Below are 144,179 nucleotides of genomic sequence, written 5' to 3'. Positions count from 1 at the left end.
AATACAATGTAACTATAGAAAGATGGATATCATTTTAAAGCTCTCTTTCTGGCGACACCTAAATCGTTGCCCTACGCCTTTTAGTTGCGGCCGCGGCAATTTCAATCGCGAAAATAGCGAAAACTAAAAGGCGTAGGGTGACGGTTTATATATCATTGGAAAGAGGAGAAACAGAGCTTTAAAATGATATGCATCTTTCCATAGTTTCTGCACTGCTCGGAGTCCCTTTAATTCAAGTTGCATAGAATTTGCATTTAAAAATGGACATGCATGTCGGAACTATTAGCATCTCATTGACCCTCTCATAGGCAGCATTGGTGGGATGCTGTGATGACACAGTCTCCTATACCATCACACCATTGGTTAACTGATTTCAGAGGCGGGACCTATTGCTAGTTTATGTAAGTGAAGCATGACACTCTCACTCTGCCACAGTTGTGTGTACTACAATTAGGCCTCTTTTCCACGAACTGTTGAGCTGTGTGTTCGGCAAGCGTTTATCAGGCAGCAACAAGCAGTTACCAGGCAGTAGTGAGCAGTTGTGAGAGTTTGAGAGGCATTTCACTGCCTAGAAAAAGTTGGTGGAAAAGAGGCCTAAATGTTGGTCTTTTTCACATGGATGCTAAAATGATATGTTTGGCCATGTAATTGCTGGGAGTCAGTGCCTAATATCACAGCTGAAAGGGGGTGTTTGTTAACACGTGTCAGCAGTTGACATGCAGTGCAGTTTCTTGTCCCATCTCGTGGGCATTGGGCAACTGCCGCCGGTTCAGATGTCCATGCATGAGACTACTGGCAGTGCTGGAAGCTTGCACCTGACTGAAAGGGCCCAGCAAATAATCAGAATCTACTGACAAGCAGCTAGGGCTCTATTCACAATGGCCTCTATTCATAAAGCGATCCCGCATGCGGTAATGGTCAAAATAGCTGACTTTACCGACCATTTAGCAAAATGTCAATTCATAAAAGCAGTTTCCACATGAAAAGCTACAATACCTGAGCAGTGCGGGAAATTACCGCCTTGTTGCGGTGATAATCTCAACATGTCATTACATGTCAATTCATAAAGATTAGAGCAAGCGGAATTGGGACAGAGAATACAGTCTGCTTAGAAAAGGAGATAAGCCAGCGGGTAACAGCTAAGTCAGGCATGGGCAAACTCGGCCCTCCAGCTGTTAAGTCCCACAATGCATTGCAGGAGTCTGACAGCCACAGTCATGACTCATAAAGGCAAATGCATTGTGGGACTTGTAGTTCCGTAACAGCTGGAGGGCCGAGTTTGCCCATGCCTGAGCTAAGTTAATGGAGACAGGCCTCCCAGGCAGCAGCAGTGAGAGCAGAACAAAAAAGGCATCCCAGAATACCCAGGCTGTGTTTTTTAACCTCTTGGGTACCTGTTTTCAGATAAATTTCACATCAGAAAGCCTGCATGTGTAACATTTCTTGAAGTTCTTCTAAGCTGCGGCAATTAAATAGATTGTTTAGAAAGACAGATACAGATACAGCGCAGATTCAGGAGAGGCAGTTTTAAAAAAAGAAAATGCGCATCTAAAGGGAAGTTGGGGCTGCCTCCTTTTTGTAACTCTGTCTCTGCACAGAGAAAATGTATCAAATCATGCAGCACCGCCAGTTTAGGTTGGGAATTCCCCGACCTTTTATCGCTAGTGTAAACATTTTTATGAATTAGCACACAAAAGTCTAAAATATTGATGCTGTATTTTCCCTCCAAGATTTTTTTTTTTACCGCAAAAATGTTATGAATAAAGCCCTATGAGTTACTGCATGAGGTAATTTAGGTAGTGATAAATACCGACCAAAATAGCTCCATTTTGAAACCCCAAATTACCGTTTGTGGTAAAAGGGAGGTAAAAGTGTGGTAATTACCTCAAAATGGGCTCTATTCACAATCATTTTCTGCATGCGGAAATGCACTTGTGGTAAATTCCCGACTGAAAAAAGACCATCTTGACATTCACACATTTTTTCACATGATTATTTATCGCATGTGTAAAATTGTACGCATTGTTTACCCGCATGCGTAAAAAAATGTGGTAAAAGTCTGCAAAAGTCGGTAATTCCCACGAAAAAAAATCAAAATTCACAAAAAAAAAGGAACGACTTATTTCTGACTTAACTACCGATTTTTTTTATCACCTACTAGTACTTGCTGATATATTTCGCTTTCCATTGACTTAAATGGAGTCTGGAGCTTTGAGTGCTGTGTGTGCTGGACTTCAATTTTTTTAGTTTTTTTTATGCCACTTTTTTACGCATGGTTTCCGCATGTTTACTATGTAATTATGCGTGTTTCCCAAATTATTTTACGCATTGGGCTCTATTCTCACAGACCTCCCGCATGCGGTAAAGCACATGCGGGAAGTTTGCGACCAAAATACCGTCAAGTTGAAATTCTCAAAATGTTCCGCATGTTTTTTCCGCATGCGGAAAAAGTTTGGTAAAAGTGCGGGATTCATGCGGAAAAATTTCCGCAAAAGTCGGTATTTTCCGCAATAAAAAATCAATCCTCAAAAATGTTCAGGCGCATCATTTTGTCGTTATTTACCGATTTTTTTTTATCACCTACAAATAGTAGGTTATATATTTCACATCCCATTGACTTTAATGAAGTGTGGAGGCTAAGGCCCCGTTCACACTTGCGGTTTTGTCAAAACCGCACCGGATGTCCGGACCGCACCGTATCCGGACCGGACCTGATCCGTACGGTTCCTATCCGGATCCGGTCCGGATCCGGTCCGTTTGCATCCGGTTTCCGTGCGGTGTGAACACGGTTGCGGTCCGGATCCAGTTTCTTAAGGAGATAACAACCTGTAAATACCTGGGGTCTGGGAGGTCAGCAGAAGGGTCTGGGGTCATTGTTGGAGACAGGTGGACGTGTGGAGACCATCCGTGGATACAGAGACTGCTGTTGGGACCATGGATCCAGGCATTTTTCGTATACCTGGGAATTCTCTGTTGTTCGCCTCCTCGTTATCAGACTTATATCAGACATGTTGCTGCCTAGAGCTCCAGCATGAAATCGCTGCTGCCCCACTCTGTGAACTCCATGTGGTCCCCATCCAAAATGCATAGGAAGTGGGGTAGAACGTCCGGTTTTTGTAGCCAGTGTGTTGTGCGCTCTCCGGTTCTCATTACTTTGTATTGGCCGGATGGTGCAGTCCGGCTCCGCCCCGGACCAAAAAATAGCGCATGTTGGAACGGACGCCGGAGTCCGGATCCGGTCCGGATCCGGTCCGGCAGAATGGACGCATGTGAACGGACGCATAGGCTTTCATTGCTATTGCCGTGCGTCCGTTCCGTCCGTTCTGCAAGCGGTCCGGCTCCGGCACGGCGATTCCGGACGGCCACCGCTAATGGCATCTAGTAGATGAGAGCTGCATGGGGATGGAAGCTAAACACATAAATTATCTCTTGAGATTCAAAAGGAAGGCTGTATACAGCCTGCTTGTGTATGGATGTATTTTCTATGTGTGGACATACTGTACATCAACCTACTTCCTGTTTTGGTGGCCATTTTGTTTGTTTACAAACAAACTTTTTAAAACTGTTTTTAACTACTTTTAATGCGGCGGGGAGTGGCGAAATTGTGACAGAGGGTAATAGGAGATGTCCCCTAACACACTGGTATGTTTACTTTTGTGTGATTTTAACAATACAGATTCTCTTTAAGGGCTGTGTTTGGTGGACTTTAATTTTTTTTAAAAAAAACACTTTTTCATGCGACCTTTTTACCGCATGATTCCCGCATGAATAATGGCTGTTTCCGCATCTTTTTTCCCGCATGCGGAAAACATGCGGAAAATATTAGTGAATGTGGAAAAAATGCGGAGTTTACCGCTGGCGGAAATATAGCGGTAAAATTTTGCGGTGTTTTTGCCTGTTAGTGAATAGAGCCCATTGTTCCCGCATGTGGTAAACATGCGGAGCATTTTTAGTGAATGTGGGGAAAAAATGCGGAAATGATCACAGGCGTTAATATAGTGGTAAAAAAAATCTCTTACCGTATGTGTGATTGTGAATAGAGCCTATTGTATCTCCAATCTGAGATTCTCAATTGAGTAGTTGGTGTTAATTAAGGATTCTTTTTTTTTTTTATCACCTACAAATGGTAGGTGATAATTTTCACTTCTCTGCTTTTGGTCTTTAGGATGGAGCATTTTGAGCTTTGTTTGCTTGAGTTTATGTCAATTTTACATAGAATGAAGAGAAGACGAGTGTGTCTAATCTCAAGGTGCACTTTCGGACCTCGTACAGTCTTTTAAATGATTTTATAGATGCCGAGGAGGAAATTTCTCTCTGCTCTAAAAGATAAGCAACAGCATAATAACCTTTAGGCTGTATTCACAGTGGGACGTTGCATTTTAATGCGATGTTAAAGTCGGAACGTGTTTGCGTTAAGAGCTAACGCACTGCAAGCAGTGAGTTACCACAACGCAACATTTTTAACGCGACTTTAACATCGCACTGTGAACAGCCCATAGGATTAGCAGTGCGGTAAGCTGCGTTATAAGACTTTATAATGTGCGACCATAACGTCCCACTGTGAACGCGACCTACAAGAAAAACATCTTTGTTACAGCTGATACAAATCCAACAAAAAATCTCCAGTGTGTGTACTTCCTGCTTTCATAGAAGCAGACATAGGGTTAACATCCTGTATTTACAAATTAGCTGCTCTGCTAGCTGGCTGGCACAGCTGAGAACTCAAATTACAGTTGTGATTATTCACAGATGAGGGGGAATTAGACAGGCTAAATTATATACATTCAGGGTGCATTTCTATATGTTTTCCTTCTGTCCTGCGCAAGAGTTGAGGTCCCACTTTAAGGGCTTGATTCACAAAAGCGTGATAACTGCTATCATGGCAGTTATCACGCGATCTACCCCACGCAAAGTTTTGCACGCGTAAAGGATTACGCTGCATGATAAACGAAGGTTTGCGCGCAATCACGTGTGTAAACCTTTTACACACGAACGTAATCCTTTACACTCGCGAACCTTCGTGCGCAGCAGATCGCGTGATAACTGCCATGATAGCAGTTATCACGCTTTTGTGAATCAAGCCCATAATGTGACAGGCTTTCCTGGGTCATCTCTGTGTAATGGGTGGCAAGCATAGGGGCTGCCCTACAGTGGTCAAAAAAGATTTATTACTTAAGCTTAATACTACATATTATTAACTTTTTTATCACCTATTTTATCACACTTTTATCAAACATTTATCACACTCGAAAAATTGTTAGTGAATATTCAAAAAAAAAAATTGGTAATTATCACGGGAGGTAATTTTTCACCCAAAAAAGAGTTACCGCACATGTTATTGTGAATAGAGCCCATTGTCGGACATCATGTGAGGCTTTTTTTAGTGCTAGGTAGAGATGGCCTAAACTGTTCGCCAGTGAACAGTATTCTGCAAACTTTTGCTGTTTGCATTTGCGGTAAACAGCGAACGTTTGGCATGTTTGACCCGCCCCCTATACATCATCATTGAGCTAAACTTTGACCCTTTACAACACAGTCAGCAGACACATGGCAGCCAATCAGCTAGCACCTCCTCCTAGACCCCCCACCCCACTATTAAAAAGCAGTTGCGGTGGCCATATTGGATTCATTCTCTTGCTGCAATGATAGTGAGAACAGGGTCAGACTTGCTGCAGATAGGTAGGGAAAGCATTAGCTAGGCCTGTGTTCTTGTTCCTCACTGATACTTGCTGAAAGCACCACAAATAGCCCTTTTGAGGGCTAGTACATCGGCCTGTGGTTTTTTTGTTTGTGTGTGTGTGTGTGATGCTCCACAGCCCACTGACACTCAGAGCTGTGCACACTACTTCTATTTGTTGCCACATTAAGTTTCAGGCACAGAGTACCACTCCAGTGCATTGTTTTTCACTGTATTCTTATAGTACTATTGCATTTCTATGTGTAACACTTTTGAGCCCACTGACACCCAGAGCCATGCACACTACTTCTATTGTGGCCACATTAAGTTGCAGGCACAGAATACCACTCCAGTGCATTATTTGTAGGAATGTAATGTGATTTCTGCCCTTTAGCGATTAAAACACGACTGCGTCAACTCTTTGATGGGACTTTTGTCATGGATCCTCCTCATGCCACAGTCCAGTTGTTAGATAGAGATGGCGCGAACGGTTCCCGGCGAACTTCTGTGGTTCGCTGGCGACCGCGAACTTTCCCGGAAGTTCGGTTCGCTCCCATAGTGCATCATGAGGGTCAACTTTGTCAACTACATCAGTCAGCAGGCACATTGTAGCCAATCAGGCTACACTCCCTTCTGGAGCCCCACCCCCTTATAAAAGGCAGGCAGCGACAGGCATTGGACTCACTCGTGTGCCTGCATTAATTAGAGAAAGGAAAGCTGCTGCAGACTCTCATAGGGAAAGCTTAGATAGGCTCTTGTAGGCTTCTTAGCTTGCTCCTTGCTGATTTTTATTGCTAAAAAAGCACCCCTCAACAGCTCTTTTGAGAGCTAATCTTGTTCTTGTGATCTAGTGTGTGTGTGTGTGTGTGTGTGTGTGTGTGTGTGTGTGTGTGTGTGTGTGTGTGTGTGTGTGTGTGTGTGTGTGTGTGTGTGTGTGTGTGTGTGTCCCACTGACACTTGTGTTGCATAGACAGCCTTGGTAATTCCTACTGTGTGTGCCACTGCCAGGCCCAGCACATTCAGTGACTACGTGTGTGTGACAGGTGCACATTGTAATACCCATCACTGCATATACAGTACCTACTACCTGTTGTTCACTTTAGTGCACCCACCTACATCCGTGAGCGCACGCAGTGTCACTGTGCCTGTCCGGTACCTGTCTGTGTGTGACAGGTGCACATTGTAATACCCATCACTGCATATACCTACCTGTTGTTCACAGTGCACCCACCTACCTACGTGAGCGCACACATGTCACTGTGCCTGTCCGGTACCTGTCTGTGTGTGACAGGTGCACATTGTAATACCCATCACTGCATATACCTACCTACCTGTTGTTCACAGTGCACCCACCTACCTACGTGAGCGCATGCAGTGTCACTGTGCCTGTCCGGTACCTGTCTGTGTGTGACAGGTGCACATTGTAATACCCATCACTGCATATACCTACCTGTTGTTCACAGTGCACCCACCTACCTATGTGAGTGCACGCAGTGTCACTGTGCCTGTCCGGTACCTGTCTGTGTGTGACAGGTGCACATTGTAATACCCATCACTGCATATACCTACCTGTTGTTCACAGTGCACCCACCTACCTATGTGAGTGCACGCAGTGTCACTGTACCTGTCCGGTACCAGTCTGTGTGTGACAGGTGCACATTGTAATACCCATCACTGCATATACCTACCTGTTTTTCACTTCAGTCAGTGCACCCACCTACCTACGTGAGCGCACGCAGTGTCACTTTGGATGTCTGGTACCGGTCTGTGTGTGACAGGTGCACATTGTAATACCCATCACTGCATATACCTACTACCTGTTGTTCACTTCAGTGCACCCACCTACGTACGTAAGCGCACACAGTGCCACTGTACCTGTCTGATATCTGTCTGTGTGTGACAGGTGCACATTGTAATACCCATCACTGTGTGATTCCCCGGCCATTACCCGTGGTCACTCACAATGGCAGACTTGCCCTCCATAAAAGATTCTCGTTACAGGTACTGAACAGCCAGCAGAAAATGTAAAAAAAAATAGATGTAAGCTTTGAAAATGGTGGAGAAAGAACCATCAAAGTTGATAAGGCAGTCAGACATTGACTATTGGTTGCAGCAGCACGCAGCAACTAAGGTTCCCACAACTTAGTACTGCATCAGGCTGTGATATGGATATTAGGCCCGGTTCACATTAGCGTTCGCTATCCGGATTTTCCGGATCTGATCCGGACGGCATACTGTACAAACGGAACGTACGTTCCGCATAGCAATGCAAAGGCTATGCGGACGTTCACATACGTACGTTCCGTACAGTACGGAGCCGGACCGGATCCGGACTCCGGACAGTTTTCCAACATGCGCTATTTTTTGGGTCCGGATCTCCGGCCCACGCACCCGGACCGGAGCCGGACCTGAGCCTGACAGCACCATCCGGAACACAGAAACCAATGGGGAACGGAAGGCACAGAGCACACTGCATACAAAAACCTGACGTTCTACCCCACTTACTATGCGTATCCAAGCGGCCATTTCGGATGGGGACACATGGGCCAAGCATGTCTGGAGTGGAGCAGCAGTGACAGACGTGCTGGAGCTGTTTGGCAGAATGTCGGAGGTGGAGGTGAGGCCTACAGCGGAGGAACCTGATTCTACAGGTGCACCAGGTGCACCTTCTGCTGACCCCAACATTTTTTTCTTAAAATTTCGCTATTTTTTGCCCACGGATCCGGATGGCAGCCTGATGCATGCCTGATACAAACGGATCGGATCTGGATCGGAACCGTACGGTTCTGATCAGGATCAGGTCAGGATCCGATCAGGATCCGATCCGTTTACTTGCCAAAACGCAAGTGTGAACGGGGCCTTAGACAAGCTGTCCACTGAAGTCTTCCCTAATATCTTCTGATGCAAGGAGGTAGACCAGGTTAGCTGTAAATATCTAGAGGACACTGATTGTTTACATGATCAAGTTGTACAGTATTCTCCGGCCCAATTCCGCCTGCTCTAATCCTTATGAATTGACATGTAGTGACATGTGTTGAGATAATCACCACATAAGGCGGTAATTTCCCGCACTGCTCGGTAGTGTCAGCTTTTCATGCGGAAACAGCTTTTATGAATTGACATTTTGGTAAGTGGTCGGTAAAGTCAGCTGTTTTGAGCATTACCGCATGTGGGAATGCTTTATGAATAGAGCCCATAGTGGTATGATTGCTATGCAATTGTTCTGCACTCCGATACAGAGTATAGGAGCTCAATTGCACAAAAATTGCATTAGGATGGCAATCGTGCCCAGGAGAAGAGCACAGTTGCATACACACATTCAATTTTTATTGGCCAATCACTGACACCACCATGTAGTATGAGAAATAACAGATTTTGAATACTTTGTGAACAAATTGTGCAGGTTTGATCAGCTTTCTTCATCTACACTCATTAAGTGATGCCTAAAGATAACCTACATTTTGATTTACTGTAAGGCCATATTCAGAGAGCGTTACTGTACGTTTTGTTCCCTGTGACAGCAAGATCGCAACAGATCGGGAAAGCTGTGCCATACCTTAGCTGCATGTCAATGAAAAGTATGCTTAGATTTATTGAACGTTTTTATCGATAAAACATTCAATAAACATATAACACCTTAGTGAATCCAAAAGTAGATTTTACCCATGAGGTAAATTATCAAACGTTTGATAAAGCTTAGTGAATTGAGGCCATAGTATTTATTCTTTTCCGGGTAAAAGAGTTCACTTCCTAACTTGCATCAGGGAGTGAATTAAAAAAAACGCTCTGGAAAAGCGCTTAGAAAAGGGCTTTTAACAAAAACGCACCGTCCACCCAAGCACCGGGACTCGCAAAAAAAAAAAAATTGTCAAACGCCCAACTCTAACGCGATCGGAACACAATGTGAACAAGGCCTAAAGAAGTATATGAAAAACTGTCAGGTGTAATATTTTCATGAACTGGCCTATAATTTTTTTCCCATCCTATTAGTTTGTCCTATTGTGTATATATGTTTGCATATATGTATATTTGGTAATGTTAGGTCTAGTTCACACTATGAGCGTTTTGACTTTTTTTTTTTTAATCACTTGCGTTTTTACACGCACAGTAAATGCACTTGTGTAATGAAATCCTATGTGAGTGTTCTCATGTGAGCGATAACCTTTTTTTTTTCCAATCACAACCGTGTGTCTTGCACCATTTTCTGAATGATTGCGCTTCAATGCACGGTATAGGGAAAATCGCAAATCGTTTTAAAACCACTTGGAATGGCGATTTTGTGAGCGTTTTTCAGGGAAAGTTGCTTTAAAAGACACTCAGTTCTGAGTCAAAGAGTGCACTACCTGTTTTCTGCACACACAAAATCACAAATCACAAAACAAAAACACATACAAAATTGCTTGCAAAAAATGCAAATCTAAAAAAAAAAAGCCAGTTAACGCTTCACAAAATCGCTCACAAAAGCACTTAGCGCTTGCGATTGAGTTTTGTATTGTGAACTAGGCCTTAGTTCAAGACAAAAATCTTACCAATCAGAATTTTATTAAAAAGAAACAGGGCAAGACCTGTTGGATTTGCTTGTTTGATACAATAAACTTTTGTTTTCCTGTCTGTTAGTTTATACTATTATACCATGACATTGCATACATATTTGGCCATATCAGTGTAGTTCAACAGTTGTATTTATAAAATGTGTTAGTTGGGAATTTTTTCCTAACAATTTTCCCGGACAACTACTAATGCAACGTAGGAAAACTTCAAAGCATATTACATTTTTGCCAACTGACTTTAATTTAAATAGCCACTTTTTTTTTAAAAAAAAAGGAAGATTTATTCAAAAAAATGGCATGCAGAACATGGCATAACTCAGACGAAAGTAGCTTGCACCCCTTGAATTGCTGTTCCGCAATAGTGCAGAAAGCAGAAATGGCATGCAGAAATGTTTATACCAAACTTGGCTTTAGATAAAAATCAGATGGCTCAGCACTGGACAGAGAGCTGCCGATATACACGCTGATGATCTACAGTATTCAATAGAAATAAGGGCCCTTTTCCTTGAGCGGTTGATAGGCAGTGAAAAGACTGTTGAATTCTTACAACTGCTTGCTGCTGCCTGGTAACTGTTCGCTGCTGCTTGGTAACTGCTCACTGAGCGCACAGTACAGCCACCTGTGGAATACTTCTAAAAACTTGGATTCACTTAGGCACAAAAGTGACATTAATGTCTGATTGATTGATAAGAGATTACTGTTCACGGTATATATGTTAGCTTCTTTTAGTACTGGATGTTCTATGATCATTCATTACAACACTGGCAGTTATTTTAATAAAAAAAAACATGTTTTTTCATTCTTATGGCCAACTGACCATGAGAATGTTGCTATCTACAACACTAGTCAAAATATGAGATGTTGTGCGAAGTTCTCACATAAGCAACAATAGTAGATGTGTTCTGTGACGCTTCTAAAGCATGTTGTGATCACGCAGTCATGTGTCTTGTCTGCACAGGCGCACTGATACAAGCACATGGTGATCACGCACCCTTATCTGCACAGGCGCATTGATGAAACATGTTCTACGCCTGCGCAGTTCTTGAATTCTGTCTATATAAAGGAGGCAAAATACTTTCGAGTTGGGACTTTGCTGAGAACAACAGACGTGATGGATTGTGTCGCCAGGTGTTTTCCCCTACAGAGAATTGATGGAGTCCCCTCTTCCTTGGGTTATATTGCTACAACACTTGGTAAAGAAATTTGATGCATGCTTAAATACTAACCCTTAAACTATGATTCTGCAAGCCTCGATAATTATTATAACAGGATTGTAGCTCAATAAATATTATTGAATCTTTTGTCATGTTTTGCTGCAATTCATTTTACCCACTATGGTGGTGAGCGAAGTTTGAGGGTTTAAAAACCATTCCCGTGAGGCAAAACACCTCTTTTCCATGGACTGTTACACTGTGTGCTCAGCAAGCAGTTGCCAGGCTGCAGTGAGCAGTTATCAGAAAGCAGTGAGCAGTCACCGGGCAGCAGCAAGCAGTTGTGAGAGTTTGAGAGGCATTTTACAGCCTATCAACAGTCCATGGAAAAGAGGCTTTATGGGGAAATCAAGCAGGTCTCGTGTGTGATCGATGATAACTGGAAGCCGCAGGTTACGCCACATGCAACAGTTTTCTACTGGAGTGACCCCATTATTTAGGTTATGCAATTCTTTGTAATACTGTGTAAAAATACTCCCTATATCTTGGGCATTGTAAACATACCTACCATCTTTACCCTTGACCTTCTCAATAAACCTACTAGCTCTCTCTTTTTTTTTTTTTGTAGTTTTCCTGATTTTATTCACTTCTAGTCTGTCATGGATAGTAAAATGTCTGATTCATTTCTTGTCTAAGATTCTATTAATCTCTTTCCTAACCACCTGAAATGCTTCTAGAAATTCTCTAGAGTTTTTAGCCTTGTGTTCTTTTTCCGGTAGATCTGTAAGGCCTGGCAGATCTCTCGTCTTCCTTCAGCCTCTATACCCCAATCTAATACCATGCTTTTCACCTATACGCCAAGCCCCTGCATGAACAGGAGGCCAGTGTGCCTACCCGACTAAGGTTACCTCGCAGGACTTCCGGGTGCAAGGTATAGAGGCTGAGGGCCCGGGAAGACAAAAGTACCACCAAAGCCTACAAAGTAAGTCTATGCAGCTGGATAAAATCAGGTAATAGTGCACAATGCACTTGTGGAGATAACACAGATCACACCAGGAACTATGAACAAGGGAGAAAGATTGCTCAGAGTGACCGCAGCTCTGAGCTTCCGATAACCGTCCGCCACAATAAACAAGACACAATGGTTGCCCAGTGCGACCGCAGCACTGAGCATCTGATGTCCACCACACTGAGTAAACAAAAACAGACAACAGACAGTCAGAAGGAATTCTTGCCAATCTAATTGCTGCCCCAGTGATAGCAAGCATCCACACAGGCACGGACAAGACAGGAAGGAGCGTAACTAATAGCAACCCGCAGCTATAGTCCTGTCCACAGGATCACAACCAGCAGGAACAGACAGACAGAAGGACTGTTTGCCAATGTAATCGCTGCCCCAGCGATAGCAAACATCAACACAGGGACAGACAAGACAAACAGGAAGGAATGTAACTAATAGCAACCGTAGCTATAGTCACATTTACAGGATCAGAACTAGCAGGAATACTACCAGTCAACAACGAGGTGATGGCGGTGTCCAAGCTATCAGGATTGGAAGGGCTTCACTGTACCCCCGCAGGTGCAGCGAATATCCAAGCAAGCAAGGCAAGGTTAAGCAATACAGTTCACATTTCAAACGAGGGACCCAGCAGCCAGGGCTGAATGCTATGACGGCAAGGTGTGAGAGGAGGAGGACACTTTTCTATGAACATCACCCAATGAGAGCAGGCAATCAAATGCCCACACAGCTGAATGGTAATCACTCAATCCTGTGCTAGTCTGATTGAAGACTAAAGGCTGACTGTGGATGGAAAGGCCTCTCATTACAAATGCATGCAATATTATGCAACAACATGTATGTAGGGGATTCAGAGCTGTCTGGCTGCAGTTCAACTGCAGCAAGCCATAGGAAGATTCATGACAGCATCCTTAGCTGCTCTGATCTGCAGAGTGATTGCAGATGACAATAACACCCATTGCAAATGCAATCAAAACTAAACAACCGAATACAAGTAGAGAAATCAGAGCTGCCCGGTTGCAGTTCCACTGCAATCGACAGGGCATGCTACAGGAGAGAGCATGACAAGATCAAGCTTGTTAAGTAGTTCTTTTAGTTTTTTTTTTTTCTTTTCTTTAGATCTCCATATACCTCTAATTATGCATTGTAGCAGTCTGTGTGAGAAGTTCTGGAATAGCTCTATTTAAGCATCTTTGAAATAAATAGATTCTGCCTGTTTTGCCTTAAATAATATTTTCTCTTATTTGGAAAAAGCAGACCCTGCACAACACATCAGTCGTAGGATCGTTATCTTGCTTACGTATCGGTCAATTCTGTCCAGCTCCAAATTAGGGGGTGTTTCATCATGTAGTATATGTTGGAATAACTAGTTCATAAATGGAGGAAGATCCTTATGTTGATGTGGGGATACCCCTAATTTTGATATCATTCCAACGGGATCCATTTTCTAAATTGTCCACCTTAGCATTCAGATCTATCACCTGTGACTTGTAAATGTAAGATGACTATAAAAAAAACAGACTGATGTTGCCAGCTTGCCAACATTCCCCACCTCATCCTCAATCCTATTTGTAAGCTCCCCAAATGCTTCCTTAATGGTTTTAGCTAAATTTAGATTGTTATGTTAGAATAGTCTCCAGCGTGCTCATTTTTAGGTTCTCAGAGAATTCTTGCAGAAGCTTTTTCATACCAGATTCAGTAATGGGAGGTTCTAGCAGCAGATTTTGTACAGGAGTACCTTTATGATCCCCAGGTCTCGTGTGTGTTCCTCATTTTTGGATATGGTTGCACTTTCTATGGTTTTACTTGGTTTAACGGTGGTTTCTTTCATTGGGGATCCATTTGCATTGTTTAGAGTTTTGGGTGCATCACAAAGCTCTGAGATTCTCATTTCATGTGCATTAATATCTGTTGGAGTGATTACTCCAGGAGCAAACTTAATGTCCAGAGGGTTCTGTTTCCCTAAGGGATGCCCTTTAAGATCTGGTTCTCTTGCCAATGAGCTCTCTGTTTCTTCCATCCCGATCTGGAAGCCTGCATTTATTAGCTTGAAAACCATAGCCAGTTAACCCTTCTGGGGGGCCTCTGGAGCCTTTCCTTTTATTTTTAGGATTGGTTGCCATTTCTGTGGCTGTTTCAAGGGTGAAAGAATTTCCTGCACATCACATATAATAGGCAATACTGTATAGAAAAAAGCAGCTGTGGTAGCAGGCAGTTAGTATTTTGAAGACCTGTTAATCTGTAAAACAGTGAGTTAGGTTGCTGTGGCGAGTGCATACAAGTGGAGTTCCTGACTTACCCCCTGAGTCAAGACAGTTAAATTCCTGGCAAGACAACAGTTTTTACCTTAGTTAAAACAGTAATAACCACGAACATTTAGACTTTCATACACATAAATTGTATTATATAATCACACTAGCTTTTCAGACTAACAGTTTGAAACCAGCTATGTGGGGGATGGCGAAGGACAAAGCACATATGGCAATGACAGTTTTCTAGAATGTACAAACAGCAAAAAAGTGTCCATCTAGGCAATATATAATCAATTGCAAAAAATCGCCAAACCATGATAAAGTAAATAATCAATGTCAAAATTTATTGAGGACTTGTCCCTTTAAAAATAAAAACAATTAAAAAAATGCTCTAAAATTATCATAGGAATGCTGTTGGAAGCAGATAAGGAGCTGTTGATACAGCTCAAAAGTAAGATCGAGACATTAAAAAGTAAACTAGGTCAGTCAAAGGAGAAAGGGATTATTAATTCCTTTTTTTCGGGCCTCAAGGCTGATCTAGCTAAGATTGAACAAGAAATTATTAATAATAAGAAAAAGAAACTTGAAAGAGACAGATTGGACTATAGTTTAAAAAGAGCCTATATATGGAGACACTATGGAAATCCGAAAGGGCAGGCAGCTAGAAGGAGGAGATATCCTAAAAAGAAAAATCCCAAAATGCCTAAGAAACCAAATTCTGAAAATGCCCCAGTGGAGAGTACTGAAAATGAGACATCTGATTCGGGAGAAGTCACTGAGTCTGACTCAGACTATACCTTGTCACAGAGAATTGCAGATTTGAGAGGCAAACAATCTAACAAAAAGAGGAAAACTAGACATGGATCACGAGAGGAGGAACCAATGGGTGAGACACTTAAGATAATCAATTTATCACAGGTTCAATTGAGTAAAGATGAAATTACTGTTTTAAGTAAGGGATTGTCTTTTGCACCTACAAATAGAATGGATTTATTTGAAGTTATTAAGGATACATATCTTTTCTGTAGGCGCCTCACATTAAGGAAAATGTATGGCGAGAAAGATCTTTCTGAAACTGAGCTAATTAGCATGGGATTAGATGCAAATGATCAGCAGATAATAGAAGACCTGATGCAACTTCTAGGAGAAAATGAAAATGAAGATATGGTGAGTAAACAGAAATTTAGACCACCATCAAGATTTTTACCTAACTTTACTCCTGAGGTAAAGATATTCTTTGACTTGGTCTGCAGGGATCTACAGAAATTAGGGGAACAATTACATCCCTATGCTAACAATTTAAATAAACAAGAGAGAAATGCATTGGCCACCCTAAAAAAGAGAAAGGATATAATAATTAGGGAAGCAGATAAAGGGGGCAATATTGTCATTTGGCCCTTAGACATGTATCTGAAAGAAGCAAGTAGACAGTTGAACAATAAGGACTTTTATAGAATCCTTTCGACAAACCCTACTAAACAATTTCAGGATGAACTACATAACCTACTTACGCAAGCACTCCATAATTATATAATCACGGAGAAAGAAAAGAAGTACTTGTGGGTAGAACATCCAATTACACCTACCTATTATATGTTACCCAAGGTTCATAAAAACATACAAGTACCACCAGGCCGCCCGATAATATCTGGGATTGGTAACCTGAGTGAGAAGTGTAGCAGTTTCATTGACTCTTACTTGCAGCCATTGGTGAGTTCCTTGGATTCCTATATTAGAGACTCGGGAGATCTTTTGAATAGACTCAATCACTTGAATATCAGTGAGGATGTACTAATGGTCACATGTGATGTAGAAAGCCTCTACTCTAATATAGGTCATGCTCATGCCCTACAAGCTGTGAGATACTTTCTCAATATGAGCAACTTGTCTCTGGAGAGAAAGGATCTCATTATGGCACTACTCGATTTTGTTCTGAGTAGAAATTTTTTTGTTTTTAACTCGCGCTTCTACCTCCAGGTCAGGGGAGTGGCCATGGGGGCACGTTGTGCCCCCTCGGTGGCAAACCTGTTCCTTGGATGGTGGGAGCGTGAGGTCGTTTGGTCTCAAGAAATGGACCGGTTCCACCCCCACATTTTGGGGTGGTTCCGGTTCATTGATGATCTGTTAATACTATGGGATGGACCTCGACAAATATGTGAAGAATTTTTGGGGTTACTTAACCAAAACTCATTGAATATCTTTTTGACACATCAAATCTCTGAAAAAGAGGTGGACTTCCTGGACATAAAAATCAACAAGTTAAGTGATGGAAGTATTAAGACAACGACATTTCGCAAATTAACAGCTGTAAATAGTCTGTTGTCATACCAATCACATCATATGACCAATTTAAAGAAAAATATACCTATTGGTCAGTTTATACGGATTAAGAGAAATTGTGCAAAAGTGGAAGATTTTGAAATAGAAGCAAGGGACCTAAAACAAAGATTTAAGGACAGAGGTTACCCCCGTAGTTGTTTAGAGAGGGCTATTAGAAGAGCCCGAGCGACACCAAGAGAGACTTTACTAAGAACTCGTATTAAAAAGAAATCAGAGGTGGTGAGACTTATTACCCCATACAATTCTAACTGGCAAGGCATTAGACAAACTCTACAAAAACATTGGGGGATTTTACAGAATGATAAGGACATTGCCTCTGTCATTACAGCAAAAGCAAGTATTACTGCAAAGAAAGCCCCCACGCTGAAAAATATACTATGCAGAAGCCATCTACAACAACCAACAACTGGGATCCGTACTAAGGGGAGTTACGCATGTGGTGAGTGCTCAATTTGTAGATACATGAGACCAACTAGAGAAATTAGAAGCTCAGTCAATGGAAGGATATTTCAGATCAGGGATTACATAAATTGTAAGACAAAATCAGTGATCTACTTGCTACAATGCCCATGCGGCAAACAGTATATAGGTCAGACAAAAAATGAATTGAAGCTAAGATTACAGAAGCATGTATCTACAGTTAATCTAGCTGCAAGAGATCTGGAACGAGGCAAGACCCTCACTACGGTGGCAGCACACGCCTACTATGCCCATAAGAGTTCATTGTCTGGGTGGCGTTTCTGTGGTATACAAAATATCAAACAGAATATACGTGGAGGCAATATTGTTACCAAACTGCTAAGGGCAGAGATGAGATGGATACACTCAATGCAGAGTAGGAGTCCTTTGGGATTGAATGAAGAATACAGTTTTGGTTGCTTTCTACCACAATAACTAACAATCTGTTCCTCTTTTTTGCATCTGTCTATTTTTCAGAATTTGATAACATTGAGAAATAAATATGGTTTTCTATTGTTGTGTACATATCCACCACAGGAATGTGAGTAAGATTTCCTTTCCCTGTTTCCTTCTCTCCTTTTCCCTACTTCCCCCCCCCCCCCCCCCCCTTTTTTTCCCTTCTTTCCCTTCTTCCTTGGCACCCCAATCTTTTTTTCCTTCCTTTTTATACACAGGTTCTATGGGTTCTTCTTATGGCTTCTTGTCGAATTGATTAAGGGGCACACTGATGTGAGTACAGTGTTGCTTTGTAACAACTCGCTGATGTAAGTACAGCGAGGGGTTGAGGATTTGTGGGTAATTTGGGATACGTGATCACCCCTCTTCCTTCTGTCCTCCTTTTTTGCACAGTAGAGACAGCATGTGGAGTTTTTGACGTGCTGCATGGTTATTATGGGTAGCACTAGTTTATGGTCTTTTTTATATACATGTTTAAAGGTTATTATTGACACATGGTTGTTTATTTATATTTTTTGATCACATAGGTATCTGAAACTGGCTGTTTGATCAAGACAAAGCTCAAGAGCACTTTATTATCGTCCACACGATATCATAATTAAATTTTATTATGTATTTATTATCACAGGAGAGCACAGTTGCACTTTAATTAATATATGCAAATTAATATAAGCACCTTAATTAGGGATTTTGGATCAATTGAGAATTTTTGGAATCTTTTCTGTATTGTAATATAACTTTCCACCAGTAGATGGTGGTGTTGTTATGCTACATGTGTGTTCTAACAATGTGTGCAGACGTATATTACTACGCTGTATGTGTGTATATATATTTATTACTTTTTTATAGATTGGATATGTCTATTTAAATGAACTATGTATATGTTGGAAGTTCCTAGCACCTATTCTAATATATATTTTTGTATAATTGAATGTTTATTTATATGGGTATCGCCTTGCCATTACATATATAATTTGTTTCCCCCGGACCTGCAAACTCAAAGCCCATAGGACGTTAGGATCATGTGACATGAGGGACACGTAATCATGTGACACCGTCATGACGACGGGGAACGTGATGACGTCACCGTGCGCGACCGCGCACGACTTTACCGCTGATGCGGAAGTAGATGACAGACGTGATGCTTTGGGGAGCGCAGGTGATAGAGGGGAGGGGGAACGGATATTTAAGAAGGACGGAAATCCTTGAGTATTACCTTCTGGAGAAGTGACTGAAGTCACGGAACGCGTGAGGGGCGCAGACGGACACCAGACCACCAGCTTTGCAGGTTTTGGGTGAGACAATATCTCTTTCATATGTGCGGGATATCATGTATTTTCATGGAAGGTGTAGTAGTATGAGCTAATAAAACATATGTTATTGAGCAGCATCCACACTTACAGTGTAACCTGAGTTAGCTATACCTTGGTGCTCTGTATGTCAGTCTGTGCAAGATGTTGTTTTAATTGTTTTTATTTTTAAAGGGACAAGTCCTCAATAAATTTTGACATTGATTATTTACTTTATCATGGTTTGGCGATTTTTTGCAATTGATTATATATTGCCTAGATGGACACTTTTTTGCTGTTTGTAGTTTTGCACAAGTCCATGGCTTTAGCCCTATTGGTATGGGGCAGTTTGGTCTCTTGTTGTTTTTTTTTCTTTAGTTTTCTAGAATGTGTCAGATCTTTCATTGTAGGCATAGATCATTATTTCTGCATTCAAATAATTTCAGTATATACAAGTATTTTTAACATATTCCATCTCACTCAATGTATCCCCTTTACCTGTAGTTATAAAGAATTATCATTCCTTCTCAATCTGATGGCAATGATTAATATTACTGATCATAGATTACCTTTGATAAATGAATATATTCAATACTGAACTTCTCATGAAAATGAAAATACTATAACTCAGTTTTCTATCATAGCTTAACCACTGTATCCACCACTATAGTATATCTACGTCCTCTGTGACTTCCTCTAAGCCACAAGGACGTAGATGTATGCCTTGTAGCTGAAACACAGCTGTGCATTGTTGGGCATTGCTTCTGTGCTCACCTCCGGCACTATCTGCTACAGCACTAATGTTGGTGAAAGGGAATATATGTCCCTTAAGCCAATAAGATTGATTACTTGTTCAGTTCATAGTGAAAAATACACACTGTAGTATAATTTCAGAATCCTCACCATAAATTGTGACAGGCACATAATCTAAGTTTTGTGATAAACGGTACAAATCGCAAAACAAATTTTTGTTTTTATCTACCGTAACTCTTTTTATTTTTAAACTGGAGTTGGTAAAACTGAGAAATAATGTTTGTTCTATTTGTTTTCCTCCTTTTTCCCATTAAAATGCATAGAAAACAAAATAGTTTGAAGGAAAAAATGCTGCCATACAGTGAAAGCCTAGTTTGTCTTGAAAAAACAATGGCAAAGTGGTTAATACTTCGTATGACCTTGATTGTGTCAGATCTAAAGGAATCCTCAACACAGAAACAATGTTTACCCCATGTTAATGTATTACGATCTGCTGTATGCAACACAACTGAATGAACTTTTTTTTTTTTTTTTACTTTTTTCCTTTATTCAAAATACTTAGTAGCTGACACCTTAATGTAACTACCTACTTCTTCAGGTACAGTACAGACAAAGGAATCTTCCCTTTTATGTTCTTTTGCCATTTCACTAAAAGGTACAAAGATGATGATCTTCTCAGAACCCATTATTCCTTTTCTCTGGGTCTTCCTAAATAGTTTGGAGACTTTATCTTAAAAGAAGACAGCTTGTATGGGTTTAGACTTGACAATCTAAAAACTCGAAGAAGGAGAACATAAACTAGGATTGTGTTACAATTTCATTACTATTAATAATCATTTTTAAAAAGTCCAGAAAGCTGTTGAATGTTTCTGAATTTTTTTTGTCTTAAGTCAACAGTCCTCCATAAATATACATAGCTCAAACAATTATTTCCTTTTTACTGTAATGTGCTATCATTCTTAATTTCACTCATTTTTGTCTGTAATTGGTATAGGACTCTCCCTTTTCCCTTCTATATAGGGAGACCATCATGCAGAACTGCTATAAAAGTAAATTATCTTGAAAACTATTAGTCAAATATTTTCTTTCCTACCCTTCCAATATATATTTTTACAACACTGGGGGCACAATGGTTCCCATAATCAGTTCGACACATTGCTTTTAAAATGCCCTATCAAACCCAAATTATTTGAAGTTTAAAACAAAACTTTAGCGTACACCTGAAGTGTAATTGAACAAAAAAATTAGATACTTAGCTCCGTAGTGGGATAGTGGATAGTCCAGAGGCTTCTCTCATCTTCCTGCAGCACACTGGTCCTGCGCAAGACCTTCTAAACATTTTCAATGAGAGCTTGCCAAAAATGTTTCTCATGGCTATGCTCCCACCATATCCAGAGTGGTAATGCACGAGTACAGTCTGTACATGCCCATTAGAATAAGCCACTCATGCTTGGCTTTTTCTTCCATGCATGAGCAGACATTACTCATGCATGCCTAGTATATACGGTATGCACTTGTAGCACAAATGAGAGCGCAACCATAAGAAGATGATTCTATGGAAGAACTGTGGGCTTGTAGAGGATGCTGGAAGCCTTTGGAACATCTGGAGGATTCCCACTACTAATGAGGTATCGACCTCTCCATCACAGGTTTGCTTTAAAAGCTCAACAATATAACATTGTTTGCTGTTTGTAGACTGACATTTTGTTTAGCCATATCTAGATTTTTATCACAAGGAATTGCTGTGTACAGTGATCTCCTGTCCACAATACTTATCCTTCCATCTAAAATTTTCCACAATATTGATGACTTCTAATAAGACAGCTCAAGCTTATGTAGGCAGTGAATGTGTTTAAATTAATGTGTTTAATTATGTCAATAAATCTGATCAAAACTACTGTTGCACGCAGTCACTCATGCCGCGTGATGCATTCAACCTGTAGAAATCATAAGAGTCCTAACCAACTCTGTTGATTAATCTTCTACACATTGCATGGGCAATATCATTGTCAAGTCAAAGCAAAGAACGACATTCCCAGCCTAGCTATCTTCTTAGAAAAGTGTTATAGCTGTGAACTGTAATTTGTTAGTGAAGGACCACTTGGGTCCTGACTGGAGAAAAACTGACAGTTGCATAGCTAGATATTAACTCTTTCAGACAGGGAAAAAAGAAAAGGAGCATAGCATGTGTCTGTGTTCTTGCTTCTGTACATACACGTCTATCTCAACACATCACGTCATCTCGGGTACACTTCATCTTCTTGCCGACCACTCCATGCCGATTGGTGTAAACAGCCTTCTATGGGGCTAGCAGGAGAACGTTTGGAAGGTAATCGCCGCTTGGAGACTGTTGGGGGGAGAGGGGAGGGAGGGACGGGCACAAAATTAAATAAAAAAAATAGTAAAATTGAATAGAAAAATAATAAAATAAATATTTGTTAAAAAAAGGAATAAACAGAGAGATCTGTTTATGGGCAGAAAAGGGGGAAGATCACTTGTGTGCTGAGTTGTGCGGCCCTGCAGCGAGCCCTTAAAGCTGCAGTGGCCCAATTTAAGAAAAATGGCCTGGTCTTCAGGGGGGTTTAACACCGTGGTCCTCAAGTGGTTAACATGTGGGACCAGCAATGCATTTTAGATCATAAAGGCAGTAAGGTGACCATTGTAATACAAGTCCCAACAATCTTGAGGGTCTGAAACCATTGTGAACAGGAAGTTAGAAATTAAATATATCGCTAATGTGTGAAAGCAATTTCACTTTACAATACATCATTCTAAAAAATGTTCTAGAATGTCATTACTCTTATGTTTTTTTTTTTCATCAAGATTATTGATGCAGTCACTGTCCTACTAAATACAATTCATAAATACAAGAAAAGGTTTGCACATCACAAGATGATGCTTCAGAAAGTACCAATATACTGTATTCATAAGATATATATTCATAAGTTATGTAATCAGAACAATAGAAAATGGCAAGGTATAAAATACATCAGTAGAGCATGAATCACAGGAAATGATTACAGGCAATAATCGACCAAATACATTCAGTTATTGCTGCAAGATGCCACAGATATCATAATAGGAAGAAAATGCATATATTATACACTGAGCAAAGGTAACACAATATGCATAGGCCTGGAGAGAACTGTTAGGCTGGCAAAAGTGAGCCTAATAGCTACGCTGTTATGAAAACAGATTGGTTCAGCAGAAAAGTGGCAAGATGCGATCCTAAAACTATACTCAGCAGTGCATAAAACTAAAACACACCTCATTCACATTGGGTGCATTGAGAAACGTGTAAAAGCACATGATAAACAATGCATGTTTTTGTGCGCGATTTAGTGCGCATGTTTTGCTTATTGTAGCAGTAGCAATTGTCAATAAAGATTTGTTTTCATATGAAAATGTTTTTTTTTTGTTTTGTTTTCAATTAGGGGTAAAAAAACGCATGTGCTTCTATGCGTTTCTATGCGCTTCTATGCTCTAAAAAAGTGCACCCATTCACTTGCATTGATATGCGCTTTACAGCTCAACGCACAGAAATACATGCAACACTACATTTTTATAACACAGCACAGCACGGAGATGTGAACCAGACACATTCAATTACATGGGAAAACAATACCATGCTAAACGCACAGGGCAATGCGTGGTGAAAATTGCACAGAAACGGCCCTGATGTGAACGAGGCCTAAGCCGTGAAAGGGATATGGAGGCTGCCTGATATATGTATTTCCTTTTAAACAGTGTTGATATCCTGTACGTGAGTTTTAACCATAGAGGGTTTTTTTTTTGCATATACTCTAAAAAGTCCCCTCGTGGTATCCATCATCAGAGTCTGCCTCTGAGGAGCTGGGCACAGGGTGAGCCAAATTACCCTGCTGTAGAAACTCAGGGGGAGATGTAATTCAGGGTCTGGCGATTGCCGGATCCCCAAATTACTTTTGCCTGGGGCAAGCAGCATAGCACTAGTGCTATGACGGTGCCCAGCTTCAGCGCTGAGTGCCGGGGTGCCGAAATGACCTGCTTCGCCAAATTTGCCTTGCAGAACTTGAAACGTGCACCATGTACCTTTATCTAACTCAAAGAGGTAACTTAGATATTTAACCCTCTGGGGGATAATCCCGAGCTGAGCTCGGGGTAAGCCGCCACAGAGGATTTCTCAGGCCCTGGTGGGCCGATTTGCATAATTTTTTTTTGTTGCACGCAGCTAGCACTTTGCTAGCTGCGTGTATATACCGATTGCCGCCGCTCCGCTCTGATTCGCCGCTACCCGCCGTGCCGCCCCCCCCCCCAAGACCCCGTGCGCAGCCTGGCCAATCAGTGCCAGGCAGCGCTGAGGGGTGGATCGGGACTCCCTCTGACGTCACGACGTCGTTGACGTCATCCCGATCGTCGCCATGGCGACGGGGGAAGCCAAACAGGAAATCCCGTTCTGAACGGGATTTTCTGTTTGCTTTGATTGCCGGACGCGATCAGAGGGGGTGGGGGGATGCCGCTGCAGAGCGGCTATCATGTAGCGAGCCCTGGGCTCGCTACATGATTTAAAAAATAAAAAAATTTAAAAAATAGTGCTGCGCCACCTCCTGGGCGATATAATTGTATCCCCCAGGAGGTTAATACGGATATAGTCCCACTTTGTAAGGTGGCCTGCTGCAAACCTACAGGGAGTGCAGAATTATTAGGCAAGTGGTATTTTTGAGGAATAATTTTATTATTGAACAACAACCATGTTCTCAATGAACCCAAAAAACCTCATTAATATCAAAGCTGAATATTTTTGAAAGTAGTTTTTAGTTTGTTTTTAGTTTTAGCTATTTTAGGGGGATATCTGTGTGTGCAGGTGACTATTACTGTGCATAATTCTTAGGCAACTTATGCAATATATACCCATTTCAATTATTTATTTTTACCAGTGAAACCAATATAACATCTCAACATTCACAAATATACATTTCTGACATTCAAAAAACAAAACAAAAACAAATCAGTGACCAATATAGCCACCTTTCTTTGCAAGGACACTCAAAAGCCTGCCATCCATGGATTCTGTCAGTGTTTTGATCTGTTCACCATCAATATTGCGTGCAGCAGCAACCACAGCCTCCCAGACACTGTTCAGAGAGGTGTACTGTTTTCCCTCCTTGTAAATCTCACATTTTATGATGGACCACAGGTTCTCAATGGGGTTCAGATCAGGTGAACAAGGCGGCCATGTCATTAGTTTTTCTTCTTTTATACCCTTTCTTGCCAGCCACGCTGTGGAGTACTTGGAAGCGTGTGATGGAACATTGTCCTGCATGAAAATCATGTTTTTCTTGAAGGATGCAGACTTCTTCCTGTACCACTGCTTGAAGAAGGTGTCTTCCAGAAACTGGCAGTAGGACTGGGAGTTGAGCTTGACTCCTTCCTCAACCCGAAAAGGCCCCACAAGCTCATCTTTGATTATACAAGCCCAAACCAGTGCTCCACCTCCACCTTGCTGGCGTCTGAGTCGGACTGGAGCTCTCTGCCCTTTACCAATCGAGCCACGGGCCCATCCATCTGGACCATCAAGACTCACTCTCATTTCATCAGTCCATAAAACCTTAGAAAAATCAGTCTTGAGATATTTCTTGGCCCAGCCTTGACGTTTCAGCTTGTGTGTCTTGTTCAGTGGTGGTCGTCTTTCAGCCTTTCTTACCTTGGCCATGTCTCTGAGTATTGCACACCTTGTGCTTTTGGGCACTCCAGTGATGTTGCAGCTCTGAAATATGGCCAAACTGGTGGCAAGTGGCATCTTGGCAGCTGCACGCTTGACTTTTCTCAGTTCATGGGCAGTTATTTTGCACCTTGGTTTTTCCACACACTTCTTGCGACCCTGTTGACTATTTTGAATGAAACGCTTGATTGTTCGATGATCACACTTCAGAAGCTTTGCAATTTTAAGAGTGCTGCATCCCTTTGCAAGATATCTCACTATTTTTGACTTTTATGAGCCTGTCAAGTCCTTCTTTTGACCCATTTTGCCAAAGGAAAGGAAGTTGCCTAATAATTATGCACACCTGATATAGGGTGTTGATATCATTAGACCACACCCCTTCTCATTACAGAGATGCACATCACCTAATATGCTTAATTGGTAGTAGGCTTTCGAGCCTATACAGCTTGGAGTAAGACAACATGCATAAAGAGGATGATGTGGTCAAAATACTCATTTGCCTAATAATTCTGCACTCCCTATAAGTGAATAATTAGGGTTACCCCATAAGGTCATGTGTTTGGAGACTAGGCACGGAGGATTTGGTCTCTTCTGGACTGCTCTCCATGCCTGTATGGCATCCCTGAACACTTACTTTCAAGCCACACTGGCAGGTTGGGCATTTTAGTGTGAAACAACCTTGACAAGTATTATATACAGTACGGTAAATTAAAGCCCCCTATTTCCTTTCCAAGTTGCAATTTTGTCAAGGCTATGTGTGAGTTTTTGCTATTCCATGAGACTTTATTAAAAGCTTAATTTCTGTTTAACAATAGATATATACAAAACAGTCCAAAGACTTTTTGGGTTTTAACAAACAGCATCAGTCTTTATTCTTCATCAATATAAATTCTCCTCGATTGCAGTCGTATACATGTAGATAGGTTACAAAACATCCAATAACAGAACCAAGCTGTCGGACACATGTTTCACGGCCAGAAGCCGCTTCGTCAGAGGCACACAAATGCACAATATCAGTTATAACTGGGATAGGGGGACCGCAATCTGTGATGCTGTAAGTAGTAGCACAGAGATGTGCTCTCCTCAGTAGCCAGATGTTACAAAGCAAACACTTTATTTTTGTTTAAACAAAACTGGAAGAGTTGCAGCCGGATACAATACTCTTCCCATGGAGAGCATCAATATCGTGGCTGTTCTCCCTGCTAACCCTATAGGAAGGAATCCCTATCTACTAAGCTGGGCTATTATATCTTTGATTAAGGGTGTTATGTCCATCTGATATAATTGAGTGGGATCTCTAGTGATTCTAAACCCCAAGTACTTTATTTGCGATCTGTTAATGGCTATGTTCTCTCTAACATTAGCAAATTTGGATAAGGGCATCAGTAGACTCTCATCCTTATTGACTTTGAATTCTGACCAGTATCCTACCCGGTTTATTATACAGAATATTTCTGGGATTTGTTTAATGGGATCATATATGAACAAAACTATATTGTCCACAAACAGTCCTTGCTGAACTTCTGTCACCTAATTTTATCCCTGCTGATCTCAGGGTTATGGTGAGCGGTTCAAGAGCTAGATCAAAGAAAAGTGTGGAGAGGGGGCAACCCCGGGTTTGTAACGAGAAATCACTGACCCCCCTGCAAAACTTTGGATGCCCCCCCTCACCCTTCGCTTTCTGCACAGGTAAAGTGAGAACCAATTTTATTTAATTGGCTAGTGCACACTTGTGTTTTCCCCATGCAGATAAAAACAGACAGCAGTGAAGCACTGCATGCATTTTCACTATAAATTACTTTAGCTTCTGTGATAAAATGTGCATGTTTTCACACATACAGACACACATGGTGTGCAGAAAATGCATACAGAAAACCGACAGAAGAGTGAGCTCCCAGCCTCAGCTTATTACACTCACTCTGTCCTCCTCTGATGGAGCAGAACTGGCCCTGCAGACTTCTTCAGCATCACTACAGTACAGAGCACTTGGGGAAGGATGGAGAGGATGGAGGTTTGGCACTGTACACAAGAGCCTGCTGCACACTATTTAGGGACTTTATACAAATCTTTTTCTACAAAACTTTGTATGATTCGTTATCAGTGGCTGAGTAGATGCAGAATAATTGTGCAGAGAGTTAAATGTTTTTTTTCTCTCTGTGCCCTTAGTTGTTAGTCTCTCAGGACAGACAGGGAAAATAAACTTCTCCCCCCACAGGCCCCCCTACAGTTTCTGGGCCCCCCTGTAGCTGCATCCCTTGAAGGGTCTATTGCTACACCCCTGGGCAACCCTGTCTAGTCTCCTTCCCTAAAGCAATGTAATCAGAGATATAACCTTGATCCACTTTTTGGGCTTTTGGGTTAGCATACATAGCCCATTAAGAAATGGATCTTTGAACCCCTGGGACAGAATGCATGACCATGTCAAGCCAATCATGCTCCACATTATCAAACACTAATATGGCTGCATATGTATTGGATTCAGTGTAAGCTTGAACATGCCCTAAGAATTCCATCACTTTCCTTATGTTGCTCACTGCCGACCTTCCTTTAATAAATCCCACCTGGTTATGGTAACGCAGTTGTGGCAGAATCTTGTAATACCCTGATTTAATAATGAAATGAGTCTATAGTCTTTGGCTCCCTCTTTCTTTGTTATTAAAGAGGCACTTTGATTTGATTTGTTAAAAAAGAGGCACTTAAGCCTAGAAAAAAAAAAAAACTATTTTACTCACCTGGAGCTTCTACCAGCCCCCTGCAGCTGTCCCGTGCCCTCGCAGTCACTCATGGAACCTCCTGGCCACGCGTAGTCTTCTTCTAGGTGTTCTTGTCCCGCCTTTCAACCCGAAAACGAAAGTAGCTGGCGGCAGGGGACAGGAGGATCTGAGAGTGACTGCGAGGGCACAGAACAGCTGCAGGGGGCTGGTAGAAGCCCCAGGTGAGTAAACTGATTTTTTTTTTAAGTATAGTAGACATAAGTATCCCTTTAAGTCTAATAAAGACCTAATTCCCTGTCAGAGGGTAGACTTTATATACATATGTATATCTGCTCTAGCCTTACACCACATATCTGATACCAGTTTTTATTTTGGCCACTGCTTTCTTTCTTGTTCTTTTGAGGATCTAGACTATTGGGTAAATACTTCCTTTGCTTTCAGGACCATATCTTGATATTGTTTATTAAAGAGAAACTGTAAAATGAAAAACATCCCCTGGGGTGTACTTAGTTCAGGAGGTGGGAGCCTATGGATAGTGATGGACCGAACCGATCGTCGGCGGACAGTTCCCGGTGATCATCTCCCTTTCGCCCATCAGCAAACAGATCATGAAGTTCGATCCACTCCATAGATTTGCATGGAGCCAAAACTTCACCCCTCACCACAGAGTCAGCAGACGCATGGCAGCCAATCAGATATCCCTCCCTCCTGGATCATCTTCCCCCTCCCTATAAAAACACAAGCGCGGCAGCCATTTTACATTCTGCATCTGGCTGCTGTGCTAGGCAGAGTAGGGAGAGATGTGCTGCTGAATGAGGGATAGCATAGGTAGCTGCTGTTCTGTGTTCCCAGCTGTTGGAGACAAGAGTGCTGCTCCTAGTAGTTCACCGGCTACATAACTCAATAGGCCTTGTAAGGGCTGGGTTTTTGTTGTTGTTGTTATTGTTAGATTGCTGTTCTGTGTGTCCAGTGCACACTTAAAGAGAAACTCCGACCAAGAATTGAACTTTATCCCAATCAGTAGCTGATACCCCCTTTTACATGAGAAATCTATTCCTTTTCACAAACAGACCATCAGGGGGCGCTGTATGACTGATATTGTGGTGAACCCCCTCCCACAAGAAACTCTGAGTATGTACTCCTGGCAGTTTCCTGTCTGTGAACCTTGTTGCATTGTGGGAAATAGCTGTTTACAGCTGTTTCCAACTGCCAAAAAAGCATGCAGCATCTGCCAACAGTAAAAATGTCAACATGTAATAAATGTCAGAATGTAAATCAGGGATTTAAAAGATTTACAATGGGCAAACACTGACTAAATCATTTATACATAATTATTGTAAAAATGAAGCACTTTTTTATTACATTATTTTCACTGGAGTTCCTCTTTAAGCTGTTGGATACAGGTGTGCTGCTCCTCGTAGTTCACCAACTAGAGAAACCATTCAGTTAAAAAAAAAACCTTAATGTCCACCACTCCTGTATAAGACCTCACTGGCACTGTAGTTTATCATCATTAGCAGGGCCTTTCATTTGTGGTGCCACCTGATTTAAGTGACATTCCGTTCCCAAGAAACACATGAGTTTCTGCCACCACTATTATCTATCCAGTAATGTTTTGTATAAGACATCACTGGCACTGCAGTTCACTGGCAGGGCCTTTATTTTGCTGATTGATGAACATTGCATAAACCTAACTGTCACCTGAGTTAAGTGACTTTCAGTAATAAAAAACACCACACCTGTTACCATTACAGTATTGCCCTGTATAAGACCTCACTGGCACCGTAGTTCATCATCACTGGCAAGGCCTTTACTTTGCTAATTGTGGCACATTGCATTAACCTAACTCAAACTTGAGTGACATTCAGTCCACCAAAGCACTTGTAACTATTGTTACCTTTCCAGTACTGTGCAGAATTATATTTATTTTGTTTAACCTCCCTGGCCGTATGATCATTTCCGGATTTTAGGGTCTTTTCAGCACATTTTAGACCCTAACTTCAGGGGAAAAAATCACGTTGCCAGAATGCCTGCAGCAGCCCTAGCACTCACTCACCTCCCTGGGCTCCAGCACTGCAATTTTCCCCCTGTCCTCCGGGTGGCGCTGTAACTCTGTAGTAAGATCACTGACAGCAATCTCACCAGGGTGATTCAGAGCCTCGGAGGACAGGAAGGAGAACTACTACATCTGGATCCCCCAGGAGGTCAGTAAAAACGCCTACTGCGCGCTATACTCTGCATTGAACTCCCGGCAGTTAGCCCAAGAAAGCTCAGGCTTACCACTAGGGAGGTTAAACAAAACATGAGGCAGACGCAGGCCGCAGAGAGGGAGGAGAAGAGCATGAAGCAGGGAGAGCTCGCAAGGAACTGGAGGCAAACAGCATGTAACACCGTCTGGGGTCAGCCAGCCAACGCGCCCGCCAACCTTTACTGTTATCAGAATGCCATCAGCGCAAGGCTCAGCAGTGTGGCATTTTTGTTTGTCTGTCCCTGACAACAGCATTGCCAATTGCAACCTGTGCCATAAGAAACTTAGTGGTGGGAAGGCCAACACCAAACTGGGTACAACTGCTTTGCGAAGGCACATGACTTCCCATCACAAAGAACTATGGGAGCAGCACCAAAAGAAAAGCAGCACACATACTGAAAGCCACCCTCCTCCTGGCCCAACTTCTTTATTGTCTACCTCTGCTCTCCTTGTCCCTTCATGCCCCCTCCACTCCGCCTTCCATCCTGACCAAAAATTTTTTTTTGAAAAGTACATGCCAAATTTTCAAGGCCTCTGCTACAGTGGCTGCAACAAAAAGTTTTTGTTCAAAAATATATATGCCAAAATCTTCTGGCCTCTGCTACAGTGGATACAAGAATATTTTTTCTACATTGTAACTGTAAATGTCAAAATCTTCTGGCCTCTGCTACAGCGGCTGCATCAAAGTTTTTTTTTCCAAAAATATATAGGACAAAATAGGTTTGCCTTTGTTACAGATTTTTTTTAAATGTTAATGTATATGTCAAAATCTTCTTGCCTCTGCTACAGTGGATACAACAATATTTTTTCAAAAATGTAAATATATATGCCAAAATCTTCTGGCCTCTGCTACAGCGGCTGCAGCAAAACATGATTTTTCAGACATGTATATGCCAGGGGCTGGAAAACCATGATCGCATGCACTCCCGTGAAAGTGAACACAAGCACAGTGACCACCACCATTACACAAATCTTGCCACCGAGAGGACTAACATTCACGTCCTGAGGGTGTCAACTGATAAAAACAATTGTTTGTACACTTGACGTCACTAAAGCTCTTTGTGGTTGTTTGTGATGCGGAAAATGTGGCGTTTTGTCTGCCACTGTGAATCGGGCCTAACCCTTACACTACCTGATCGATGTGTACACGTCTCACATTTTAATGCACTCTATTCCACAAATTTAGGAATGTAATGGGATTTCTACCTTTTAGCGATTACAACATGCCTCTGAGTAAAATACATATAAATTTTGCCATGGATCCCCCTCCGTCATGTCACTGTCCAGGTCTTAGGACCCTTTACACAACTTTTACATCAGTTTTGTGGCCAGAAATCGTACCTATAGGTGTGTGATTTCGCCTGGCCATTTAAGTCTATGGTGGTTCGCCGGTTTGCAAACAAATGCGTAATTGTTCTCGAACCATCCGTGAACCGATTCTGGAGAAGTTTGTCCATTACTACCTCTGGATCCTAATGACTCTTCCCCCGTTCTCCTCGATTCCAGCGCTGGTTGCCCCTGAATGTCATGTAAATATTTACCTACTGTGATCCAGCGCAGGTGCAGTAGTGGTTTACCGATTGGGCTCAGGCAGAAATAGCCAAGCCTGATTGGGTAAGCTCTACTGTGCAGGCGCCTCACGACTATTGCATGTCAAATGTGCAGGGGCAGGATGGAGGGGGGAAGGGGGGGCTCCTAACAATATTTCCTTCAGGCAGCAAAAAGTCTAGAACCGACCCTGGGCAACATATAAATACGAAGTAATAATGATCCTGTGCCGGGGCGTGGCTAAGATGGCCGACTGAACGGACGCTTCTCACAGAGCTCCGCTGCCCAGCATCTCCCTAGCGGATAATTTACAGGCTCTGGAGCGATTTCCTCCGAACATTACTACTCCTAATACCCCCTGCAGTAACGGAGAACAACCTGGAGCCGTGGCGCGAACCCCCTCGGGAGGAAATCCAGCTAGATAACCTCCCGTCAGTCTCCACGTGGGATTCTTGTGCCGGCCCAGAGAGAACACCCAGATCTCAATACCGGGCTTCTCCATACCCCGAGATGCCGCCTAAAGCAAACAAGAATAACAAGGAGAGGGAGGACAATGGAGACTCTGCCGACCAACCTCTTTCAACACCCCTCCAACAGAAATCAACTAACCGTGGAAAGCAGCACAAAGATGGAGGCGGCCAAGAGGAAAGTGTGGAGGAGGGAGCGGGTTTACCATCTTCTGCGGAACTCCTGGAAGCAATCCGCACCTGCCAAACTACCTTAACGGTTAAAATCGATCATTTAGACACCAGCCTCAGCCTGTTAAGAGACGATATGGGGAAACTGAGGGACAGAACCAAGGAGGTGGAACAGCGCACATCAAATCTGGAGGACACCGTACAGTCCCATAGAGTGGCAATCCCCGGCATGCAACTTCGCCTTACCCATCTGGAGGAGAAGTCGGTGGACGCGGAAAATCGCAACCGCCGGAACAACCTCCGCATCATTGGGCTGCCAGAAGGAACTGAGGGAAGCAACACAACTACCTTCATGGAGGATCTTTTCCGGGAGCTGCTTCCAGGGGATACATTTTCCAACCACTTTGTGATAGAACGTGCTCACCGAGTACCAGCACGAAAGGGTCCCCCAGGCTCACTTCCCCGTCCCATCATATTGAAGTTGCTCAACTTCCGAGATCGTGATGCCATACTGTCAGCTGCAAGGAAGGCAGGAGAGCTCCGCTACAATAACTCCAAGATTATGATTTTTCCGGATTACACTATAGAAACCCAGCGCCAGAGGCAATCCTTCCAAAATGCCAAGAATAAGCTAAAAGAAAAAGGCATTGCTTATTCCATGCAATTCCCTGCTAAGCTCCGTGTGGAAGACGGGGAAACCGTCCAATTTTTCGAAAAACCTGCGGATGTTTTCAAATGGCTGGACACCTTACCGGTCAAATGAGTGAGTACTTTTACTATTGGTTATGATTTCTCTTGGGACGCTGATGCATATACCTGGGGTTGTGTGTGTTTACAAGATGGGGGGGGGGGGGCAGAGTGGAAGCTGCTGTGGTGCATTAACTGGGACATTTGGTGCATTCCGAGTACAAGGTCGCATACCCAACTAAATCTTAAAATGGCGGCGGATCTTTCATGGGCGGAGGGTAACCACGCACCCTGTTGTTTTACTGCCCAGGCTTCCCGCTCTCACATTCCCGCCCTTGGACATGGGCCAACCTTGCAACAATCTAGTTGTTGACAGATGCCGAGGCGCGCCTAGGTCCTGCTGAACTTTCGTTATTGATGACTGTAGAGCTTTGGCTCGGCACCCCTCCAGAACTCTAACTACAGAACTCATGCACTACAGCCCCAGGCAGGTGCCCGTCTATGGAATATGAACTGAATCAGCAAAAGCTCCAATTCAGATCGGGCCAACTTTATATGCTCTCGTCAAAACTTTTGTTCACAGTTATGTTATTTCACGCTAAAATGTTTAAAGTTATCCTGAATAAGATTGCCCCTATGGTAGAGGATTAGGCATGATCACGAAGCCACCCATTGCCCCAATCTTCACTAAACATGCAGGTTACCTAATAACAAATTCAAAGTCTCGATCAAGGCAGATCTATTACTGTGGAAATGTCTTTCATTACCTTTATAGGGAGGGGAGAAAATCTGGGTGGCTAAGTCATAATTCTGGGTACTACTACTAGCCTCATTCTTAAAATACCGGGGAGGGGCAGGCAAAATATCATATGGCTGAAAATGTTATCCTGTTACGTTAATTTAAACTACTTCTTGCCAGTAGATGGGGTTGTAGGACTGTAAACGGGGGCGCAACGGTTGAACGGTGATTAATCCCGGCTGACTGCTGGGCCCCATGCAGTCTCTGATCTGTGTCATACTACACTGTTTCATTTCTGTGGGACACCACACGGAATTGCAGGTCAGACAACAACACCCTTCTCTAAAGCTCCAGCAATAATTTTAATTGACAGTAGGGGGTGACAGGAGCGCCTGCAACGATACACATTTTGAAGTCTTGCATCTGAAACTATGCCCTTACTTGGTGCGCACTCTCTCCACTTTCCCTTTTCCCTTAATTATACCTGCCTTCTCTTCCTACCGTCTCCCCCTTCACCCTCCCACCCTCTCCATCTTACACCTCTCTCTCTAATGCACAGCTTGGCTGAATACTTGCACAAATACTGAGCAGATATCATATCCTTCTCTAATATACACTCAGCCTCACTAGAAGGGGGTGGGAAACTTTACTACCCACTTATACAGGGGGCTACCCCATATTGATGTCATCTTAAACTAGCACCTATAGGCAATAACATAATGCCACAACCAGTACTATTGCCAACAGTTATTTTAGCAAGACCAAGAGATATCTGACCTGCAACGACTCCTCTCAGATTTGTCATATACGCCAAAGAGGACAATTCCTACAAATTTATAATCAGACATCTATCCAATTACTCTGATCCAATTTATGTCCACTACTACTCTGTTATAATGCAGAGAACATATATGGCAAAGCTGACAACCAAGTTTTTAACCTCCTGACAATGTCGGGAGCCGCTGGGCAGCGGACCCCTGCCCTTGGCCACTACCCACACTAAGACGGGCCTCTAAGTTGCCGGTCTTATTCTGTAAATTCGTCCCTTCACAGGCGGATAGCCTATCAGGGGGACGACTATTGTTCGGGGACTAAGCTACATCAGTTGGGTTAAGTTGTAGCAGGGTGGGTAACGGGTGTTATAAATATGGGGGAACATTATCAAGGTCTCCCCCATCTCTTCTTTTTTTATTTTTCAAATGTTAGAATGTTTAACTTGTTTTTGTTAATACAGTCCAGCCTGCACGACATATCTGGTTGCAACGGCCCTGGTCGGGCCGCATGCCTGGCGTTTTGCTCTCCAGAAACCATCCTGATATGCGGTTCCACCCTGATTAAGGTACCACTTACTCTTTGTTATGACTAACATAATATTTTGGAATGTACGAGGGCTAAACTCAAAGGTAAAACGGTCACTAGTATTTAACTACCTAAAACAATATAACCCACAAATTTGCATTTTAACTGAAACACACTTGCAAGGTAGTAGACTATTATCACTCAAAAAACCGTGGGTAGGCCACTATTACAACGCTTCATACTCCACATACTCCAGAGGGGTATCCATTCTGATTCACAAGGCATTACCATTTCAAATGCTCAATCTACACCTGGACAGCTTAGGAAGATATGTTATCCTGCATGCTAAAGCACACGAAAAGGAGGTCATTATAGTGGGCCTCTATATTCCTCCCCCTGCAGAAGTTCAAATACTTTCAAACATCATGGAAAAAATAGCAACATTTACTACCGGTAATATACCGACATTTCTTTGTGGAGACTTTAACATGGTGATGTCTCCCTCAACAGATAGATTAATACCAAATCCGCGAGACTCTCTACTCTTATATCACTGGGCCCAATCCTTTGGATTATTAGACCTCTGGAAAATTAAAAATCCCACAGAACCAGGCTACACATGCCACTCCTCCTCATACGCCTCTCTATCTAGAATAGACCTAGCACTAGCTAACACCATGGCTGCGACATGGGTAAAATCGGTCGGGCTTCTTCCTCGGGGGATTTCTGATCATGCCCCTTTACTAATATCACTAGACCTACCTCATAATAAACCGAGACCCCTATGGAGGTTGTCAGAACGATGGCTTTCACATGATTTCGTGCAAATGAATGTTATAGAACCACTTCAACGTTTCTGGCCAGAAAATGTCAAATCAGCCTCACCTCCAGTAGTCTGGGACACCTTTAAGGCCGTGGCAAGAGGTCAATTTATCAGAGCCATCTCGGAAGCCAGAATACAGGATAAGATATATCTAATCAAAGCAGAAGAGGCAGCAGCAGAGGCCGAGAGACAATACATTACCAATAAATCCAAAGCATCATATGACACCTGGCAAACATCACTAGCACATCTATCAGACAAACAAAAATCCGTCCTATCAAAGGCTGACTTAGCAAAATGCACCCGTATATATGAGCAGGGAGACAAGACTGGCAAACTGCTAGCATACCTGATAGGGGAAGAGCGACCCAGCTATCATATAGGCTTAATACAAAACCAAGCAGGCGAGACTCTGAGCAATGCCCAAGACATAAATAATGAATTTACAGCCTACTACAAAAAACTCTACTCCTCACCCCAACCCAGCCCACCATCACAAATTATGGCATTTTTAGATACTCTGCACTTCCCAGTGGTGTCTGCTGATGACAGAGTTTTCCTGGAAGCAGACATCACTGAGGAAGAGATTAGAGAAGTTATTAAAGGCCTGCCGGATTCTAAATCTCCGGGCACAGACGGGCTGTCGGCAGCCTTTTATAAACAATACAAAAAAATGCTCACCCCGCGCCTTCTTCGACTATTCAAACACATTCTAGAAACAGGCAACCTTCCCCACTCAATGCAAGAAGCGCTAATTACCGTCCTCCCTAAAAAAGGCAAAGATCTAACACTATGTCAATCATACCGCCCGATTTCCCTACTGAACCAAGATTACAAAATACTAGCTAAAATACTCTCCATCCGATTGAACTCAATTATCACCAAAATAATACACCCGGACCAGTCCGGGTTTATCCCAGGTAAAGGCACCGACATTAACCTGAGGCGGTTAATGTCTAACCTCGAAATAACTCATGATCACGTTGGTTCACGCGTGGTAGTTTCCCTTGATGCCGAAAAGGCCTTCGACGTGGTGGATTGGGATTTTCTATGGGGGACCATGCATAGATTTGGCATTGGTGCTAGGTTTGTGCAATGGATCAGAGTGCTCTACACCACGCCGAGGGCCTTAGTACGTACTGGGCTAAATATCTCTATCCCTTTTGTGCTTTCGAGGGGAACGAGACAGGGCTGCCCGTTATCGCCAACACTGTTCGCTATTGCAATTGAACCGCTAGCTATTATGATTAGGGCCAACACACAAATTCGGGGATTACAATATGGGTCTTGCTCAGAAAAAATTTCTCTATACGCAGATGATATACTACTATATTTAACAGACCCCGGCCCCTCTCTAGCAGCCGCACTCTCCTCCATTAAAACATACGGATCCCACTCTGGCTTTAAAGTCAATTGGGACAAATCGGTGATACTGCCACTAGACACACAAGTCATCCCCCCTCTTCCAGTAAACCCTCTCAGATGGGTATCGGAGATTACCTATTTAGGGATCAAAATTACGAGAACCCCACAAGACTACACCCGCTTAAACCTCCACCCCGCGCTGACCAAACTCAAACAGAAATGCCAAGCTTGGAAATCCCTACCCCTAACACTACTAGGACGGGCAAACGCCATCAAAATGAACATGTTACCTAAATTTCTTTACTACTTTAGAAATTGTCCAGTGTTGCTTCCCAAAAAATTCTTCACAGAAATAAATAAAAATATCTCCGCCCTACTGTGGTACCCCAAAAACCCCCGTATCGCACTGTCAGCTCTGCAGCTCAATCAAACCCAGGGAGGCATTAGCCTTCCTGACTTTGAATATTATTATTGGGCTTCCAGCTTGGTTAGCATACGTTGGTGGTTTGCTCAATCTCCACTAAATCCTGCTACTGTTCTGGAGGCTGAAATCATGGGCTCATATAACGCCCTTACCAGCCTCCCATTCAGAGGCAGTAAACAGATCCCGCGCGCAACCACAAACATGCTTAATACAGTACGAATATGGGAAAAAATAAATGGTCTTATGTCCCACTCTGGACAAATCTCTCCATTCACCCCACTCTGGGCAAATCATACCCTTCCACACTTCCTAACGGTCCCAGACCCTAAAATCTGGGCAGACCACGGCATTACCAAGTTAGCAGACATCACAGACAATAGCTCCCTCAAATCGTTTACAACACTGAAACGGGAGTTTAGTATACCCCCCTTTATGTACTTCCGATACATACAGCTAAGGCATGCATTTAATGCACAATTTCACCCCACAGACGGCCCTCTACTGATACAGTCACACCCTATTGAGGCAGAAATTATCAAGGAACATCTTGAACATGTCGTATCCACCTTTTACAAATTATTTCCTCCAAGGGGTAGAGGAATCGCTGAGGATCTCCTCAAAAAATGGCAATCTGATATCCCAGACCTCACCACAGAGAGATGGGAGACTATCCTCGGCTATTTCTTTACGACCACTATTGCATCCAGAGACAGGTTAATTGCCCTCAAATTCATCCACAGATGCTATCTATCCCCGGCAAGACTACTTAAAATCTATCCAACTTCAATGGGAGCATGCAATAGGTGCGCGCAAGCCAAAGCAGACTCTTTCCACATTTTCTGGCAATGCACGCACATAACACCATATTGGAAACATATCCACGCAGAACTTCAGAGAATATTTAACATCCCTATACCATTTACCCCTGAGGCGTTATTGCTGGGTAATATTGAGGATAGCCTTTTATCCACACACAAGCTGACAGCATTCAGGACACTGGTAGCTTATGCACGAAAGCTGATAGTGTTAAAATGGAACCAAGAAACCCCACCACGTATGAAACACTGGAAAGCGTATGTCCACAAAGACTTAATATATATTAAACGAGTATACACTAAGAGGAAATGTCCTAAGAAATTCGCCAAAACATGGAACAAGTGGCTTTTGTATCACGATTTAGAGTTAATTGATTAATATCTAGCTTACTAACCTAATTGCCGATATTACGGTACTCTGGAGAGGCATGCGACCGGACCAGACCCCCCCCCCCCCCTTCTTCTGGGATTACAGAACACCATCATACCGAGCAACATTCTCCCCCTTTTCCCTCTGGACTGTATTCTACCAATGTTACAATGTTGAATTTGTTATGCTGTAGTGGCGCTGTTGCCACTTAAAACTCAATAAAAAATATTCTTTCAAAAAAAATAATGATCCTGTGCTAAGTGAATTTCCTGAAGTAGACCGAACTAGTTTTTTTCAGGTATTTTAGAACTCATGTTCTTTTACCAAGTGACCATAGTCCCCATTACACGCCTTGAGATAATTTTCATAATGTGTTAGATATTATTTTTATACATATTTTCTACATATACTATATATTATATCTTCAAATTCCTAAACAAAAGACTGTTTTCAAATACATGCTGTCCATCCATACATCTCTATGTAAGGACAATTCAGTCTATACAGGCCCTTTGATCTCTGCAGGACACCAGCCACAGCTGAGAAAGTTCACACCTTGACTCTAAATAGGGCCTTTCTCAGCAGGAGCCCTGAGCTGTCTCTTGTACACAGGAATCCTATTCATTCAAAGGACCCAAAATACAGAGGAATCCTATTCATCACCTCTCTGGCAAAAACTACAGCTCATCAGAAATTATGGATCACTTTGGATGGCTGAGATTTAAACTGAATTAAAATTGGACTTGGACTGAAAATGCCTAGCCTGCTAGAAGCTGACCTCAAACTTTGAAATTCTTCAACTTTCTTCAACCCTAAGCTCCTGATTCGTCTTACAGCTTGCAAAAGACCCCTTTCCTTTGATCTCAGCAGGATGTCTATCAGCTGTCCAAATGTCACCTTTAAAATACTCAGCTGAGATGCTTATCTTTATTGCAACCTCTGTTCCCAAGAAACTCTAATGGCCCGTACTCACGGGCTGCAGAAGTTGCCTGTCGCCAGCACACGTGAGCGTGTGGGCGACAGGCCGGCGACAGCTTCTCTCCAGGTCCCTCCGCGTACACACGCGGAAGAGGGACCAGCGGCGAGGCGGAAGCTGTCGCCGACGTTCCTCCTCCCCCCGCCGGAAGCTCCATATGATACAATGGAGGTTGCTGTCGCTAGTCCGCGTACTCACGCGGACTAGCGACAGTTGCGGGGGAGGTGCGGCGGCGACTGTCGCCATGCGATTGAAACTTTCAATCGCATGGCGACATGAGCGGCGGGCGACAGTTCGGGGTGCGCGCGCGTGCGGCGGCCCATACTCACGAGCGACCTGTCGCCGCAAGACGCGCGCGCCGTGTGTTGAGGCGACAAAAGTCCCTCGTGAGTATGGGCCATTACAAATAGATTCTACTTTGATTACCCCTCTAAAATCCCTTGGGATTCTCAAGAAAACAAGGTGGGGCAAGAGGGGAAGACGTGCAGGCACCCATAACTCAAAGCCAAAGCAATCCTCACATATCTATAAATCAGCTGTATCAGTAAAGGGCCCAGAAAACAGAGACAGCTACCACACTCCTGATTACAACCCCCAGCCAGGAGCTAGGAACACAGGCCTCAAAGTTAAGGCAAACAACATTAAAGCAGTACTCTGCAATGCCAGGTCCATAAACAACAAAACAGCAGTTATTCATGATCTAATAGAGGCTTCAGATCTAGCTTTAATTACAGAGACATGGTTGGATCAGAACTCAGGACCCACTCTTGCGGCTGCGGTACCAGACAATTACTCAGTTTTACACTGTGAACGGCAAAACCGCAAGGGAGGAGGATTAGCTTTGTGCTTCAAATCCAGTTTGAATATTAAACCCCTTGCTGTAGCCCCCACCCACTCTTTTGAATGTCTGGCAGCAAAAAATAAACATACTGCTTGTCTACCGACCCCCTAATGGTGGCTCAGCTTTTCTCAAGGAAATAGCAGAACTTGTATCTTGCATGACACTGAAACACCCTAGGTGGATAATTCTGGGAGACTTTAACGCATGGGTCGATACACACTCTTCCCAATTTGGAACTGAGCTACTTCTCTCCATGAATGAACTGGGCTTCTCTCAAGCAATCAACCTCCCTACCCACAAAAAAGGACACACTCTGGACCTCATTTTCCATTCAGAACTCCTAATATCCAATGTGGAAATTAATCCAGTAGTTTGGTCAGACCACCACACCGTCCACTTCTCCTTTACAGCACCGGCTACAAAACACCAAGTGAAAGAACTAATAAAATATTGTTCTTTGAAAGGTTTGACACCCCAACACCTTCAGAACAGCCTCAATCTAGGCGGACTGACAGATCACAACTTAGGCCTTGAATCCATGGTCCTTAAATATAACCACGATGTCTCCGCCGCTTTTGACGCCATAGCTCCATTAAAGATAAAACGTTCCACACCATTACATCACGCTCGCTGGTTTGACAACTCTATAAAGGAACTAAAGAAACAGGGACGCAGACTGGAACGAAGGTGGCGCAAACACCAGTCCCCTGATGACAAACTTTCCCTAACTGCTCACCTCAAAAAATATCAAACGGCGATTAGCAAAAAGAAGTCCTTATTCCTGTCTCATGAAATTGCAAATGCAGCCAACAGACCTGCCCAACTATTCTGCACGGTTGACAGTCTCTGCAATCCATCTTGCAGGAAATCCAGCATCAGACCTTCACAGGAACTGTGCGAGAAATTTGACACTTCTTCTCAGACAAAGTCTCCTCCATACGATCTGCCATTCAATTCACAGCCCAAGAAACCCATGCAGAGCCATATAACAGGTTCAAAAATAGCCTACCACCATGGTCTGATTTTAAAGTAATCACTGGAAAAGACATCTTGGACATCCTCTCAAACCTTCGCCAGACTACCTGCGATCTGGACCCTGGCCCCACTAAGTTCATGTTGAAATGCCCTGAACTTTTTACACCGGCATTCCACAAAATAGTCAACGGTTCCTTACAAGAAGGGTGGTTTCCCTCTACTCTCCACCATGGCGGATCCCCTCCTTGAATCCTTCCACTGGCTTCCTATCCAGTCCAGAATCAGATTCAAGATACTGTGTCTGACCTACAAATCTGTCCACAAAACCTGTCCAACCTACATTTCCGATCTTACTCAGAGGTACACACCTAGCCGCTCACTCTGCTCTTCCAATGAACTTCGCCTAACCGCCCCCCGCAGCACCCAGTCCCATGCACGCCTCCAGAACTTCTCAAGAGCTGCTCCAACACTATGGAACTCCCTACCTCCACCCATTAGGGCAGCCCCCTCTTTCAACATCTTCAAGAAAGCCCTCAAAACTCACCTTTTCACTCTGGCTTACTACCCCTCACAAGTGCTCTAAACCCACAGCTGAACTCTGGTCTCCTACCTCTCGTGTCCCTACCTCTCCCTTTAGATTGTAAGCCTTTGGGCAGGGTCCTCCTCCTTTTGTGTCCAACCTGATCATGCACCTCCATTACTGTGAACCCATGCTAGGCATCTGAGTGAACCTAACTTGCCTAATCTCCATGCTCCATCCAGTGACTGACTAAGCATTATCTTGTACTCATACTGTGCTGCATGATCTGATTTTTCTTGTATTCAGGTATTGTCATTTTGCTGTATGTCACCCCTAAATATTGTATGTATCCCTATTTATTGTCCAGCGCTGCGTAATATGTTGGCGCTTTATAAATACAACAAATAAATAATAAATACATACTCTGAAAGAAGCAACAGTCAGGCCACTACTCAAGAAACCATCCTTAGACCCAGATGCTCTAAACAGCTACAGACCTGTCTCTAACCTCCCCTTTCTGGGAAAAGTTATTGAAATGGCTGTCTACCTCCAACTTGAAGACAGGCTCTCCAGAAACAACATCCTTGACCCTCTTCAATCTGGCTTCAGGAAATATCACAGCTGTGAAACAGCCCTCACCCAGATTTGCAATGATCTGCTCATTGCAAGAGACAAGGGTCAATGTTCCATCCTGATTTTGCTCGACCTCTCAGCGGCTTTTGACACAGTCGATCATGGAATCTTGCTCAACAGGCTACAAGAGTACTGTGGCATAGATGGCATTGTTCTCCAGTGGTTCAACTCCTTTCTGGCTGGCAGAACACAAAGGGTAGCCTTAAGGCCCTTCCTCTCCAACCCTGTACCACTAAAATACGGTGTACCTCAGGGCGCAATATTATACCCTTTACTTTTCACCATATACATGCTGCCACTTGGAGAAATCACACAAAAACATGGCCTGACATATCATTGCTATGCTGATGACACCCAGCTATATTTGTCATTCAAACCTGGCATCACAGACCCTACTCCACAAATAAACTCGTGCTTAGCTGAGCTTCAGGAGTGGATGAATATGAATTGGCTAAAACTTAATGCTGACAAAACTGAGGTACTTGTTATCGAGGGTCAGGGCTCAACAGCAAAGCAGCCCCAATCTCAACCAACACCGCTAAGGATAGGGAGCTCAGACCTGAAAAACTCAGCCTGGGAGTACTGATTGATAGGAAATTAAGCTTCAGGAATCAAATCTCAGCTGTTGTGAAACATTCCTTCTTTTATCTAAGGAATATTGCAAAGATTAAATACCTAATTCCTTCAGAGGATCTTCCAACCCTAGTCCATGCCTTCGTCACATCAAGGTTAGACTACTGCAACGCCCTCTACACAGGCCTGCATAAGAAAGACTTACGCCGCCTGCAATTAGTACAGAATGCCGCCGCAAGGCTGTTAACGAGCCAACCCCACCATTGCCACATAACACCAACACTGAGCTCACTCCACTGGCTACCGATAAAATGGAGAATTCTGTTTAAGATTGGCTTACTGACATTCAAATCCTTGCACAATCTGGGCCCTGGATACCTAAAGGACTTGTTGCAACTGCATCACACCCCCCACAATCTTAGATCAAAAGGACGCAACACCATGGTCACCCCCAGAGTCCACCTCAAAACCTTTGGAGACAGAGCCTTTTGTCATGCTGCCCCTACACTTTGGAACTCCCTGCCACACCCAATCAGGACAGCTCCATCCCTGGAAGCATTTAAGTCTAAACTGAAAACCTACCTCTTTAGTCTGGCATTCATGAACATGTGACTATCTACTCTGTAACACAACCCAGCCTGCAACCCTGTATTAATCTGAGACACAACTATGCGCTTTGAGTCCTATGGGAGAAAAGCGCTTTACAAATGTTATTGTATTGTATTGTATTGTATAGATATCCGTTCTAGGATCCAGATCGCAGATCAATAAAACAATACATTGAATATATTCAATGTGCTGTAAAATGTTCAGGGCCAGATTTAAAATAAGGCACGTGCCTACAGGCGCCTGATGATGGAAAGGCGGCCTCACTCCCCTCCCCTAGTGCCTCCCTCCCTCCTTCCCTATGCAGAGTCCTGAGCTGAGTGTAAATGAGAGCTAACTTACCTCTTGTTATTCCACTGACGAGATCTCCCTTCAGTTGGGGGCACCTCTAGCTACCTAATACTTGAGGGCAGCTCTAGCTACTTAATACTAAGGGGCACCTGTAATTACCTACGACGGGCATGGGAAGTAATGGAGAAGTGACAGCTGGGACAGCCAGCACACTTGAGGCGTGGTTCGGCGGGGGTTTGTAGGTTCATGGAGGTGAAATCTAGGGCACCAGGGCATCTGTGCCTATAGGCTTCTGTGATGTAAATCCGGGCCTGAACATGTTCTTTTGTACCAATGCAGAGAGACTCCAAAGTACCATTCCCCATCTGCAACTGTTTCCCAACTAAAGCATGATAGCTTTTCAAACAGATAAACAACTTCACTTCACCCCCCCCCCCCCCCCCCCCACACACACACACACACACACACACACACACACACACACACACACACACACACACACACACACACACACACACACACACACACACACACACACACAGTGCAAAAATCTCAGAAAACCACAATCCTTACAGCCACTCAGATTGACTAATATAGCAATCATTTGTATGAGTGTTCCTTTCTAAACTGTGACATAACAAGGATATCACCTCGTTACCTAGCTTTCATCCATGTTAAGAGTTCGATTTCAAGCCTTTGTCACTCAAAAATGCCAAGGACTGCCCAGGAGCATAAAAGTCAGGCACACTGAGTGTAGCCGGTAGACTAATGCAAATCTGATTTTCTTTCTTGTGTAGTTTGCTGAACATTGAACATCTTGATGATGTGATTTTGATATACCAGTTCCTGCATCAGAGCCCTTTATGTTGCCATAAGCTTTGCTTTATCACCATAGTTACTTGACCATAACCATTTGTGGCAATTTGCTTTGTTGCTTCGCTCACCTCGGGGAAGGGGGGGGGGGGGGGCAGCTGTATGTGCCCTTACTATTTCAAGAATTTTATCAAAATTTTAGCAAGAGCACATAGATATCATACAAATGAACATCATGACAATGTGTAGACACCGACCCAGTGGACTTCCTGGTTTGGTGTCTCCTGCTTTCTAGGCACATAGAGCTCAATTCTGGTAGCTTTAATAAATAATTACCTCATGGAATTGGGTTTACCTCATGAGAGAACCCGAGGCGGGGTTCTAGGAATGAAATCCCTATACAGAGACTGGGTCTGCCTAAAGAGCCCAGCCTCTGTTGCTATTTAGATTCCCCCTAAGCCCCCCCTGCGCTCAGCGAGACCCCATAATTCACAGCCACGCTGTGTGGCTGTGTTTACCTTTGTAACGTCAGTCTCCGCTCTCCCCCGCCTCCTGCAGAGCTCCGGTCCCCGCCCGCGTCCCTTCCCTCCAATCAGCGTGGAAAACCGGAGCGATGCAGGAGGCGGGGGAGAGCGGAGACTGGCATTACAAAGGTAAACTCAGCCGCTGCTGACACGCTCAGTGTCGGCAGCGCGGCTGTGAATTATGGGGTCTCGCTGAGCGCAGGGGGGGCTTAGGGGGAATCTAAATAGCAACTGAGGCTGGGCTCTTTAGGCAGACCCAGCTTCTGTATTGGGATTTCATTCCTAGAACCTAAAACTAGTAAAGTTTTACCTCATGTAATTTCGTGAGGTAATTCATGTGGTAATTTTATACTAAACGTGTGGTATTTAGTAGTGAAATACCTCACACTTGAATTCTGAAGAGAAATAAGGTGCGTGTTTGCATGTCTTTTACCTCACACAATTAGACCTACCTCTACCACATGATAAATGCAGTGCTGTGACAGAATTGTGATATCTGTCACATAACATAGAGCCTTTTCAGCTTGTTCTGTGTTCAGGGCCCCCATATTTTGCTGAAATAAGTAAAAGTGATCTGACCAACGAATCCCGCCCCAGCTTCCATTTTGTTTTAAAAAAGAAAAAGTGCTCCAAACCCTGTACAATCCTGCATCCCCCCCCCCCCCCCCCTCAACATTGCCATTCCCCAACCTCTGGTTGGAAAAAAAAAAGTAAAAATGCTCCAACCGACAGCCTCTATTTTTTAAAAAATTAACCAAAACTGCGGCAAACAGATTCCCCCTCCTCCTCTGGTTAAAAGTGCTCCGAGCCCCCCCAGCAGCCTCTAAAAGTAAAAGTGCTGTAACCCCCCTCCAGACCCCCAGCCTCTAAAATTAAAAGTACTCACACCCCCAGTCTCTAAAAGTGCTGACCCCTCCCCAGCCTCTAAAAGTGCTCCTACCCCCAGCCTCTAAAGGTAAATGAGCTAGATTTTTTTTTTTTATAATGGATGCCTATAAATTTACTTTTCATAGGTTGCTACATAATCAAATACACCTTCCCTCCTCAATAAAAAAAAAACATCTTCCAAAGACTATCCTAACTTATGGAAGACAATTAAAGACTATTACTTATTTGCTGCAGGCTTACCAGTTACCACTGAAATACCTCATATTTTACCTCACTCTATGCATTTACCTCATGTTCGGAAATGGAGAAAAATCTTTCAGAATTGATAAAAGAAGAGGAAAATACCTCATGAGGTATTTTACCTACAAAAAAATATTTACCTCACATAGCTACCAGAATTGAGCCCATAGTATTTAAACCCCAAACTCTCGTTACTCAGCACTGTTGCATCACCCTAACAGCAGCGTGCTCCCATGCTGTACTCTGTTGCAGCTAAGTCTGCCTGCCTGTCTGTCCCCTGTCAGTCTGCCCGTCCCTTGCCTGCCTGCGTGTCTTTTAGCTGTTTGATTGTTCCCTAGCTTGTCAGTCTACTTTGTGCACCTCAGCCTGTTAGTCTGCCTGCCAGTCCCTATCTTGTCAATCACCACTTGGCCTTCTCAGTACAGCCCTGTCAATACGGCCCCATCAGTACAGCCCAGTCTGTCCCCTCCAGGTCGGTTCTTCCATGCTGCACATTCCAGTGCTCCAGTACTCCAGTACTTATCCAGCGTCCCCTGCCAAGTACTCCGGTACTTATCCAACTAGTCCCTTTCAGCCTATTCGGTCCAGCCTGTCCTTTCCAGTCTGTCCTATCCAGTCCGTCCTGTCCATCCCATGCTGGCCTTCCCATCTAGTCTGTCCTATCCAGCCTGTCCCATATGCCTATCACGGCCGCACTGTCCTGCTCAGTTAGTTTGTCCAGTCTCATCAGTAAGTCCTGTTCAGTGCTCCTTCCCTATTGGCAAGGTACCCTTCTGCTCTTCTCATCATTGGTGAGTTAGTCCTAAGGGTCATGATCTGGCGAGCACCAGGCAGCAAAGTAGTGTGCCACTCATTAGGGTTGACTGTCCAACATCCCTTGCAGGGTGCGCTGGTAAAGACCCGTGCCTGCTTAGACTCCACACTCTGGGACTGCCTGTATCCGTAACCAGTGGCGAGATCATTAGAACCCTGAAACAATGTCACAGTCTTGCTGTGTATCACTGGTACAGCATCTAGACATTTTAGTGTCCCTGGAGTGCACACTAACGTCTTCATCGGTACCCTCCTCCATAACTACATTATTTATCAAAGATGAATGTCCTAGGTACTCTTATGTTATGGAGCTGCATCGGAAGTATGTCTTCAGGCAATCCTACAATGTGAACATTACTCCGGCATTATCTGTTCGCCTGCATTTTTCCATAGTGAGACTTAGTGTGCGCATGTGCTGCATTCACTGTTTTTTCACATTCTAGAATTCTGCTTTCAGCTTCTGACAATTGAACAATTGAATTGGGCCCGGCTTCAGCAGGTGTGTAATAGACTGCAATAGTTATTTTCAGAGATACAGCCTCAAGGTGGTGATTTGAGTGTCCCACACTTGCCGATCAGCTAGTATTTCCGATACTGGTTTCAGGCAATACTAGCCTATTGGCTAGTACTTTGGCTAGCCTTAAAGTAAACCTGACATGGGTACTTAAGAAAAAAATATACATACCTGGGGCTTCCTACAGCCCCGTGGAAGCGATAAGCCTGGAGGTGGGCTGGAGAAAGACCCAGGTACGTATACTTTTTTTTTCCTCAAGTCCCCATCTCAGGGACACTTTAAAAGACGCTCACTGTGAGTAGCATATCAGCTACCATTTCAGTAGTCAGGAGGGTTAGTGTAGGCATTATGAGGGAGGGACCAGTTAAAGCAGTGTACACACACTAAATGAAATGCGGCCAATAGCGCTAGCAGCTAACAATAGGATCCACCTCATTGCGTACTGAGATTAATGGGAGTGTTTAAATAGACTCTGTAACAAAAGAAAACCCTCTGGGGGATACCTACCTCGGGAGGGGGAAGCCTCAGGGTCCCAATGAGGCTTTCCTATCCTCTGTAACTTGGGGGAATCCAGCGCTGGTTCCCCCTGAAACCTCCTCGACAAGCGGCTCAATATTAACCTACCACGATCCAGCGCAGGCGCAGTAGTGGCTCTTAGTCAAGCCCGATCGTATCCGCTCTATTGCACAGGCGTGAGTCCTTTGCACCTGCACAGAAGAGCGGATACGATCCGGCTTGGCTAGTTTCACCTTAGCCCAAACAAAGAGCCGCTAGTGCGCCTGTGCAGGATCGCTGTAAATATTTACCTCACCGCTGTTCGGGATGGCCCACCCATCTTTTTTCTGCAACAGTTTTTATTGACTTGCATCAATGGTCATTAGTGATCTAACAATACTAACTTTTACCTCACATATAATTATACCGTTAGTCTGTTTTTCAGTTGTTGTGTGATAAGCAGTTATGTACTACTTGTTTCCATCTTTATATCTGGTGCAGACACAAGAGAGTTTCAAATAAGGACTGTCTGTTTCACTTTTGATTGTACACTGCATTTCATTCTTTATTCCTGGTCCACTAATATCAATCCGGTGCAAAGTGGGGATCCCACAACTGAAACTTGTAGTTCCTCTACAATGGACTGTACAGTGTAGCTCAGGGGTGGGCAAACTTTTTGACTCTGGCCTAAACTGGTTCTTAAAGCGGTTTAAAACCCTGACATACTATTCAATAAAAACATGTTTTCCTACTTTTTATATGCCATACGGTTATCATATTTGCATTTGTGCATAAGTATTATTATTCATTTAGAAATTATACGTTCCCAAATGTACAGTTTTTTGCTTTGTGAGCTGACTTTGCATTTTTATTAATAACTGGTTTTATTCATTATGTATTACATTCAGAAATGGTTTGAGTCTCTGTCTGTGTCCAGCAGCTTCTCCACAGTCAGAGAGTGTCACATTCCTCACTTGATATATTTAAGTAAACACAGAGATAAAAGATAAAATTATCTACAACTTCCCATGCGCCCACATTTCACTGCACTGAACTTTCAAGCTTTGTGTGTAACCCTTTGAATGCTGGTCTAGTAAAACAAATGATGGTAGTATATAATATGCTGTAAATAATTTTTTAGAGCAAAGAAGAAATGCTGGGTTATATTCCGCTTTAAATTTGACATAGCCCCCCTTCCCTGCCACAGTATAGGTAGCAGATGTAGTAGGTTACTGCCCTCACACCCATCCCCAGGGAAGGTACCCCCTTTGCCCAGAATTGACAACCAGATATGCTCCAGTATTGGGCATATAGGTTCCCGCCCAGTATACGTAGCCAGGTTAGTGCCCACTAGTATTAGATGGCTCCCCCCTGATTAGAATTGATAGTCAGATGTGTGTATAATGTTGGTCTCCTATGTACATGCAAAAAGGGCACCTGGAAATTTGGGTACCCAAAATATCGGAAAATTTACAGATATATTCTGCTATTAAGAAGAGCTAAAATAATAACAAAATATCGGTAAATGATACCAATATTTTACAAGAACTAAACTTAATCCTATCCTCACACATAACCATTCCTCGACTGATGCCTAACCCTAAGCAACCCCCCAATGGATGCCTGGCCTTATGTGCGCCCCCCTCCCTTCAAATTATCGGCGCCGACATGGGAGCCCATTGAATTACCAGCATAAGTAGGAAACTTGGGTGCAAGCGCCCGCTATTTGTACCAACAGTTTTCATAGTGGGCAACCCTGGGCACCCAATATTTATTTATATGCGGAGATGCGCGTGAGCCCCTGCAATCTCTGCCCCTTGCAATTCACGAGAATAGGCGCGGAGTGGACCCGGGGCTGCCGATCGGCGTTGAGCAGTCGTTAAACAGTAAAAAACCGCTCCTATTCACTTACATTAAAATCACGGTAAAATCGCTTTATGCAGAAAAGGGGAAAAACGGTGAGGAGAGAAAAGCTGAAAGAGAGGGAAGAAGATATTTGCCTCACCAGGATTACACTTTTATTTAGCTTTCTTGTATGACAAGAAGACACAGACACCCAGCACTAGGGGAAGAGGGAAACAAAGGTGAATGAGGGAGGGCTGGTGTTTTTCAAATCAACAGCAATTTGAAAAGCGCTTGGCTAATATTACCCAATGAGGATGTTCTCACAGCAGTGTTGTGTTGTGTTGTGATTTGTTAAAAATCGCAAACATGCAGCATGTAGCATTTTTTGTGGAGCAAGTCATTCAGAAATCGCTCTGAAAATCGATTCACAAAATCCTAATTGCCATGGGCGTCCACAGAAAATTTTTCAGGGGGGGCAAAAATGGAGAAGGGGGAGTGCGCGCGCCGCTCCGAAAAATGGGCGTGGCCACAAACCAGGATGTGAGTGTGGTCACAGGCGGAGCCAAATTTACATGAACTTAGCAATGGTGGGACATTAGACTAGGGCTATGGTAGGGATTAGATTGTGAGTGCCTCCGATGCAGGTGTTCCCCAGTTTAGGTAGTGACAGGCAAACTTAAGCCATGCCCCCTGGGTGGCATTAAGCCACACATCAGATTTTGCAGGAGGATGCCAGTGGGTGGGAGAGGGTGACAATGGGCGGGATGGGTGCCAGTGGGTAGGAGGAGGGTGCCAGTGTGTGGGGAGGATAGCAGAAAGGCAGAGAGAGACCGCTAAGAGGGAGAATGACAGCTGAAAGGCAGAGAGAGAGAGAGCAGAAAGGCAGAGAGAGAGAGAGAGAGAGCAGAAAGGCAGAGAGAGAGAGAGAGAGCAGAAAGGCAGAGAGAGAGAGAGAAAGAGACAGCAAAGAGAGACAGCAGAAAGGCAGAGAGAAAGAGACAGCAAAGAGAGAGGGCAGAAAGGCAGAGAGAGAGAGAGAGAGAGAGAGAGAGAGAGAGAGAGCAGAAAGGCAGAGAGAGACAGCAGAGAAGCAGAGAGAGAGACAGCAGAAAAGTAAAGAGAGCACGCAGAAAGGCAGAGAGATAGTGAGAGACAGCAGAAAGGCAGAGAGAGCTGAGAGGCAGAGAAAGAGAGACAGCAGAAAGGCAGAGAGAGAGAGAGCAGAAATGCAGAGAGAGAGAGCAGAAATGCAGAGAAAAAGACAGCAGAGAGAGAGAGAGAGAGAGAGAGAGAGCAGAAAGGCAGAGAGAGAGACAGACCAGAAAGGCAGAGAGAGAGAGAGAGAGAGACAGCAAAAAGGCAGAGAGAGAAAGAGACAGCATAAAGGCAGAGAGAGAGTGACAGCAGAAAGGCAGAGAGAGAGCTGAGAGGCAGAGAAAGAGAGACAGTAGAAAGGCAGAGAGAAAGAGACAGCAGAAAGGCAGAGAGAGAGAGACAGCAGAAAGGCAGAGAGAGAGAGAGAGAGAGAGAGAGAGAGAGAGCAGAAATGCAGAGAGAAAGACAGCAGAAATGCAGAGAGAAAGACAGCAGAAAGGCAGAGAGAGAGAGCAGAAAGGCAGAGAGGGAGACAGCAGAGAGAGAGAGCTGAGAGGCAGAGAAAGAGAGACAGCAGAAAGGCAGAGAGAGAGAGAGAGAGAGAGAGAGAGAGAGAGAGAGAGAGAGGAAGGATGTTAGAAGGGATGGATAGAGGGTGGGAGGTAGGTATGTATGGATGGAAGGATGTTAGAAGGGATGGGGAGAGGGGTGGATGGAGGGATGGAAGGATGTTAGAAGGGATGGGGAGAGGGGTGGATTGAGGGATGGAAGGATGTTAAAAGGGATGGGGAGAGGGGTGGCCACAGCCTGAGTGCCCACAGCCTGGAGATAGAGACAGGGCGGCACAGACAGACATGGAAGCCCCGGGAGGAGAGACTGTGCAGACAATGCGACCAGGAGGTCTTGGAGGATGAGGCCCACTTCCTGCTACACTGCAGCAAATATGCACCTGTGAGGACCGCCCATTTCCAGAAACTCTCCGCCCACATCCAGGATTTTACCTCCACAGATGAGGAGAGGAAACTCTACATCCTACTGGGGGAGGAGGAAACAACCGTGCAAATAGCTGCCCGATATGTCACAACCTGACACCCATCAATCACCTCCTGTCAGCCCCCCTAGCACTCCTATCCATCAGATCAGGCCCAAAACATCCTGTCATCTAAGAGGACACCCTGCTTATGACCGGTTCCACAAAATTTGCCCCCTCATAGACCACCTGTCATCAAAATTTGCAGATGCTTATACCCCTGAACAGTCATTTTGAGAAATTTGGTTTCCAGACTACTCACAGTTTTGGGCCCGTAAAATGCCAGGGCAGTATAGGAACCCCACAAGTGACCCCATTTTAGAAAGAAGACACCCCAAGGTATTCTGTTAGGTGTATGATGAGTTCATAGAAGATTTTATTTTTTGTCACAAGTTAGCGGAAATTGATATGTATTGGTTTTTTTTTCACAAAGTGTCATTTTCCGCTAACTTGTGACAAAAAAAAAAATCTTCTATGAACTCACCATACTCCTAACAGAATACCTTGGGGTGTCTTCTTTCTAAAATGGGGTCACTTGTGGGGTTCCTATACTGCCCTGGCATTTTAGGGGCCCTAAACTGTGAGCAGTAGTCTAGAATCCAAATGCCTCAAAATGATCTGTGAATAGGACGTTAGGCCCCTTAGCGCACCTAGGTTGCAAAAAAGTGTCACACACGTACTCAGAAGAAGTAGTATATTGTGTTTTGGGGTGTATTTTTACACATACCCATGCTGGGTGGGAGAAATATCTCTGTAAAAGGACAATTGTGTGTAAAAAAAAATCAAACAATTGTCATTTACAGAGATATTTCTCCCACCCAGCATGGGTATGTGTAAAAATACACCCCAAAACACATTATACTACTTCTCCTGAGTACGGCAATACCACACCTTTAGGCTTTACAGGCTTGCTTACAATTAGGCACCCCCAAAATGCAAGGACAGTAAACACACCCCACAAATTACCCCATTTTGGAAAGTAGACACTTCAAGGTATTCAGAGAGGAGCATAGTGAGTCCGTGGCAGATTTCATTTTTTTTGGTCGCAAGTTAGAAGAAATGGAAACTTTTTTTTTTTTCTTTTTTGTCACAAAGTGTCATTTTCCGCTAACTTGTGACAAAAAATAAAATCTTCTATGAACTCACCATGCCCCTCAGTGAATACTTTGGGATGTCTTCTTTCCAAAATGGGGTCATTTGGGGGGTATTTATACTATCCTGGAATTCTAGCCCCTCATAAAACATGACAGGTGGTCAGAAAAGTCATAGATGCTTGAAAATGGGAAAAATCACTTTTTGCACCATAGTTTGTAAACGCTATAACTTTTACCCAAACCAATCAATATAGGCTGAATGGTTTTTTTTTTTTTAATTAAAAACATGTTTGTCCACATTTTTCGTGCTGCATGTATACAGAAATTTTACTTTATTTGAAAAATGTCAGCACAGAAAGTTAAAAAAATCATTTTTTTGACAAAATTCATGTCTTTTTTGATGAATATAATAAAAAGTAAAAATCGCAGCAGCAATCAAATAGCACCAAAAGAAAGCTTTATTAGTGACAAGAAAAGGAGCCAAAATTCATTCAGGTGGTAGGTTGTATGAGCGACCAATAAACCGTGAAAGCTGCAGTGGTCTGAATGGAAAAAAAGGGTCCGGTCCTTAAGGGGGGTAAAGCCCACGGCCCTCAAGTGGTTAAAAACATAATAATTCGGCCTCCAGCAATCACTGGAAGCAGAATTATTTCATTCCCCCACTATCCATGGCGGCCTGGAGGAGGAATAGTAATTAAATCGGCCGGGACTTGTGCAGAAGCAGGATCAGCCATATACCGCTGTATCCTGCGCCCAGGCCCGGCCCTAGACTTTTTGCCGCCTGAGGCAAGCTTTAAGCAAACCCCCCCCCCCAAGCCATGGGTGTGAGGGGCCGCCGGAGCTGGAGGGGATAGCGGGCAGGAAGGGGGTATTGGGCCTAGCGGCAGGGAGGTGAGTGATCCCCGCCCGTTGCCTCTTACAGCTGCAGCCAGCCACGCAACTTTTTAAAGCTGGAGGGGAGCGGAGGACGGGGGACCCAGGCGAGGGAGGGGGGGGGCGTCTGGCCCCCCCCTCCCCGCCGCAAGGCCCAATACCCCCTTCCTGTCCGCTATCCCCTCCAGCTTTGGCGGCCCCTCACACCCACGGAGGGGCGGGTGCCGCCCCCCCCCCAGAAGTGCGGCCTGAGGCAAAAGTTTCACCCCGCCTCATGGGCGTGCCTGCGCCCAAGTCTACCGGCGCCGATTTCAAATGTACTACTCCTGGAGTCTAGGGACTGTCAAAAACGTTTCAACCTGTTTAGCACCCTATCGACACATGCAGTCATAATAACAATAGGTAGAGACCAGACAGATGTTTGCCCACAGACCCTCCAGGCAAGCTATGCATCAGGCTGTGTAGATTTACCAGCTTGCCTGCTCTCTAATTGCACTTTTATCAGCTAGTTTAGTGTTTCACATTGCCTTACAGCAACAGACCTGAATACACCAGACACAGGACAAGCCCTAAATCACTGAAGGAAAGGCTGCCTGGGGGGAGATGGCCCCCCTTCCCCCTGGCCAGTCTTGTGTGCAGGGAGGGCAGCCTGCAGGGGAAATGAAGATTCTGCGTTCTGTCTGTGTCAAAAGACTGCAGGCCGTACTCTGCCCCAGCTGAGGTGAAGCTCAATCCTGTGCGCGACCTGCCAACTGCAGAGACGAGATCTGCTCTCAAAGAGGATGCCCCCTCCAAGCACATTCACGGCAGCGAAGCTTTTGATTGGCCTGATGAGTGGGCGAGACGTCGCAACGTCATTGTTTATTTTGAATGAGGAAAATTACAGAATCTACAATCGATTGCTCATGCCTGGAGCCGGTGTCCGCGACCTTCTCAGACAGGTGAGGGTGTGCGATACTATTGTGTGTGGGGGCCCGGAATCCACTGTTCTACGTCGTGTACGTCTGTAACCATGACGACTGTGACTAGCCGCTGTCAACAATGACATCTTCTTTAATGGCAAAGTAGAGTTATATACTGTATATTGGGTGCTGGAGGTGAATCTATGTGTCCCTCCGTTGTTGGAGAAGCAATTGGGGCTCTCCTCTGTGTGTAAATGGTTGTGAGAGAGTGTTTTATGCTGTAACCCGTTTAGTGACCTATATGAAAGTCCCGAGGCATTGATTTTATCCAGTGTGTAGCTGTGCTGATGTCACATCAGTGTTTTTTGTGCTGCTTTTGAGTGGATTGGAAGAGAGACTTAAAACAACCTGTAATGACTCACCTGGCTGATGATACTATATAAGCAAGAAATTATGCTATAACACTGCACGCCACAGGGACACCAGAGAGCATATATGTAATAAAGGCTCCCACAAAAAAATATTTCTACTAGTATAATGTCAGTAAAATTACCAATATTTAACTGTCTAACTACATAATTCTGATAGTAAAATATCAGTAAGCTTGACCAGTATTTTACTATGACTAACCCTAACCCTCCCACTGATGGGATGACTAACCCTTACAGGATACCTTAGTACTGAAAAAATGGGAAAAATTGTGCCTACTGTGTGTGTGGGTTCTAGTGCAGAGTCTTACCACACCTCACTTGCCCCGGCGTCCGTCTTAGTTTTTCCTGAAAGATGACTTCGGCCCCTTCTGAAGTCCTGGTCGGCGCATGCGCAGTATGTCCGTGGGAGTACGCACACATTCCTGCGGGAAGATGTACCCCTGCCCACACTTGACTTGAGGTTGGCGGGGAGCGGGGTCACAAGGCGCTCAAGTGGACATACTTCGCACTCGCAGAGTAGTATGTCTGGGTCAGAGAGCATTGACCCCGCAGACCAGGACTTCAAAATGGGCTACATTTCAGGTAAACCTGAGACTGCCGCTGGGGCAAAGGAGGTGTGGTAAAACTCTGCACTACTCCACACACACACAATAGGCATAATGTTTGGCATTTGTTTTTTAGTGCTAAGGTATCCTTTAACCCTTCCTCTACCAATGCCTAACCCTCCCCTGGTGGTGCCTAAAGAGGAACTTTTACCTTGGATTGAACTTCATCCCAGTCAGTGGCTGATACTCCCCTTTCCCATGAGAAATCTTTACTTTTTCTCAAATAGATCATCAGGGGGGTCTGTGAACCTGGTTGCATTGTGGGAAATAACGGCTTTTTCCAAATGCCAAGCAAGCAGTATATTCCTCTGTGCATAAAACTCTTAGTAACGAACATTCCGTACAGATCAACTGCCAGAGGCTAAAGATGTCGTCGTGTAAATCAGGGAGAGGAAAGATTTTACAATAGTCAAACCCTGACTAATTTATAAATGAATATTGTAAACAATAAGTTATTTTATTCATTATATTTTCACTACAGTTCCTCTTCCTCTTAACCCTGAGGCTGGATCCACACTATAAGCACTTTTGTGAGCACTTGTGATTGCTGTACAGGGAATGGCATTGTGATGGCATTACAGGGAAATTTGGGCGCCTGGAGGCTTCTATTTTGTAATTTGCATTCTGAGACTTTCCATTGCTGTTATATGAATTCCTCTATGATTTTCGTGTTGAGACTTCCTATTGGCATTAAAAAATACTGTGCATCCTTCTTATACTTTGGGCGCCACAAAAGCCGCTAATATCATGATTGGAGGAAGGTAGGAGGCACCCTAAACTTCATAAAAAAGAAAAGTATGTTTCTGTGCAAAGTGTACGGATGGTACAGTAAGATAGAGGTAAAAAGATCCTACCCTAAGGCCCGGTTCACATTAGCGGTCGCCGTCCGGAATCGCCGTGCCGGAGCCGGACCGCATGCAGAACGGACGGAACGGACGCACGGCATAGCAATGAAAGCCTATGCGTCCGTTCACATGCGTCCGTTTCGTCCGGACCGGATCCGGACTCCGGCATAAGACCCAACATGTTTTTTGGTCCGGCTCCTCCGGCAGCCGTATCCGGAGCGGAGCCGGACTGCACCATCCGGCCAATACAAACCAATGAGAACCGGAGAGCGCACAACACACTGGCTAAAAATCCGGATGTTCTACCCCACTTCCTATGCGTATTGTAGCGGCGATTTTGGATGGGGACACATGGGCAAGCATTTTGGAGTGGAGCAGCAGTGACTTTAAACGTGCTGGAGATGTTGGCAGTATGTCGGAGGTGGAGGGCCTGATTCCACAGGTCCACCTTCTGCTGACCTCCCAGACCCCAACATTTTTATTCGGTTTCTACTATCTTTTGCCAAACGGATCCGGATCGCATCCTGATGAACACCTGATGCAACCTGACCGGATCCGGATCAGAACGCACGGTTCCGATCCGGATCCGGTCCGGATCCAGTCAGGTCATCCGGTCCGTTTGGCAGGGAACCGCAAGTGTGAACCGGCCCTAAATGAGTAGTTCTCATACATGGTTTAGTTAAAAAAATCTAAACTTGTAGGACAATGCATTTCACGGCGTAAGCCGCTTCCTCAGGTTGAGTATTGTGCCTTTAAAACAAACAGTACACTCAGGCTGACATGAAAAACCCTTAAAATACACATAAAACACTTAATACATACTTGAATAAAAACCAGGGGTATAGGGAGAGTGAAAAAACAGTACAGTGAATATGAACATGGTTATACTTAACCTCCCCGGCGGTACATTTTTTTTTTTTCAAGAATTTTAGGCCTCCGATTCTCAAGTCCTAACTAACCAAAATATATCAGAATAAAAGCCTGGTAGACATTCTGCATATGAATAAAGGACTGGAACACAAAATTGTTGAATTCATTATATTTATGAATAAACTTAGAAAAATTGTGAAACTGTACAAAAAGGCAGGCAGAGAGTAGTCAAAATCCAGGTAAATGTCGGTGCAGGCGGCAGGCAGAGAGTAGTCAAAATATACACACGCACGCACGCACGCGCGCTCAGCTGTCCTGATTGGCCGCCGGGAATCCCCGGAAGAAGATCGAAGCAGAAGGGGATCCCAGCAGCTGCAGGGAGATGCCTGGGTCCCGCTGGCAGCACCGACCGCGTGCATAGCGGATTTGGGCCAGTCAGAGCTGAGCTTGGGAATAACGCCACGGGTGTTAAAGGACCACTATAGCGAAAATTGTACAATACATGTAAACGCATACAAATAAGAAGTATGTTTCTTCCAGAGTAAAATCAGCCATAATTATTTTTCTCCTATGTTGCTGTCACTTACAATAAGCAGTAAAAATCTTACAGAACCGACAGGATTTGGACTAGCCCATATGCTAATGGGGTGTTCTTAGGGTTTTCTTTATTTTCAAAAGCACTTAGTGAATGGCAGTTGTTCAGTCCAACTGCCAATAAAGTGTGCAGTGAACAGGGAGGCTGGCCAGCATCCTAGAATCAATCCTTTTCAGAGAGTGTCTTTATAAACAATAGTGGCCATGCTGAGAATCCCCCATGAAGAGATGGACTAGTCTAAGGCTGCTTACACACCAAGACGTTACAGGCGCACGTTAGTGCGCCTGTAACGCTCCCCCAACGCACAGCAATGTAACACAAGTGGGCTGTTCACACAGCCCACGTTGCGTTACATGTAACGCTGCACGTTCTGTGCAAAGTGCAGCATGCTACGGCGTTGGAGCGGCTATAGCCGCGTTAGACTGTTTGCACATGCGCAGTGGGGGGCGGAGAGGAGGCGGGGAGAGCCAGCTACAGTAGCCGCGCACATGGCTACTTAATATTCACTGCACTGGCGGGCGCTGATTGGCCGGCGGGACCACGTGATGTGGAGTGTCTCGCTCCGCATCACGTGGTCCCGCTGGCCAATCAGCGCCACTCTGGGAGACCTTATAGGGATAGAGCCGCCTAACGCGGCTCACTCTACCGTCCTATCTTGCAGCACCATACGTTGTGTTAGGTGCACGTTATGCGACCTTAACGTGCCACCTGATGCAACGTCTTGGTGTGCAAGAAGCCTAAAACCTAAGAGTAGGAAGCAATAGTGATGTGGGTGAATGGCGGGTGAATGGAGCTTACCTACAGTATATACAGTGGGTTGCAAAAGTATTCGGCCCCCTTGAAGTTTTCCACATTTTGTCATATTACTGCCACAAACATGAATCAATTTTATTGGAATTCCACATGAAAGACCAACACAAAGTGGTGTACACATGAGAAGTGGAACGAAAATCATACATGATTCCAAACATTTTTTACAAATAAATAACTGCAAAGTGGTGTGTGCATAATTATTCGGCCCCTTTGATCTGAGTGCAGTCAGTTGCCTATAGACATTGCCTGATGAGTGCTAATGACTAAATAGAGTGCACCTGTGTGTAATCTAATGTCAGTACAAATACAACTGCTCTGTGAGGGCCTCAGAGGTTGTCTAAGAGAATATTGGGAGCAACAACACCATGAAGTCCAAAGAACACACAAGACAGGTCCAAGACAGGTCAGGGATCAAGTTATTGAGAAATTTAAAGCAGGCTTAGGCTACAAAAAGATTTCCAAAGCCTTGAATATCCCACAGAGCACTGTTCAAGCGATCATTCAGAAATGGAAGGAGTATGGCATAACTGTAAACCTACCAAGACAAGGCCATCCACCTAAACTCAGAGGCCGAACAAGGAGAGCGCTGATCAGAAATGCAGTCAAGAGGCCCATGGTGACTCTGGACGAGCTGCAGAGATCTACAGCTCAGGTGGGAGACTCTGTCCATAGGACAACTATTAGTCATGCACTGTACAAAGTTGGCCTTTATGGAAGAGTGGCAAGAAGAAAGGCATTGTTAACAGAAAGCATAAGAAGTCCAGTTTCCAGTTTGCCACAAGCCATGTGGAGGACACAGCAACCATGTGGAAGAAGGTGCTCTGGTCAGATGAGACCAAAATGGAACTTTTTGGCCAAAATGCAAAACGCTATGTGTAGCAGAAAACTAACACTGCACATCACTCTGAACACACCATCCCCACTGTCAAATATGGTGGTGACAGCATCATGCTCGGGGGTGCATCTCTTCAGCAGGGACAGGGAAGCTGGGAAGAGTTGATGGGAAGATGGATGGAGCCAAATACAGGGCAAACTTGGAAGAAAACCTCTTGGAGACTGCAAAAGACTTGAGACTGGGGCGGAGGTTCACCTTCCAGCAGGACAATTACCCTAAACATAAAGCCAGGGCAACAATGGAATGATTTAAAACAAAACATATCTATGTGTTAGAATGGCCAAGTCAAAGTCCAGATCTAAATCCAATCGAGAATCTGTGGCAAGATCTGAAAACTGCTGTTCACAAACACTATCCATCTAATCTGAATGAGCTGGAGCTGTTTTGCAAAGAAGAATGGGCAAGGCTTTTAGTCTCTAGATGTGCAAAGCTGGTAGAGACATACCCTAAAAGACTGGCAGCTGTAATTGCAGCAAAAGGTGATTCTACAAAGTATTGACTCAGGGGGCCCCACTTTGCAGTTATTTATTTGTAAAAAATGTTTGGAATCATGTATGATTTTCGTTCCACTTCTCACATGTACACCACTGTGTATTGGTCTTACACATGGAATTCCAATAAAATTGATGCATGTTTGTGGCAGTAACGTGACAAAATGTGGAAAACTTCAAGGGGGCCGAATTCTTTTGCAACCCACTGTATGTATGCATATCTAAGTTTATATATTCTTTACTATTGCTGTTTTATACAGGGCTGTGGAGTCGAGGAGCAATTTTGGGGTAAAACATTTTTTGAGGGAAATATGATCTGACTCATAATAAATTTAAACAGTAAAAGAGAAAATATGATAAAATGCTCTACTTCTGAGATAATAGTCATCAAAAATAACTTGTATATACAGTACCATATTTTTTGGACTATAAGACGCTCCTGATCATAAGATGCACCTAAGTTTTTAGAGGACAAAAACCAGGAGAAAAATATATATACTAAACCTGGTGCATCCATGGTGAAGGGGCATTTTGTGGATTATGCCCCTTTGTACCTTATGCCCCTTTGTACCTCTTGTGTCTCCCTTTTGTCCTTCTTTGTCCCCCTTGTGTCCTCCTCTGCATGGACAGAGTACAGGGAGTCCCTGACGTTGCAGCGGGCTTGAGGTTCGTATTGGCAGGCGTGCACAAGGCAGGAACTCCCTGCATTTGGACTATAAGACTTAGCAATTTCCCCCCCCCCCCCCACACACACACACGCACACACACTTTTGGGGGAGAAATAGTGAATCTTATGGTGCCCATACATGATAAAATAAAAACGTTCGATTTTCCCGTTTATTCGATCTAAATGATCGAATCGAATGAAAGTTGAAAATCATTTTTTTCCATCAAGAAATTTGAACGATTATCCCATATTTTCGAGAAAAATCTGATTGGTCATGCTGGAAAAATCTTTATATTCCATCTAACGGAATAATCAAACTAAATTGATCTAATCAAAAAAAATGAAAATTGTACCATGTATGGCCACCTTTAGGGCTGGTGCACATCACAAGAGCTTGAGATTTTAAAAGCTCTTGCTAATGCAATGCTATGAGGGATTTTTACAAAATCACATCGCTCCAGTGTGCACACACACATAGGATAATAATAGCAGGAGCTTTTAAAATCACAAAGCGCTCAGAAAATCTCTTCTGGTGTGCACCAGCCCTTATAGTCCAGAAAAATACAGTAATAGCAGTGCTTATTACTCCTGAATGCCGTCAGCCCCTGATGAGTCAGAGTCTGACTAAATGCATAGGGTGGAGCTACGGCACACGTCACTGGCAAGGAAGCTGAGAGCTACACGGGGAAAGCAAGCGAGGTAGCGTGGATTCGAGGCGGCATCCGTCAGAGCGACCACCCGGGGACCCCATCTGTGCATGATATTCTTGGTACCACCTATTGCAATATCTTTTAATCTCTTATTAAAAAGCTGGTTTCACACTAAATTAGCGTCTTTTAGTTGCAGCTGTCTGTCAGGCATAGACTCACCCCCACCGCCAGCAGCAGTACGAACGCCGCTCTCGCGACTGACGTCATCGGGGCCCCGAACTTCCGGTCTGTCCCGGCGGCTCCAACCACCGCTCAGCGTCTCACTAGTAGCTTGTCCCAGCAGGGCAGGGCGACGCGCTCACGCACGGAGCGTCACGCCCTTTATGCCCTGAGAAGAAGGCTCTCATGAGCAGCTTGCTGGGACACTAGCCGCCCCTTTGCTGACGTCATCTGGGGAGGGTGGGGATTGCTGAAAGGACAGACTGCATTTAAGCAGCAGACTGTCAGTGCTCTGTGTCCGCTGTAGCGATCACACCTGTGTTAGCTCTCGGATCCACAGTATACATATATATTGGTTCCGCCAATATATAAGTACTGGAAGACCATACCATTGTGATTTATCTGTGCCTTTGACCTTTTGCCTGTTTTTGACCTTGCTCTTGCCTAATCCTCTTGTACTTCTGCCTATCTGATCTCCTGTTGCCAACCTTGCTATTTCTCTCGTCTCGTCTCTGAGCCTTGTGATACTGTACCTCGATATCTCTGATCATCTGTTGCCGAACCCCGGCTCGTTCCTAGACTCCGTCCTAGCTTCCTGATTCTGTACCTCGCTATATCTGATATTTTGTTGCTGAATTTTGCTTGTACCACTATTCTCCTCCAGCGGGCCCGTGCCGCTGGGCGGAAGTTGCTACTATCAGTGAGCCTCGCCACTGAATAGTGCATATTACCGTTGCACCAATCACTATACTCTTTGGGTGGACAGAGGTTAGTTAATATATCGGATTATCGGTGAGACTGCAGCTCACTTATAATCGGGTATATATCTGTGTTCCGGCGATACTGCAGATCACCGGTAATCAGATACTCTCTGTGTCCACCGATCGTCACAGAACGTGACAGTACAGCGGACCATACAAGATGGATGCTCTGGTCCAGCAGGTTAACACTCTGACGACAGTCGTCACTCAATTAAACCAGACCGTTAAAGATCAGCAGGTCCAGCTTAATCGACTAGCAGAGGTTGTGCAAAACCTGCAAGCACCAGTTAATCCCGCTTCCATATTGCCTGTTGAACCCAAAATGCCGTTGCCCAAATTGTTTTCAGGAGAACGCTCCGATTTCCGCAATTTCCGGGATCGGTGTCAATCATATTTTCAAATGCGTCCCACTTCCTCTGGTTCTGAGTTGCAAAGGGTCACGCTCATAAAGACCCTTTTACAAGGAGATTCACAGACCTGGGCCTACAGTCTACCCTTGGGTCATGAGGCTCTTACCTCTGTGGAAATTTTTTTCGAAGCCATGGCGGTCGTGTATGACGATCCAGATACTTCCGCCACAGCTGAGAGGAGACTAAAAAGACTCAAACAGGGGCAGAACTCAGTGGAAACCTATGCTGCGGAATTCCGCAAATGGTCATTTTCCACCAGGTGGGAGGCGCAGTCTCTTTTGGATAGGTTCCTAACGGGGTTGTCTGATTCCGTGTCGGAATTAATGTTAAGTCATCCTGAACCTAGAACCTTAGATGAGGCCATAGGTCTTGCTATCAAGATAGACCGCAGAGTACGTTTTCACAGGTCGACCAGGCAGCGACCCATCATGCGTTCACAGCCTTCCACGAGTTTCTCTACTTCCTCTTCTACTGATGAGCCCATGCAGCTGGGTCACTCTAAGTTATCCGAGACAGAAAAATTAAGAAGGAGAAAGGAGGGTTTGTGCTTATATTGTGGGGACAAAGGTCATATCGCCGCTGTTTGTACCAAGAAGGCGGAAAACTTCTCCGCCTAGGGTTAGTCGGGGGTACTACCCTGGGCGAGAATTCTGTACCTCCAAAAGATAAAGTCTTATTCCCCATTTCCATTTCTTGGGACAAACAAGACATTGCACTGCAGGCTTTTGTTGATACGGGCGCTGCAGCCAATTTTATGGATTTTAACTTGGCACTTAAATTAGGTATACCAGTGGTTCCTCTTGAGAAACGTATTATAGTCACTGCTATTGACGATTCCCCATTACAGGATAGTCAACCTGTCTCTATCACCCCTGAATTAATCTGTACCGTTGGGGTTTTACATTGTGAAAAATTACGATTTTACCTTATCAGGATGCCATCTTGCTCGATTATATTGGGCCTTCCTTGGCTACGTCTACATTCTCCACAGATTGATTGGTCTTCTGGACAGTTGCTGTCTTGGTCATCCTACTGTCAGAAGCACTGTATATCTAAGTGTCCTCTTCGTTCTACTCACCTAACCCCTCAATGTTTACCTCAGCCTTATAGCTCATATGCCGATGTGGTTTGCCAACGATCTGCTGATTCACTACCGCCTCACAGACCTTATGACTGCCCGATCGAGCTCAGACCAGGAACCATGCCCCCTAGAGGTCATCTTTATAATCTCACGGGACCCGAAAAGGTGGCTATGAGGGAGTACATCCAGGAGAACTTAGATAAGGGGTTCATTCGACCCTCTAGATCACCTGCGGGGGCAGGATTCTTCTTTGTGAAGAAAAAAGATGGGGGGCTGCGTCCCTGCATCGACTATCGAGCTCTTAATGCCATAACGATCAAAAACCGTTACCCACTCCCCCTGATTGATGACCTTTTTTCTCAGATCACAGGTGCCCAGATATTTACTAAATTAGATCTCAGGGGAGCTTACAATCTGGTCAGAATTAGACAGGGTGACGAATGGAAGACGACATTTAACACTCAGGATGGGCATTACGAATACCTGGTCATGCCCTTTGGTCTGTGTAATGCCCCCGCTGTTTTCCAAGAATTAGTTAATGACATTTTTAGGGAGGTGGTGGGGAAATTTGTGGTCGTCTATTTGGACGACATTCTGATCTTTTCTCACAATATCAGAGAACATAGGTCTCAGGTTCAGTATGTATTACAAAAGTTACGTGAGAATTCATTATATGCCAAGTTGGAGAAATGTTTGTTCGAAATCACTGAAGTTCCATTTCTTGGCTATATAATCTCCAGATCTGGGTTATCAATGGATAGCAGTAAAGTTGCAGCAGTTTTGAACTGGCCCCAACCAGTTGGTCTGAAAGCCTTACAACGTTTTCTGGGTTTTTCTAACTATTACAGGAAATTTATAAAGGGGTATTCCGCGCTGGTAGCTCCCCTTACTGACATGACAAAAAAAGGGGCTAATGCTAGCAATTGGTCTCCCGAAGCCATTTCTGCTTTTTTGAGTCTAAAAACTGCCTTCTGTTCTGCTCCCATTTTGCACCATGTCGACTCTTCCAGGCCATTTATCGTGGAGGTAGACGCATCAGAGATTGTTGTTGGGGCAGTTTTGTCACAGTACTCCGGATCACAAGGAAGACTTCATCCTTGCGCATTTTTCTCGAAAAAATTTTCTGAGGCAGAAAGGAATTACGATATCGGGAACAGGGAATTATTGGCCATAAAATTGGCTTTTGAGGAGTGGCGACACTGGCTGGAGGGGGCGGAGCATGTTATTACGGTCTATACGGATCATAAGAACCTGGAATATCTGAAGGGGGCTAAGAGGTTAAGTCCCAGGCAGGCACGGTGGTCTTTATTCTTTTCTAGGTTTCACTTCATCATCACGTTTAAACCTGGAAGCAAAAATATCAAGGCAGACGCTCTTTCCCGATGCTTTGACATAGAATCAGTACTGCCCTCCGAACCAGATCCAATTTTATCTGAGAAGGTTGTGTTAGCCAGTATAGAGACTATGGGGGATATTGCTTCTGTCCTGCTTCCCTACCAACAGGATAGTCCGGCAGGGAAACCGTCTGATCTCAAGTTTGTGCCGTTACAGTTCAGATTACAGATACTTCAACTCTTTCATGCTCATAAGCTAGCTGGTCACCCTGGAGTGGCTCGAACTAGAGAGTTGTTGTCCAGAAGCGTCTGGTGGCCTTCGTGGAGGAGTGATGTCGAGGATTTTGTTGTTTCTTGTTCAGTATGCTCACGGAGTAAACCCTCACGTGTATCTCCGGTGGGTACCCTCCAACCTCTGCCTATACCCTCCGAGCCCTGGACTCATGTATCCATGGATTTCGTGGGAGAATTGCCTCCCTCGGACGGTAATACGGTAATTTGGGTCATTGTTGATCGATTCTCTAAAATGGCTCATTTTGTACCTCTGACGAAATTTCCCTCCGCTAAAGAACTTGCAGATCTTTTCGTGATCCACGTTCTTCGCCTTCACGGGGTTCCTGAGAACATAGTATCTGACAGGGGGGTGCAGTTCGTTTCAGAATTCTGGAGAGAATTTTGCAAGGCACTAGGGATCACCCTCTCTTTTTCATCTGGTTTTCACCCCCAGACTAATGGGCAAACTGAGAGAATGAATCAGTCCTTAGAACAGTATCTTCGATGTTATGTGGCAGACAATCAAACAGAGTGGGTTCAGTACTTACCATATTCCGAATTTGCCCATAATAATCTTCGGAGTTCTTCCTCGGGGTTTTCACCCTTTCAGATCGTCAATGGAAGGTCACCAAGGTTTTCACCACTCCGTCAGGACCTCACCTTTCCCTGCCTTGGAAGTCTGGCAAGAGACGCTAAGATCTCTTTGGAGGGAAGTAAATACTAATTTAAAGAAGACAGTTTTGTTCCAGAAACAGGCCGACCGAAGGCGTTCACTCGAGTGGGAGTTCTCTCCCGGAGATCTTGTCTGGATCTCTACTCGGCATATCGCCTTACGACAGCCTTCAGCGAAACTTGGACCTAAATTTATAGGTCCATATCCTATAGCCAAAAGGATCAATAGGGTATCTTATCAAGTGACATTACCTCAGTCAATGCGTGGAGTGAGAACATTTCATGTGTCTTTGCTGAAACCCGCAGTACATGTGGACCATGGTCCTCCTCCCGTGCTTGTTGACGGTGAACCTGAGTATGAGGTCGAGAGAATTCTAGATTCCCGGTTTGTTCGGAATTCTCTTCAGTATCTGGTTCATTGGAGAGGATATGGTCCTGAGGAGAGATCCTGGGTACCAGCACATCAATTTCATGCACAGGAACTCATACGGGAATTTCATGATGCACATCCTGATAGACCTTCATTGGCGCGTTCGGAGACCACGCCTCAGGGGAGGGGTAATGTCAGGCATAGACTCACCCCCACCGCCAGCAGCAGTACGAACGCCGCTCTCGCGGCTGACGTCATCGGGGCCCCGAACTTCCGGTCTGTCCCGGCGGCTCCAACCACCGCTCAGCGTCTCACTAGTAGCTTGTCCCAGCAGGGCAGGGCGACGCGCTCACGCACGGAGCGTCACGCCCTTTATGCCCTGAGAAGAAGGCTCTCATGAGCAGCTTGCTGGGACACTAGCCGCCCCTTTGCTGACGTCATCTGGGGAGGGTGGGGATTGCTGAAAGGACAGACTGCATTTAAGCAGCAGACTGTCAGTGCTCTGTGTCCGCTGTAGCAATCACACCTGTGTTAGCTCTCGGATCCACAGTATACATATATATTGGTTCCGCCAATATATAAGTACTGGAAGACCATACCATTGTGATTTATCTGTGCCTTTGACCTTTTGCCTGTTTTTGACCTTGCTCTTGCCTAATCCTCTTGTACTTCTGCCTATCTGATCTCCTGTTGCCAACCTTGCTATTTCTCTCGTCTCGTCTCTGAGCCTTGTGATACTGTACCTCGATATCTCTGATCATCTGTTGCCGAACCCCGGCTCGTTCCTAGACTCCGTCCTAGCTTCCTGATTCTGTACCTCGCTATATCTGATATTTTGTTGCTGAATTTTGCTTGTACCACTATTCTCCTCCAGCGGGCCCGTGCCGCTGGGCGGAAGTTGCTACTATCAGTGAGCCTCGCCACTGAATAGTGCATATTACTGTTGCACCAATCACTATACTCTTTGTGTGGACAGAGGTTGGTTAATATATCGGATTATCGGTGAGACTGCAGCTCACTTATAATCGGGTATATATCTGTGTTCCGGCGATACTGCAGATCACCGGTAATCAGATACTCTCTGTGTCCACCGATCGTCACAGAACGTGACACTGTCATTTTGGAGCAACTTCTGGTGTATCTGCTGGTTATGATCTCAAACCCCAACGCTGTCATTCTTACCGCTGGATATTTTGGAGGGTGCTAGGGTGAGTGCGGTCACGAGGGGGAGGGGGGGGGGTGTCCCTGCACTGGTGGATTGTTTTGTGAGGTGACGGAGAGTGACACAGTGGAGAGGTGTTGGAAGATATTCATCCGCAGTTACGCACTGTTTTTTTTTGTTTTGTTTTTTTTTTTGCATATAACGTGAGAGTCTTGGCTAAAGGAGTTGGTAATACTGTGACCTTAGACTATGGTGTGAACCCTGCTTGGGAAGATTTGTGGACCTGTCTGGATCACGGACTGTGAGACAATTCATTTCCTTATGCTAATGACTGTGAGCGCGACCTTTTAGAGACAAACAATGGCAGTGCTTAGTCCACAGAAAGGAAATAAACCAATAAAAAAATTTGTTCTGCTGTAATTAATCAGTCACCATATTTTTAAAGTCAGTTGTACATATCTGATTGTGACTGTATATCTGTGGTATGTACACAGGAATCTTTTATATATAATAAATAACATATCTGCTGTAAGAATAAGGCCTGATGTGTAGTTGTGTCACAAGAAGGGAGAGTCAATGAGATGCAAATAAATTTGCAATGATGCAGATTTATGCACATTTTGTATGCAAATATATGCACTCCCTTTGCTCATTAATGGTGATTGAAATCTACGCCCTGTTTTGGTGGGCTCCTGGCTGGCAGGGCGTAGATTGTAATCACCACCGCAGCGCACATCCGCTGTTTCCGTCGCTCCCTGCCGAGCGCGCCGCTCAAACCTAGTGTCTCTCGCCACAGCTGCGCAGTCCGCTCCTGCCCACATGGCGGTGATTGACAGCACCGATCGCACAGGCGCAGTACAGAGTGACCTCCAGGTCGCTCTGACGTCATCACCAGGGACCGGGTCGGAGCTCCGGCAAACGGCTGCGGGCAGAGCTGCGGCGAGGGAGGTCCTGGGAGCTTGGGGCTGGAGGAAGCCCCCCGGTAAGTAGCGTTTATTTTATTTAAATATGCCTGACAACTCCTTTAAGTTACCTCTTCTGTAGTTAAGTTACCTCCTCTGTAGTTTTCACATGCAGTTAATTAACAGCTTGTCTTTAACCACTTCAGGACCACAGTCTTTTCGCCCCTTAAGGACCAGAGCCTTTTTCTCCATTCAGACCACTGCAGCTTTCACGGTTTATTGCTCGGTCATACAACCTACCACCTAAATGAATTTTACCTCCTTTTCTTGTCACTAATACAGCTTTCTTTTGCTGCTATTTGATTGCTGCTGCGAGTTTTAGTTTTTATTATATTCATCAAAAAATACATGAATTTTGGCAAAAAAATGACTTTTTTAATTTGCTGTGCTGACATTTTTCAAATAAAGTAAAATTTCCTATACATTTGAGCGCGAAAGTTATTCTGGTACATGTCTTTGATAAAAAAAAAACCATTCAGTGTATATTTATTGGATTGGGTAAAAGTTATAGCGTTTACAAACTATGGTGCCAAAAGTGAATTTTCCCATTTTCAAGCATCTCTGACTGTTCTGCGCACCTGTCAGGTTTCATGAGGGGCTAAAATTCCAGGATAGTACAAATACCCCCCAAATGACCCCATTTTGGAAAGAAGACATCCCAAAGTATTCAGTGAGAGGCATGGTGAGTTCATAGAAGATTTTATTTTTTGTCACAAGTTAGCGGAAAATGACACTTTCTGACAAAAAAAAGAAAAAAAAAAAGTTTCCATTTCTTCTAACTTGCGACAAAAAAAAAATGAAATCTGCCACGGACTTACTATGCTCCTCTCTGAATACCTTGAAGTGTCTACTTTCCAAAATGGGGTCATTTGTGGGGTGTGTTCACTGTCCTGGCATTTTGGGGGGTGCCTAATTGTAAGCACCCCTGTAAAGCCTAAAGATGCTCATTGGACTTTTGGCCCCTTAGCGCAGTTAGGCTGCAAAAAAGTGCCACACATGTGGTATTGCCGTACTCAGGAGAAGTAGTATAATGTGTTTTGGGGTGTATTTTTACACATACCCATGCTGGGTGGGAGAAATATCTCCGTAAATGACAATTGTTTTATTTTTTTTACACACAATTGTCTATTTATAGAGGTATTTCTCCCACTCAGCATGGGTATGTGAAAAAATACACCCCAAAACACATTATACTACTTCTCCTGAGTACGGCGATACCACATGTGTGGCACTTTTTTGCACCCTAACTGCGCTAAGGGGCCCAAAGTTCAATGAGTACCTTTAGGATTTCACAGGTCATTTTGCGACATTTGGTTTCAAGACTACTCCTCACGGTTTAGGGCCCCTAAAATGCCAGGACAGTATAGGAACCCCACAAATTACCCCATTTTAGAAAGAAGACACCCCAAGGTATTCCGTTAGGAGGATGGTGAGTTCATAGAAGAATTTTTTTTTGTCACAAGTTAGCGGAAATTGATTTTAATTGTTTTTTTTCACAAAGTGTCATTTTCCGCTAACTTGTGACAAAAAATAAAATCTTCTATGAACTCACCATACTCCTAACGGAATACCTTGGGGTTTCTTCTTTCTAAAATGGGGTCATTTGTGGGGTTCCTATACTGCCCTGGCATTTTAGGGGCCCTAAACCGTGAGGAGTAGTCTTGAAACCAAATGTCGCAAAATGACCTGTGACATCCTAAAGGTACTCATTGGACTTTGGGCCCCTTAGCGTACTTAGGGTGTAAAAAAGTGCCACACATGTGGTACCGCCGTACTCAGGAGAAGTAGTATAATGTGTTTTGGGGTGTATTTTTACACATACCCATGCTGGGTGGGAGAAATATCTCTGTAAATGACAATTGTTTGATTTTTTTTACACACAATTGTCCTTTTACAGAGATATTTCTCCCACCCAGCATGGGTATGTGTAAAAATACACCCCAAAACACAATATACTACTTCTTCTGAGTACGTGTGTGACACTTTTTTGCAACCTAGGTGCGCTAAGGGGCCTAACGTCCTATTCACAGGTCATTTTGAGGCATTTGGATTCTAGACTACTGCTCACGGTTTAGGGCCCCTAAAATGCCAGGGCAGTATAGGAACCCCACAAGTGACCCCATTTTAGAAAGAAGACACCCCAAGGTATTCCGTTAGGGGTATGGTGAGTTCATAGAAGATTTTATTTTTTGTCACAAGTTAGCGGAAAATGACACTTTGTGAAAAAAAAACCAATACATATCAATTTCCGCTAACTTGTGACAAAAAATAAAATCTTCTATGAACTCACCATACTCCTAACGGAATACCTTGGGGTGTCTTCTTTCTAAAATGGGGTCATTTGTGGGGTTCCTATACTGCCCTGGCATTTTAGGGGCCCTAAACCGTGAGGAGTAGTCTTGAACCCAAATGTCTCAAAATGACCTGTGAAATCCTAAAGGTACTCATTGGACTTTGGGCCCCTTAGCACAGTTAGGCTGCAAAAAAGTGTCACACATGTGGTATCGCCGTACTCAGAAGAAGTAGTATAATGTGTTTTGTGGTGTATTTTTACATATAACCATGCTGGGTGGGAGAAATATCTCTGTAAATGACACATTTTTGATTTTTTTTACACACAATTGTCCATTTACAGAGAGATTTCTCCCACCCAGCATGGGTATGTGTAAAAATACACCACAAAACACATTATACTACTTCTCCTGAGTATGGCGATACCACATGTGTGACACTTTTTTGCAGCCTAGGTGCGCTAAGGGGCCCAACGTCCTATTCACAGGTCATTTTGAGGCATTTGTTTTCTAGACTACTCCTCACGGTTTAGGGCCCCTAAAATGCCAGGGCAGTATAGGAATCCCACAAGTGACCCCATTTTAGAAAGAAGACACCCCAAGGTATTCCGTTAGGGGTATGGTGAGTTCATAGAAGATTTTATTTTTTGTCACAAGTTAGTGAAAAATGACACTTTGTGAAAAAAACAATAAAAATCTAATTTCCGCTAACTTTTGACAAAAAATAAAATCTTCTATGAACTCATCATACACCTAACAGAATACCTTGGGGTGTCTTCTTTCTAAAATGGGGTCACTTGTGGGGTTCCTATACTGCCCTGGCATTTTACGGGCCCAAAACTGTGAGTAGTCTGGAAACCAAATTTCTCAAAATGACTGTTCAGGGGTATAAGCATCTGCAAATTTTGATGACAGGTGGTCTATGAGGGGGCAAATTTTGTGGAACCGGTCATAAGCAGGGTGGCCTCTTAGATGACAGGATGTTTTGGGCCTGATCTGATGGATAGGAGTGCTAGGGGGGTGACAGGAGGTGATTGATGGGTGTCTCAGGGGGCGGTTAGAGGGGAAAATAGATGCAATCAATGCACTGGGGAGGTGATCGGAAGGGGGTCTGAGGGGGATCTGAGGGTTTGGCCGAGTGATCAGGAGCCCACACGGGGCAAATTAGGGCCTGATCTGATGGGTAGGTGTGCTAGGGGGTGACAGGAGGTGATTGATGGGTGTCTCAAGGTGTGATTAGAGGGGGGAAATAGATGCAAGCAATGCACTAGCGAGGTGATCAGGGCTGGGGTCTGAGGACGTTCTGAGGTGTGGGCGGGTGATTGGGTGCCCGCAAGGGGCAGATTAGGGTCTAATCTGATGGGTAACAGTGACAGGTGGTGATAGGGGGTGATTGATGGGTAATTAGTGGGTGTTTAGAGGAGAGAAGAGATGTAAACACTGCACTTGGGAGGTGATCTGATGTCGGATCTGCGGGCGATCTATTGGTGTGGGTGGGTGATCAGATTGCCCGCAAGGGGCAAGTTAGGGGCTGATTGATGGGTGGCAGTGACAGGGGGTGATTGATGGGTGGCAGTGACAGGGGGTGATTGATAGGTGATTGACAGGTGATCAGTGGGTTATTACAGGGAATAACAGATGTAAATATTGCACTGGCGAATTGATAAGGGGGGGTCTGAGGGCAATCTGAGTGTGTGGGCGGGTGATTGGGTGCCCGCAAGGGGTAGATTAGGGTCTAATCTGATGGGTAACAGTGACAGGTGGTGATAGGGGGTGATTGATAGGTAATTAGTGGGTGTTTTAGAGGAGAGAAGAGATGTAAACACTGCACTTGGGAGGTGATCTGATGTTGGATCTGCGGGCGATCTATTGGTGTGGGTGGGTGATCAGATTGCCCGCAAGGGGCAGGTTAGGGGCTGATTGATGGGTGGCAGTGACAGGGGGTGATTGATGGGTGGCAGTGACAGGGGGTGATTGATAGGTGATTGACAGGTGATCAGTGGGTTATTACAGGGAATAACAGATGTAAATATTGCACTGGCGAATTGATAAAGGGGGGGTCTGAGGGCAATCTGAGCGTGTGGGCGGGTGATTGGGTGCCCGCAAGGGGTAGATTAGGGTCTAATCTGATGGGTAACAGTGACAGGTGGTGATAGGGGGTGATTGATAGGTGATTGATGGGTAATTAGTGGGTGTTTAGAGGAGAGAATAGATGTAAACAATGGATTTGGGAGGTGATCTGATGTCGTATCTGCGGGCGATCTATTGGTGTGGGTGGGTGATCAGATTGCCCGCAAGGGGCAGGTTAGGGGCTGATTGATGGGTAGCAGTGACAGGGGGTGATTGACGGGTGATTGACGGGTGATTGACAGGTGATCAGGGGGGATAGATGCATACAGTACACGGGGGGGGGGGTCTGGGGGGGGGGGCTGGGGAGAATCTGAGGGGTGGGGGGTGATCAGGAGGGGGCAGTGGGCAGGGGGGGGGATAAAAAAAAAAATAGCGTTGACAGATAGTGACAGGGAGTGATTGATGGGTGATTAGGGGGGTGACTGGGTGCAAACAGTGGTCTGGGGGGTGGGCAGGGGGGGTGCTGAGGGGTGCTGTGGGCGATCAGGGGGCAGGGGGGGGGGGGAATCAGTGTGCTTGGGTGCAGACTAGGGTGGCTGCAGCCTGCCCTGGTGGTCCCTCGGACACTGGGACCACCAGGGCAGGAGGCAGCCAGTATAATAGGCTTTGTATACATTACAAAGCCTATTATACAATGTAAATGCGGCGATCCGGGTGGTAGTAACTACGAGCGGTGGGCGGAGCCAGTCCCCGGCGGCTGATCGCGACACGAATGACGCGATCGCCGCATAGCCACTCCCGCAGCCGCCCCCGCCGATGGGCGTATTGCGGTCGTTTGGGCCCAGTCTTTGCCGCCGCCCATCGGCTGGGGGCGGTCGGCAAGTGGTTAACTTTAGAATTCTGTAGTTATTTTAAGGATTGAAACGTTAACTTTACCTTAATTTAAAAACAGGAGCGTTAACTTTAGGTTTGCCTGAGGTAAAATGTTTCCTGAATGCAACATGCCTTATCACCATGGTGATAACTCTAGAAACATTATTAAAGACAGGAGATAAGCTTAGTGAATTGAGGCCATTGTCTGTGTAATAAGATTCACTGGAACCTCATATCAGCTGGGTTCCAGTGCATAGATCTGCACCTTTGCAGAATATGGCGCTGGCCTTTTCTATATTAGATATAAAAAAAAGCAGGGGCCTTTTTCTACAAGAGGGCAGGGCTACACGCTAGAACCCATCTGAAATGGGACTCTGGGGGAATATTATTATACAGACGACAGTGTTCTCCCCAGAATTTTTTTCCAGCTGGGTGGCATGAAATAATAGCCGCGTGGCATAAAAAAATAGCCGGGTGGGGCGAGATGAGAGAATGCAGGGCTGGTGCTTCTGTGAACACCTCTACTTACAGCATAGGAGGTTTGCCGATCACAGCCGGGTGCTCACCAAAACTAGCCGGGCTGAGCACCCGGCTTAAAAAGCCTGGGGAGAACACTGGTTGACATGCCCATGCATTCCCATTGGCAATGACAGGTTGGAATGGCTGACAGAGTAGAGTGTCAGCTTCCTCGCCAGGAGTTTTTTGTTCCCAAAAGCTGATCATATCTTAAAGAGGAACTGTAACGCCAAAACGGCCCCTGGGGGGTACTCACCTCGGGTGGGGGAAGCCTCAGGATCCTAATGAGGCTTCCCACGCCGTCCTGCGTCCCTCGGGGGTCTCGCTGTAGCCCTCCGTGCAGTCCGGGCAGCGGTGACGTCATTATTTACCTTCCTGGCTCCTGCGCAGGCGCTCTGATGCCTCTCGGCGCCGAAGTAGGCGGAAATACCCGATCGCCGTCGGGTCTGCTCTACTGCGCAGGCGCAAGTTTCCGGCGCCTGCGCAGTAGAGCGGACCCGACGGAGATCGGGTATTTCCGTCTATTTCCGTGCCGAAAGTCGCCACAGCGCCCCCGCTGGAGCCTGCAAAGGTAAATATTGAACTGACAGTCGGCACAGTCGCCGGCTGTTCGGAGGGCTGCGGCGAGACCCCCGTGGGACAGAGGACGGCGTGGGAAGCCTCATTAGGATCCGGAGGCTTCCCCCACCCGAGGTGAGTACCCCCCAGGGGAGGTTTTTGTTGTTACAGAGTCTCTTTAATATAGCTTTAAAATTCCTAAGCTTTGGCAGTGATGAAATGCCTTTTATGTTACATACTTTCAATCAACAAGATTGTTATATTTAAATTAGAGGAGCTAAATAGTCGGAGGAATCCTTAACTGAAGAGTCAGAGGATTTTTGTACCAACTTCACAACCCTGGTATTGTGACTGCCAGGCAATGTAGGAAGAACACCGCTAATGGGGAGGTGGGACCTGGGACGGAGTGCCTTTAGGGAACTATGTGACATTTGCCCACTGGGAGGTGATGAGAGATAGGGGAGCCTATGGCAAGTGCTATGGGTGTGCACCCCATTTGATACACCATAGAAGACCAGTTAAGTGTTTTGGAGCACTGTACTAGAGTACACAAATACTAGAGATTATCTAGAAATCATTGTGCCATTAAATCTGCATGATTAAAGGAAACCAGGCATAGGCATAGTGGATAGCACTCTTGACTTGCAGCAGTCCAAATCCCACCCAGAGTACAAACTGCAAGGAGTTTGTATGTTCTCCCTGTGTCTGCGTGGGTTTCCTCTGGGCACTCTGGTTTCCTCCCACATACCAAAAACACACAGATAAGTTAATTGGCTTCCCCTATGTTGGACATATGAGTATGGTAGGGATTAGATTGTGAGCTCCTCTGGGGTACAGTTGGTAACAAGACTATGTACTGTGTAAAGCCCTAAGGAAGATGTCTGAGCTAAATACATTTTTAGAATCCAAATAATAAAATATAATAATAATAATCTCCATCAAGCCACCTAAAATCAGTACTGAAGTATTGCACACTTGTTGGCAAATGTTCTCCTTTGTTTTGCGCTCTTGCTCCAAAGTGGAGGAATCAGTGCCACAGTCATGGTGGTGGTGGGTGCCAAATGTCTTGCATGTGTCAGAGCACAGTATAGTGTGACTATTCTAAACATTTTTTTTTTTTTACCAGTATAAGGCTTTATTTAAAGTTCAAAAAGGCACAAGTTACAGGACATTGCAACAGTTAAATACAGTAAGGTTCATCGTAGAGAGACACATAAGTTCCATCACAAAATATAAACTGGTATAAACATGTTGCTGGGAACCCTGTAAATTGCTCCTGTTTCCTGCAGACCATTTGAAAGTCTGCCTGTAGGAGCATTTCACTCTGCTGCTGTAAACAAACTGACAGCTGAGGGCACATTCCTAGAACCTCCGTAAATAAATGGTCTTGCAATATCCTAACCATAGATACCGCTGGAACCTATGCTATCTTACAGAAAGACTGATACTTGTACTGTTATGTCACATTGTTATAACCCTGTAGGTTTCATTAACAGACTCGGGCCGTATGCATAGTTGGACATCCTGGGAATTCTCGCCTTTGGCTGAGAGCACTTTTCACAGTCACATGTATTTGCAATGAATTTTTGTAATCTAGGTCATATTGATTAATATTGCGCTTTGTAGTTTAAGCATAATCTGATATGAGATTAGTATACTGTCAACTTAAATTCATTTACAGTACATGTAAATACAGTACAGTAATATGACTGTTTACTCATTGGCAGAATCTGCTCCCTGGCATCTGCCTCATTTAAATGTACTGTATTGTAAATGAAGCAAGGGCCTACAAAGATGTCAATTTCTTAATTTTGCTTGTATAGTCTGGGCCCAAGGACTAGTACAGGTAGTCCCCGACTTATGAATTACCCAGCAATATGAATGCCCAAAAATATGTGAAATGTGAATCTGTGGGAACAAATCAAAAACACATTTTTTTTCAAAAAGCCCTTTTAGTTTTTGAGAAAATCAATTTCTAAGAAAAAACGTTTTTTTTTAACTGATAAAATGACATTTTGCTGCGGTACACTGAGGGTGGTGGCACAGAGGGGGAAATGCATGGGGAACAGAGGAGGTACGGGGGGCATAGAGGAGGTACAGAAGACAAAAATGGTGCAGTGTTTCAACTTATGGACATATTCAGGTTAAGAAAGAACCTACAGTCCCTATCTCAATTGTTAACTGGGGACTACCTGTATACAAGGATGGTGAAACTACATGATTACTACAGGGATTAACTTGAATGCCAGTGCTGTACATTTAACCAGAGAAGGCTATTCATTTAGGCAGTTGGGGTTGGTGGTTGATATGTGGATAACAACTGGCTAAAACCATCTCGTGCAACATCTGGCAGGCGGATGTCCTCCACATAGGTTTAGGTGAATTAGATATAGCCTTATTAAATCATAACATCACTACCACGAGTCTATACTATGAAAACTACATCCACAGCTGCTAACAGGCGGTAAATCCAGTGGTGAATGTTGCACCTGGCGGTTTTGAAATGGTGTCAATACTGCTTCTCAACCAACTTGGTTGACCTCCTTCGACTGCTTAGCATTTGTATGCAGTTGGCCAGCACAGTTGTCAAGCATCTTATAGCAATCTGCTCAAAATCTGACAAATGTTTGTCATACACACACAACAGATGTTAGGCAGCTAAAAGTAGTTATAGAATCCGGTTCATGACTCCTTTCTTCCACCTGAGGGAATTTCCTGTAAACATTCTTTCTAAGTGCTAGTCAACTGCTTTACATGTGTTTTCTAGGTGTTCTCAATGCAATTGGTAACAGCTCTTACTCAATTTTATTGCAGTGGTTGAGCCAAAACATTGCTCAACAAAGCATTTGTCCAACAAATGTAACGTTTTTAAATTGCCCTCCAATTGCGAAGTTGATGAACCATGTACAAATGCTGAACTCGGCCTCATGTGGGTGCTAACGCACAATTTACTTACATAAGATAGCCCATGGTTGGTAAGCCCTCAGGCGCATTGTAACCATCTGGTTCAACTCAGAGTTGTTGCCAGTACTATAGCAAAGGAATATGTAGACGCTGCAAAGGCGACAGGCCTCCCTCCCTTAGTGCGTCCTTTCTTCTTGATCTTGCAACCCCACCCTTCCCATGAACTATCTCGGACTTGAGTCGCTGGGTCTCTGTAAAATTGCATGATCATGCATCTTATCCCCTGTTTATATGTTGTATAACCATGTTCTACCTCTCTGTCTGACACCCCATGTAAACCTTGTATATTGTCCAGTGCTGCGTAATATGTTGGCACTTTATAAATACAATAAATAAGAAAAAGGGTGGAAACCGAGCAAAGAAAAAAGTTAATAAAAACATGTTTCCCTAATATCACGGTATTACTATGTACAATTGAAATGGTTAATAAGATAGTAATGGTTTTCAACTGATACATATTTAATGTTCGTTTTATGCACCTATTGTGAAATTGCAGTTTGTCAGTATAATTTTAAAAAATGCTGTTTATCAAATGAAACAGCACAATTCCTTTAAAATATTTTGATCATTTACCACACTATTACAGAATGTGTGAAAATCTTAGAAAATATACAATAAAATATTGTTTACTGCATGATGTAAATTACCAAACATGTTTTATTTTTACCGAGAAGCTTTAAGTGAATTGAAGCCCTTGAGTGTAAACGTGTAGCCATTGTCACCTATAAGACAATTGGTTCATGAAATAATATTCAGAATTATTATTATGCAGTATTATATTCAGCATCTACGTTCCCTACAGATTTGTTGTAAATGCACTAAAAATACTATGCCTGTTGAATACAGAGGTGTCGTCCACCAATATGGTTCAGACAGGGCATGAAGATTGTATAATAGAGGAAGGTTCTCCCTATGTCCCCTGCACATTTTTTTTAAAGTATTATCCAAAGAATAGTACAAATCTGCCATCATACAGCATACCAAATCGAACAAGTATGAGAAATGCATAACATGCCCACAAGGGCCATAAAAGAAGAGGATAAGTACACTCCAGAGATTGATCACTAAAACACAGCATAAAGATTAAGCCAACAAAATATAAATTAACTGGGGGAACACCAAGCTGACTAGGATGACCAAACATTGTTGACCACCTCCTCTTGTTTGGTCAGTGAGGAGGTGATCTTTTCCATCCAATAGAATTTGTTCATTTTATGGGTTAGAGCAGGGAGAGGGATGGTATGAGACCTCCATTCCTTAGCAATGATAGCCAGGGAGAGGGATAGTATGAGACCTCTATTCCTTAGCATTGATAGTTTTGGCTGCATTGCAGAAGTGAACAAGTTGCCTATTCTGTTTAGTGAGGTAGGAAACCCTTTTTTGCTGAACAGGTATATTATCCCCTGCACATTTTTAAGACTGAATTCTAAGCAGCAGCCATAATAGTGTGATGTAAACTGCTTCATCCAGCTGCTAAACAAACATAATTAGTGACCCTTTAAACTTTTCAGCACACCAGCAGGGTTTTCTCAGCCAAACAGAAGTGTTCTGCCTTCAACTTGCTTTTCAGGACATCAGGCTAAATTTGACTCGCTGTTTATCTGCCTAATTTTATTAGATAACAGCTCTAGTTTTTCAACACTTGCAACACAGGAAAATATAAAGGGACGTTAGACAATTTCTTCGTAGGACTAGTTCTACAGTGCATGCGGAAAGTATTCACAGCGCATCACTTTTTCCACATTTTGTTATTTCACAGTCTTATTCCAAAATGGATTAAAATATTGAAGACATTACAAAAATTTACTTGAGGTCTTGGCAAATTTATTAAAAATAAAAAAAATAAACTGAGAAGTCACATGTACATAAGTATTTACAGCATTTGCTCAATACTTTGTCCATTCACTTTTGGCAGCAATTACCATCACAAGTCTTTTCGAATATGATGCCACAAGCTTGGCACACCTATCCTTGGGCAGTTTCCACCATTCCTTTTTGCAGCACCTCTCAAGCTCCATCAGGATGGATGGGAAGTGTCTGTGCACAGCCATTTTAAGATCTGTTCAATCAGATTCAAGTCTGGGCTCTGTCTGGGCCACTTAAGGATATTCACAGAGTTGTCCTGAAGCCACTCTTTTGATATTTGGGCTGTGTGCTTAGGTTCGTTGTCCTGCTGAAAGATGAACCGTTACCCCAGTGTGTGTTTGAGAGCGCTCTGGAGCAGGTTTTTATCCAGGATGTCTATGTACAATGCTGCAGTCTTCTTTCACTTTATCTTAACCGGCCTCCCAGTTCCTGCCGCTGAAAAAATCCCCACATCACGATGCTGCCACCATCATGCTTCACTATAGGGATGGTATTGGCATTTTGGCAAACTATAGGAGGGCTGCAATGTGCCTTTTACTAAGGAGTGGCTTCGTCTGGCCACTTTACCATACATGCCTGATTGGTGGATTGCTGTAGAGATGGTTGTCCTTCTGAAAGGTTCTCCTCTCTCCAAAAAGACCTCTGGAGCTCTTTCAGAGTGGCCATCCGGTTCTTTGTCACCTCCCTGACTAAGGCCATTCCCCCCCGATTGCTCAGTTTAGATGGCTGGCCAACTCCAGAAAGAGTTCTGGTGGTTTTGAACTTCTTCCACTTACGGATGGTGGAGGCTACTGTGCTCATTTGGACCTTCAAAGCAGCAGAAATTTGTCTGTAACCTTCCCTGGATTTGTGCTTTGAGCCAATCCTTGTCTCAGAGGTCTATAGACAATTCTTTTAACTTCATGCGTGGTTTGTGCTCTGATATGAACTGTCAAGTGTGGGACCTTTTATATTGACAGGTCTTACAAAATCATGTGCAATCAACTGAATTTACCACAGGTGGACTCCAATTAAGTTACAGAAACATCTCAAGGATGATCAGGGGAAACAGGATGCACCTGAACTCAATTTTGAGCTTCATGGCAAAGGCTGTGAATACTTATGTACATATGCTTTCTCATTTTTTTTTTTTCATTCTTAATAAATTTGCCAATACCTTAAGAAAACATTTTGTCACATTGTCATTGAGTGTTATATGTAGAATTCTGAGGAAAAAAATGAATTTAATCCATTTTGGAATAAGGCTGTAATATAACAAAATGTGGAAAAAGTAATGCGCTGTGAATACTTTCCGGATGCACTGTATATGTACCCATGTTTATCTCATTATCTCATGTCAGAGTTACAGTGATGTGAGAAACTATTTGCCCCCTTCCGGATTTCTTATTCTTTTGCATGTTTGTCACACTTAAATGTTTCTGCTCATCAAAAACCGTTAACTATTAGTCAAAGATAACATAATTGAACACAAAATGCAGTTTTAAATGATGGTTTTTATTATTTAGTGAGAAAAAAACCTCCAAATCTACATGGCCCTGTGTGAAAAAGTGATTGCCCCCCTTGTTAAAAAATAACTTAACTGTGGTTTATCACACCTGAGTTCAATTTCTGTAGTCACCCCCAGGCCTGATTACTGCCACACCTGTTTCAATCAAGAAATCTCTTCAATAGGAGCTATCTGACACAGAGAAGTAGACCAAAAGCACCTCAAAAGCTAGACATCATGCCAAGATCCAAAGAAATTCAGGAACAAATGAGAACAAAAGTAATTGAGATCTATCAGTCTGGTAAAGGTTATAAAGCCATTTCTAAAGCTTTGGGACTCCAGCGAACCACAGTGAGAGCCATTATCCACAAATGGCAAAAACATGGAACAGTGATGAACCTTCCCAGGAGTGGCCGGCCGACCAAAATTACCCCAAGAGCGCAGAGAAAACTCATCCGAGAGGCCACAAAAGACCCCAGGACAACATCTAAAGAGCTGCAGGCCTCACTTGCCTCAAGGTACTGAGGCATAAGAAAGAGACTGGGCAAAAACGGCCTGCATGGCAGATATCCAAGGCGCAAACCACTTTTAAGCAAAAAGAACATTAAGGCTTGTCTCAATTTTGCTAAAAAACATCTCAATGATTGCCAAGACTTTTGGGAAAATACCTTGTGGACCGACGAGACAAAAGTTGAACTTTTCGGAAGGTGCGTGTCCCGTTACATCTGGCGTAGAAGTGACACAGCATTTCAGCAAAAGAACATCATACCAACAGTAAAATGTGGTGGTAGTGTGATGGTCTAGGGTTGTTTTGCTGCTTCAGGACCTGGAAGGCTTGCTGTGATAGATGGAACCATGAATTCTACTGTCTACCAAAAAATCCTGAAGGAGAATGTCCGGCCATCTTTTCGTCAACTTAAGCTGAAGCGATCTTGGGTGCGTCAGCAGGACAAACCTACTGTTTTGACACACCAGCAAATCCACCTCTGGATGGCTGAAGAAAAACAAAATGAAGACTTTGGAGTGGCCTAGTCAAAGTCCTGACCTGAATCCTATTGAGATGTTGTGGCATGACCTTAAAAAGGCGGTTCATGCTAGAAAACCCTCAAATAAAGCTGAATTACAACAATTCTGCAAAGATGAGTGGGCCAAAATTCCTCCAGAGCGCTGTAAAAGACTTGTTGCAAGTTATCGCAAACGCTTGATTGCAGTTATTGCTGCTAAGGGTGGCCCAACCAGTTATTAGGTTCAGGGGGCAATTTCTTTTTCACACAGGGCCATGTAGGTTTGGAGTTGTTTTTTTCTCACTAAATAATAAAAACCATCATTTAAAACTGCATCTTGTGTTCAATTATGTTATCTTTGACTAATAGTTAATGGTTTTTGATGTGCAGAAACATTTAAGTGTGACAAACATGCAAAAGAATAAGAAATCAGGAAGGGGGCAAATAGTTTTTCACATCACTGTATATTGATGATCAGAGGGCTGGTCTGCTCTCTCCACATATATTCCTGCCCAGGCTTATTACTAGTAAAGTTTTTTTTTTCTGTGACTGTTGTGTGATAATTTTATAGGCCCCTGATAAAAAAACGTAAATACAACCTTATATTAATATTTTGCTTTTTTTTAACTTTAACATTTTTGTAGTTTATTTAGTTTCATAATGGTTTAATAAGAGTTGACGTAGTCCGTGCAAAGAAGCTCAAAAAGAGTTTTCATCATAATCTGGTAACATGCGACACCAAGGAATAAAAACAGTAGGTGTCAAAGAAGTTAAAACACAGCTGGGTGAAGAAAACTCAAAAAAGATACTAGACCTTATTCTCAAAAAAGGAAAAGCTCCTAAACAAAATGTGTTTTATATGATAAACTGAAATAGGCCGTGTAGCTTAGGCCCTGTATGTTGGCATACTCCAAACACAAGCATGTTTTTTGACAATGATCCATTTGGTCATGGGTGATTGCCAACATCCTTTCATAGATAATGGGTCTATGGACTCTATGTATTACAAGGTCAAGGACCAGTCTGGGTTGCTTCCACTGAGAGGTCAGGTAAGATTTTACAGCTACAGTGCTGCCCATAATTATTCATGCCCCTGACAAATATTGATTTTAAGTTACTTTTACTCAACCATGAAGTCCTTTTTTGATGGAAATGACATAGCTGTCTCTCAAAAGATTATTTTTTTATACCCTTCTCAATAATCAATAGAAAGGCCTTTATTGGCTATTACAGCAATCAAATGCTTCCTATGCATGTCTCCACAGGTATTTTTGCCCATCCATTTTTAGCCATGAGCTCCAAATCTTTCAGATAAGAGGGTCTTCTTGCCATCACCCAGATTGTTTGCTCCCTCCACAGATTCTCAATTGGATTCAAGTCAGGACTCTGACTGGGCCACTCCAAAACGTTAATATTGTTGTCTGCTTACCATTTCTTCACCACTATTGCTGTGTGTTTTGGGTCATTGTCATGTGGAAACGTCCACTGGTACCCAAGGCCAAGTTTCTCTGCAGACTGCTTGATGTTGTCATTGAGAATCCTCATGTATTGCTCTTTTTTCTTGGTGCTGTTTACTGTGATTAGGTTACCTGGTCCATTGACTGAAAAACACCCCCAAAACATTAGGTTCCCACCACCATATTTGACAGTGGGGATGGTGTTCTTTGGGTTGAAGGCTTCTCCTTTTTACGCCAAATGAAGGAAAAATCATTGTGACCAAACAATTCAAATTTGTTTCATCTGACCATTACACAGAAGACCAGAAGTCTTCTTCTTTGTTCAGATGAGCATTTGCAAAGGCCAAGCGAGCTTTTGTGCCTTATCTGGAGAAGTGGAGTCCTCCTTGGTCTGCGTTTGTGGAACCCAGAAGTGTGCAGTGTCCGTTGGATTGTCTGCCTTGAGACATTGCCACCAGCAGAGCCCAGATTCACCAGGATGGTCTTGGTGGTGATACTTGGATTATTTTTCACCTCTCTCTCTATCCTCCTGGCCAGCACAGGTGTCACTTTTGGCTTCCGACCACGTCCTCCTGAGATTTTCCACAGTGCGGAACGTATTTTTTAATAATACTTTGCACTGTAGCCACTGGAACATGAAAACATTTAGAAATGGCCTTGTAGCCCTTTCCTGGCTTGTGAGCAGCCACAATGTGGCAGCCACAGGTTCTCACTGAGCAGAGAGCTGCTGTTTTTCACCTGTTGAGTTGATAAACAGCTGTTCCAAATCAATCAGGGTAATTAGGATGCTTTAGAACAGCTTGGACTATTTGGAATGGTATAGAACAGTGCTGTCCAACTTCATGGGCATGGAGGGCCATTTTTTTTTCAGACCCCATGGTGGAGGGCCCTGAGCTGTGAGGCAGCGCCAGCCGGGGGACACAGGAGAGTGCACCATATGAGGTTGCAGGCATGGTGCCCATAGTGCAAGCCATGCCTGCAGCTCAGGGAGATGAGCAGGCCGCAGCAGGAGGCCTGGCGGGCCACCAGTTGGACAGCGCTGGTATAGAACTTTGAATTTTCCCGCAGACTGACAGTTTGTGAAGGGTATCAATAATTTTGGACTGGACACTTTTTGCTCAAATGTAAATAAAAGCTGAGAAATGTTTATTTTTCCACAATAATGCCTCTTGTATGTCTTCTTATTATCTTTTGGGAGACACCTGTGTCATTTCCCATCAAAACATTTCTTAAAAAGGTAACTTTCAGATAAAATTTGCCAGGGGTATGAATAATTATGGGCAGCACTGTATGGAAATAAGTTGAGTGAGACAATGAGCCGGATATTTTAGTGCTTGCTTTTTTTTGTCCCAAGGGTGTAATCGGGTGGTGTTTAGTAAACGCCCACTGGAGGACCTGAGATATTAGATTTCTCTCTTTTGGTTTGAAAAGAAGAGTCTTTGGGGCCTTCCCACCATATGTGATACAGGGTGCCCTCCACTCTTCATTACCTGAAACAGTTGCTGTTTGAGGAGGACACCCTGTATAGCCTGGAGGGAGTCATATAGTTTTGATGCAATAATCTAACATTGGTTTAATGGGTTGAGTAATGTAAGCTACCCTTTATTAGGGTCTTGAAGCAAGGGTACCAGCTAGAAGAGCAGAACAGGAAGGTAGTTTGCAAGTCATGTGACCTGAACTAAAGATGTAAACTTTTAAGAGGATTATTCTCATTAATGCAATTATCAAATCAACCAATCACATGGCAGTTGCTTCAATGCATTTAGGGGTGTGTTCCTGGTCAAGACAATCTCATGAACTCCAAACTGAATGTCAGCATGGGAAAGAAAGGTGATTTAAGCAATTTTGATCTGGCATGGTTGTTGGTGCTAGATGGGCCAGTCTGAGTATTTCACAATCTGCTCAGTTACTGGGATTTTCACGCACAATAATTTCTTGAGTTTACAAAGAAGGGTGTGAAAAGGGAAAAACATCCAGTGTGCGGCAGTCCTGTGGGCGAAAATGCCTTGTTGATGCTAGAGGTCAGAGGAGAATGAGCCGACTGATTCAAACTCAAGAGCAACGTTGACTGAAATAACCACTCGTTACAACCGAGGTATGCCGCAAAGCATTTGTGAAGCCACAACACGCACAACCTTTAGGATCCATTTCAAAATCCTGTGCTTGGCCTACAAATCTGTGCACAAGACCTGCCCGACCTACATCTCTGATCTGGTCCACAGGCACATACCAGCTCGTCCCCTCTGATCCTCCAATGACCTGTTCCGAATCGCACCACACATCTCAGTCGCATGCACGATTGCAGGACTTCACCAGGGCTGCCCCCACTCTCTGGAACTTGCTCCCACCAGCCATCAGACTCGCCCCCACCTTTAATACCTTCAAACAAGCTCTCAAGACTCACCTTTTCATGCTCGGATACCACCCTACACCAGCACCATAATATGTTCTGTTAGACACCCTCTCAACAGATGCACCTATTGTCTCCACCCCCACCCTTTAGATTGTAAGCCTCTGGCAGGGCCCTCCTCCCTAGTGTTTCCAGCAATCTTACTGACAATCACCCCTCTTGTGGACTAGAACAGTCTCTATTTTGACCTGGCACTGTACTGTTATCAAATCATTTGCATGATCTTGTTTTGTTGTGAGTTTTCTGTATGTCCTACCTTGTATGTTAACCCATTTATCTATTGTGCAGCACTGCGTAATATGTTGGCGCTTTATAAATACATTAAATAATAATAATAACCTTGAGGCGGATGGGCTACAACAGCAGAAGACCCCACTGGGTACCACTCATCTCCACTATAAATAGGAAAAAGAGGCTACAATTTGCAGGAGCTCACCAAAATTAGACAGTTGAAGACTGGAAAATTTTGCCTGGTCTGATGAGTCTCGGTAAAGTCAGAATTTGGCGTAAACAGAATGAGAACATGGATCCATCATACCTTGTTACCACTGTGCAGGCTGATGGTGGTGGTGTAATGGTGTGGGGGATGTTTTCTTGGCACACTTTAGGCCCCTTAGTGCCAATTGGGCATTGTTTAAATGCCACAGGCGACCTGAGCATTGTTTCTGACCATGTCCATCCCTTCATGACCTCTTATGGCTACTTCCAGCAGGATAATGCATCATGTCACAAAGCTTGAATCATTTCAAATTGGTTTCTTGAACATGACAATGTTCACTGTACTAAAATGGCCCCCACAGTCACCAGATCTCAACCCGATAGTGCATCTTTGGGATGTGATGAAATGGGAGCTTCGTGCCCTGGATGTGCATCCCACAAATCTCCATCAACCGCAAGATGCTATCCTATCAATATGGGCCAACATTCTAAAGAATGCTTTCAGCTCCTTGTTGAATCAATGCCACATAGAATTAAGGCAATTCTGAAGGCAAAAGGGGGTCAAACACCGTATTAGTATGGTGTTTCTAATAATCCTTTAGGTGAGTGTATAATGGGGGGGTTAACTTCTGAGCGCTCTTGTCAAGGTAACTATAGGCAGACTGAAAGCCCTGAGTTTAGATTGTGTCTGCATGTTTGTGCATGGTCTGAGTCTGGCGATGGACATTATACTCAATAATCTTCAGATAGTAGGCCATTTAACACCTGTAGAGGAAACACACTGTAAAGCAATGTCTGTAGGGGCCTGAGAAAACTTCAGCCAAAAGTTTGACTATATAGCTCTGAGTGGAGTTTCTCAATTCACTACTGGGCAATGTTGCCATAGAAACATGCCTCTTAGCTTAAAGAATCATATCGGGTTTTTGACTGCGAAGATCTTTCATCATGATAATGAAATATATTTATTGCAGCAGATGGCTGACCAATATCAGCTGCTTCAGCTGACCAAATTATTATGTCTCTGGGTACCTTAATATCATTGAGACAGCTGGTCATCTTCTGTAGACTGAAATATTGAGGCTGTGGCTAGCTCAATATCTGCTCAGCATGCAGAGTAGGTGCTTTAGTTTTCTTTTATTAAGAGAGATAGCCTAGGCTGGAAATGCTAGTCTGTCCTTGGCCTCAAGTTGAAATCTGCATTTTGGTTTGTTGTTAGCAATTAAACTCCTTTGAGTCATCAAGGCCTTCCTTTCTGGGTATAGGATTGTGCTCTGTTGAACATTAGACTGTATTTGGCTGTGGTAGCTGCTCTGTGCATATTGAACGGCTGTGACAGCAAGAGGTGGAGCTACAGCTGGACTGTGCCGTCTCCTCTGCCTCTCTCCTGTATCATCCTCCTTGTGACACTGGTAGTATCTCACGTATGCTATGTCTACAGATATACAGTCGATATATTCAGTAAGTACATAATATAGTGTTGGTGATCTGCACAGCAGGATAGATCGGGCTCTGAATGGTTTTGCATTTATTGTATTTACAGGGTGAATTAGCAGAACTTCCACACTGACAAGCTGTGTGTAAATATTGTGGTTTCCTGTTCACTCCTGGAGTATTCTAGTAGTCTTGCACTAGAATCCTGCAGTTAAGACTGTGATTACTCTTCCAGTAATGTCTGTCTAAAGTTGATTACAACTGTGGGAGCAAGCTGAACATTTTATTACTGCTGATTCTTCCTAAACCCTCCTACACATGGGGAGAAAAAAATCAGAACCAACAATGAGCGTCTCATCTTTCAAATGTCGTTTAAAAATCTAAAGCTGAAGTGACGGCTTAATTGAATGATAAACGAACAATCATAGATGATGCTCAGGCATTTCGAACGACCAACATGATGGGTCACTGTGGCAGATAATCATTCACCATCAGCAGTCTGTACAGAGCTCAGAGTCGGGACAAGGTCCTCTAGCACCAAAGGCTGAGACACCAAATGGTGCCTCTCCATCCCTTCCACCCCAGCCGTCACACACTGATTGCTATTAGATTGAGAAACCCCCTAACTCCTTAATCTCTAGTTATCTGGCTTGCAGTCACTGCCATGTATCCCCTTTTCTTATTTCTCAATGCTTCAAACACAATAGGGGAATGATAGCTGAGTGAGTTGTGCGCCCCTCCTACACTGCATCGTTGAACAATCCTATTGGTTCTCAGTCGTTTGGTATTTTGGTTGCAGTCTTCTGCTGTCGTTCACATTACATCATTTAACATCTGCTGAATTTGATTGTAGAACTATCGTTCATTGGTCGTCTTACCCAATTTTATATTTTGGTGTACAGTATATGTAGCTTAATACTGCATCAGTCTGTAGCTTAATTATATGCATCCAATGTTTCAGATTATTACACATGAACAGAACTGTGACGTGTACTGGTTTTCACTGCCGTTAAATGATCTTGTCTAGATACATTTGCATCATTCATGGATTGAAAGGTTACTATAGACAGAAGATTATTGTCCCCTGATATCTGTTTTTATGAGTACTGGGTGGCAGGTTGTGGGCTATGAGCATTGCCAGGAGACCTCCTTATGCTACCAAAGTATAAGAAATATCTGGGTGTTGGACTTTTCATAACATTAGCCCCAAGTCTGTCCATCATGCTTTTTAATATTACTATATTTATATACTTCGCTCATCCTCTTCTGGAGGCTTTTACAGAGTATATAGCCATGTCACTAACTATCGCTCTGTCCCTGAAACTAGCTCATAACCCTACCATAGTCCTAGTTTATATCCTTATTATACATAGTCTGTTGCCAATTTTGGGGGAACTAATTAAATTATCTGTATATTTCGGGGGGAAATGTGGGAGGAAACTGGAATGCCCAGAGGGAACCCACGCAAGCGCAGGGGGAACATGCAAACTCCATAGATAGTGTTCTGGCCCAGAGAACAGGCTGGTCCTCAACTCATCCAAAACTGTGGAGATGATTGTGGATTTCAGGAAGCATGCCCCTCCCCCCCCCCCCCACCAATCTCTATCGATGGCACCGAGGTCGAGAGAGTAGCCAGCGTTCACCTTCTGGGCACCACCATCTCCAAAGACCTGAGCTGGAAGGAAAACACAGCCTTGATCCAGAAGAAAGCACAGCAGAGGCTTTTCTTCCTCCGCCAACTGAAGAAGTTTGGCATGGCTCAAGATCTACTGACGTGCTTTTACACCGCCACCATCGAGTCCGTCCTCTGCTCCTCCATCCTAGTCTGGTACGCTGGCTCCTCCACCAGAGACAGATACAAACTCCAGAGGGTCATTAGATCGGCGGAGAGAATCATCGGCAGACCTCTACTTTCGCTTGACCTCCTCCACAACTCCAGGCTACGCTCAAGAGCACGGAGGATTGCTGGCGACCCCTCTCACCCTGGCCAGCGGTTCTTCAGCAGACTTCCGTTAGACCGTAGGTTTCGGGCCATCGCCACCAAAACCTCTAGGCACAGGAACTCTTTCTTCCCCTCAGCTGTCACCCTCCTGAACTCATTAACTCGCTCTGAGCCCAGCACTGGAGCAACATTGTGTTCCAGAACTGCACCCTGTTCATGAACTAATTATGAATCTGGACTTCTGCTTTAGCCGTTTTTGGTTTATGTGCTCTTCCTTTTGTTTTTATCTATGACTCTCTGTTACTGTATGCCCTCTGTTATCTATAGTCTTATCCTTTATCCGTGAAATTGTACGTGCCAAATCCAATTCCGAGCACGACCCTGTCGTGCCTGGCGAATAAAAATGATTCTGATTCTGACAAGAGAAGTCCTGACAGCTAAACACAACACTTGTAGAGCACAGAGATATCTCACAGACATTGGGCAAAAAGACTATGCAATCAAAAAAAAAAAAAAGAAAAGATCCCATCTGTGTATCAAATGATAGGCTGAACAATACTGATTGCAACATGAAAAAACCTTTATTGAAGAAAACACTCTGACATTAAAAACAGTTAAAAACATAAAATTCCCTGATCATGATTGTAATCAGTACCCCTGCTGTAAAAATATAGATATGTACTTCCAAGTTGTAGGTACAACCCCAGAAGAAGGAAAAAAAAAAGGGGGAAGGTTGCCCAGAAGCAAAGATTCTTATGTGCAAAATGTGCCAGTGCACAAAAAAATAAAACAAATTTATAACAAACAAAAAAAATCAAAAACAAATTTGTGAATAAAAATTATATAGTGAAAAAAAAGTTTAAAAATGAAAAATAATTGGGCATGCAAAGTGACCTGTGCATAAGCCCATGCATAAAAATGTATTCCAATGCATGGGTAATGAGATCATATAAAAATATATATATGTGGTGAAAAGAAAGTTTGGAAATGAAAAATAGCTGGGCATTCAAAGTGGCCTGGGCACAAGCCCATGCATGAAAATGTATTCCAATGCATGGGAAATGAGAGTCGCTGCTTCTGACTGTTCCATAGCATTATATCTATATTTGTATTCCAATGCATGGGAAATGAGAGTTGCTGCTTCTGACTGTTCCATAGCAATATATATATATATATATATTATATATATTGCTATGGAACGGTCAGAAGCAGCGACACTCATTTCCCATGCATTGGAATACATTTTCATGCATGGGCTTGTGCCCAGGCCACTTTGAATGGGCCTAGTGGGCCATTTATATGGATACACCTTAATTGTTGTTCTTGTAAAATTCCCAATAAGTTTGATGTCACATGACCCTCTTCCTATTGAAAAAACAAAAGTTGGATTCAAAACGGCCAACTTCAAAATGGCCGCCATGGTCACCACCCATCTTGAAAAGTTTCCCCCCTCACATATGCTAATGTGCCACACACAGGAAGTTAATATCACCAACCATTCCCATTTTATTAAGGTGTATCCATATAAATGGCCCACCCTGAGTGTGTGTATATGGCCTCTTGCACACTGCTTGCGATTCCGATTCAGATTCCGCTTTTGAATCAGTTTTTACATCCGATTCAGATTCAGATTTGCAGTGTGCAGGGAGCAAACTGCAAATCAGAATCTGAATCGGATGTAAAAACTGATTAAAAAGCGGAATCTGAATCGGAATCGCGTGCAGTGTGCAAGAGGCCTAAATGTGTGCATATGTATGTATGTATGTATGTATGTATCTCTCTCTCTCTCTCTCTCTCTCTCTCTCTCTCTCTCTCTCTCTCTCTCAAGTTGAACAACCAAAAAAAAAGTTGCTTGCTATTGTTCAGGGCTGGTTCATATTGGGGTGATTCTTCAGCACTTTGCTGATTGCTGGCGATCAGCAAAACGCTGTTACAATGTATCCCTATAGATACATTCATAATGCAGCGATTGCGATTTCGATTAATCTAAAACGCACTGCATGCAGCGTTTTGAGGGTGATTGCTCTGTGATTTTTTTCCTTCTATTAAACGTGAATCACAAGTGCAAATCGCACTGAATCGCAAGATTTTGCCCACAAATCACGATCGCGGTGCCGAAATGCGATCGCAGGCAAAGCGCCAAGTGTGAACCAGCCCTCACACAACTGATAAGACGTCAATCCAACTGTTGGATTTACATCTTATCAGTCTTATCAGTTGTGTTAACAATAGCAAGCAAATTTATTTTTTTTTGGTTGTTCAACTTGTTTCACAACAAAAGTTGTTTGAGAATTGCATAAAAGACCACGGTTCAGTGTGTGTATGGGGCTTCAATGGGGCTCACAATCTTGTGTAGTGTATGTATCATAGTCAAGGGCCAATTTAGGGGGAAGTCAATTAATTTATCTGTACGCCACTGTGCTGCCCACCATGCTGTCTGAATAACACCAGAAGCAAACATGCAGCTAATCTTGTCAGATCTGACAATAATGTCAGAAACACCTGATCTGCTGCATGCTTGTTCTGGACTATGGCTAAACGTATTAGAGGTAGAGGATCTGCAGCATAGCCAGGAAACTAGCATTGTTTAAAAGGAAATGCATAAGGCAGTCTCCATATCCCTCTCGCTATAGTTGTCCTTTAACTACTTAAGACTTGAGTCAAACATGTACTTGTAAATAAACTGTACATTTTTTAATAGTCCTCTCTTTATTGAGGAAAAGCCCATACAGAGACTGTGTTTTTCAGTTTGCTCCCAAGGAGAAATCCTTATGTGCAGTGTTTACAGTTGGATTTTCCCTTTATCCCCAGGAAAGTGATTTCTGACTGCATTTTCCGTATTATTTCCAGCTGTGAAGATGAATTGCCTTCCACAGGAGCAAAATTTATGGCGTAAAGTGCGATAAGCTTCTGTGTGTTCAGATATTGTCTAACAGGTTTCTGTTTCCTTTTTGTTTAAGGATCACATTTGATTTCTGCCAGCTGAGCTACAACGTGAAACTGGCATGTTTGGCAGTTGCAGAATCACAAAGAGGTAAGAAGTCAAGGCTGACCTCAATCATTCATATTTCATACAGTCCTGTCTTGAAAATCACATCAAGTGACACATTGCTGACCTGAAGGTGACTAGGAATAAACAGTGCTCAGAATACAGTGTGTGTGTGTGTGTGTGTGTGTGTGTGTGTGTGTGTGTGTCACTAAATGTCCCTTTTTTTCATGCTGCTTTAGTTTAAAGTGGATTTCCCAATAAAATGCAGTGCTTTTATGAGTTGGACATTTCCATGCACTAACATAAAAGGATGGACCCTACTGCAAAGCTTATGTAAACATCAGAACTTCTTCAGCTCATTTCTTCAGCTCGTTTCTGTGGAGAGGGGAGGAGGATCGATGGCTTGGGGCTTAATGGAGTGGCTTCTAGTTTACAGGGTGAAGAGGGGTACAATGTTCTTGGTCATCACTGTTGCTGAAAGACATGGGCCCCTTATCTCCTAGGGGATAACTTCACTCTTTATCAATAAAATGTCTTTTAAGCCAAGAAGAGTAAGAAAAAGCTCAAAATGATTTTTGACAGTATATTTCACCTACTTTTTGGTACTTTAAAAAATGCAGAGTGCTGAAAAGTTAATTTAAACAGAAGATGAAAAATGATCTCCTAGGACAGTGGTTACCAAACTTTTTTTGGTGAAGGCACCCTTGATGGCTTTGAAATTTTTTCAAGGCACCCCTAGGCAAAAACAACTACAGAAATGCCGTTTTGACCCTTATCAGGCGATGACCCACTCCAAGTAGCTAGTGATGATAGGCACCGCGATTCCTCTCATGTTCAACTTCAACCATTGTTGTGGGGACTAGCAGGTAATGCAGCCAAATTGTATATCAATGTGTGGTTGCATTACCTGATGGTATTGTATAAAGGATGGGGATGCATGCCGAGGCATCCCTGAAAGGTGCCCGAGGCGCACCAGGGTGCCACGGCACCCAGTTTGAGAACCCCTGTCCTAGGAGAAAACTTAGGAGAAAAGGTGAATTGAATCAGGGCCTCGATCTGCTCAATCTTGCATGATCTCTGGGTACATCTGTACACCCTCTAGAGTTTTGGCCAAGACGGCCCTGAAAAGAGTGGTCTTTTGATACAATTATACCAGGTGCTGGGATTCTGGCATTAGACAGCAAAACGAAGATGGAATCTGGGTGTGTACTTGCTGGTGAAGCTTTTAATCAAGAACAGAAGATAGAAGGATGAAGATTTAATAGAAAATATTACAAATGAACATTACAGATGAAGACAGAAGGTTGTAAAATGAAGACACTTCTATCAAGAAAAGAAAATTAAGGATATAGAGAACATAACGATCATTGATTTTAAACCAGTGTTTCCTTCCTTCATTTATTGAAATACTTTATTGGTTGATTACTTATTTAGGTCTCTCTTCTTTAAAAAAAACTTTTTGCTGATAATTAGGAGTGGTCAGTGATATGCAGAATTATGCAACTTTTAATGCAATTTTTTTCAGCTTGAAACCAGTCCAATTAAATCCCTTTTTGGCTTCATTCATTTAACGTCAGATTGCCCAAGAATAAAAATAATCTTGTTAAAGAAAACATTGGTGCTACAATTCAAAAGCAGATTGAGAATTGGAGGTGGGGAATGTTGCAGAATCCTATAATGTATTTTGTACAAAAGATCTGTACGAAAATCCATCACACCAAATACAGCAATTTATAAAATGTACTTGCAGTCTGAGGTTCTTGAAGGCCATATAACTGTCCAGTACATTAGCTTTCTGCACCAGAAGTGAGCAAGCAGATGAGTTTTACAAAGATCAGATGAAACCTATGACTCATCTTAAAGTGAACCTAAATTCACACCATACTTTTTATCTAAACAACCTTTTTTGATTGCAGGTATGTAATATGTTTTAGAAAGTATATTACCAGAAACTTTATCTATCAGGCATTCTCAGTAAAGGTCTTTATAATGCGTTCAGCTTGTTAAAAAAAAGATGTTAAAGAGGAACTGCATTGAAAATAACGTAATGAAAAAAAGTGCTTAATTTTTACAATAATAATTTATAAATGATTTAGTCAATCTTTGCCCATTGTAAAATCTTTCCTTTCCCTGATTTACAGTCTGACATTTATCACATAAAGACAACTTTACTGCTGGCAGGTGATGTCTATGGAAAGAAATTATGCATTTTTGGCATTTGGAAACAGCTGTTATTTACCACAGTGCAACAAGGCTCCCACAGTGTGATGTCAGCACCTTGATGCTGACATCACACTGTGGGAGGGGTTTTGCCACAATATCAGCCATACAGAGCCCTCTGATGATCCATTGGAAAGGGTATCGGCTACTGATTGGGATGAAGTTCAATTCTTGGTTACGGTTTCTCTTTAACTACTTCGGCCTCCTGGACGTACTAGCTACGCCCAGGAGACCATGTGCGCGTCCGCGCGCTCCCACGGCCTATCACGCGCGTGCACGCGCGCTCCCAGCCTGCGGTTCGTTAGCCAGACAATCAGTGAATCGGGCTATGGTGCTCGATCACTGATTCCTCTCCACCGCAGAAAAAGCGACAGCTTCTCTCGGAAGCTTCGCTTTTTCTTTCTGTTGCGTCCCCCATGCGTCTCTCTAAGCATATGTTACGCTTAGAGTGACGTCATGTAAACAAACTCATGGCCGCCATCTTGTGGCCAAAAAGTAAAACTACAACTAAAAGTAAAAGAATAAAACTCGACACACATTTACATGATAAAACTACTGTTTACATCCCACCCTCCCAAAAATACCCAAATAAAATGTTTAATATAAAAAAAAAAAAAACATTACAATTAAAAAAAAAATGTAAATATTTACCTAAGGGTCTAAACATTTTAAATATCAATGTAAACATGAAATATTTCTATATTTTTTTATTTTAAACTTTAAATAGTAAACTGTAAATAGTGATAGATGCAAAACGGAAAAATGCACCTTTATTTCCAAATAAAATATTGTCGCCATACATTGTGATAGGGACATAATTTTAATGGTGTAATAACCGGGACATATGGGCAAATACAATATGTGAGTTTTAATTATGGAGGCATGTATTATTTTAAAACTACAATAGCTGAAAACTAAAAAATGATTTTTTTTCCGTTTTTTTTTCTTATTCTTCCTGTTAAAATGTATTTACAGTAAAGTGGCTCTTAGCAAAATGTACCACCCAAAGAAAGCCTAATTGGTGGCGGAAAAAACAAGATATAGATCAGTTCATTGTGATAAGTAGTGATAAAGTTATATGCTAATGAATGGGAGGTGAACATTGCTCGGATGCATAAAGTGAAAACGACTGAAGGCTGAAGTGGTTAAAGAGACTCTGTAACAAAATTTTGAGCCTTATTTCTTCTATCCTATAAGTTCCTATAGCTGTTCTAATGTGCTCGGTCTTACTGCAGCCTTTCCTAGTTGCACAGTGGCTGGGTTATCTCTGTTATATGATCTAATCTTCTCTCCTCTGTCGGGCTCAGGCAGCCAGGCTGGAATGTGCTGTGCTGCTTGTGATTGGATAGAAGCTATACACACCCTCTCCAGGCCCCCTGCACACTCTGTATGACTCACACACTGAGCTACTCTCAGCCTGTCACTTGCTATGTCTTTTGTTTGTAAACACTGCAAAAAAATGGCAATTACAAGCCAGGATTGCAGCAGGGAGTGACAGAAACTGCACAGAGGGGCCCAGGAGAACATAATAAATAGAATGGTATGCTTTTTATTGTAAGAATTTTACAGTACAGATTCTCTTTAAAGTGACCCTTAAGCCCAAAAAAAATTAGTTTTACTCACCTGGGGCTTCCAATAGCCCCCTGCAGCTGACCGGTGCCCGCGCCGTGTCCCTCCGATCCTCCTGTCCCCGTCGGCGGCCACTTCCGGTTTCGACGTCAGCCACAGACAGGCTGGGAACGCGAGTGATTCTTCGCGTTCCCAGCCACAATAGCACCCTCTATGCTGCTATAGCAGCCCTCTATGCTGCTATAGCAGCATAGAGGGAGCTATTGTGGCTGGGAACGCGAAGAATCATTCGCGTTCCCAGCCGAAACCGGAAGTGGCCGCTGGTGGGGACAGGAGGATCGGAGGGACACGGCAAGGGCACCGGACAGCTGCAGGGGCCTATTGGAAGCCCCAGGTGAGTAAAACTATTTTTTTTTTTTTTTATGCTTAAGGGTCACTTTAAGAAAAAAGCACCACTTACAGAGAATGGGAAGAGCTATCCTCATTTTCTAGAAGTATTGTTGGACTGATGAACAAATATCTGCATGTATTAATATGTTGAAAGAAATCAAATTCCATGGAGTGTGCTTACATTTTCATTAGTGTATGTCTTCATACGCTGGCACAACTAGATTTCCATGCCAGTTTTAAAAGGAGTTCACCATCTATTTGTAAATAGTTTATGTGATCCTGTACTCCCATTTCATTTCTTTTAAACTTTAATGTCCTATTTTAGTGAGCTTATTCCACTGTTTTGTGTACTGAATGAATTGGCGAGTTGCTTTGCTGCAGCTTTATAATTGGTTTCCCACTAGGAGGACTTAAAGCGGAATATAACCCTGCATTTCAACTTTGCTCTAAAACATTATTTACAGCATATTATATGCAAAAAGCATTTTTTTTACTGTACCAGCATTGGAAGGGTTAAACACAGAGGTTTTTTTTTTTATAACTTCTTTTTATTGAAAAGAGTTTTTGTCAATACAAAACATACTAACATAACACAAAAACAAAACACCCTGAACTCCCACACTTAAACACAGAGGTTTAAAGTTCCGTGGAGAGATATGCAGAAGTTCAGATTGTTACATTCTATTTAGTTAAATGTATCTATTGAGAAATGTTACACACTCTTTGGCTGTCCTCCAGCTCCTTCTCAGTCAGAGACAGTGAGTCACATTCAACACTTAGATACATTTATGTAAACAAAATGTATCTGTCAGCTTCGGATGCGTCTGCAGAAATCTCCAGGAACTTTAAAGCTCTGTGTAACCCTTCCAATGCTGGTCTAGTAAAAAAAAATGCTGGTTGCATATAATATACTGTAAATAATGTTTTAGAGCAAAGTTGAAATGCAGGGTTATATTCCGCTTTAAGGGTCTAGGAAAGTTGTAATTTTCAGTAATGTACCAAAGAATGAGTCTTATTATTATTATTAATTAGATTTATATAGCGCCAACATATTACGCAGCACTGTACAAGAAATAGGATTACAGACAATGATAACAGGGGTGACAGAACAATACAGGTAATAGACAATAGATACAACAATACAGGTAATAGCAATAAGATACACAACACAATGCAGATAGTAGAAGAATACCTTTCATGAAAATGTTTGTTTTACGGCATGACCACCACATGTGAACTACGTACCTTCATCTGTACAACCCCAGAAACATAAGCTTGATTTAGAAGGGTCAACATTATGCAGTTGAGCTGGCACCCAGTGTGCTCTATGCAGGGGCGTCTCTAGCCATTTTGTCACTCCAGGCAAGAAAACCTGTGGCGCCCCCTGATGGAAATAATCGTAATGCAGCAATGTTTCACCGTAAAATAATCGTAACACAGCAATATTTCACTATAAGGTAAAAGTAATGCGGCAATGATTCACTTAAAATAATCGTAATGTGGCAATCTTTCACCAGAAAATAACCATAATGCAGCAATGATTCACCAGGAAATAATCGTAATGTGGGCAGCGTTAACCAGGAAATAATCGTAATGTGGGCAGCGTTCACCAGGAAATAATCGTATGTGGCCAGCTTTCACCAGGAAATAATCGTATGTGGCCAGCGTTCACCAGAAAATAATCGTAATGTGGCCAGCATTCACCAGGAAATAATCGTATGTGGCCAGCATTCACCAGGAAATAATCATAATGTGGCCAGCGTTCACCAGGAAATAATCGTAATATGGCCAGCGTTCACCAGGAAATAATCGTATGTGGCCAGCGTTCACCAGGAAATAATCGTATGTGGCCAGCGTTCACCAGGAAATAATCGTATGTGGCCAGCGTTCACCAGGAAATAATCGTATGTGGCCAGCGTTCACCAGGAAATAATCGTATGTGGCCAGCGTTCACCAGGAAATAATCGTAATGTGGCCAGCTTTCACCAGGAAATAATCGTATGTGGCCAGCGTTCACCAGGAAATAATCATAATGTGGCCAGCGTTCACCAGGAAAGAATCGTATCATATGTGGCCTGGCAAATTTTGACTTAAAGTTACTTTTATTGAACCGGTGGCGGCAAGTAATTTTTTGATGGGAAATGACATAAATGTCTCTCAAAAGATAAGAAGACCATGTACAAGAGGCATTATTGTGGAAAAAACATTTCTCAGCTTTTATTTACATTTGAGCAAAAAGTGTCTAGTCCAAAATTATTCATACCCTTCTTATTAATCAATAATAAAATCCTTTATTGGCCATTACAGCAACCAAATGCTTCCTATAATTGCAGACCAGCTTTTTGCATGTCTCCACCAGAATTTTTGCCCATTCATCTTTAGCGATGAGCTCCAAATCTTTCAGGTTAGAGGGTCTTCTTGCCATCATCCTGATGTTTAGCTCCCTCCTCAGATTCTCAATTGGATTCAAGTCAGGACTCTGGCTAGGCCACTCAAAAATGTTAATCTTGTTGTCTGCTAACCATTTCTTGGGTTGAAGGCTTCTCCTTTTTATGCCAAATGAAGGAAACATCATTGTGACCAAACAATTACATTTTTGTTTCATCTGACCATAACACAGAAGACCAGAAGTCTTCTTCTTTGTCCAGATGAGCATTTGCAAAGGCCAAACGAGCTTTTGTGTGCTTTATCTGGAGAAGTGGTGTCCTCAGTCTGCATCCGTGGAACCCAGCAGTGTGCAGTGTCCATGGGATTGTCTGCCTTGAGACATTTTAAGGCCTTGTGCCGAAACGTTGTGTTTCTTACTGCTATGGCTTAATAAATAAAGCTTTGCTATAATTGCACAAATCCAGGTTGAGACCCAGTCTTCCTTTCTACTTTGCATGGCTATTTATGCACCCTGCTGGATCCTGGTGCTGACTGGTCGACTCCCTGGTGCTGATATAATATTCAGCAGTTGAGCTATTGGACTTTCTCTTCTACTGTGCCTTGAGACATTGCTACCAGCAGAGCCCAGATTCACTAGGATGGTGTTGGTGGTGGTCCTTGGATTCATTTTCACCCCTCTCACTATCCTCCTGGCCAGCACAGGTGTCACTTTTGGCTTCCGACCACATCCTCCGAGATTTTCCACAGTACGGAACATCTTGTATTTTTTAATAATGCTTTGCACTGTAGCCACTGGAACTTGAAAACATTTAGACCAGGCCTTGTAGTCCTTTCCTGACTTTCCAGCCACAAAGCGCAGCCGCAGGTCCTCACCGAGCTCCTTTGTCTTAGCCATGACTGTCCACAAACCGACTGCAGAGAGCTACTGTTTACCACATGTTGAGTTGATTAATGCAGCTTTTACCAATTAATCAGGCTAATTAGGATGCTTTAGAACAGCTTGGACTATTTGGAATGGTATAGAACGTTGTATTTTCCCACAGACTGTGACAGTTTGTGAAGAGTATGAATAATTTTGGACTGGCACTTTTTGCTCAAATGTAAATAAAAGCTGAGAATTCCCCCTCCCCCCCCCCCTCCCCCAATAATGCCTCTTGTATATCGCCTTATTATCTTTTGGGAGACACCTATGTCATTTCCTGTCAAAAAATTACTTGCTGGTTGAATAAAAGTAAACTTTAGTAAAAAGTAAACTTTAAGTACAAATTTGCCAGGGGTATGAATAATTATGGGCAGCACTGTAGATTAGATATAGGCTTTCTATATTGTTACCAACTGGTTTCCTCTCGATGCGTCAGTCTCATATGAATTCATATGGAGTCAGAAGCATCCTCAAATCGAACATAAAATACTGATTTTACCTAAAATTGATGGCGAGTTGCATCTCCCTGACCTAACTCATTACCACTGAGCAGCGATAATCAGCTGGCAATTTGATTGGTGCTCTCAAACCAAGAATACCTTAGCTTTCTGTGGAACAGTCCTTTACTACATCTCCCCTTGCAGGCTTATCCTGGTTGACCCTGAGTAAGGACTATTTCAAAGGATAGTCAACCCTTTATTGAAGTGTCTCACAAAGCATTTCACTTGTTGGGTCACAGGCGGAACCTATCTAGATCTCCTGGGAACTTGACCCCTATCAAGTACAAGCCAGATTTCCCCCCAGGATTGAAATTGAACATTTTCAGAGACTGGTCCCCTGATACTATTCTTGGGATCAGTGACTTCTTAATCTGGGCTCAAATGAAAACGCTAACTGAATTGAATGACTGTCTTCTCGGGCAAATTCTTATTCTGGGAATACTGTACTTTCAAGTGAGAAACTATATTAACATTGTAAAGTCCCAACATGTTCTTGACCAACCCCTCAATGATTTTGAATCCAATCTTCTGGGAGCAGGGGCTCGGTGACCTATGGTTTCTTGGACGTATGAATATTTAGTGAGCTGTGGAAATACAGCTAATCTGCTATATACCAACAAAAAAATTAAGCAGCTTTGAATCGTACTCTTGATCCTTACAACACAAGAGCTCACTCAATACTCCTACTCGGGAGCAGGGGTTTAAAATTCTCAGAGGTGGTGTACCTGCTTGGAGGAGTTGCACCGGCACCGACTCTCCCGCAGGGATTGAGTCCGCAGGAGTCAAGTTCAATCATTCATCATTGGTTTAAAATTCTCTCCCAGTGATATAGGACTCCCACAGTATTGCACAATATTAACCCTACGTTGCTAAACACGTTGGCATTGTAAAAAAGAAGAAGGCGCATTGCTCCACATTTTTTGGCAATGCCTTTTGCTAAAGAATGATTAAAAAAATGTGGATAAAAGAGATCATCACTTTTAATTTACCTTTTAGCCAGGAGACTTATTTGCTTTGCTGCAATAACCTAAAGATGAAGTCCTATAAAAAACAATAGCAATAAATTTGATTAATGCCACCAAGGCAATGATCTCCTGCTTTGGAGATCCAGGTCGCCTCCCATCATGGTGCAATAATGCGCTAGAGTCAACCCCATAGAGCAAATGGCACAGATCATTCTCACAGCTCAAGACCGATCTGAACAGCCAATTAGAACCTGGGTGGTGTGGGCAGAATTTAAAGCGGGTTAGTCACCATATCAATCACATTTCAACAGCAACTGGTTTGAGTGTATTAAATGATTAACCACCCTGGCGTTCTGATTAAATCGCCAGGGTGGCTGCGGGAGGGTTTTTTTTAAATAAAAAAAAAACTATTTCATGCAGCCAACTGAAAGTTGGCTGCATGAAAGCCCACTAGAGGGCGCTCCGGAGGCGATCTTCCGATCGCCTCCGGCGCCCATAATAAACAAGGAAGGCCGCAATGAGCGGCCTTCCTTGTTTTGCTTATATCGTCGCCATAGCGACGAGCGGAGTGACGTCATCGACGTCAGCCGACGTCCTGACGTCAGCCGCCTCCGATCCAGCCCTTAGCGCTGGCCGGAACTTTTTGTTCCGGCTGCGCAGGGCTCAGGCGGCTAGGGGGGCCCTCTTTCGCCGCTGCTCGCGGCGAATCGCCGCAGAGCGGCGGCGATCAGGCAGCACACGCGGCTGGCAAAGTGCCGGCTGCGTGTGCTGCTTTTTATTTCATCAAAATCGGCCCAGCAGGGCCTGAGCGGCAGCCGCTGGCGGTGTTGGACGAGCTGAGCTCGTCCAGACCGCTCAGCTGGTTAAGATGCCAATCCTGCATTCAAAACTTTCAAAACTTTTTCTTACGTTATGGTTTGGAGTTATCACATACTTTAGAAGCACTGGCCCTTTAATTGCCATTGCCAAAAAGTTGCATGCTGGGTGGTCTTTTTATCTATAATATATTCCTCCTCTTCCCTTGATCTCTCCCGCCTTCTAATGACATAAGACAGTGCACTTCCTAGTATAGACCTCAGTTGGAGCGTTTGAAGACTCTGAGAGGAGTGTGGGTAATGAATGCACAATTTAGCAAGAGGAGAAAAAAGAGTAAGTGAGGAAATTATGTCAGGATTAGCTTCATTCAAAGGTAACAAAGATGGACACTGTGTTGAATAGGAGTCTCTGCTTTTGCTTTATAAAATTCACAGGAATCATAACGTGGACAGTGCAATACATCTGTTATGTAAGTAGCACTAGTATTTATCTACTTATATATGTGTTTTTTATTTCTAGGTTAACATGGGTGTCACTTGTTCTTTAAGGCTTCTCATACGTATATAGTAAATGTAGATTCATAATTTACCTCCCTAAAACATTAAGAGATCAGTGCTTTCTTACTGATCTATAAGTGCTGTGTGTTTTGTTAGGTGCTGTTTTTTCCATCCGCTCTCTTCCTTCTTACCCTCTACGTCTGGAGTTTGAGTCACCTAGAAGGCAATTCCCTTCCAATGTTCACTTGTAAACGAAGCAAGGCAACCATTCTGTTCTATTTTGCTCTCTCACACCATTTACCTCTTCATTTGCATACGCGAGTTTATATGCTTCTATAAGGATATGTACATGCATAGAATGTCTTTTATTTGAATAATATTAGAACATCTTAATCAATGTTTGATGTTTGTTTAATGCAATGTTTTCTCTTATACAGTATGTTCTTTTTCATATTCCCGCATTTTTTAGGTGGTTTTGTCCACTTTTGCTATAATAAAAAATTTTAATGCAAAAAAAAAAATTTAACATTGTCCAGAAACCAAATTAGTGTAGGTGCCACGTCTCAAACTAAGTGTCAGGGCTAGTGCACACCACAATTGCAATCGCTAGCGCTTAGCTATTTGCAATTGCGAATTTATTAAGCGATGTTTAAATGAAAGAGCATTTTTGCACATTCATTCAAGTTAAAAATCACAACGCTGCTGTGGGAACACCCTCATAGGGCTACAGTAGCAAAACGCTTTTCAAGGCGCTGGCAATTTGAAAAGCGTTCAGAAACGCTTTTGGTGTGCACCAGCCCTGACATATGTCATTAATGCAGTCCTGCTAATTTTAAACTTTCAAAAAGACAAATTGCTGTTTATGAAGTATTTTATTTTTAAATAAGAACTTAACATTCACTAAGCATTTGATCTGTTCCTTTCCAGGCTCTGTTGGGGAAAACTGTTTTTTGCCCATTTAGTCCAAGGAAGGAACCTCTCAGGTGCAGATGCAGTTAACGCTCTAAGACCTTTCTATTTCGCTGTGCATCCAGATTTCTTTGGACAACACCCAAAAGAAAGAGTAAGTATGCTCATACCTGTCATTCACTGCAAACATGTAATAGTTCTGGCTCTAAAGTACCTTGTGCAAGTCTTGGTTATTGCATTTTTACAGAGGCAGCATATAGTCTGTAAAAGAACAGATGCAGGATTTAGATACCAATGTGTGTGCTGTGACCTGTCCCATGTGCGTGACAGATTGTGCTTACCACTGCAGTATTTTATCCATTAACCTATCTTAAATCTGTCCAAGTTTTACCAATCATGTTTGTTTTGTGTATGTCAACATTGGCAATGAAGAAATGTTTTGGAGATACTTATTACCACACATGAGCATAAGAGAGGCATTACTACATGCACTGTTTGTAACACTTGAAAACGGATTTGGGAATCATTTTTTTTTAGACATGTGGCAAGTTTGCAACATACCACTGCCAGGTCACTTCTGCTTTTGCAGTTGTTTCAAAGAGCCTCTAGTACACAGTTATACTACGCTCAAAGTATAACTAAACTATCTTGGAGACATTTCAATTTCGCTCCAGAATAAACATACACAGCCTTCTTATACAGCCTCCAATTTTTTTTTAAAGAGAAAAGCGTTTGTGTATAAATATATAATTAACTTTGGAGTGTCTTTCCATGTTATTTATTGTTTTGTTCTGTTTAAGGAGGTCAATGAAAACTCCTTAAAAAGGTTGAATGGTTACCTGGAGAATCTTCAGAAGCCTGGACTTCGGTCACACAAACCAGCACAGCTAACATTTTATGTTCGAGAAACTGAGCAGAGTTTCGATAATGGTCAAGAATCTTCCAAAGAAACAGGTACAAGGGACCAAATATATGATCTTTTTGTCTGCAAGGTCGTCTGTAGCTAATGCTTATTTTGGAACAATTTCACAACAAATATACTTTTTTGCCACCAGTCTGGCATAAAGCAAAGTGAACTGAAAATACATTAAAGAGATAATTAATTGTATGTGTAGCAGCAATGCTATATAGGACTTTCTTGGTGTCTCTTATTCTTATTTTCACTTTTAGGGCCCTTTCACACCAGAGGGATTTTTCGGCGTTTTAACGCCACGGCCGAAGTTGGTGTTTTGCTAGGTAAAAGAAAGTCCATAGACTTTCATTTTACCTTTCACATCTAACTCGGCGTTTTGGAGCGTTGCGTTTCAACGCTCCCAGGAGCTTTTTCAGGGCAGTTGGCTGTTGGCGTTTCAATGATAGTCAATGGAAAACGCCAACTTTAGCGTTTTCAAAGCGTTTTACAGCTAACTTGTTCACTTATTTTTATAGAAGAAAAAAAAAAGGACGTTTTCATATGAGCTGTAAAACTCTTTCAAAACGCTTTGAAAACTCTTTCAAAGCGCTATGTATTGGCGTTAAGCAAAAGGCTGACTTTCAGCCTTTTCTACCGCAGCCTCTAGTGTGAAAGAGCCCTTAGGTGTTAAATTAGATGTCTGAAGTTTTCACTGAAGCCATATTAGTATGATGTGAGATCTGGTTCATTCAGCTCGGAACAAAAATAAAGCATTAGCTTTGAGGCTTTCAGCACTCTGGTGTTAAGGATTGTTGGCTCAGCCAGATAAGTGTTTTGTTTCTGTTTACTTTTCAGGAGAGCCAGACTGTATTCCACTGCAGTTCAACTGCCTTATTTGTATACATAATACACTGGTCTGTTAACTCTTGCAACGCAAACAAATAAGTGAACACAGGCAAGTTCTATGTAGGCTTGGTATTATGTGTATCCATATTTTTCTCATACTGTAACATGTCAGTTCAAGTATGCTTTAAAGAGAATCTGTACTCTAGAATTCTTACAATAAAAAGCATACCATTCTATTCCTTATGTTCTCCTGTGCCCCTCTGTGCTGTTTCTGCCACTCCCTGCTGCAATCCTGGTTTGTAATTAACAGTTTTAGGCAGTGTTTACAAACAAAAGACTGGCTTCTAACTAGAGTATCATAGGCTGAGAACTAGCTTACTGTGTGACTCATGCAGAGCTTGGAGGGGGTGTGTAAAGCTTCTGCCAATGACAAGCAGTGCTGCACATTCCACAAATTCCAGCCTCAGCCCGACAGACACGACAGAGGAAAGGAGATAAGATTTATTACAGAGACAGTGCAAGTGGGAAAGGCTGCAGTAAGACAGACCATATTAGAACAGTAATAGGAACTTATAGGACAGAAGAAATAAGGCTCAACATTTTGTTACAGAGTCTCTTTAAGTTACCTATACACAATACAATGGGTTTGATTCATCGAACTTACAGTGCGTGCGGAAAGTATTCACTGTACAACACTTTTTCAATATTTTTTTATGTTACAGCCTTATTCCAAAATGAATTAAATTCATTTTTCCTTGGGATTCTACACACAACGCCCAATAATGACATTGTGAAAAAAATAAACTTGGGGTTTTTGCAAATGTATAAAAAATAAAAAAATGAGAAAGCACATGTACATAAGTATTCACTGCCTTTGCAGTGAATTTCAAAATTGAGCTCAGATGCATCCTGTTTTCCCTGATCACCCTTGATATGTTTCTGCAGCTTAATTGGAGTCAACCTGTGATAAATTCAGTTAATTGAACATGATTTGGAAAGGCGCACACCTGTCTATATAAGGCCCACAGCTCATGCCAGAGCACAAACCAAGGATGAAGTCAAAGGAATTGCCTGTAGTCCACCGAGTCAGGATTGTCTCAAGGCACAAATCCTGGGAAGGTTACAGAAAAATTTCTGCTGCTTTGAAGATCCCGATGATCACAGTGGCCTCCATCATCCGTAAGTGAAAAGTTCAAAGCCTAGAGCTAGGTCGGCCATCTAAACTGAGCAATCTGGGTTGAAGTAGTCAAGAAGGTGACTAAGAACCGATGGTCACTCTGTCAGAGCATCAAGTGTCCTCTGTGGAGAGAGGAGAACCTTCCAGAAGGACAACCAGCTCAGCAGCAATCCACCAATTAGGCCTTTATCACTACTCAGTAAAAGGCACATGGTAGCCTGCCTGAACTTTGCCTATATGCACCTGAAGGACTGTTAAACCATGAGAAACAAAATTTTCTGGTCTGATGAGACAAGGATTAAACTCTGTGGTCTGAATGTGAGGCGTCACGTTTGGAGGAAACCAGGCACCGCTGCTCACAAGGTCAATACCATCCCTACAGTGAAGTATGGTGGTGGCAGCAGCATGCTTTGGGGATGTTTTTCAGAGGCGGGAACTGGGGACTATTCAGAATAAATGGAAGGATAACTGGAGCAATGTACAGAGACATCCTGGATGAAAACCTGCTCCAGAGCGCTCTTGAACTCAGACTGGGGCAACAGTTATGCTTTCAGAAGGACAACAACCCTAAGCACACAGCCAAGATATCAAAGAAGTGGCTTCAGGACAACTCTGTGACTCTGTCCAGCCAGAAGCCCAGACTTGAATTGAATCCGATTGAACATCTCTGGACAGATCTTAAAATCCTATGCACCGACACTTCCCATCCAACCTGATGGAGCTTGAGAGGTGCTGCAAAGAGAAATAGGTGAAACTGGCCAAGGATAGGTCTGCCAAGCTTGTGGCATCATATTTAAAAACATCCAAGGCGGTAATTGCTGCCAAAGGTACATTGACAATGTATGCAGCAAAGGCTGTGAATACCTATATACAGGTAGTCCCCGACTTATGAACGTCCGACTAACGAACAACCCGCCAATACGAACAGCCGCGATGATGTTATCTTTGAGTGTCGTCACCTCTTCTAGCAAGTCGAGGACTCCCTGTAAAAACCAGCAGCATAAAAATAAAGTGTGCGGAGAGGAGGAGAGGGTCCGGAGGGGGATGTGACGTAAGTGTGTTCCTGCACACGTGGCTGTGCTGGTTGGTTACAATTCACGCTTTCTTGTTGAGAAGCTGCTGTCGCTGCTGAGTCCCTGTGTGCAGATATAGACGTTGTAAATTCCTATCCCTGTTGTAATTTCCTATCCCTGCAGTTTGACAGGCTGAACTTGGCTATAAGTTAGTTCAGTGTCACGTGCCCGCAGCCCCCTTCCTCTCAGTCTGCACAATAATGGGTAGCTTTTCAGAGAATCGCATAGACGCAGGCTGGGACACTGGAGAGTGATTGTCCAGAGCAGAGCAAACCGGCTGACAGATCAGACAAGCAGCCAGGCAGGACCAGGAGCAGGAAAGCTGGTAGACCAACCTGTGTACAGTTTGCAGATCGTTGCATTCAATTATATCCTGTGAATATAACTGTCTGCTCTCTGATATTGAACTTTGTTGTACTACTTTTAATGCCACTACAGAGGGACTACATGTCCCAGCTTTTCCTGGCCTAATATTTAATAGAAAATTATGTATGTTCCGACTTAAGAACGGAATTGGGTTAAGAAGGAACCTTCAGTTCCTATCTTATTTATTTATTTAAGTATTTATATAGCGCCAACATATTACGCAGCGCTGTACAGAGTATATATTGTCTTGTCACTAACTGTCCCTCAGAGGGGCTCACAATCTAGTTCCTACCATAGTCATATGTCTATGCATGTATCGTGTAGTGCATGTATCATAGTCTAGGGCCAATTTAGGGGGGAGCCAATGAACTTATCTGTATGTTTTTGGAATGTGGGAGGAAAACGGAGTGCCCGGAGGAAACCCACGCAGACACGGGGAGAACATACAAACTCCTTGTAGATGTATCTTGTTCGTTAACCGGGACAGGACTATCTGTATATGTGATTTCTTTTTTTTTTTTTTTTGAGAAACTTGATAAAACCTCTAACTTTTTCACATTGTCATTATGGGGTGTTGTGTGTAGAATTCTGATGAAAAAATGAATTTAATCCATTTTGGAATAAGGCTGTAACATAACAAAATGTGGAAGAAGTGATGTGCTGTGAATACTTGCATTGTATATCATGAATTTTTCTTTAAATACCTTGGCTCATAAAAATTATCTCTCCATAATCCTTTTTTTTTTGTTTTTGTTTTTTTACAGTCTCTATAAAACTTTGTAAGCCCCCAGCAACACAACAAGGGTATTAACCACTTCACCTCCCCGGACACGAATCTCTACGTCCCTTCTTTATCTTGCAATTACGTAGATATTCCTCACTTGCTGCCGCGCGCTCCTGCTCGTGTCCCCTCCCCCCTACTCTGCACGCTCCCTTGCTCATTACCTCCGCTGATCGCTAGACAGGATATCGGTGAATGGGAACGCAGTTGCCATTCATTAATCTAAGTTCCCGTGTGAATTACCGTGGCCATCTATAAGACAGCGCCGTCATCCACATACCCCGATTCTTACACATCCACGCATTACTTTCTGTTTTGCATAGTTATACTACGCATGGGGAAGTTATGCGCGAGGACATCTTGTGGCCACATAGTAAAATAACATCTACAAACTTTTTTTTTAATTAAGAATTTTTTTTACATTTGAAATTAACCCTTTACCTCCCAGACTCCACAATAGTTACCCAAAATGTGTATTTGTAAAAAAAGTATATACATATATACAATTAAAAAAAATACATGAATAGTTACTTTAGGGACTGAACTTTTTAATATGTATGTCAAGAAGGTATATTACTGTTAATTTTTAAACTATGGACTTGTAAATAGTGACAAACACAAAACCGAAAAAGTACACCTTTTATTCCCAAATAAAATATTGGCGCCATACATTGTACTAAGGAAACATTTTAAACATTGCATCAACCGGAACAGATGGGCAAATAAATTGTAAGGGTTTGAATTATGGTAGCTTGTATTATTTTAAAACTATAATGTTTGAAAACTGAGAAATAATAAAAAAAAAATATATATTATTTTTCCTGTTAAAACGATGTTAGAATAATAATTAATGAAATAATGCTTAGCAAAAATTACCCCTAAAGAAAGTTTAATTGGTGGAAAAATTGTGTTATGAATGTGTTAAGTAATGTTTTGTTGTGATAAGTAGTAATAAGGTTAAAGGCGAATGAATGGAAGAAGTGCTATTGCTCTGGTGTTTAACCCCCCTGGCGGTTTAATTCCCGCGGCTACGCGGCCACGGGAGGGTTTTTTCACTTTTTTTTTTAGCATGTAGCTAGCCTAGCGCTAGCTACATGCTTCCCCCCCCTCCCTGCGGCATACCCCGACCCCCCCCCCCCCGTATATTCCGATCGCCGCCGGCGCCGCTTGCCCATAAGGAAATCCCGTTCTGAACGGGATTTACTTGAGGGCTTCCCCCGTCGCCATGGCGACGAACAGAGTGACGTCATGGACGTCGTGACGTCACAGGGAGTCACGATCCACCCCATAGCGCAGCCTGGCGGCGATTGGCCAGGCTGTGCAAGGGGTATGCGGGAGGGGGGCCCTGTATCCGCGGTGGGTAGCGGTGCATCGGCGGCAGGCGGCGGCGATCAGGTCAAACACGCAGCTAGCAAAGTGCTAGTTGCGTGTTTGAAAAAAAAAATGTCAATCGGCCCAGCAGGGCCTGAGCGGCGCCCTCCGGCGGCTTACCCCGTGTCACACTGTCACACACGGGGTTACCGCTAAGGAGGTTAAGGGAAAAAAAACCTTGGCGATGAAGTAGTTAAAATAAGTCAAGAGTAATATTGCAGTAAATAAAAAAAAAAAAAAAAAGGAGGTGGTTTTAATATATATATATATATTTTTTTTTTTTTTTTTTTTTCTTTTGGCGGGGGGGCTTAAAAATGCTAAAAAGATGATACTGTGGTAAAAAAAAGTGAGGAAAGATAATTCATGAGATTGTTTGTTTGAGGTTTGTGAATAAACTCAATATTTTAATGCCACTTTCACAAAGGAGGCTGCACTTCATGCTTGTTGGGCATCTGTTTGCTACCAAGTGCCTGCAATTGAATGCAGCTGAATGGCAGCATTTGTAACCTTACATGTGTCCGCACTTGACCCGCCGTGTGGTTACCCAAATATACATAACAACATAACAAAAATATTTACAATAGCGGTCACAGACCACAACCATAGCATTTCTTTTAAGTGGAAAACTTTTGGTTAACTTTAAAGGATATCTGAGGTGACAAAATATATCTTTACTTACCTGGTGCTTCGTCCAGCCCCTAAAAGTCACGTGTGTCTTCTCTCGGGTCCCGCTGGCATCCTCTGAAGTCTCGCCGGCTTCTGGTGATGTGGGCCCGTTCGGCCGCACATATGCAGAAGATAAGTTACTTGAGAGGCTCCCAGTGGGACCCGGGGGAAGACCAGCACTGCGTCGAGGGACACACGTTACTTGTTGGGGCTGGAAGAAGCAACAGGTAAATAAATATAGATTTATTTTGTCGCCTCAGATACCCTTTAAAGAGAATCTGTATTGTTAAAATCGCACAAAAGTAAACATACCAGTGTGTTAGGGGACATCTCCTATTACCCTCTGTCACAATTTTGCCGCTCCTCGCTGCATTAAAAGTGGTTAAAAACAGTTTTAAAAAGTTTGTTTATAAACAAACAAAATGGCCACCAAAACAGGAAGTAGAATGATGTACAGTATGTCCACACATAGAAAATACATCCATACACAAGCAGGCTGTATACACCCTTCCTTTTGAATCTCAAGAGATCATTTGTGTGTTTCTTTCCCCCTGCAGCTATCTTCCACTGAAGTGTCAGACTGTTTCTTCCTGCAGAGTGCAGACAGCTCTGCCTGTATGTAATTCCTCAGTATGTGAAAGCCCAGCCAGCTCAGAGGAGGATTTATCCAGCTTGTAAAAGATAAGAGAGAAGAGAGAAGCTGCTCTAATCTAAATAATACACAGGCAGTGTGCAGAGAGGGGCCTGGAGGGGGGAGATGCATCACAGAACCACAACACTGAAGAACTTGGCAGCCTTCCAGACACAGGCTGACAAGTCTGACAAGAGAGAGATAAGTTGATTTATTACAGAGATGGTGATAGTAGAAAGTGCTGCAGTTAGTCAGAACACATTAGAATAGCTTTTGGAACTTGTAGGATGATAAAAAACAGGATGCAATTTTTGTTACGGAGTCTCTTTAAGCAAAGTGGGATTTTAACAAGCCTCTCTTGGAACACGACCCTGGTGTGAATTACTGCTGGAGTGCTAAACAAATACAGTAGAGTCCCGGTTATGCAGGACTCTACCAACTGAGAGTCTCAACTAACCAGCTATTATGTGGGAGCCATGGGGATGTGCTTCTCTCATTTTGCAGTCCAGCATGCAGCAGAAACCACTTACAAAAGCCCTAGGCGCTGATCCTCTTCACTTCTACAGCTGCCTGCTCCTGTGCTCTATCCACGTACGGCTCCTGATGTATCACCTGACCCCCACATGCACGGGGCCACATACACATGCATCAGGAACTGTACATACTGGATACAGTACAGCAGCTGGCAAGCTGCAGGAAGTACATTTCAGAGCTCTTGTAAGTGGCTTCCACTGCGCACTGCTCTGCATTTGCTTGGGGAGGGGGGGGGGGGAGTTAGTGTTACATTTAGGCCCCGTTGCTTGAATTCTTAAGCAACTGGAAATTACACATATCCGGAATATTTACACATATCAGGAAATCCCCACCTGTGCTAGATATCCGAGACTCTACTGTATAATAATTTCATTTCTGATATTGAATCCTATCTGGATTAAGAAATACTCTAAAACTTTTTTTTGCACTGGACCTAATAAAAAAAACCTCTATTTTTCCTTGTAAGTTTCTTTACCATAAGCTTCTGACCAAGTAAACGTTTACGTGTTTTGTTGCTTTTCCCAGGATTCCGAACAGTCAGCTTCACATTAGATACCAGGGACCTGCTGAGCACAGTGTTGGGTATTCTCAATTCCTGCAGCTTGTCTACAGACCATGTCCAAAGCCCAGCTGAAGATCTGGTATCGCCAAAGAAAGCAGCTACTGCATTTTACAGACCCATCAAGTGGGACAAGACCTATTATGCATTCACTGGCTTCAGAGACCCAGAGGAGGAGCTGGAACAAGCACAAAGAGGAGAAATGACTATTATGTAGGTATCACCTAAAGCAGAGGTGTCAAACTCAATTACATAAGGGGCCAAAATCTAAAACAGCTTAAGTTGCAGGACAAATTGTTTATAACATTGTAACATTTATTGAACAGTGTTAAACTAAGTGGCATAACTATAGTGACCATGGGGGGTTCTCCTCTGCTTCTGCAGATTAGTGCAGTGAAGCAGTTTAATAGTTACCTGCTGCAGTACTGCTTCAGCTTTCCTCTGATGATCTTCCGCAGAGCCACGCTCTCTATCCTGCATACCTCGCTCTTGTCACATGATTGGGAGATAACAATATGGAAGCAGAGAGCATGCAACTGCCAGAACAGGGACACAATGCATTGCTGGGGCAGATAAATATATAACACTGCTCCACTGCGCTACGTGGGAAGATGGTGTCGGGTGTGTGTGTGGGAAGGGGGGCTTACCAGCCACCAGGGAAGGGTCCCAGGAGGGGGCCCCATGCTTATTTTATGGGGGGGTCCTGTGGGTTATTGCTGCACCCTGGCTCAAGTTGACAATGTTTCAGTCAGAAAACAGCCAGGTATGCTCCTTTAGATGGGAAGGCAGTGTTCAATCATTCTTTTGCTGCCTACAATGATGTTACATTTGAAGCTCTTGAGGGCCACATGAAATGTCAAGTAGAGCCGCATTCTGGCCCACGGGCATTGAGTTTGACACCTGTGACCTGAAGCATAATTTGACATTGACAATTTCCTTGACCGAGTCATTGAATCGCCTTTATAAATATGTTTAAAACACCAGTTTCGCCACAAATTTTACAATAATTAATAGAACATTAACATTTGAAATACATATTCCACATTTTTTTTGTAAAAAAAACTATATATTTTTTTTTTTTTGCAAATGAAAACAGAGAATACTTGCTACATCAATTCATAGAAGCTCAGTAATGGATGACTTGACTGCTCACACCCAGCAACATATTGGTGGAACTAGTAAAAAAGGGCGCACAGGGATAGTGGACAAAAAGGGCGCCGCCATAGACTGCAATGCAAAATATCGGCTATTCGGCGCCCGACAGGAAAAAAGGGCGCCCGAGAAATAGCGGTTACAGGGATCGTGTTAACAAAAGTTTTCGTTTACAGAATAAGGTTTATAACAAATATTGTTTACAAGTTCGTTTTGAGTTTGTGTTATACTTATTTTTGCGTTTTTAAATTTCGCTTATATCAGTTTTTACTTATTTTTTCGTTTAAAAATTTCGCTTACAAAAGTATAACAACTAAATTTTCGTTTACACTTCTTTGATCATTTAAAAATTTGTTTTCATATGTATAATGCGTAAATACCGTTTTCAACCTTTTTGTATTAGAAATACATCGCTTTTGGTATTAACTTTGTTTTTACACTTATAATGCGTTGATTATAGTTACTAAAATATCGCTTTTAGGCCCGGTTCACATTAGCGTTCGCTATACGGATTTTCCAGATCTGATCCGGACCGCATACTGTACAAACGGAGCGTACGTTCCGCATAGCAATGTAAAGTCTATGCGGACGTTCACACGCGTCCGTTCCGTACAGTACGGAGCCGGATCGGATCCGGACTCTTTTCCAACATGCGCTATTTTTTGGGTCCGGATCTCCGGCCCACGCACCCGGACCGGAGCCGGACCTGAGCCTGACAGCACCATCAGGAACACAGAAACCAATGGGGAACGGAAGGCACAGAACACACTGCCTACAAAAACCTGACGTTCTACCCCACTTCCTATGCGTATGCAAGCGGCCATTTCGGATGGGGACACATGGGCCAAGCATGTCTGGAGTGGAGCAGCAGTGACAGACGTGCTGGAGCTGTTTGGCAGAATGTCGGAGGTGGAGGTGAGGCCTACAGCGGAGGAACCTGATTCTACACGTGCACCAGGTGCACCTTCTGCTGACCCCAACATTTTTTTTTTCAAATTTCGCTTTTTTTTGCCCACGGATCCGGATGGCAGCCTGATGCATGCCTGATACAAACGGACCAGATCCGGATCGGAACCGTACGGTTCTGATCAGGATCAGGTCAGGATCCAATTAGGATCCGGTCCGTTTATTTGCCAAAACGCAAGTGTGAACGGGGCCTTAATGTTACTGTTATTTTAAGATTTCTAATGCTTGTAAGGCTATCTATTGTATTGTATATATTTATATATAGAATGATAAATGATTCTGCGCTCCTCACTAAATACCCCACAGTAATACACTCAATCTTCTTGTTGGATCGCTGTGCAAAATAGTGCGTGCCACACTCACATGAACATAAATACAAAAACAGCAGAGCGCTCAACAACACTAGGCTCAATTTCAATATTCAAGTCCCTTTCAGCCTAATAACCATAAAGTCCGTCCATTAATGTGAGTCACTTCTATATCTCCCACAATCTTCATACACCCCAGAATTCCATCCAATGTTAACAGTTACGCTCACCAGAAGAGATGGCTAATCACTCAAGATCAGCAAAACACGTATTTGGCCCAGCCAGTAACAGATCTTCCTTTCTCCGTTTCCGCTCTTCTTATACTCATTAATCATGTGAAAAAAATATAAACTACAATAGTGTGATACTGTTATATCAATAGACAACTACTTTCCACCGGTGCTCCCCTCTTTGCCAATGCTGTCACCCAGCCTGTCTCCACCACCTTAGTAGGTAAGCCTCTCACCAGACTCAATGGCCGACCCCTTTACAGACCAGCAGACCAGCGTTTATGTTGTAAGTCTTTACCTCCAATGTCAGATTTCTAGGACTCAAACAACGCTTGACATAGCATAATTCCGTTTATTTAAAAATAATGATTAAAAGTAGTGCACTCACATGTGTTTCCGTAAAAATTGCGCATATAAAAAGTATCTTTCCCCTCGAGGTCTCAGCGTCTCACCGGCTCTCCAGGCCACGCCCTACTAGTTTCGTCATCCGACTCATCAGCCGGTGAGACGCTGAGACCTCGAGGGGAAAGATACTTTTTATATGCGCAATTTTTACGGAAACACATGTGAGTGCACTACTTTTAATCATTATTTTTAAATAAACGGAATTATGCTATGTCAAGCGTTGTTTGAGTCCTAGAAATCTGACATTGGAGGTAAAGACTTACAACATAAACGCTGGTCTGCTGGTCTGTGAGGGGTCGGCCATTGAGTCTGGTGAGAGGCTTACCTACTAAGGTGGTGGAGACACGCTGGGTGACAGCATTGGCAAAGAGGGGAGCACCGGTGGAAAGTAGTTGTCTATTGATATAACAGTATCACACTATTTTAGTTTATATTTTTTTCACATGATTAATGAGTATAAGAAGAGCGGAAACGGAGAAAGGAAGATCTGTTACTGGCTGGGCCAAATAAGTGTTTTGCTGATCTTGAGTGATTAGCCATCTCTTCTGGTGAGCGTAACTGTTAACATTGGATGGAATTCTGGGGTGTATGAAGATTGTGGGAGATATAGAAGTGACTCACATTAATGGACGGACTTTATGGTTATTAGGCTGAAAGGGACTTGAATATTGAAATTGAGCCTAGTGTTGTTGAGTGCTCTGCTGTTTTTGTATTTATATATTTATATATACTTTTCTCTATTTATAATATTAATGTATACGTGATTTTAAGGCTATTTTAAAGCTATTTATTCTATTACAAATATATAAATTATTTTATTCATGTTATTTGTAGAGAAGTATTTTAAGGATTAAATATATTATTGTTTATATGTGTTTAGGGTGTTTGTGCGGTGGGGATGGTTAGGTTTAGGCATTACCAGGGGGGTCTAGGGGTTAGGGATAGGTACAGGGAGGGTTAGGTATAGTTACAGTATAATATACGCAATCAGGGGGTGGTTAGGCACCACCAGGGGGGTCTTAGGGTTAGGCACCACCATGGGGGTCTTAGGGTTAGGCACCAACCGGGGGGGGTCTTAGGGTTAGGCACCAACCGGGGGGGGGTCTTAGGGTTAGGCACCAACCGGGGGGGTCTTAGGGTTAGGCACCACCAGGGGGGTTTTAGGGTTATGCACTAACCGGGGGGTCTTAGGGTTAGGCACCACCAGGGGGGTCTTAGGGTTAGGCACCACCAGGGGGGGTCTTAGGGTTAGGCACCACCAGGGGGGTCTTAGGGTTAGGCACCACCAGGGGGGTCTAGGGGTTAGGGATAGGTACAGGGAGGGCTCTGGGTGAGAGTAAGGTTAGGTATAGTTACAGCACTATGCTTAATACAAGTGTAAATATCGTTTTTCTTATAGACGATATTTGACGTTTCTTTTCAGAATTCGTTTGTTGTTATAGACGGTCTTTTGCCATTTCATTTCCGTTTATTTAACCTATTTAGCACTAAATTTTCATTTACAACCCTTTAAAAGAAAAATATGGATTGCATTAAAATTTAAAATTTCGGCTATACCCCGCACCCTTTTTTCCAGGCGCCCTTTTCTGATACACGCCATATTGGTTACTTATCGGTCCAACTACCAGTTTGTTATCCCTCCTTCTGCATTTACTGGTAGTGCCCACAGTACTGATATTGGCAAAAAAAAGATCAGGACTGGAGGATTCAGCAGCAGAGTGGGGGGACAGAGAAAACTCTATGGCTGGGACCCAGATGAGATGGAAGATTAACTGGAGGCAGAAGCTGGAGATAGGAGCCTGGCAACTGGAACCTAGGAGAAGTAGCTATAGCATCCCCTGTCCTTCAAGCTCTGCTGCATGCTAACTCTGCATAGATGTAAAAATTTCAAAATGCTAAACCCCCTTTCAGTACTCTCATGTGCTGGATCAGGTTAGCCAAGTCCAAAACGAGATGAAGGGAAAGGATCCGCAAACTCAGTGGAGTACAAAAACTGGCATCTTTTATTTAAATCGTACAACAGGATACAAGAACATCCCCAGGATCCACTGACGTGTGTCAGGCTCACAATATGTCCTTAGTCATAGTAGTTTTTATTATTATTATTTAGTAGCACTTTACAGAGTATATCTAGTCTTGTCACTGACTGTCCCTCAGAAGAGCTCAAAATCTAATTCTTACCATAGTTCTGTGTCTATTGTAGTCTAGGACCCATTTTAGGGGCAATCCAATTAACTTATCTGTATGATTTTGATATGAGGGAGGAAACCAGAGTGCACAGAGGAATCGCACACAGCCACGGGGAGATCATACAAGCTGCTTACAGATAGCACCCTGGCAGGGATTCGAACCAGGGACCCATTGAGAACAGTACTATTCAGTATGCCACCATGCCGTGCATAGTTGCAACCATGGCCGGCCTTAGGTTTCACAGCGCCCTGAGCGAAACCTGATTTTTGTGCCCCCCCTTCATCCTACACACACACCCACACACACCACTTTTTTTTCCTGAGTTACCTCATAGGACCTGTTTGAAGTCATAACACATCACACCAAATGCTCAGATCTCTGTGACACATCACATATGTAGAATACAAAATTACTATTTATAACCACAAAATGGATGGAAAGAGTACATTATCCTAAATAAACTTAAAAATGAAGTGTAGGACCTTTCAGGAATATTAATAAAAACAATCAGTGGGACAGTTAGCCCCCCCCCCCCAATTTGGAATGATAGCACAGCACCAACAATTTTCACCACACGTTCTAGCCGCTGTGCGTCCCGCCCCCCCCCCCCCCCCCCAAAAAAAATGCCCTCAGACTCATCATAGGTAGGTAGCCAGGTATAGGTGCCCCAGTATAGGATCTCATGTGTAGGTGACCTCATTATAGGTAGCCAAGCATAGGTGCCCCCAGTATATGAAGTCAGTTGTAGGTCTCCCCCATAGGTAGCCAGGTGTAGGAGCCTCCAGTATAGGTATCCAGGTGTTTGTGCCCTCAGTATAGGAAGTCAGGTGTAGGTGCCCCCAGTATAGGAAGTCAGGTGTAGGTGCCCTCAGTACAGGTAGCCAGCTATAGGTGCCCTCGGTATAGTACGTCAGGTGTAGGTGCCCTCAGTATAATTAGCCAGCTATAGGTGCCCCCTTGGAAGCCGGCACCTTGAGCGACCGCTCTGGTCGCTCAGCTCAAAGGCCGGCTATGGTTGCAACTATGACTAAGGGACACTGCATGTTCTTGTATCCTGTTTGTCCAATTTAAATAAAAGATGTTTTGTTTTTTTATTTATACTCCACTGAGTTTGTGGATCCTTAACTCTGCATAGGTTGGAGAACTTTTGTCTGCCTGTCAGACGCGGTGATGGGAGGGAGGGACAGGGGAAGATCTTTCGCTGTGTGTACTCTGCATTGTGCACTCCTATAGATTATGCCATAGGTTACATAGTTACATAGCATAGTTGAAAAAAGACATCGGTCCATGAAGTTTAACCAGGAGACACAGGATATGTGGGAGCTTGGAGATCAGTTTGTCCATAGACACTCAAAACATATGATCAAGCATCCCATTCAATGTTAAGACCCTTTATTTTCAACACTTGGCAGCAGCCGCGCACACACGATGCACATTGTATTTGTATGGGTGTATAAGCCGGTCTGGATTAAGTACGTTTTTGTTGTTGTTTTTTTGTGATTTTACTGATTGTAGTATTCCTTGATAAAGGGGTGTTTGGTGGCTCCAAAATGTTTGATCGTTATTGAAAATAGTGTCTTTGTATTGACTGGAGTGCTGAATCATATGTTTTGAGATTTCAGCCAGTGGCTGCAGACCAGCGAGGGAATGGTACTGCCAGGGAACACTGACCTGAATATAAACTGAGATTAGTTATGAGGCACATTTTTTTGGCAAGAAAATATAGTTTTCTATGAAGAATATATATGGTACCAGGAAATAAAAATTCCTGGTGAAAATTAATAAAATGCAGCTATAGTCATTTATTCTTGTATAATAATAAATCCTGTGTTTGAAACCTGTGTTAATAAATTGTCAGTCCTTTGCACAAGTTAATAAAGTTTGCTCGTTTAGTGAATTACTTAAGTGAACGTTTTTTACTTTTTTTGATAGTCCGTGGTTAGAAAATAATCAAGAGGTTGCGCTAAAGAAGCTGCACCACAGTATTCCACTTAGGGAAGAACTAGAACGCTTAAAGGAAGACTTATGCAGCCAACTTCAGCTGACCGATGTCCGGTAAGTAATCATGCATTATCATTTTACTTTTCCCCAAGTGCAATGCTGAACAATCTCTGTTTACTCTATTGCAGCTATTAAACGTTCCCCTGCAAAAATAAAAAATAACTAAACACAAAGCAACAACAAAAAGCATGAGTGCAAAGCAAATCATAATAATAAACTAGTTTCACAATATCCCAGTGGTAGGAAAGAAACCTCCTCCTCATCCATTTTGTTGAACTTTTACGAAATTGTTCTCATGTATCAATCGGACATGCTGGAAAATCAGATGTGCTTGATCGGGTGCACAGCGGTAACAGCGTGCGATAATCATAAACAATGAATGCGACAGAAACCACTGACCGCATCCCCCCAAATGTTAGATAAACTGCCCGATGACCATGCATTAACCACTTCCGGATTCTCGGTGCGTATATATACGCCCCTGAATCCTGAAGTGTATTCCATGGAAACGGCCGCTCGTATGAGCGGCCGTTCCATGTCAGTTCACGGAGGGTGTCTCCGTGAACACCCTGCGAGCCGATCGGCGGCTCGCAGGGTAAATGTAAACACACGGGGAAGACCTTCCCCGGTGTTTACATGTATACGGCGCTGCTGCGCAGCAACGCCGTAGAGGAGATCGGTGATCCCCGGCCTCTGATTGGCCGGGGATCGCCGGCATCTGATAGGCTAAAGCCTATCCCATCAGGCGCAGGACGGAAATCCGTCCTGCGCCGCTCACAGGGGGAGGGAGAGGGAGGGAAGGGGAAGGAGGCCAGGAAGCGCTGCGGAGGGGGGCTTTGAAGAGCCCCCCGCAAGCGCAAGCAGCCGGCGGCGATCAGACTCCCCCAGCAGGACATCCCCCTAGTGGGGAAAAAAGGGGGAAGTCTGATCGGCCTGGCTGCTATCTGATCTGTGCTGTGGGCTGGAGAGCCCACGCAGCACAGATAAGCACAAAATTTCATGGTATGGAAGTGGTTAATACTTTACCTGTCACGCTGTCCCCCGAGTGTGTGCTGCTGTGTCCACACCTTTCTTCCTCATTGGCACGCCACATTGTCGCCGGCGTATTACCCGCGTAGGTGCATGTGTGGCATCAAATGCGCTCCACGTGCAATACACCGGCAACCACTGGAGTGCCAATGAGGCAGAAGGGTGCAGACACATTGGTGGACAGCGGACAGGTAAAGTATTATGCACAAGCATTGGGGGGTCCACTCGGGCGTAACTAGAAATCACTGGGCCCCCCTGCAAAACTTTGGATGGTGCCCCTAATACCTCCAACCCCCCCCCCCCCCCCCCCCCGCCCCACAACCACACTTTCAGCACAGGTAAACTAAGAACCAATGCACAGTTAAACTGAGATGCAGTCATTAGAACATTACAGGACACAGCGCTTGGGGTAGAACAGTGCTATACACAAGACCCTGCTGAACACTGAATAGGGACTGTCTACAATTCTTTGTCTGCAAAACTTTGTATGATTCCTAATCAGTGGCTGAGCAGATGCAGTCATTAGAACAATTGTGCAGAGAACAGAACGTTTTTCTCTCCTTGCCTTTAGTTGTCAGTCCCTCAGGACGGGCCCCCTATGGCTTCTGGGCCCCCCTGCGGCTGCATCCCTTGCAGGGTCTATTGTTACGCCCCTGGGTCCACTCCATCTAACATTTGGGGACATATAAATATGGAATCATTGTTCTCAGACCTTCTACTTTTAAACACTTTCCCCAAAGCTTGAAACTTGAGATTTTTGCAGTTCACTGGCATCCAACATATACATATCTCAGAGTTTCTCTTACCAACCACTGCAACAATAGGGATACCAGAGATGATAAAAAGTGTGAATCTATTGTTCTACACTCAGCAGTATTTGACACATCATTGAAGCTTATTACTTCCTACATAGACTTTGAGTGTCTCTCTTTACAGGTGGCAGAGAAGTTGGGGCATTGCTCATCGTTGTGGGCAGCTACACAGCTTAAGCCGATTAGCCCAACAAAGCAGAGAGTCACTGAAGATGGCGAAGGGTATGTACTTTATCTTTTCCTAATATTACTTATATGCATATGGCTGGACATGTCAGGGGTGGACCACCTGAAACAGCATGCTTTCATTCACCCCAACAAATGCATCCACGGCGGTACTTATCTACACCTTCTAATTGCAAAAGAAGCCACCACATGAGTATATTCATGCTGATTTTTTATTATAATATTTGTCTGGGGAGTATTCAAACGTCTCCCTTCTAGCTGTGTAGAAATACAATATAGAAATGGGCCCCTTTAAGCCACTTTTCTAATCCGTGAGCTGTTGTCAAACTTTCATCTGCTCCTATAGGTGGGATGACAGTTGTCAGCATGCAGTCATAAGCATACTGGTGCAGATGATAGACACTCAATATGAGGCAGTTCTCTCCCAATTCAGGTACTCGACCGCATAAGCTTGATATACAATCCAGTGTATATAACAAGTGTGGTCTCATCACCGCCTGACTGATGCATGGGCGAACATCTGGATGTCACTGCTCCTCCTGACTGCTCAAGTCCTGCCACACGTGGTGCACTAGGCTATGTTACGCATCCTGGGCTGGCTCTAAGTGCTGCTTGCAAACCTGTGATCCACCCTCACACATTTGTCTCCTGGCGGGAGTTAGTGAGGGCTCCAGTGGTGTCACATGCTGAACTGGGCTTAGCTCTGCCCACCTATGTGTTTTACCCTATCACAGGGTTTGGTTAGGGTGTGGCTTGGCTCTAGGGAACGCATAGCTTTATAGTATTGTTGACCAATCAGTGATAACATCCTGTGTTTGTCTTCCACCGCCATTTTTACTACTGGCAAATTTGACCATTCCACAATCTAAGTATCAGTCACTAAACTTATTTAAATGTCCAGCTGTCAATTTATTTCTATCCTTGTGCTGCTACTGACACATTACAGCGATAATTCAAAGAGATTTTGCACCTTTGTTAAATACTTCCAAAGACTCATATCTTCTGCAAGATTGTTTTGCAACACAACTAGCGGACAATGAGAGGACTAGAGAAAGAGGAGGCAAAAGAGGAGAGGGGATGCAAAAGAAGGAAGCTAAAGCTCAAGAATAACAGGACTTGCATATTCAAAAGTAGCTATTGCTAGTCTATCTATTAATACATGCATCCCATTCTCATTCACTACATATCACCACAATTACCGCTGGCTGGGGATGCCCAGATTACTCCACACTCTGATCCCTATGTAACTTAATCTTTACGATCATTTGTCTTTCCACTAGTTCTAGGTCGGTTACTTAAACGGCCATCCTACCAAACTCTGAGACAGAGCACCATATTAGACATAATATATGAACAGATAACAACCAGGGATCTCACTTCATGACATGAGCAGGTGGAGAGAAATATGAGACCAAAATAACTTGGTTCATCCTAGACGCTCTCAATCATCCAGCTATGCCAAAGAGCACCCCTTCATCTATCGATATGGGGGCCACATCTTTTGGCGTGACCAGGTGAAGAAATTCAACAGCAAATGACTTGTGTAGAAATGACTGATCTCACTTTGCCTTTACCTGACACCAGCATATGCAATATGTCCACCACTGTTCTTAGATCATTAAGATGCAGGAAACGGATAACCGTATATTGCTCTTTTGATCAGCTATTTGACAGTAGCACTCTTCTGTTAAGGACGCATAGTGATATTCACTGATCGGACAGGCATGAGCGCAGCTGGACACGTAATGTTGGGGAGTACAGATGTCCACCACCACTGGACTAAGGTAAGCTGTGGATTAGATAGCTATGGTTCCTCTTACAGCCATTTCAATAAAAGATATATATTTACAAACTGTGTCACTCATGCATGTAAACATTACCTGGAGAAATTATCAAAATTATACCGACTATAGACGGTCCGATCCATGTTGCCCCTCCCCCCCAAAAAAGGCAGATGGTCATTGGTGTGTGTGTGTGTGTGTGTGTGTGTGTGTGTTCACATGATATAGATCTCCTTGGCAGAGAGAGGCTGTATCTGCTACTATAACCTGGGAACAGACAGTCATTCAAATCAAAGATAGCTTTATTGGCATGACCAAGCTTCAATACAGGCATTGCCAAAGCAGGGGGAATGGGGGACATACACTAAGAATGTCCTATAGCCAGTAATGTACAACAAGTGTACAAAGCCTTTCAGGCCGGAAAAAAAATTAAAATGGAGAGACAACCGGAAAGTCCTTTTCTCTTATATCTTTGCATATATTTAAATTTTAAGCACAAATTTATACAGGCTTATTTTAAATCATATATCAGCCAATTGTTTGCAAAAGTATTTGGCATAGCTGCTACTCCAGTGACAGTCAGGGGCTCACAAGTGGTTTCGAGAGAATGACCCCTGTTGTACCCAGAATTACTTAATGGAGGTAAGGTAATCACGGGGATACGCCTTGTATAGGATAAGATTCAAAAAAGCTGTAATACCTATTAACTGCTTGCCTGTAAAACTATCCTCATCCTTTTTGGTAAAGTGACATCTCTATCCTTTAGTATCTTGTTAAAATTCGCCATAGCTTTCCTTCAAAGCAACAAGCGGCTCTTATGCTGGGGATACACGGCTCGATTAGCTGCCAGATCGACCCCAGCCGCGTCCCCGCTCGTCCGTGTGGATTGATTACCGCTTGCCCCCGCCGGCGCTTCCTTATCAGCGCTAGATTCCCTGCCATTGTCCGCAGGCGGGAATCGAGCGGGCGGGGGTCGAGCGGCTTAATATTATCAGCTGGCCGGATCAGCTGGTCGATACACGGTACAGAAACGTACCGTGTATCCCCAGCATTAGGCTGTGTTCCCACTTGAGAGTAACAAAATTGTTTGCATTTTACTTCATTGCAAAACTGACAATTAGTGGATCCTATTTTATATATAGAGGTCATTCACACTTGTTAGTCTGCAATGGATCCCTTGGATCCATTGCAGTAAGTGGGCTGCACATGGTCCATGATATTCCCAGACAGGCGGATGCATTCCCCATATAGCCTATGTGGGTAATTCATCTGCCCTGGGCTCCAGCCGGACCACAGCGGACCATTGGTGCGGACACTACACTGTCTTCTCCCAGTCCAGCTGCAGATGGGAACTGAGCCTTATAGGATACCTTAGCGCAACATAAAGTTAAAAACATGGGGAGCAGGTATGTTTAGTGGGCTCTCCTCATGCCCACCGCTCATCCCTGTTCTCCTCCGTCCCACTCCGGTACAGCTTAACGACCCCAGAACTTACTTCCTGGTCGGGGCTGACTGCGCAGGTGCTGCCCGGCAAGGGCAGGGCTGGGAGCGCTCAGCATAGGAGGAGGAGGCGAACCGATGCCAGCTGGGTGCTCACCAAAATAAGGTGGGTGGAGCACCCGGCTAAAAGGGGTCTGGGGAGAACACTGACACTGTGGAAGATATCAGCTCTATATAATACACAAGAATGATAATGTTAATTTGCAGTCCCCTCTTCCCAAGTTCTTTGTAAAACAAAATAGCCTTACTTTTTCAGTTCTGAACTTTGCTGTATTTGTAATCTTCTTTTTTGTCTGCAATATGTCTGCTTCCATGAAAGCAGGAAGTACACAGTGTAGATTTATTGCAGGAGTTCTATCAGCTTAACAAAGAAATCCAGCATTTAGTGTTCACCTCCCCTGGACCCAGACAGTCACAGCATGTCTTCTTTGGGTCCTCCGAGGCTCGCCATCTCTCAGGTGAGATCGCCATCTGTCACATGACTACAGATAGTGATCTCACCATAGGGATAGAGCGCCCCCAAAGGACAGAAGGAAGAAGTGCTGCACTGGTCTTGATCCCAGAGAGGTGAGTACTGGGAGGGAAGGGGGGCTGCCTAAAATGGAGGTATTTGCGATAATTCAGGTTGGATTGAGCATATGATGTCTCACTCAATTCATTGATGCTAAATAATCAAATCATCCCTTGCAGTGATGTGTCAACTTGTCAATTGTACAGAGCCACAATAATCCAACATGCATGCAGACTGTTTCGGATTGGTTGATCCTCATCTGTGCATGGCATGGATTAATGTGGCTCTGTGGGGTAGGACTTGAAGCACCCAGAGTTACAGACTACCCAGCAAGCTCATGGTGAACCAGAACTCATTGGAGTGTGTAAGGACCATGCACTAATGAGGATCAACCAATCCGAAACAGTCCATGCATGTTGGATTATTGTGCCTCTGTACAATTAACAAGCTGACACATCCTTGCATTCCAGCGGTTCTGAAGGTGTGGCTATCTTACAGGGACAACAAGGGATGATTTGCATATTCGCTGAAACCCTGGTATGTTGGTTAACTGTGACAACCATCTTGTTAGTGGCTTCCTTTGTTGGTTGCTTGAAGGAGTGCCTTTTTGTGAACATTTGGTACAAAGAGACCCCAAAAGCAAACCTATCCACTCATTGTGATATGATGGGCCTTACATCATCTACAGCTGATAGTGGTGCTTGGTTGTTCATTATCTTTATGAACCTGAGAGATAGTTTCAAGGCTTTTGCACTTTTGCATGAATCGCTCTGTCTTCTTTTTCTTCAGTGGCTACTCAGATCTTTTTCCAGTGATCGGTTTTGACACTGAGGCAAGGGGGTACCATTGTCTTGCACTTCTTCACCCACTATTTTCACTGCTCTGAGAGCGCTCATGTGGATCACTAGATCATTTTCTCTTCTTGGTTTTATCTTCCAGGCCTCTCCTTCATTCTTCTGTCGCTCCTTTCTCCCTTTGATACTCCTTCCCCGTCAATATTTTTTCTGTCTTGAACTCATGAGAAGATGTTAAACCCTCAGTAGAATTCCGAAATTCACTGTAAATAGCAACTGATTTGCAAAGAAAAGAAAGATCAAACTCCCGTTATCGCACTAGGTGTTGCTGCTTGTTTGGAGGTTAGTGAAAAACCAAAGGTCCACAGTGCCAGCATCTCCCCTGATATAGGCTGCTGATATCAAGATCAGCCCTGATGTCCTGCCTGTGTGTAAAGATGGCTGTGGTATGGTAAAGGATGTCTGTTTACAGCTGAGAGTGCACTTTAGTGTCTAAAAAAAGAAATGGCCTGTTCCAATAAGAAAGCAAGAAAATAACAGCAGTATAACAGGTGAGGTTAATATGGCAGTTATTTCCAGCATGAGGAAAAGGTTCCATGTGATGCAGGTGGCTGATAACAGTATTGGGCTGGGAGGTGGCAGGCAGTTAGCATTGTGGGCGCTTGGCAGCCAGTCCCTTGGATTAGAGGCCAGTGGACCAGGTAATATACAGGATTACATTACTGTGGATTCAATTTACACACAATAAGGTCTTTCAGCTACAACAGTGTTTTTCTTCCTTCAGCAACCATAACATAAGAATGCTTTCATATCTAAGGTTCTTATTCTCAATTTTGATTGGTAAAGAAGCAAATGCGAGCTTGAAAACCCAGATCACTGCTTATTCATCATCGTTTAGTCCCACCCTCTTATTGAAAGAACTGCCATGATTTGCGATGGAGGTGACCAAGGATCAACCCTATAAGTGTGGGGGGCTTGCAATTTTTTGAAATTGCTAACCGCACTGTGGTCCATAACCCTGAATGCTGTTTACCATCTTGGAGGTGGCAAAGCTATTTAGCAATGTGCATTATATATCTGTATTAAACAAGATTCTGGCATGTTTGTAATGAACGATAAAAGAAGTCTACGGGTCTAAATCATTAAGAGGATTATGGTAAAGATCTCTGTGAAAAATAAAGAAATTCAGTTATCTTTTAAACCCGAAAAGGAGAAAAATATGGTGAGCTAGCCATAAGAACAAAACTCATACATAGATGGATAGAGTATAGATTATATAATTGTTCTCTAAATAGGCCTTTTGTTAAAGTACACCTGTGTATACACTTTGCACTAGAGCTATGGTGGTTTCAACCTTGAGCTACTTGAGATTCCTGATATAAACCTCCCTAGATTCCTAAAATACTCTCTCTGAAGCGAGAATATCGATGTTTTGACTTTCCTAATTTTCATTCTTATGCCACGGAGAGTGAGAGGGGTAGCGTTACAGTCAGATAACAAGAATTAAAAAACAAAAACAAGAGTTTGAGAGATCAGAATCCTAGTCAAGAACCATATTCACAATCTGGGGATGGAGGAGCAGTAGGAGGGAGGACCACATAGATGATTGGAATGAATGTTTTAAATTTGAGAGAAGGATGTTTGTCCTTTGTCTGTTCTTCTTTTTTTTTATTTTTGGATCACCACAGTATTCTATGGAGATATAAATAAAGATTTATTGGGGCTTTAAAGGTACTATGATGCAAATATATACCCAATTTAAGAGCTTTGCAATGAAGCTTATTCCTGTTTGTTGGGTAATAATAAGCTGAGTTCTTTTTAAAAAAGAAAAGAACGAAAAGAAAAGAAAATTAGTACAGTTTTTTTCAAATGAGGTCAAGATGTCAGCCACTATAGCTCACTAAAAGATAGAAAGAAGGTGTACTTTAAAGGTAACCGGATCTGAGAGAAATATGGGAGCAGACATTGCTGACTTTCTTTAGCAATAGAACTTCTTCCCTTGCTGTTGTACTAATCAGCCATATCATTATAACTACCTGCCTAATGTTGTGTGGGGTCATTGCTGTCTCTCCAAAACGGCTCTGACCCATCCAGGCATGGATTCCAGAAGATCTTTGAAGGTGTCCTGCAGTATCTGGCACCAAGATGTTGGCAGCAGAATGTTTAAGCCTTGTAAGTTGTGAGATGGGACCTCCATAGGTCGGACCTGTGTTTTCTTCAGCACATCACACAGAATTCCCATCAGTTTGAGATCAGAGGCCAAAAACAATGGGACTTGTTAGACTCTGCCATCTCCTTCCATTGCACTGCAGTCCAATTCTGTTACTCACATGTCCATGGCTGGTGCTTTCATCAGTGGACCAATGTAAGCATTGCCACCATGACTGTTGTGTGGCCATGGAATCCCAAAGCTGCGGTGCATTGTGTGTTCCTATATCTTTTTCTCAAGATGAATGTTTTGAAACAGTTTCTGGTATAGTAGCCCTTCTGTCAGACCAAACAAACTGCACTTTGCTCCCCACACATCAAAAAGCTTTGGGTACCCATGACCCTATCACTGGTTTAGCAGATCTCCTGTTTTTGGTTGGTACTTACCAGGGCTGTGGAGTCGGTACAAAAATCATCCGACTCCTCAGTTTATGAAACCACCAACTCCTTACATGGCTATGGAGTGGGTACAAAAATTATGTGACTCCAACCCCGACTCCTCCGTTTATGAAACCATCGGCTCCAACTCCAGATACCTTAAAATTGCTCTGACTCCTCGACTCCAACTCCACAACCCTGGTACTCACCAATACATTCCTGAAACCCCAAACAAGACCTGCTGTTTTAGAGACATTGGCTTTGATTCATTAAATGCCGGTAGATGCATTGTGCGCGCACAGCGCAAGTTAATTTTAGCATGCACACACTACACGTGGTTCTATCTGCATAGCATGTGCTCTTAACTTTTTCATGCTGATCCTAATTGCCGCGTGATATGCTTGTAGCGACCGAGATAGTCCACTAGTGCATCCATTAATTAAATTAAAGGTAACTGGATCTTTGTGTGCGTGATAGATTTAACGGCATTTAATGAATCAAGGCCATTCTTACCCACTTACAATTTGACCCTTGTCAGATCCTTACACTTGCACATTTTTTGTATTTGCTTCCAACACATCACCTTCAAGAACTGCGGAAGTTTGGTATTTACGCTGTGTTTGATTTCATATTATTGTGGTAGTTTTGTGGGTGAATGGTAGACATCATCTTGTATACTTTTCCTTTGAGCTGTGTGATTCATTTCTCTAATCTGTACAATTCATGTTTTAAATTACATAGTCTGTTCACTTTACTTTTCTACCAAAAGCTGTTTGAAAGGATACCCAGCTACCACCTCCTTCAAAGAAAAGTACTGCAACTTCAAGACCAAGTCAGCCACCTATTAGGAGGCCTAGAAATAGTGCACATTGAAGAGCTACAACCACTGCTGACCATGGAGGAGTATTATGCATCTCTAGATGCCTTCTGTAACAAGTTACTGAAAAGAAGAGTCCCTATTCACCCTCGCAGTCTGAGAGGCCTGCAGATGATACTGGAGAAGTTAGTATTTTATCTTCTGTAAATTTCCCATTCTAAAGGAAATCATACTATAATATATAGGACCTTAGAGGTATACTGAGGAAGGTGTCATGTGAAGGGTGAATGCATCAAACAAAGCTGGTGGTTTGGGGGTAACCCACACATAGTAGCAATGTAGTTGTTTCATGCTTTTATGTGATCTCCACATCAAATGTCTAATAATAGGATGCTAGCTCTCCATCCATTACCGAAAACAAATCATTTGCAGTGAAATGATGTTATTTCCTAGTACTACAGAAATTTGTTTGTGCAGTTTTGGATGGGGAACGAATGTCTGATGAGAAATTTTTTTGTTAAACACAGGCAACGATGTTGATGGTAGACAGATGTTATTCACTGCACTGCTGCAATTGCTGCTTGATGATAGTTAGCGACAGCAGAGAGTGGGTAATGCATGCTGATGGATGCAGAGGAATAGGAGGGCTGTTATTGGAGGGTTAACCTCCCTGGCGTTCTGATTTTTTTTTTATTTATCATGTAGCTAGCCTAGCACTAGCTACATGATTCCCCCCTCCCTGCGGCGTCCCTCTCACCCCTCCGATCCCCGCCGGCGCAATCACCCGACCGGAAATCCCGTTCTGAACGGGATTTCCAGGAGGGCTTTCCCCGTCGCCATGACGATGCACGTTGTGACGTCGGCGACGTCGTGACGTCACAGGGAGACCTGATCCACCCCTCAGCGCTGCCTGGCACTGATTGGCCAGGCAGCGCACGGGGTCTCGCCTGGGGGGCCCTGCATCGTGGCAGGTAGCGGCGGTGGGCAGCGGCGATCAGACACAACACGCAGCAAGCAAAGTGCTTGCTGCGTGTTTTAAAAAAATGTATTCAAATCGGCCCAACGGGGCCTGAGCGGTGACCTCCAGCGTCCGTGGACGAGCCTAGCTCATCCAGAACGCCAGGGAGGCTTAGGGACCGGGGGGGGAAGGTCAAGGGACCTTTTTTCAAGTAGGACAAGGATGCTAAGGGTCAGCTGACTCAAGTGTGTCCAGAACCCTGATTATGCCTCTAAGAACTGTAGGAAATAGCACAAGAAATATAAAGTCAGAATACACCCCTTAACCTGTGAAGGATATCCAGTGTCCTTATCCCTCAATACTTTCTCTTGGTTGCAGTGATCGGTTTGTGCCACGGTTGCATGAGATGGGGCATTTTACCATACCTGCTGTGTGTGATCCAGCATCCCTGCAATGGTTTCTTATGACACACGCACAGAAAGCCCGAGACAACTTGAAAAGGCAAGATGAGTAAGTGTTCAAAATATGTTGCTACAACTTACTTGTGTTCTGTGTTAAGTTGGTTTCTTTTTGTTTCATTTGGGTTTTGTGCTTTCGCTTAAAAAAATTGTGGTAAAAATTGCGTAGTGGGTACGGCTTTTCCCTCATGTTATAGTGGGTAATGAAGTCTTTGCATAAAAACCTGATAAAGCCATACCCACGTAGACATCTGAACACTCCGAAGAAGGTCATTAATTATCGTCTTACACAAGCCTGGCGCTTTGTGGAGTGTACCTTCAGAATCTATTCGAACAAGTGGTGAGTTTTCCACAGCACACTTATAATGACACCAGACCATGTTGACAGTGGTTTCAAGACAGCTTGTGTGCTGCACAATTTTGTGCTGGGGCAGACAGTTCATTGTCCACTTCGATTGATTTTCTCATCCGGTTTGAGTCTGGAGTGGTGGACTATGGACTTTCCACCAAAGGTTTCTATAGTAAACACATCCGCTATCTGGAAAAATGCTGCAGGTCAGGACTTTGCATTGAATTTACTGCAGCGTACTGACCAGATCCGTTAAAAACCACTTGTGGAAGCGAACCCTATTTTTACCATTAGATCCATTTGCATGTCCATTGCCGCGCTGCAGAAAATGCAGCAATGCAGCAAATCAGAGAATAGTACTGTCTGTAAGTATTCAACATGGGTGGTGTGTTAACAGCAGGAAGGTAAGTGTATAGCACATTCTTACAGTGGTTGTGAAAGTGTACAACATGTGGGTATGTGCTTATAAATTGTAGCGAAGTGTAAAGTATGTGAGTGTACAGCAGGTGTGTAAGAAGCAATTCTTTGTGTGTACAACTCGCTGTTAAGTACAGAATAATTCACCATATATTTTTCTACATAGATACATGTGACCATAAGATGCACCTAGATTTAGAGAAGGAAAAGCAGAAAAAAAATATTCTCAACTATTCAGGGTTTCTGCATGGTTCCTTCTTTCCGTGATAGCAGTATATGGCAGCCTTTATGCCCCCACCCCCTAGATAGCAGATTTGCTCCACCACCCTCAAATCAGTGTGATAGGTGCCCCCTGTTAGAATTTACACAGTGAAGGCTGGGTTAGGCCTGGAACAACTGTCATGACTAGGACCTCTGTCCATACTCAACAGCACCAAGGCTTATTTTCACGCAAAGAGGAAGTGGTTGCCAATATGTAGTGTCCGCCAAGCATCAGTAGGTGCAAATTTACAATAAGTGCCATGGTACAGTGGGTGTTAAGATACGAAGGTCTAGTTTGTACTAAGTTGTCGTGGGTGTTGAAGTGCCAAAGAACAGTTTGTGTCAAGTTACAGTGGGTACCAAGGCCTAGTTTGTGCTAAGTTGTTGTGGATGCTTAGTAGTGTTGGGTGTTAATTTGCAGTGGGTGCTAAGCAGTAGTGGGTACTGACTGAGCAGTAGATGGTGCTAAACAGTAGTGGGTGCCATATGAATGTTAATTAGTACAGGGTGTCACCATATGAGTGCTGGGTAGAGCCCAATGGTGGGTGGGGCGCTGTGGGTAGGACATGAGTGGGTAGCGAGTGCTATGTGAGTTTTGGATGTTTTCCATGGGTGGGAACTGGATGTCATATGAGGTTGGACCATGAGTGGGTATTGGGTGCTATGTGGGTATTAGATGCATAATGGCTAGGTACTAAATGCCACGATCAGACCATTGTTTGATGCTGGGTGTGGGCCATGAAGGTTATGCTTGGAGCAGATAGTGGGTGCCGTGTGGAGCCTGTGTGCAGCTGTAAGTATTGGGTATCATGTGGGTGCAAGTACTAGGTGCCAGCTGTGGGGGGGGGGGGGGAGGGGTGTGGGTTCTGGTGGCATGTGGTCACTATTAAAATGGGGGGAAGACCTGGCACAGGACCTACTGTAATGTATTATTCAGTCCATAGCATGCTTAGACTTTTAACGGCTGTGTGTTAATTCCTTTTGATTGGACAGCAAATTTACACTGTTATACAAGCTGCATACTCACTACTTTGTATCAAAGCATAGCTCCCAACTGTCTCTCTTTTAGGGACAGTCTCCCTTTGGGAGCCAAGTGACAGCCCTCTGTCCCTCTATCTTCATCACTTGTCCCTCTTTCAGGAATGATGTAAAGATCTATGTAAATATATGTATTTGTCCACTGAAAATGTGTTTAATTGACTCTAACCTTTATTCCCATCCTTGAAATTTATAAATGTCTTATTTTCAAATGCTAATATGAAGAAAATGTATCAGTATAGACAGGACCAGTGTGGTTTGAATTATAAAATATTATAAATAATAATTATAATTATATTATTATAAAATATTTTTCTCATGAAATGTTTATGGTATGACCAGGGGTGTGTCAGGGGCGTGATTAGGAGTGTTGCAGGGTGTGGCTTAAGTGTCCCTCTTGCTTATCTCAAAAAGTTGGGAGGTGTGTCAAAGTGTCGCATCTCCTGTGTAGATCTGTGGATTCTGATAGTAAAGTTTACCATCAGAGAGTCATTCTGTCATACTAGTAGGTGAGGGCTCTAGGGCCTATAGGAAAGGTCTCACCTGGTTGTCGAGGCTGGAGAAACCTATATAAGTTTGCCATCTGTCATGCTTGTGTCCCTCTTATACCGGGGACCTGGCTTGCACGGATATCCTCACTGTCTTGGATGGTGATCCAGTCAGGATTCCACGGTGGTTATTTGGAACACACTGCTGTGGGCGTGTAAAAGTTTTTCTGCGCTCCGCTGGTACAAGCCTGAGTCCCCGGCTATGAGTGTGGTAGGAGATAAAAACAGCTAGCAAAGAAAAGCGGTGTTAGCCGTAAAGATATGCAAAGGCTGTGTTTAAAAACTTTATTGCAACGCGTTTCCCAGGGGAGCAGCCCTGCTTTATCAAGCATACATCTCCAGTGTTGTCCCCTTAAAAGATGTAATAAAATATTTACAAAAATGAGAAATGTACTCACTTTTGTGATATACTGTACAGTAGTATCAAGTTGGAAATATATGGGCACGTGCAGTATAGAAATGTAGTTGATAAAATTCTCAGTCTGTAATAAAATGATCTGTAAACCTTGAAATAAGAAACAATGTTTTTATTTTATACAGGTTGAAAATTGTGGAAGAGGAGTTGACTAAAGCATGTAAGGACAGAGCATCACTCAGCCGACTGTATAAGGAGCCCAGTGTATCCCTCAAACAGATGACTGACTGCTGCCGCCGTTTAGTAGAGGAGCCGCTGCCTTGTCTGGAGGGCATGCATCTCTGTGTCTCTCATTACTACTCTGTTCTGCAGGATGGAGATTTGTGTATCCCTTGGAACTGGAAGAGCAAAACCTAGTGGATTCATTCCTGAACTGCAGCAATCACATAGACTATACATAGAATCTAGACCTTAACTTACTATGCATTGTAGCAGCAAAACAGATCAGCTGATCCATAAGTGTTATCAAACAGAAATACTGTACTAGAAGCAATAGTGGGGTGAATTGCTGCTTACACTAAACATTTCATTTTTTTTTTTTTTTTTACACACAAACCGATCAGACTTGAAAGGCATTCTGCTGGCAGCATTGGATAATGTGATCCCTATCCTCTATACTGGAGAGCAATCTTTATGCAGATAATTCCAATGAACCAGAAGATCTCTGTGTGTATTAACCACTTGGCATCCAGATCTTGTTTCCTCCTTATGGACCAGAGCATTTTTGACATTTTAGCTATGTCCCTATTTAATCAACAATAACTTTATCCCTATTTATGACACCTAAATGAAATATATATTGTTTTTTTCAAGACAAACTAGGCTTTCATTGTATTGCATTTCTCCCTCAAACAAATTTGCTTTCTATGGATTTTAATGGTAAAAAGAGGGAAAAAAAATAGAAAAAAACTTTTTCTCAGTTTTAACAATTCCAGTTTAAAAATAAAAATTGTTACTGCAAATAATACACACAATTTTTGTTTGGCTATTTCTACCGATTATCACAAAACTTAGATTATGTTCCTGTCACAATTTATGGTGAGGATATTTGATTCTGAAATAATTCTACAGTGTGTATTTTTTCCTATGAACTGAGAAAATAAAAGTATTTTTAATGGTAAAAATCAATCTTACTGGCTCACGGAACATATATTCTAATTCACCAATTAGTGCTGCAGCAGATAGTGCCAGAGGTTTTGCACAGGAGCAGCTACACGACTTATATCTACGTCCTCGTGGCTTAGATAAAGTCAGAGGATGTAGATATACTGTAGTGGTGGATACAGTGGTTAATCACCTTTGGGGATGGAAGGATGCACTCATTGCACAATTATGGTCCTACAGAGTCTGGTCTTGCCAGCCTCCTAAGCATCTCCACACATCATGCACTGCATGGCTAGCCTAAACGTGCTTCCAAAAGATATTTTGGGGTCCTAACTGTTAAACTCCCTGGTGGTATGTTTATTCCCTCATTATATACTGTGTGTGTGTATGTATGTGTGTACACACACACACACACACACACACACACACACACACACACACACACCCTCCTCTTCCTATCATGCAGAGTAGAGCAGGGACTGGGTGTAATATTTACCTGTTCCAGCGCTATGAGTCTCCACCTTGCAGCACAGCCACACACTCCGTGCTGCCGTCCTTTAACTCCCGATCACGTGACTTACATTGTTCATGTGATCGGGAGCTGGCAAATGGCAGTAGAGAGTGTGTGGCTGTGAAGCATGGAGGAGACATGCAGAGCTAGAGCAGATAAATATTACCCTGCTCCCTGTGGTATTCTGCATGCTGGTGGGGAAGTGCAATGGAGTGGGCCCCCAAAGCCCCGGGGCTTACAGCCTAGCCAGAGAGGAAGCACCTGTAAAGAGAACAAGGAAGTGGAAGCTTTGGGTCCCTACCTGAGGAGGTGATGATGGGCTTCTCTACATGCAGGCCTTTTTAATAAAGGCAGTAATGATTGGTGTAAGGGACCATGGGGTACCTAAACTAATCAGTGTGCCTGAAGGCCTATACCTGCGACGCATTTTTTGCGGCGACTTTTTTGTGATATGCGACAAATGATTTTTTTCATGATAACGTGCAACGTTGTTGAACGAAAATCAGTTAAACAATGTTTAGCGGCAATCGCTACAGCCATGACAGATCACTGAGTGACGATCACTCACATCTCCATAGCCCACCGCGATAATTTTACACCAATCAATCATTTAAACGATCGCTCACGCCATAATTACCATGGTAGAGAAAATGGATCAGGGCACGATCGTTGGTTGCCGCTGTACCTTGATCCATTTTATCTTAAGCTATGCACTCACCACACGATGCATGGAGATGGATCCAGCAATGTCTCCCTGCTGATTGATCCTACATCCTCTGGAGGGCGAATATGCATGACGTTACATGACCGGTGCGAACGAGATTTCAAGCGATTGCGATACTTTGAGCGGAAGTCGTTGGGGACCTTAAAGACCAGATCCGCCAAGACAGTAGTTATCGCCGTGCGACACTATGCGACATTTGCATGATCGTGCGCCTGTACCCATGACGTGAGGTCACGTAAACGACCGCTCGTCGCTTAAAAAAATTGCCGTTAGTTGGGAAAATCATTACAAAAATCGCAAGGTGGGTATGAGCCTTTATACTTACATTCAGTAACAGTATAGATTACAAAAAAACATAACAATGGGGCTGATTTATCAACACTACCGCCCTCAAGCAGGGCAGATTAAAACGAACGAGCATACACTATGCACGGTCCTGTCAGCATAGTGTGAGCTCTTCACTTACGTGTGAACATTCCTACTGCCGCAGGATGGCCTTGTAGCGTGACCGCAATACTTCAGTAGTGCGGCCGCTACTACGTATATACTACTATGTAGTAGCAGCTGTGCTACTGAAGTATCATGGTTGTGCTATGAGGCCATCGCACGGCAGTAGGAACGTTTGCATATAAGTAAAGAGCGCATGTTACATTGACAGGACCACGCGTAGCAAGCACTTGTTAGTATTAACCCGCGCTTCTTGAGTGCGGTAGCATTGGTAAATTAGCCCCAATGTTAGGTAAATAGGAAGGCTTTGCACACCTTCAATTGCAACGAGTGTGTTCTTGTGCGTAACATGAACTAGGATTTCCTGACGCATGAAATGGGTGCAAAAATAATGGTAATGGAAACAAAATGATCTGTAATTTTACTGATATTCTGTTATCCGCAATAATAGAATATCATGGTGCTACTATCATGCACCGTGCCCTAACTCTCACCGGAGCCCTCCACTAAATATGCCTGACCCTAAACACCCCTTTACCTATCCCTAACCATCCACCACCTACTCCTAACACTAACCAGCCCATATCTGAATGAACTGCAAAAAAGCCATACCTTGAGAATAATGGATTGCTGTGCATCCTGTTTGTCATCAAATGATGCATATGTGACCTGATTTTAATCATAATGTGTTGTATAATAAATTTTGATGTGTCTTATAGCTTGGACCCCTGTCACATAAAAATTAGGTAGGGACAAACTCAATCCATCATTGAAAAAATATATATTTTCAAAATTATGATCAAACTTGGGAAAGTTTCTATAAAACTGCACGAGTCAGTAGCTTACAAAGCACCCACTTTTAAATCGCCCTGGTTGTTAGCTTTCCATTATGGTGACATTTGTGGCCTTTTTCCAGGAACGTCCTTGGACAGCACCCCTGAGACCTGTCTCCCTCCCCACAATTGATGGACAGGAACTAGATTAGCATAAAAGATTTGCATCAATTAGGCAGACATATAAGCAGGGTGAAACCAGACCTCGTCAGTTGTTTTCTGTCCACCACCAGGAGCTGGATGAGAAGCTGGAGCCAACCATGTCCGTGGGACAGGAGCTGTGTAGCGGGGTTTCCTGGTTGTAGGCCGGTTAGTGTACTGGCTCAGGTTCCGTGCTGCACCTACTGGCTTCTCCGTATCAGAAGGGCTACATGCCGGACGCGTTCATAGCCCACTTCCGGATTGCGGATCATGTGATCACGCGGGCAGACTGACGCCACCTCGACCCCGGAAGTACTTCCTGATTCGCCGCCCGGAGTCATGCGGCTGCTGATGCGGCTGCTGCATTTGCGGTCCCCACCCTCTGAGTCGGCGTGGCTGCTACGGATCGAGGGATGCGGAGACGGATGGTTCCGGGCGGCGGAAGAGGTATGAGCGAGGGGGACTATGTGTCATCTGACACTGTTTCTGTGGGAAATCTTTTAGAGACACCACAGGTAGAGGGGCGGTATTTCTTGGGCGGCCTATTTAAACTAAGCACATGGTCTCTGCATTATTACTTCGATCATGGACGCTGCCGCAGGACTTGGGTCTACTAGATCTGTGGAGCCTGGTTCCGATGCCTCTCTGGTAGGACATTGATATGAATCCTAACAGTTGTTGCTGTAATACGCTTAAAGGGGCATATTCTGATTATACTTTCCCATCTGTTCTCTTGTAGCCCTCTGTGCCTAAATCAGTTAAAGACAAGCCCGATTTACCTGATAAGGGAGAAAAGAGTGACAAGGGAAAGTCTACACAGAAATCGGATTATAAGAAGTGTGCTATATGTTCAGAGAGAATATCATCATCCTCAAGGCCTCTTTGCCGTAATTGTACTGATAAAATTGTTAAGAAGGAATCCCCTGTAATCTTCAAAGACCTTATGGGTTGGATGAAGTCTGAAATGGCAACTGCGATCCAAGTGATCAAGGAAGCTAACATTCCATCTAATATTCCATCAGATGTTAATCCTGCATCCCAGCCCTCAGCCTCTACTGCCTCTGAGGCAGCCCCTGTTCGGGTAGTTCCTTCTACGCTTGAACAAGAACCTGCAGAATCAGTCCCTACTCATAAAAGAAGGAGAGGAGAGGACTCGGCTGAGTCAGATTTATCTGAGGGTGAGGTAGCCATCTCCTCGTTAGAGGAGATCAGTTCTGAAGATGAACATACAGAGGATAAATTGCATAGGTTTGCTTTTCCCCCAGACTCTATGAAAATTTTTCTGAAAGCAATGCATGATACTATGGGGATAAAACCTGACGAAAAGACTCTTACTCCATTAGATCAGATGTATGTAGGTCTATCTGACCCTGAGACTGTTTATATACCTGTTCACGGTGCCCTAAAGAATATTGTTAAACGAGAGTGGGATAATCCTGAGAGAAGAGCCTTCTGGCCAAAATCCCTATCTAAAAAGTATCCATTTAATCCAGAAGATCAGAAGTTCTGGGGTACAGCCCCAAAACTTGATCCCTCATTATCCAAACTGTCTAGGAGGTCAGACCTTCAGTTTGAAGATTTTGGTAACCTCAGGGATCCCATAGACAAGAAAATGGACAACATTTTAAGGAGAGCATGGGAGTCGTCTACTCTAACTTTAAAACCAGCAGTAGCATCCACAGCAGCAGCTAGGTCTCTGAAGGTCTGGTTATTGAATACACAATCCCGCATTGCTTCAGGAGTACCCAGGGAAGAGATACTTAAAGATTTTGATAATTTGTTGCATGGAGCTAATTATCTTTCAGATGCAGCAGACGACACAGTACGACTAACAGCTCGAACTTCAGCCCTGGTGAATACATCAAGGAGAGGCATTTGGGTAAAGACCTGGCAAGGTGACACGTCTTCTAAATCAAAATTATGTGGGATCCCTTGTGAGGGTGAGTTCCTGTTCGGATCCAAATTAGATGATATCCTAGAGAGATCAGCTGATAGGAAAAAGAACTTTCCATTTAAGAGGAGGAATTTTCAAAGAAAGGGGTCCTTTCGAGACCAAAAGAAAGAGACTGACAGCAGGCCCCCCAATAATAGACGTTGGGTCCCAAATAAAACACAGCGTTCTAAGCCCAATTTTTCCTCCAATTTCTCCTCTAATCCAACCTCACAGCCCCCTAGACAATGACGCCAGGCTTCCAGTGGGGGGCAGAATTGCGCTCTTCTACGAAAAATGGGAATCCATTTCTCAAAACAAGTGGCTACTAAACATAATTCTAGAAGGGTACAAGATCGAGTTCTCAGACCACCCTCCAAGTCAGTTCTTCCTAACACCATCTCCAAAGGATCCAATCAAAGATCTAGCTTTAAAGACAGAGGTGTCCTCACTGTTAGAAAAGAAAGTAATCAGATTAGTCCCAAAGTGCCAGCAGTATCAGGGTTTTTACTCACCAGTGTTCCTTGTAAAAAAAACCCAGGGTCAATACAGATTCATCCTGAACTTAAAGAGATTAAACATGTCAATAAGATATCGGAAGTTCAGAATGGACAATGTTCGCAGCGTAATAAATCTGCTTCAACATCAATGTTACATGTCTTCTCTAGACCTCAAGGATGCATACCTGCACATACCAATTCATCTGGAATCTCAGAGGTATCTGCGGTTTGCCCTGATGCTACAAGGAGAGGTAAGACACTATCAGTTTCTTGCCCTCCCCTTTGGTCTATCCTCGGCACCATGGCTATTTACTAAAGTACTATGTGAGATCTTGGCGGTTCTTAGACTACAATCTATTCACATTATCGCCTATCTAGATGATCTTTTGATCTGGGGTCCATCCTTTGAGTCTGTGCATGCTCAAGTGAATGTCTGCTTAGACTTTCTTCAATCCTTGGGATGGTTGATTAATTGGGAAAAGTCCTCTCTTACTCCCTGTCAATCTATGGAATATTTGGGTTTCACTATATCTTCTCTTGCTAACCTGGTGATTCTGCCCGAGAGAAAAATATCTGCCATTCTAAGATGTGTTCTTTCTTTCCAGGAAATGAAATCAGTCACACTAAGGAAAGCTATGGCACTGCTGGGATTACTAACCTCTTCACTTCCCGCGGTTCAGTGGGGACAGCTGCACGCCAGGACTCTTCAACATTGGATTTTAAGGAGTTGGAATCTGAAGAAGGAATCTTTAGACAAGTCTGTCATCATTCCTCAGAGAGTCAAGAGATCGCTGGATTGGTGGTTGAGGCCTCCTCATCTCTCGAAAGGAAATCTGTGGAACTTTCCCTCAGAGACTGTTATAACGACAGACGCGAGCGCCTGGGGATGGGAAGCCCATCTAGGCACATCCCCAGCTCAGGGAACTTGGTCAGAACACTTACGATCATCAAACAACAGAGAACTTCAGGCAGTATGGGAGGCTTTGCAACACTTCCAGGACCAGATAAGACAGACTCATGTCACGATTCGAACAGACAACAACACAGTTGTGGCATATCTAAACAGGCAAGGGGGAACAAGGAGCCGATCCCTTTACTTACAAGCAGATCAGATTTTGAGATGGTCCGAGATGAACTTGAAGTCCCTGAAAGCTCTACATCTGAAGGGAACATTAAATCAGCTGGCAGACTTCCTGAGTCGATCCCCTCTTCACCAGGACGAATGGTCTCTAAACGAGGAGGTATTTCAGGAGATCACAGAGCAATGGGGTCATCCAGTCCTGGATCTCTTTGCACGAAGGAACAACAAGAAGTGCCCGATGTTCTGCTCCCTGTGTCCACAGGACAAGCCCTTGGCGGTAGCCGCATTCTCAATAAAATGGAGTCCAGGACTAATGTATGTTTTCCCTCCTCTATGTCTAATACCTCGGGTTCTCAGCAGGATATGCCAGGATCAAGCAAAAGCAATAGTAATAGTACCATACTGGCCAAAGAGACCCTGGTTTACTCTTCTAAGGAGCTTAGCTACAGCAGATCCAATTCGTCTTCAGATGCGGCCAGACCTTCTTCTTCAGGGTCCAGCATTTCATCCCAATCTGCAGATGCTTCATCTTTCCGCATGGAGCCTGAATGGAGGTTATTAAAGAACAGAGGTTTTTCAAACAAGCTTTCAGAGACTTTATTGCAAAGTAGGAAAAAAGTCACAAGGCAAATCTATGGAAAGGTCTGGAATGTGTACAATGAATGGTGTTTTCAGAATTCAAGAGAAGTGAGTTCTTCCCTTTCGGTTCTCGAGTTCCTGCAAGATGGTTATGAAATGGGGCTCAGCACAAGCACTTTGAAGGTTCACACATCCGCCCTTAGTGTGTTTCTGGAAAGGAGACTAGCAGAGGAAGAATACTTTGTCCGTTTTTTCAGAGCTCTAAAACGTCTTAGACCGTTTGTTCA

The 144,179-nt window shown here is 43.5% G+C and overlaps 1 protein-coding gene across 2 annotated transcripts; it reads left to right on the top strand.

Annotated features, from left to right (window-relative positions):
- The first annotated feature begins 55,808 nt into the window (after positions 1-55,808).
- Positions 55,809-137,007, top strand: TCAIM (T cell activation inhibitor, mitochondrial). 2 transcript variants are annotated; one of them, XM_068236232.1, is made up of 11 exons: positions 55,809-55,896; positions 94,230-94,303; positions 105,453-105,588; positions 106,235-106,388; positions 114,297-114,543; positions 121,514-121,636; positions 123,548-123,645; positions 125,302-125,393; positions 131,551-131,783; positions 132,935-133,066; positions 136,168-137,007. In XM_068236232.1, exons 2-11 carry the CDS (start codon positions 94,275-94,277, stop codon positions 136,397-136,399), a joined length of 1,476 nt encoding a protein of 491 aa, XP_068092333.1. In that variant the 5' UTR covers positions 55,809-55,896; positions 94,230-94,274; the 3' UTR covers positions 136,400-137,007. The 2 variants fall into 2 exon arrangements, with proteins under 2 accessions (XP_068092333.1, XP_068092334.1); XM_068236233.1 differs by lacking the exon at positions 55,809-55,896 and adding an exon at positions 55,962-56,019.
- The last annotated feature ends 7,172 nt before the right edge of the window (positions 137,008-144,179 follow it).

This window comes from Hyperolius riggenbachi, chromosome 5 (assembly GCF_040937935.1).
Source record: "Hyperolius riggenbachi isolate aHypRig1 chromosome 5, aHypRig1.pri, whole genome shotgun sequence".
NCBI classification, from domain to species: domain Eukaryota; kingdom Metazoa; phylum Chordata; class Amphibia; order Anura; family Hyperoliidae; genus Hyperolius; species Hyperolius riggenbachi.
This window is presented reverse-complemented; position numbering and strand designations above follow the sequence as displayed.

What these genes read in the sequence shown, in the direction of transcription:
- TCAIM (XM_068236232.1), top strand. Translation starts at nt 94,275, where the DNA reads ATGTTTGGCAGTTGCAGAATCACAAAGAG. An exon ending in AGTTGCAGAATCACAAAGAG is followed by an intron (nt 94,304 to 105,452) that starts GTAAGAAGTCAA and finishes GTTCCTTTCCAG; the next exon opens with GCTCTGTTGGGGAAAACTGT. An exon ending in TCCACCACCACTGGACTAAG is followed by an intron (nt 125,394 to 131,550) that starts GTAAGCTGTGGA and finishes TTCTACCAAAAG; the next exon opens with CTGTTTGAAAGGATACCCAG.